General features: G+C 47.5%; 1 protein-coding gene across 1 annotated transcript; it reads left to right on the top strand.

Annotated features, from left to right (window-relative positions):
- The first annotated feature begins 31,620 nt into the window (after positions 1-31,620).
- Positions 31,621-113,843, top strand: ZNF512B (zinc finger protein 512B). The gene is made up of 17 exons (XM_073580848.1): positions 31,621-31,727; positions 40,142-40,240; positions 41,930-42,003; positions 43,093-43,221; positions 43,748-43,920; positions 44,044-44,183; positions 44,297-44,368; positions 46,910-47,038; positions 59,363-59,487; positions 60,829-60,921; positions 64,220-64,318; positions 64,406-64,573; positions 92,989-93,183; positions 93,397-93,498; positions 94,585-94,647; positions 94,723-94,821; positions 99,535-113,843. The coding sequence occupies exons 1-17, from the start codon at positions 31,697-31,699 to the stop codon at positions 99,811-99,813; spliced, it is 2,070 nt and encodes a 689-aa protein (XP_073436949.1). The 5' UTR covers positions 31,621-31,696; the 3' UTR covers positions 99,814-113,843.
- The last annotated feature ends 17,201 nt before the right edge of the window (positions 113,844-131,044 follow it).

The raw sequence follows: 131,044 nt of genomic DNA, 5'->3' as shown, positions 1-131,044 counted from the left end.
CTGCCAGCACATATGTTATGAAGAATCCAGAAGAGACTTTGATTTCTTTAAGAATTCTTGTTGAATGCATACAAACAGCAGCAGGTAAAAAAGACTTTCTTCAGACAGGCTGAAAACACATGTGCTTCTATTGAAGCAAAGATGGAGAATGAGACACAGGTGGAAGAAGAAGGAAGTGACATCACACCCAGAAGAGGGAGACAGGAGGGACAAACTTGATGGAAAGGGAGGATTTCAGCTGTAGTGAAACCTCCACCAGGGGGAGCTGGTGAGGGAAGAGAGGTTATACACTAAGAGCAGCAACCCTGAGCAACAGCACAGGTGCCACAGGTAACGAGAGAGAATAGTCAGACGAACCGAGTCAGAAACTAACAGGAGCAGACGTACGAGAAAGGAGCAGCAATACACGTAGTCAAAATACCAAAGCCGAGAGTCAAAGCCAGAACATGAGCACGGGGTCCAAAACGTGAGACAAAATACGTGGTCGGGGTGCAAGCCAGGGAGTCAGATGCCAGAGAGGGAACGTAACAGCAGAGACGAATACCAAGAGACGGGGTCAGAAATCAGTCCGGGTCATACACGAGAATATCAGTCAAAGGCAGGAGGATCACCAGGGTACAAGGGTCAGCGGCTCTAAACTGCAAGCTTGAGCTATCACTAACACTGGTCAGCAGGCTGTGAGGGATTGAAATAGCCCAGCTAGCTCCAGAACGAGTCTGGGGAGATTAACCCCCGCATGACCAGTCCGGAGTGAAGACCGCAGAAGATAAACTCCGGACTGGACCATGACAGTACCCCCCTCTCAATGGGGGGCCACTGGACCCCCAGGCTTCCCTGGATGATGAGCGTGAAAGGCCCGGACCAACCGATCCGCATGGACCGAACGCGCCGGCACCCATGACCAATCCTCAGGACCGTATCCTTTCCAATGGACCAAGTACTGAAGTGAACGACGGAGCATACGAGAATCCACCACCTGTTCCACCTCGTACTCGGTCTGCCCATCTACCATAACAGGCGGCGGGTGCGAGGGAGACTCGTCAGAGGAAGGCACCGACGGCTTCAGAAGCGCTTTATGGAACACATTAGGAATCCGTAATGACGGAGGCAACCGCAGGCGAAAGACCACAGGATTAATCACCTCTAAAATCTCATACAGACCAATAAACTTGGGACCCAACTTAGCAGAGGGAATTCTCAGCCTTATGTTTTTGGTGGATAACCATACCTTATCCCCCACCTGATAAGTCGGCCCCACCGAGCGTCGTTTATCTGCAAAAAACTTACATTTGCCCTGAGCCTCCCCAATGTTTCTCTGAACTTCCCTCCAAACCTCCTCCAACCGCAAAAAGGCTGAATCAGCCCCTGGACACTCCGAATCTAGTCTGGAGAATTCACCAAAATGAGGGTGAAACCCATAGTTGCAGAAGAAAGGAGAAGTACCAGTAGACTGATTGACACGATTATTGAAGGCGAATTCCGCCATAGGTATCATAGAGCACCAATCATCCTGTCTGGATGTGACAAGACACCGCAGGATCTGCTCTAAAGACTGATTGGTCCTTTCAGTCTGACCATTGGTCTCGGGATGGTAGGCCGATAAAAGGGTCAGACTGATGCCCAGCCTTTTACAAAAAGCTCTCCAGAATTTTGACACGAATTGCACCCCTCTATCAGACACCACACTGACAGGCACACCATGCAACCGAATCACATGCTCAATGAATAGCTTAGATAGAGTCTCAGCATTAGGAAGGCCCGTTAAGGGTACAAAATGTGCTTGTTTACTGAACCTATCCACAACTACCCAGATCACGGTTTTGCCATTAGAGAGTGGGAGATCGGTGATAAAATCCATGGACAGGTGAGTCCATGGTCTATCCGGAATTGGCAGTGGCACCAATTCCCCGGCCGGCCAGTTGTGGGAGGCTTTAGCGCGGGCACAAGTTTCACAGGAGGACACAAAACCAGTGACGTCAGAAGTTAACGAGGGCCACCAGAACAGCCTAGTGATGGCTTTACGAGTGGCCGAGATTCCAGGATGTCCACTCAGAGCTGAGTCGTGGAACTCCCGAAGCACCCTTAACCGATACTGGACAGGCACAAAGAGCTTATTTTCAGGTATGGACGGGGGAGCAAGAGATTGGGCCTCACAAATCTCCTGCTCCAATCTCTGGGACACCAAAGCCACCACCACCCCGCGCTGAAGAATGGAGGAAGGAGGCTCTGGAGGCGATACCGGATCTAGGCTGCGAGACAAGGCATCCGCCTTCACATTCTTGGAACCTGGTCTGAAAGTGATGGAAAACTGAAATCGGGAAAGTGACCACCTTGCCTGTCTCGGAGTCAGACGTTTGGCGGATTCGATGTAAGACAGATTCTTATGATCTGTAATGACAGTGATACGAGATGGACAGCCCCCTCCAAAAAATGCCTCCATTCTTCAAAAGCCAATTTAATGGCCAACAACTCTCGATTACCCACATCATAATTCCTTTCAGCAGAGGAAAAATTTTTTTAGAAAAGAAGGCACAGGGTCTTAAGTTAGTTAATGTGGTGGGCCCCTGGGACAACACAGCCCCCACTCCCACCTCAGAGGCATCCACTTCTACGATGAATGGTTTAGACAAGTCAGGTTGCACCAGTACCGGAGCAGTCATGAAACGTTCTTTTAACAAAGAAAACGCCGCCACAGCTGGAGCTGACCAGTTTTTAAGATCCGCTCCCTTTTGGGTGAGATCAGTGAGGGGTTTGACCACTTGAGAGAACTCCTTGATGAATTTTCTGTAATAATTGGCGAAAACCAGAAATCGCTGAAGACCCTTGAGATCTCTGGGTTGCACCCAATCCACAATGGCCTGTACCTTCCTAGGGTCCATACGAAACCCCTCAGCAGACAGGATGACCCCTAGAAAGGATACTTCTTGAGTTAAAAATGAACACTTCTCCAATTTGGCAAAGAGTGAGTTCTCCCTGAGCCTCTGGAGAACCGCATGAAGATGACCCATATGACTTTGTCTATCCGAAGAATATATAAGTATATCGTCAAGATAAACAACTACAAAACGTCCAATAAAATCAGAAAAAACATGGTTAATGAAATTCTGGAATACCGCTGGTGCGGTAGTCAAACCGAAGGGCATAACCAAATTTTCAAACAGACCCTCAGAGGTGAGAAACGCAGTTTTCCATTCATCCCCCTCCCGCATACGGATGAGATTGTATGCTCCCCTGAGGTCCAACTTAGAGAACCACCTGGCCCCCGACAATTGATTGTACAAATCAGGTATCAGTGGGAGAGGGTAGGCGTTTCTTATGGTTATTTTATTCAGTTCTCGAAAATCGAGGCATGGGCGTAAACCACCATCCTTTTTTTTTACAAAAAAGAACCCCGCTGCCACGGGAGAGACAGATGGCCGTATATGCCCTTTACGGAGGTTCTCAGAGATATACTCCTTCATAGCAGCCCGCTCAGGACCGGAGAGATTGTACAGCCGGGCTTTGGGCAATTTGGCACCGGGAACAAGATCCACGGCACAATCGAATGGGCGGTGTGGTGGTAGAACCTCAGCCTCCTTTTCGGAGAACACATCCTTAAAACCCTTTAGGTACTCCGGAATACCCTCCAGGTTGACGGATGACATAGACACAGTAGCAAGACAATTTTCAGAACACCCAGGTCCCCATTTAACAATATCCCGGGACCTCCAGTCAATAACTGGGTTATGCCGTTGCTACCAGGGAAACCCTAACACCAGGCCAGCAGGGAGGTTATCCAAAACAAAGCATGACATGCGCTCCTGGTGTAGGGCCCCCACCCTGAGGGTAAATTCTTTAGAACTGAAATGGAGACCATCCTTAGTGAGAGGTGTAGAATCAATAGCCACAATTTTTAAGGGAGTCCCCAACCTAACTGTCCCTAATCTACAGCGAGCCACCAGCTTAGAGTCAATCAGGTTCAGGGATGACCCACAGTCTACAAAAGCCGAAGTATGGAAAAAGCCGTTCTCAACACCAAGTTCCACCTTTAGCAGTACTCTTGAAAAGGAAGAAAAAGGTACCTGAGAGTCTGGGTGACCTCCACGATTATCACCCAGCCTCAGCCGCTTGTTAGTCGGAGGACAGGAGGGGCAGTCTTTTCTCCAATGTCCGGGATCTCCGCAGTAAAAACACAATTTTCCATCACGTCGCCGTCTCCTCTCTTTCTCCTGGGGGTTGGTGGCTCCCACCTCCATAGGTTCAGATGGAAGCAAAACATCAGGGTTAGCAGGGAAAACCGGAACCCCTCTCTGAGTAACACCTCTCTCTCGCAGTCTCCGATCCATATGGATAGCCTGACTCATAGCCTCCTCCAACGAACTGGGAGGTGGATGGAGAGCCAGAGCGTCCTTCAAGCAATCCGACAGTCCCTTCCTGAACAGACATCTCAGTGCAGAGTCGTCCCAGGACACCTCAGTGGACCATCGACGGAATTCGGAGCTGTACCATTCGGCTGAGTGCTTCCCTTGCCCCAGACCCAAAATAGTGTCCTCTGCCACCCTAACACGGTCCGGTTCGTCATAGATAAGTCCTAGGGCCTCAAAGAACCTATCTACCGACATCCGTTCAGGGGAAGTAGGGGGCAACGAAAAAGCCCAGGATTGGGGACCCTCCCTAAGTAAGGAGATAACAATCCCCACCCGCTGAGTCTCATCCCCAGACGATCGGGGTCTAAGAGAAAACCATAATTTACAACTCTCCTTGAATATATGAAATGTATCTTTTTCTCCAGAAAATGTGTCAGGAAGTTTAACTGAGGGTTCAGGAGAGTGCAAAATAACATCTACAGAGTCACTTGGTGGACAAACAATATGAGAGGTGTTTCCCTGCATGGTCTTAATAGTCTCAGTCAGTTCTTTCTGTAAGTGGGTCTGAGACATGACAAGGGACTGATGTTTCACAGAAAAGTCCTGCGCCATCTGCGTCAAACTGGACACTTGATCTGCCAAGTTATGCAGCAGATCCATGGCCAAAGAAAAAAAAATGCAAAATCCCGTTTAAATGTGAGGTTAGTGATAATGTAGTGAAACCTCCACCAGGGGGAGCTGGTGAGGGAAGAGAGGTTATACACTAAGAGCAGCAACCCTGAGCAACAGCACAGGTGCCACAGGTAACGAGAGAGAATAGTCAGATGAACCGAGTCAGAAACTAACAGGAGCAGACGTACCAAAAGGAGCAGCAATACACGTAGTCAAAATACCAAAGCCGAGAGTCAAAGCCAGAACATGAGCACGGGGTCCAAAATGTGAGACAAAATACGTGGTCGGGGTGCAAGCCAGGGAGTCAGATGCCAGAGAGGGAACGTAACAGCAGAGACGAATACCAAGAGACGGAGTCAGAAATCAGTCCGGGTCATACACGAGAATATCAGTCAAAGGCAGGAGGATCACCAGGGTACAAGGGTCAGCGACTCTAAACTGCAAGCTTGAGCTATCACTAACACTGGTCAGCAGGCTGTGAGGGATTGAAATAGCCCAGCTAGCTCCAGAACGAGGCTGGGGAGATTAACCCCCGCATGACCAGTCCGGAGTGAAGACAGCAGAAGATAAACTCCGGACTGGACCATGACATCAGCTATGCAAAACACAGGAACACATAGCAACAGTAAACAATATGAGAGACTGCAATACAGCATGTAAAATGCACAGGCCAGTCTGTAAAATGTCTCATTCATGGGACATAACACTCCCCGTCTGAAATCTATAGATTTCATAATTTTTATGTCCTCTGGAGATGTCACTGTAGACCTGAAAAACAAAGGAAACAAGCATGCAAGTAAATAAGCACAGTTGTAGTCCAATTGGCATTGTCCAATCTTCAGTTGGAGGAATGAAGTCCTCAACAGCGGAATAGACTGAGTCCAAACGTAAACCCATCTTTAGACTGGGGAAGCCGCAATGTGCAAACACTTCCACCAACCCAATAATCCGCTGGAGAAAGTTCAAATGTTCCAAAACAGCTGGAGGAATACGTGGAGGTAGGCTCCCCGCCGTGAGCTGTGTCCATAAACATGACTTTCATGTGATGTCCTCCTTTGGTAAAAGTAGCACAAGCTCGGTGACTGGACGGAAGAAAATACGAGTTGAACCGCCTTTCATAACCTTGACTTCTACTTTACGGATCTTCCCGTCATTGCTTGGTGTAACCTTGATAATAAGACCCATTGGCCAGTCGTTGCAATGAGCTTCATTATCTTTAAGGAGGACGAGGTCTCCCTCTTGGAGATTAGGTTTTGCAGTCTGCCATTTGTGACGGCTTTGAAGCAAGTGCAAGTATTTGGTTTCCCAGTGGTGCCAAAAGGCATTGGACAAGTGTTGTACCAGTTTCCACTGACGTCTGGAAATGTCCCCGTCCACAAACTTCCCTGGAGGGATTACAGCAGCTCCAACCTTCTGAGTAGGAAGTGTAGCAAGAGTAAGGATCATTGGTGCATCAGGGTCCGATGTTACTGGTACCACTATACTGTCTGTGTAGACGGTAAATGAATCAATAGCAATGTCCATTTCATCCTTCATAGCTTCAGCTAACTCCACTGCCAGAACGGAGGCACAAAGTTCGAGTCTTGGAACAGAGTGAGCAGGTTTCGAGGTTAGTTTTGCCTTACCAAGGATCAATCCACAATGCACCTTGTTACCTTCAAGAGTCTTCAGGTAGGCTACGGCAGCCATAGCCTCTGTAGAAGCGTCAGAGAAAATGTGGACTTCTCTTCTGATGGTGGCTGAAAGGGTGCCTGGGGAATAACAACGTGGGACTTGGAAATGCTCTATGACCTTCAGAGACTTCTTCCACGCCTCCCACCTTTGTTGTTTCTCGGACGGTAGCGGAGTGTCCCAATCTGTACTCTCGGCGGTCAACTGTCTCAACAGTATCTTGCCTTGAATGGTGATGGGTGCGATAAACCTGAGAGGATCATAGATGCTGTTCACAACAGATAGGACTCCTCGTTTAGTGAAAGGTTTATCGCAAGCTGACACCTGGAAGGTGAACGTGTCCTGCTTAATATCCCAAAGCAGACCGAGGCTGCGTTGCGTGGGAGGATCGTCATAACCCAGAACAAGATCCCTTACACCAGCAGCGTGATCCTCAGATGGAAATGCTTTCATTACCTTTTCACTGTTGGAGATGATTTTGTGGAGTCTAAGGTTCGCTGTTGACAGCATTTCCTGAGTCCTAGAAAGCAGATGGATAGTCTCTTCACTTGTGGGAAGAGACTTAAGCCCATCATCTACCTAGAAGTTTCTTTCCACAAATAGACGAGCATCAGACTCATACTCTCTCACCTTCCCGTGCTGTCCGTCTTAGTCCATAGATGGCCACTGCAGGCGAGGGGCTGTTCACGAAGACGTGCACCTTCATCCTGTAGTCTATGACCTTGTTGCGGACGTCATTATCTTTGTGCCATAGGAATCTGAGGTAGTTTCTGCTGTCTTCTCTCACGTTAAAGCAATGAAACATTTGTTGAATGTCAGCCATTACTGCGAAAGATTCTTGCGAATCAGCAGTCCTATAAGGCTGTTGTTTAGATTAGGCCCAGTGAGGAGCAGGCTATTTAGGGAGATGCCTTCATACTGAGCAATGGAGTCAAACACCACTCTAATTTGGTCGCGTTGGCGAGGATGGTAGACACCAAAGGATGGAAGATACCAGCATTTTTCACCTTCTTTTAGCGGGGGGTGCGGGTTCCGCTTGACCTCTATCGAAGATATTCTGCATGAAGTCAACAAAATGTTTCTCCATCTCATGCTTTCTCTTTAAGGTGCGTTTTAGGGATGAATACCTTGCCGCTGTTTGTTACAGATTATTAGGTAGCCTTGTTCTTGGAGAACGAAAAGGTAAAGGTGCTACCCAGCTATTTGAATCATCTTGGGCGAATTCCTTTTCCATAATCTTTATAAATTCTTTGTTCTCCCTTGCAGGTGCTAGCTGGTTGTCTTCTTTTGTAGAGTTGAACACTGTTGACCCAAGGTCATCATTACGGGACAGGAATATGTTTGCGTCGTCAGAGGTTTCTTTCCTCCACTTGTTGTCGCTTATCTTCTTTTTCACCCAGTAATCATGTGAGCATGGTTGAAAGTACGTGCTGCGACCATTTGGTAGGATGTGAGTCTTAAATGAGGAAATCCTTGTGGGTCTCTTTATCTTTTCTATACAGACATTGCCAATAATAACCCAGCCTAGGTCTAAGCATTGATCAAAGGGAGCGTCGTGTGGCCCGATTTGCTGACGTACCTTGTGTAGTCGCAGAATGTCTCTGCCAAGCAGAATCAGGATGTTTGCGCTGTTGTCGAGAGCTGGTATCTTGCCTGCCAAAGTCTTTAGATGAGGGTGATGGAGTGCATCCTCTGGAGTTGGAATTTCCTCTCTGTTGGACGGTATCTGGTTGCATTCGACCAGAGTGGGTAAGGGTATCTCCACATTGTTTTCAAGAGAAGACACCATGAGTCCATTGGCTCTTCTCCCAGAGACCTCCGTAACACCGCTGCAGGTACCTAGGGTGTAGGGGTGAGAGTTTCCCTTTAAGTCAAACATTTCAAAGAGTTCTGACCTTTCAATTGATCGGTTGCTCTGATCGTCCAGGATAACATTCACCCTTGCGGTTTTCTCCTCTGGTCGACCCTTGGGATGCACGTTCACCAGGCATATCTTCGCACATGACTTTTCCCAGAGGCCTTCTCCGCAGACTTCTGTGCATGAAGAAGATATTGAGATAGAACTCACTGTTTGAACAGCATCCTCCCCGCCTTGCCTTGTGGTGGGGGAAGGTTTAAGCTGTGTAGTGTTAGATTGGAATGGGTGGAGCGCTTGCACATGCTCCTCACTGTCACACTCCAAACACTTTATAGATATTTTGCAGTCCTTAGCAAAGTGTTCAGTAGAAGTGCAGCACCTGTAACATATCCCAAAGCTCTTCAGAAGCTCTTTGCATTCGTGGAGTGGTTTCTTTCTGAAGCCGATGCATTTCTTTAATAGATGAGGTTTCTTGTGAATGGGACACATACGATTAGGATTCTCAATCTTCTCACCTTTGTTACTCTTATCTTGTGATACTGTAGGTGTGGGAAGAACTGTTTTGTCGGACATTGGAGCTCAGCGGTTCCTGTAGTTAAGACGTGGATTCTCGTGTTTAGGAGATGAAGCAGGGTCGCTGTGTTCTCCATAGGAAAAACTTGGATCAGTCTTAAACTCTGCAATATTGTCTATGAACTCACAGAAGTAGGAAAATGAAGGGAAGGAGACTTGGTTTTCCCTTTTGTATTTTGATCCAAGCATGGCCCACTTATTTTGGATATTGGACGGCAGCTTGGAAACTATTGAGTTTACCCCGTGAGCAGTGTCCAGGTAGCTGAGGCCAGACAGGTACGGGTCTGCTTTGGCCAGCTGAAGCTCTAACAGGAGGTCACTGAGCTCTTGGAACCTTGTACTGTCCTTATTAGATACCTTTGGAAAATCCTCTAGTCGCTTGAACAGGGCCTTTTCTACGGCCTCAGGACTGCCATAGCTTCTTTCTAGCCTCTTCCATGCAGCGGTGAGACCCGCAATGGGATTACTGGTGTGGACGGATTTAAGTCTCTTGACCCGATCCGTGGATTGTGGCCCAAGCCACCTGATTAGCAGGTCTAGCTCTTCAGTGGCGGTGATACCGAGGTCACCGATTGTGGTTTTAAAGGTGCACTTCCAACCCCTGTAGTTCTCAGGTTTATCGTCAAACTTTGTAAAACCGGTCTTAGTTAGATCACGCCAAATCATATACCTTGCAAGACCGGTCATATCAGTATTCTCCGATTTTGGAAGGACCGTTGCTGGCTGGATAGCATTGTTCCTACAGTCTGTGCTTTGACGTGGGAATGCAGGTATATATGGGGCAGCGTAGACGTTCATTCCATTAACTGGCTTAATGAGCTTAGTTTCTGCCACACATGGGACTGGAATTGTGTGACTGACCGGAGTGTGGCGACTTGCCTGCATATTGGCCTGCATGTATGTTTCTGTGTATAAGATTTTGTGAGGTGCAGGTTCCCGTTACATTTCGGTGCACAGAGGAGGATCAGGATGCAAGGTTGGCAGCGTATTGTACTGACCTCGGGTGCAGGATGCGGGTAAACACTCTGTGTCCTGTTGTCTCAGGGGAGCATCTATGCGGTCAGGAACGATTGCAGGAGCAGGGGTAGCGCTGTATTGGTTTCGTACATAGTCTCTAGTACGCTTAAGAGGGTCTTCAGTATCAAAATCACTTAAACTGATGCTGTCTCTTTGGCTCCCACTGATGGCTTGTTCCAGGACCTTTAACCTTGCCATGGCTATGGCGTGTTTGCGTTCCTTCTCTAGGGCCTCTATTCTGTGCACTGCTTCGGCTGCCTCTATTTTCATCTCGGTTTCCCTTTGAGCAAAGGCAGCTTGTATTTTAGTGGCCTCGGCTTCCGTAAGTGCTATTACGAGCTGTTCGCTGAGGGTTGAAGATTTTGAGGAGCGTGACTTAGATGATCGCTTTGCCTGTCTGGCTGAGCCAGAAATACAAGATGACATCTCGGCTATTAGCGCGATTCTTGCCTCTGTCTTGGCTTTTATGTCGCGCACCATGCTTTCTCTCTTAGAGTTAAGTTGCTGGAAAGCTTGCAGCTCTTTGCAGGTAACTAATGGATTAAGTCTCTTTAACACTGAGATATACTGGTTTGCTATTTTTGCATAACGTTGATAGTCTGAACACAGTTGTGCAAGGGTTCCCTCTGGTGGTCGTTGGAGAGAAGCAGGCTGTGACAGGCTGTCTATATGACTGAGCAGTTTTTGCCATAGCTCTGCTGTAGCACGGAGAAGATCACTGGATTGTAGATTCTCCCTTACTTTCCATGTGAGCTTTGTGGGACGTCAAGCCTTCTCACTAAATGGAGGATCAAGTTCTATGCACTCTTCCTCTAACAATAGGTCTGGCAGAGACCGTATAGTCATTCCTTCAGCCATCCTGATTCACAGGGAGAAGGGGAGCTGTATAGTCTCTTATATGCTGAGAGCGGGTGCTCTGCAGGAAGTTCTGTAGCTTTATAGAAGCTGTGGGCTTTACAGCTGAATCTGGTAAGTCTTTTTTACTATTCTGTCCCCGGGGCCTGTGGCTGCAAATATGGCTCTGTGAGATGCTGAATCTCTTCACCTTACTTACAATTGGCCACGGTCACAGATAGCTCAACTCAGCAGCCGGCACACATGTTATGAAGAATCCAGAAGAGACTTTGATTTCTTTAAGAATTCTTGTTGATTGCATACAAACAGCAGCAGGTAAAAAAAAGGCTTTCTTCAGACAGGCTGAAAACACATGTGCCTCTAATGAAGCCAAGATGGAGACTGAGACATGGGGAAGAAGAAGGAAGTGACATCACACCCAGAAGAGGGAGACAGGAGGGACAAACTTAATGGAGAGGGAGGATTTCAGCTATGCAAAACACAGGAACACATAGCAACAGTAAACAATATGAGAGACTGCAATACAGCATGTAAAATGTCTCATTCATGGGCCATAACAATAACCGACACTGCTGCTGTTGGGACCGCTACTTGCATGTATTTTTATGGAGCTGCACACTCCGGTCCCGAGTGCCGGCAGCAGCGCTAGGTATTGATGCGAGTTTCTCGCATCACACTCGAAGAAAGCTGATGCAAGGATCAATCTGTTCTGCCAATATAATTCCATTGGGTGTCATGTAATGCTCCACACTGAATAACATTAAAGGGAATCTGTCAGAAGGTTTTTGCTGTGCAATCTGAGAGCAGCATGAAGTAGGGGATGAGAGCCTGATTCCAGGGTTGTATCACATAATAGGTTATTTTGCTGTTTCAATAAAATCACTGCTTTATCCATAAGGTATTATCACTACAGGACCAGCTGCCTCGTGCTTCCTGGTCCAACCACAACTCACCACTGATTAACAGCTTTCTGTCAATATACAGTGTACACATAAAGTTGCCAATCAGTGATGTGGGTGAGGTTGTACTGGCCTCAGCATTAGAGGACTGGTAGATCTGCAGCAGAGAATACAGGAATTGTATCAAAATGACAACAAGTGACACTTCACTGTAATCAGGGTTTCTGCCTCCTCATCATGCTGGTCTCAGATGACATAGTTAAAACTTGCTGACAGTATAGTGGGAAGCCCTTTAAAAAAAACTTTTAGCTTGACAATTTTGCTTCCTGTCACTTTTCAATGTCAACACTGATCACTGAAATGATCGTTGGAAAAAAAATATAACCTTTGCTGATCATTGCAAATGAGGACAACTCCAACTTCAATTTTAGATGGAGTTCCCCTTTTAATCTAGCATTAAAGGACAACATGCTTATTTTGTAAAAATTAGTACCCATCATGAATATTTTAGCAATAGCAGATTCTATAATATACATAATGTAAGATATATGTAAATATCGGATCTGTATGCAATATTTATTCCTGGGACATTAGTCTCTTTAAGTCGTAGGCTCTGCTGGATTTAGCCAGGCTGTGTAATAATTACTATATAAATATATGGATAATATAGCTATATGCTATTGTTTTAGATTGTAGTTAATGATACATGTAATACACAAGGCGTACTGTAAATACTGGCATTTCACAGCCGTGTATAAAAACACACTCACACGTGACTATATCAAGGTTATTAAATCCCCCAAAACTATGTCAGATTCTGGAAAAGAATCACTGTCTTCCTCTTGCCCACAAAAGTGTTATGAAGAATGACTTCTGAATGTCTCTGTCATTAGAAATACCATGTTTCACCCTTTGAGCCTGTGGGATCTTAGTATAGTTAGACTGCTATTATATTACCATTACTTTGAGGAATCATATTATTGTGAACAGCTTTCCTGTCACTGTGAATATATTTTCTGCACTGAGGAGGCAGACACTGGGGCTTTAACCCTGCATCATGTGGGTGTCTGTGCCATAACAAATAACATATTTCGCCCTCTGAGTCTATGGGAGTTTTGTACAGTTAGGAAAATGATCCAGTAAATTCTTCTGTGGGATATCATAATTGTAATGTGGGCAGACTTCCTATCACTGTGATATTATTTCCTGCACTGAGACGGAGAGAGGGGCTTTACCCCTGCAACAAGTTAAAGTGCCTCCACTAGCCAGTATGGCATTTCCTGAAGGTGAATGTTCCTGGTTATATGGGGTCCCCTTGTTGGAGTTCTTCCTTTTTTTTTTATATCGTTTTATGAATAAACATGCATTGATATTCTGGAGGCTTATGTTTCTTACTTGCATCTTTGAATTAATATCTGCCAAAAAAGCCTATGAGCACACACCTGACACTGAACAGAATCACAAAGGGCAATTGTACAAACCTTTAATATTCACCTGAAATAGTCTGCAAGAACAACTAGTACGGATGCTCTAATGTGAATGTTGCCCATGTTTTTAGCTTCTGCTGGGTGCCGCTCTAGGGGTAACAGTGTGTGCGAGAAGTGCTAAAAGAGCAACATTAACTCTGGATGCCCCAAAAAAGGAGTTCTGCAACTTTCACAAATACTCCTCACTATGTTCTGTAAGTGAATGAGAATATTCTTATACCTTCACAGACTGTATATAGGTTAAGTATGAGGTGTAGGAGACATATATAATCCTGGTGTACGCAAAGGTGAAGCTAGGGGTTAGGAACATAGCTAGGGGTTAGGAAAAAGAGGGTGAAACAGATATGAGGTATCTATTTTGAGGACACACTCAGATTTATAAAGCCAGAGGCGCACCCTTTTAAAGTAATAATTCTCCTTCAGAGCACCCCTATTAAGCAATAATGGCGAGATTGCTACTTTATTTAGTAATATTGTCCAGATTGTGCCATAAAAATTAATAATGTATCCTAACTGGCCCTGAAAATGATGATTACTTACTGGTCATTAGATTTTCCTGAACCCACGACAGCACATGAGTAGAGAGGATCCGCCCCCAAGGACAAGAAACCCTATAGCTTAAAAAGGCGAAACCCTCCAGTACGCTTCAGTGGTTTACAGAGCATGAAAGGAGCTCCATTTCGTTAGTTTAGTAGACATACATACAAGTTTGGTAATAGATGTTGTTATTCCAGTGGTATTACGTCATATCCTGCACATGACTACATAAATAATACGAAATAAAGTGTTTTGGGCTTTTTCTGGAACGCCAAGTGAGTCAAGTGTGGCCATCCACCAAGGAGAGGTGAGAAGAGGGGGAATAAGGAAGAATGCTGTCATGGGTTCTGGAAAATCCTAATACCGGTAATTGTAAGAAGGAAGACCGGGCTACGGGTACCTGCGTTGTGCCGCGGCCAGATCGAGGCTGCGCCCAGTGTTGCCGGGGGGAAAGAATGGCGGACCGGACAGGTCCCATGATCTGGGGAGAGGGGGCGTGGCTAAGCCGGGCAGTGAGCAGGAAGCGTGGGAAAGAGCCCTCAGTTTCCCGCTGGCAGCGAGGTCAGAGGAAAGCGTGCGGCACGCTTCGCAGCGTGAGAGACCGTGCAGGATTGAGATGCGGCAGAGCTTTCGCGTATGCGCCATTAAGCCAGTGAATGCACAGAGTGCCAAGCGCCCGGCTAAGCAGAGGACAGTGCTCGTGCGGAGGAGCGGGTGCCACATGCAGGACCTTGAGGTGCGTTCCTCCTTGCTGACAGACGCGCAGCAGTACCCATGTTGGACAGAGACTCCTGCGGTGATTCCCACTTCGGCTGCACAGATTTACGGACTAGGGGATCAGCGGGCAGAACCAGTGACCGCCCGTTGCTGGGATCTGTTGGGATCCACCTGAAGATTTTGTAGGGATATGTAAGAAAACCTAGGTCCCTTTAGGTTCCCCATGCTCCCAATATGTGTATGTATGTATATATATATATATATATATATATATATATATATATATATATATACACACACACAGTATATAATGTTGCTTCGTGTTATTATGATTGATACCATATTGTGATATAACGTGTATATTTCATGTTGTTGTTTAACCTACGTATATACTAGGGACAGTGTGATTAGTGTTAAGGCCAAAAGATTGGGGCATAGAGTATGTTACAATTTAGATGGAGATATTGAGGTTAAAGGGAACCTGTCACCACCCCCAGGGCGTTTTTCAATTAAAGAGCCACCTTCAGCAGCACTAAGGCTGCATTTTGTGTAGGTGGCTCTTCTTTTTCTGACCCCTAGTAACGCTGAAATATCGACATTTATAAATAACTCCTCATACCTGTAATGTGTCCCATAGGTATGATGTGTCCCCCTGTAACAGCCGCCTACTATCCGTCCCTCATGCCTGTCCGGTGTCTCGGCGCCGCCCACCATCTGTCCATTATGATGCCCCTGTGCATCGCTGCCTCCTCCTGTTTTGAATGCCGGCGCCTACACTGTGACAAGAGTTCTCGGGCATGCGCAGTGCGCGCTGCCCGAGAACTGATATCAGGCTATTGCGCCTGCATGTTGCGGAAGCCCCAGCCCCGCAGAGTGAATACATCATAACACAATAGCTGTCATGCTCGCCATGTCTGTTATGTCCGCCATGTCTGTTTGCCTCATGACCCTGGAGCGGTGTGCATGCGCATCTCATGTCTGCTATCCTGCTTGTTCCCTAGAGCAGTGTGCACACTCACCTCATGTCTGCTGAGCTGCAAGATGCCTGCGTTTCTGCTTTGCCTTCTGTGATCTTCTCTTAATGTCTAGAAACCTTGATCATGTGACGTTTCCTAAGATCCTGCATTGTCTGGTTCTGCAATCATCTCGTCATGTCTGAAACTCTGATCATGTGACCTTTCCTAGGATCCTGCACTGTCTGGTTCTGCAATCATCTCGTCATGTCTAGAATCCCTGATCATGTGTCCTTCCTAGGTTCCTGCACTGTCTGGTTCTGTGATCGTCTCGTCATGTCTGAAACCGTGATCATGTGACTGCACTCTGTGATCCTGGAGCATCTGAACTAGGAAGTTCTCCTCTGGTCCTGACCCGGAAGAGGAGGTGCTATGCCCTATATTAGACCGCCCCTTCCTATGATCAGGGCCTGAGTATTCTGTTACGGACTCAGCTTCTGCTGAGCCCATTTTCCTTTTTAGAGTGGACCCTCTGGGCCGTGGCACCCACCCACCTAGGGTGAGCTGACCTAGTGAGAACCCACCCCCTGTACAGGGAGTGTCAGGGGCAAGACCAAGGGGGTGAGCCACCACGACTGCTGGGACCAGACGGCCGGCTCAGGGGGACACTACGGGAGTGTCTGACGACCAGGAACAGGGACAGGCAGGAAACAAGACAAGACAAGAGGTAAGTGCAAGGTATCTTCATTAAGATCTTCAGGATCACATTCAGTGCAAACATGAAAACAAGCAAAACGTGCAAGATGCGCGCGTGGGCACGCCAAGGTCCATAGCATAGTACGTGCCAGGTGGCACACCTAGGTACAGGTAAAGGCACAATGGCATCGGACTCCGGACCGCTGGCAACGATCGACATGATCAAGGCATCAGGCTGCGGACATCAGCTTCGGACATCAGGCCTCAGTCATCCATCTTACGATCTCTGGCAGCGATCGGCAGGTTCCGGGCATCCGGCAGGCAAACCAGGGTTCAGGCACGTCAGATATCCAGGCATGGTGCATGTTAGGGAACACGCCAAGGTCCAAGGCTAGGTGAAAGGCTAGGTGCGTGTGTAGGGGACACGCCAGGGTTCACAAAACGAGACAGGGTGCGTGTGAAGAGACACGCCAAAGCACAAGGTAAGACAGAGTGCGTGTGTAGAGACACGCCAAGGCACAAGATAACAAAGCAGAGTCCTGCGCGTGCAAAGAGGCACGCCAGGGTCAGGCGAGGCAGATTCCTGCACGTGCAGAGAGGCACGCCAAGGTCAGGGTTCCAGGACAGGGTTAGGGCATGTGTGTGCAAGAGGGCATGACAGGGGACTTGGCATACCTCCCCGTGCTTCTTTAAAAGTGCGCGCAGGCTTTGCCATGTCCCCTGTCGTGCCCTCTTGCACGCACAGGCCCTAACCCTGTCCTGGAACCCTGACCCTGGCGTGCCTCTCTGCACTTGCAGGACTCTGCCTCGCCTGACCCTGGCGTGCCTCTTTGCACGCGCAGGACTCTGCTTTGTTACCTTGTGCCTTGGCGTGTCTCTACACACGCACCCTGTCTCGTTTTGTGAACCCTGGCGTGTCCCGTACACACGCACCTTGCCTTGCACCTAGCCTTGAACCCTGGCGTGTCCCCTACACACGCACCTAGCCTTGCACCTAGCCTTGGACCTTGGCGTGTTCCCTAACACGCACCATGCCTGGATATCTGACATGCCTCCTTGCGTGAACCCTGGTTTGCCTGCCGGATGCCCGGAACCTGCTGATTGCTGCCAGAGATCGTAAGATGGATGACTGCGGCCTGATGTCCGGAGCTGATGTCCGCAGCCTGATGCCTTGATCATGTCGATCGTTGCCAGCGGTCCAGAGTCCGATGCCATTGTGCCTTTACCTGTACCTAGGTGTGCCACCTGGCACGTACTATGCTATGGACCTTGGCGTGCCCACGCGCGCACCTTGCACGTTTTGCTTGTTTTCATGTTTGCACTGAATGTGATCCTGAAGATACCTTGCACTTACCTCTTGTCTTGTCTTGTTTCCTGCCTGTCTCTGGTCATCAGACACTCCCGTAGTGTCCCCCCTGAGCCGGCCGTCTGGTCCCAGCAGTCGTGGTGGCTCACCCCCTTGGTCTTGCCCCTGACACTCCCTGTACAGGGGGTGGGTTCTCACTAGGTCAGCTCGCCCTAGGTGGGTGGGTGCCATGGTACAGAGGGTCCAATCTAAAAAGGAAAATGGGCTCAGCAGAAGCTGAGTCCGTCACAGAATACTAAGGCCCTGAGCATAGGAAGGGGCGGGTCTAATATAGGGCATAGCACCTCCTCTTCCGGGTCAGGACCAGGGGAGAACTTCCTAGTTCAGATGCTCCAGGATCACAGAGCGCAGTCACATGATAAGGGTTTCAGACATGACGAGATGATCACAGAACCAGACAGTGCAGGATCCTAGGAAGGACACATGATCAGGGATTCTAGACATGACGAGATGATTGCAGAACCAGACAGTGCAGGATCTTAGGAAACGTCACATGATCAAGGTCTCAGACATGACGAGACTATTGCAGAACCAGACAGTGCAGGATCTTAGGAAACGACACATGATCAAGGTCTCAGACATGACGAGACGATTGCAGAACCAGACAGTGATCCTAGGAAAGGTCACATGATCAGAGTTTCAGACATGACGAGATGATTGCAGAACCAGACAGTGCAGGATCCTAGGAAAGGTCACATGAGAGTTTCAGACATGACGAGATGATTGCAGAACCAGACAGTGCAGGATCTTAGGAAACGTCACATGATCAAGTTTTGTAGACGTGACGAGATCACAGAAGGCAAAGCAGAAACGCAGGCATCTTGCAGCTCAGCAGACATGAGGTGAGTGTGCACACTGCTCTAGGGAACAAGCAGGATAGCAGACATGAGATGCGCATGCACACCGCTCCAGGGTCATGAGGCAAAACAGACATGGCGGACATAACAGACATGGTGAGCATGACAATAGCCTCATGTCGGTTCTCGGGCAGCGTGCACTGTGCATGCCCGAGAACTCTTGTCACAGCGCAGGCGCCGGCTTCCAAAACAGGAGGAGGTAGCGACGCACAGGGGCATCATGATGGACAGATGGTGGGCGGCGCCGAGACACAGGACAGGCATGATGGACGGATGATAGGCGGCTGATACAGGGGGGGCACATCATACCTATGGGACACATTACAGGTATGAGGAGCTATTTATAAAAGTCGATATTTCAGTGTTACTAGGGGTCAGAAAAAGAAGAGCCACCTTCACAGAATGCAGCCTTAGTGCTGCTGAAGGTGGCTCTTTAACTGAAAAACGCCCTGGGGGGGTGACAGGTTCCCTTTAACAATAGGAGGGGCTTGCTGTATAGGAATAGAGGGGGAATTCCTAGTTAGAGTTAGTTGAGACAGGGGTATTCGAACCCTGTGAAAGGGCTTAATTGTCCAGGGTGTAAAACCCTCATTGTGACTTGAGCTTAAGTGTTCAGGATTCAGGACTCTACACAGACTGCCAGCAATGTTAAAGCAAAGTGCCCAGCTTTCCAGTAAAGAAGGACAAGTATAACAGCAAAGTCAGGGGGATAGAGTTCCCCAGGGAAGAAACTGAAAGAAGCAAAGGGCAGACAGACGGGCGAGTATTCATCATGTGGCGACTCACAGCCTGGGCACATTCATAGAATCATAGAATCGTAGAGTTGGAAGGGACCTCCTGGGCCATCTGGTCCAACCCCCTGCTTAAAGCAGGATTCGCTAAATCATCCCAGTCAGATGTCTGTCCAGCCTCTGTTTGAAGACTTCCATTGAAGGAGAACTCACCACTTCTCGTGGCAGCCTGTTCCACTCATTGATCACTCTGTCAAAAAGTTTTTTCTAATATCTAATCTGTGTCTCCTCCAATTCAGTTTCATCCCATTGCTTCTAGTCTTTCCTTGTGCAAATGAGAATAAAGTTGATCCTTCTACAATGTGACAGCCCTTTAGATATTTGTAGACAGCTATTAAGTCTCCTCTCAGTCTTCTCTTTTGCAAACTAAACATTCACAAATCCTGCAACCTTTCCTCATAAGACAGGGTTTGCAGACCGGTCACCATTCTGGTCGCTCTTTTCTGAACTTGCTCCAGTTTGTTGATGTCTTTTTTAAAATGTGGTGCCCAAAACTGGACACAATATTCCAGATGAGGTCTGACCAAAGAGGAGTAGAGGGAAATAATGACTTCACGTGATCTAGACTGTATGCTTCTGTTAATACATCCTAGAATTGCATTTGCCTTTTTTGCTGCTGCATCACACTGTTGACTCATATTCAGTCTGTGATCTATTAGTATACCCAAGTCTTTTTCACATGTGCTGTCACTTAGCCCTATTCCTCCCATTCTATATATGCTTTTTTCATTTTTGTTGCCCAGATGTAGTACTTTGCATTTCTCCCTGTTAAAAACCATTCTGCTAGTTGCTGCCCACTTCTCCAGTTTATTTAAATCTTTTTGAATCCTTTCTCTCTCTTCTCTAGTATTAGCTATCCCTCCTAGCTTTGTGTCATCAGCAAATTTAATCAGTTTACCCTCAATTCCTTCATCTAAATCGTTGATAAAGATGTTGAACAATACAGGGCCCAGGACAGAGCCCTGTGGTACCCCACTTCAGACATTCTTCCAACTGGATGTGCAGCCATTTATGACCACTCTTTGGGTCCGATCACTAAGCCAGTTATGAATCCACCTAACAGTTGCCTTGTCCATTTCATACTTAGTCATTTTTTCAATAAGAATTGTATGAGAGACTTTGTCAAATGCTTTTCTGAAGTCAAGATATACTATATCTACAGCATTTCCTTGATCCACCCAATCAGTGATACCGTCATAGAAGGAAATTAAGTTAGTCTGACATAACTTATTAGTTACAAACCCATGCTGACTCTGTTTAATCACTTCATTCTTATCCAGGTATTGACATACATGTTGTTTAATAATTTGTTCAAAGATCTTTCCTGGTATAGAAGTCAGACTCACCGGCCTATAGTTGCTTGGGTCCACCTTCTTCCCCTTTTTGAAGATAGGAACAACATTTGCTCTTCTCCAGTCTTCTGGCACTTCTCCTGTTCTCCAAGAATTTTCAAAGATTATGGAGAGGGGTTCAAAAATTTCTTCTGCTATCTCCTTCAGTACTCTGGGGTGTAATTCATCTGGACCTGGAGACTTTCTCTAGGAGCCAGGCCGAAACGGCACAGGGAAGCACCAGTGATAGTGAGTACGGACAGGAGGGATACCGGTAATGCGTACAAGTGAGTAAAACAAAATCTCGAGCTGCATAGGGAAGAGAGTGAAGAAAGGAAAGCTGCTATGGAAAGTAACAAAGATTTTATTGTCCATCACAATTGTAATCTGGATGAGCTGGGAAGAAACGTCAGTAAAGTTCTGCATTGTGAGTTAAACTGGGACTCTGTCTTTATTTGTATGCAAGTGACTGAAGATAGTCCTGGAAGGCAGAGGGAGGACTCTGCCAACACTGAGTACAGATTGTGATATGAGGAAAACGTACAGTACCTTTTTCCTGTGAGGGGAGGCTGTTATGATTGGGTCACCGAGGAGGAAAGCAAGACCAAGCTAAGCCACAGAAAACCAGAGAGGTTTGTAACTAAGCGGATTGCAGACCACTGATCCTATCCACACAACTAGCAGTAGCCGTGGAGCGTACTTACGATGATTCTAGATGCCTCGACACAGCCGGAGAACTAAATAAGCCTAAAGCAAGAAAGGGGAAATCTAAACTGCCCCAGAGCAGACCCCAAAGGAATAGATAGCCCCCAAACATATATTGTCGGTGAGACAAGATGAAAACACAAATGCAGGTAGGAAAATAGGCTGAGCAAACGATGGGGCCCACATTAACTAGACAGGAAAGGAAAGACAGTGTCTGCAATCACGCAAAAAACCCTGCAAAAAATGTCAAACACGTCTGATAGAAAAAAACTGAAGTCACTCCACTTCGCCCACTATATCAGCACTCTGGCATATTCTGAAAGCAGAGCAAAAAGAGGCCAATCTAATAAGGGACAAAAACAAACTGGCACAAACAGTAACATAAGGATGGAAATTCAGCACAGCCCCAGCCGGGGCTGGCTGACCACACAAAACTGAATAGACAAAACCAAATCAAATGTGAACAATAGCAAAAGAACACTTAGCTTGAACATGCAGAGACTAAGCCGGAAACTAAGACATCAGGAGGCAGAAAAAAATCACCAGCAGGGATAGAGGGAGTCAGCTGTCTTAAATCCAGTCAGAAACTCCAGATGTCCAATCGTCCTCCTCATTATCAGGTGACAGGCCTCTGTTAATTAGATCAGCTCCATTACCTCCTGTAACCACCAGAGGGAGCCCGGAAAGAGAACTCGCGACCCCTCTGTCAATATAACCAGTTCCACTACCTTCACTAGTAACCAGAGGTAAGCCAGAAAGTGAATTCACAACAGTACCCCCCCTTGAGGAGGGGTCACCGAACCCTCATCCACGCCACCAGGCCAATCAGGATGGGCCCGGTGAAAAGCACGAACCAATCTATCAGCATGAATGTCAGAAGCAGAGACCCAAGAATTATCCTCCTGGCCATAACCCTTCCATTTGACCAAGTACTGGAGTCTCCATGTAGCCAAAGGAGAATCCAATATTTTCTCTACCTCATATTCCACATTGCCTTTAACCAATACAGGGTCAGGAGGTGCCGCCATAGGAACTACTGACTCCACAAACCTCTTCAACAGAGATTTATGAAACACGTCATGGATCTTAAACGTAACTGGAAGAGCCAATCGAAAAGAAACAGGACTAAGAATCTCCAAAATCTTATAAGGTCTAATGAATCTTGGCTTGAACTTTGGAGACGCAACCTTCATAGAAATATTCTTTGACGACAACCAAACCATATCACCCACTTTAAACCGGGGACCAATGGTCCTATGCTGGTTGGAAAACCGTTGGGCTTTTTCCTGAGAGCGGGACATCTTATCCACCACTTGGTCCGAAATCTGCTGCATTCTCTCTACCACAGTGTGCACACTTGGGCAGGTCAAAGATTCCACTTGCCCTGAAGAAAATCAAGGATGAAACCCAAAGTTACAGAAAAAGGGTGACATCAAAGTGGCAGAACTAGCTCTATTGTTTAGCGCGAATTCGGCCAAGGGCAAAAATGAGACCTCGTCATCCTGATCAGCAGATATAAAACATCTCAAATAGGACTCCAAAGTCTGGTTTGTTCTCTTAGTCTGCCCATTGGTCTGAGGATGAAACGCAGAGGAGAAAGATAACTGAATTCCCAGATTGGAACAAAAAGTTCTCCAAAATCTGGAAACAAACTGGACTCCTCTGTCCGACACAATGTTCTCAGGAATCCCATGCAACCGAACGACCTGTTGTAAACAAGGGCACCAACTCTGAAGAAGATGGCAACTTTGGGAGTGGTACAAGATGGATCATCTTAGAAAATCTATCACAAATCACCCAGATAACAGTCATTCTCTGAGAGACAGGAAGATCAGAAATAAAATCCATTGAGATATGGGTCCATGGCCTCTTGGGCACCGGCAGGGGCATCAACAACCCACTAGAACGAAAACAGGGTTTAAACCGAGAACAAGTCCCACAGGACTGCACAAAATTCCTGACATCACGAGGTAAGGCAGGCCACCAAAAAGACCGACTCACCAAATCTCTGGTACCAAAAATACCTGGATGACCAGCCAACGCGGAGCAATGAATTTCAGACATCACTCTCTTCCTCCACTGGTCAGGAACATACAATTTTCCCATAGGGCAAGGCTCTGGTTTATCCTCCTGAAATTCCTCCAGGGCACGTCTCAAATCGGGCGAGATGGCGGAAAGAACTACCCCCTCACCTAGAAGGGCAGTACGCTCGGCCGCAAAGAAATTCCTAGAAAGGGCGTCCGCCTTAACATTCTTAGTGCCCGGAAGAAAAGAGACCACAAAATTAAAACGCGTGAAAAACAAGGCCCACCTAGCCTGTCTAGGATTCAAGCGTTTGGCTGATTCAAGATAAATCAAATTCTTATGGTCGGTGAGGACCACAACATGATGTCTAGCTCCCTCCTACCAATGTCTCCACTCTTCAAATGCCCATTTCATGGCCATCAATTCCCGATTCCCCACGTCATAGTTACGTTCAGATGGGGAGAATTTTCGAGAAAAGAAGGCACAGGGATTAATTTTAGAAGTCACCGGATCTTTTTGGGACAAAACAGCTCCTGCACCAATCTCAGAAGCATCTACCTCCACCTGAAATGGAAGTGAGACATCAGGTTGCAGTAGAACCAGAGCAGAAGTGAATCTCCGCTTTAGGCCTCTTTCACACTTCAGTTTTTAGAATTTTAAAGGAACCGCTGGCCAGGAAGGAGAGAGAGAGATAGAGAGAGAGAGAGAGAGAGAGAGAGAGAGAGAGAGAGAGAGAGAGAGAAGGAGAGAGAGAAGGAGAGAGAGAAGGAGAGAGAGAAGGAGAGAGAGAAGGAGAGAGAGAAGGAGAGAGAGAAGGAGAGAGAGAAGGAGAGAGAGAAGGAGAGAGAGAAGGAGAGAGAGAGAATTTTTTTCGTCCGCCAGAAAGGATTTCAGGGTTAATTTTCTCCCTGACTTCCTTTCTCCAGGCATGCGCACTGGAAAATGCAGATCCTACAACAAAAAAAAGTTGCAAGGTCCGTCCAGGCATGCCGGCGGACGCAAAAAGTTTGGCGGATCCGTAAAAAAACGGATCCAATGGATGGCCATCCGTCAAGATCCACCAGTAATGCAACTCAATGGGGAAAAAAACGGATCCGCCAAGAAAATTGGCGGATCCGTTTTTTTCAAAACCTGGCAGATTTTGACTGATGGTCAAAAACGGAAGTGTGAAAGAGGCCTAAGCTCCTGAAATGCCGAGACTGCCTCTGGAGACCAATTCACCACATCAGCACCCTTTTTGGTCACATCAGTGGTTTGACAATACCAGAAAAATTACCTATAAATTTATGATAGAGATTAGCAAAACCCAAAAACTTCTGGAGAGCCTTCAAAGAAGTGGGCTGAACCCAATCATAAATGGCCTGTACCTTGGCCGGGTCGATTTCAATAGCCGACGGAGACAAAATAAATCCCAAAAATGAAATCCTCTGTACACCAAAGAGGCATTCCGATCCCTTAACATACAGGGAATTTTCCCTCAAAATCCGGAACACAGTCCGGACATGTTCCACATGAGAATCCTAATCACTGGAAAATATCATCCAGATAAATGATCAAAAACTTATCCACAAAGTCCCGGAAAATATTGTTCTTAAAGGATTGGAAGACAGAAGTGGCATTAGTGAGCCTAAAAGGCATCATCAGGTACTCAAAATGTCCCTCCGGAGTATTAAACGCCGTCTTCCATTCATCCCCGTACTTGATGCGAATAAGATTATACGCCCCCCTGAGGTCAAGCTTGGTAAACCAGCAAGCACTTTTAACTCTGGAAAATAAATCAGAAATCAGGGGTAACGGGTACTGATATTTAACAGTGATTTTGGTAAGGGAACGATAGTAAATACAAGGCCTTAATGAACCATCTTTCTTGGTCACAAAAAAAACCCAGCACCCAAGGGTGAAGAGGATGGTCTAATATGACCCTTCTCCAATGACTCCTTGATATAAGATCGCATAGCATCATGTTTGGGTACCGATAGGTTGAAAAGCCGACCCTTGGGAAATTTACACCCGGGCATTAACTCAGTTGCACAGTCATAACTCCTATGAGGAGGCAAAGACGCAGACTTACTCTCAGTAAATACATCAGAAAAATCAGCCAAATAATCAGGAATATCATGAGACTGGGGAGAGGTGGAGAAAACAGAAGTGTCACTAAGAACACACTGACAACCCCAACTCACCACAGACACAGATTTCCAATCCAAAACAGGATTATGAGTTTGCAACCAAGGAAAACCCAGAACAATAGTATCATGCAAATTGTGCAGCACCAAAAATTTTCAATTTTCTTGGTGGTCCGGGGCGACCCGCATTATTACCTGGGTCCAAAATTGGGGTTTATTCTCCGCCAAAGGAGTAGCATCAATACCCCTCAAAGGGATAGGTGTCCGCAGGGGTATCATAGGAAAACCACAACGTTTAGCAAAGTCCAAATCCATCACATTCAAAGCTGCTCCTGAATCTACAAAAGCCTTAGTGGAAAATGTAGACAAGGAGCAGATCAGGGTAATTGCCAAAAGGAACTTAGGTTGTACACTGCCCACCGCAAATGTGTGAGCAAAACGTTTTTCTCATTTAGGGCACACAGAAATAGTATGAGAGGCATCCCCACAAAAAAAACACAGCTTATTACGCCTTCTAAACTCCATTGTTCTAGTTCAGAAGAAAGACAGGACCCTGCATTTTTGCATTGACTATAGGCGACTGAATCCTTGTACGGTGCGGGACTCCTACCCCTTACCCAGAATTGAGGAGTCGCTGTCTGCGTTGGGAAAGTATTTCTCATCCCTGGATCTGGCCAGCGGATACTGGCAAGTGCCCATGGCTAAACACGACCAACCGAAGACAGTGTTCATACTACCCATGGGATTGTTTGAATTTAATTGGATGCCCCAAAAATGTCACCTTTTCCATAAGCAAATCGAGTACCTGGGGCACATCATATCCGCTGAAGGAGTGAGACCTGCATGTGAGAAGATAGCGGCGGTACAGGACTGGCCCACCCCCAAGACAGTGAAAGATGTTCGGGCCTTTCTGGGGCTCACTGGGTACTACCGAAGGTTTTTGAAGAATTTCACCCGCATCGCTAATCCGCTGCTGGAACTACTAAAAGGAGTGCTGTCGGGTTCAAAGAATTGGACTATCCAATGGGGGGTAGCCAGGAAGAGGCGTTCCAAGCCTTGAAGATGGCCTTCACTGAGGCCCCAATACTTGCCTACGCGGACTTCTCGCAGCCCTTCATCCTTCATACCAATGGAAGTCTGGGGGCAGTGCTATCGCAAATGCAGGAAGGGAAGGAACGAGTAATTGCCTATGCTAGCCGGTCTCTCCATGACTCGGAATGGGACCTGGACAATTACTGCTCCTTCAATCTGGAATTACTGACGCTAGTGTGGGCGATGAGCGAAAAGTTCGCTGAATACTTGTTGGGATCCGAAGTCTTGGTGCGCACCGATAACAATCCCCTGGCCCACCTGGGAAATGCAAAATTGGGGGCCTTGGAACAACGATGGGTGGTCCGCATGGCGAAGTATTGGTACAAGATCGTGTATCGGGCTGGAGCCGAGAACACACATGCTGATGCTGTGTCGAGAGTGACCCATGCGTGGCCTGGACACAACCGAGATGAAGAGTTATAGGCAGAGGAGACTCCTGGTTTTTGAGACCTCGCTAGGTCGTTGGTGGTGACGTAGGGACAGATCGGAGAGGAGTCTGGGGAACAGGTGCTGGGACGACCTCGGGATGACTGGGTGCAATTCCAGCAAGAAGATAGGGAACTTGCCCTGTTGAGACAGTGGATGGCTCTGAAGCTACTTCAGAGCCGGAGTGAAAGAGACGCTCTGTCCCCGGGGACTCTGCAGATTCTAAGGCAGTTGGAGAGGCTCCAGTTAGAGGACGGCTTGCTGTATAGAAAAGTGCAGTTGGTGCGGGAGTTGGGATTCACCTGGCAAGTGGAGCTCCCAGAGAAGTTGATCCATGTAGAGGCTGCAGTAGAGGAGGCCTGTCAGCGATGTCGGAGCTGTGAACTAGCCAAACCCCCAGAGCAAAGAACCCCAATGCAGACCATCTTGACTTCTGCCCCCTTTAGAGTTATTGATTATCGATTACTTGACCGTGGGTCCAGCTCATCTCGGGTATGAACATTGTCTGGTAATGACTGATCACTTTACCAAGTTCGCTGTGGTGACTCCAACTTGGGATCAAACTGCTGAGTCAGCTGCGCAGGCCATCTGCTGCGACTTCATCTGAGTGTATGGCTGCGAGAAGAGGATCTATTTTGACCAAGGCGTTTGTTTCCAAGGTCGAGTAATGGAGGAGTTACATCATCTGTACCAGAATGAGAAGTCAAGGACGACGCCCTATCATCCTTAGGGGAATGGAGCCTGTGAACGCTTCAATTGGATGCTAATTCAGATGCTGCTAACATTGGAGGAAGATCGGAAAGTACGGTGGCCTGAGTACGTGGCTGGATTGGTCTGGGTGTACAACAACCGAGTGAACAGTACAACAGGATATACCCCGTATACCCTGCTGTTCAGGCGAAAAGGACAGGAAATTACAGAGCTGGAGTTGAATCTGGAAGAAGACAACCCACGGATGGGGGTGTCTTCCTGAGTCTGAGAACATCGACCTCGGCTGCAGACTCTTCACCTGCTGATGCAGACTAAGTTCCGGGAACTCCAACACCATGAAACGACGCCTATTCGAGGGACAGCTCTCAAGGCTGGAAATCGCGTGTTGGTCCGAGACAAACGGCCCCAGGGCAAGTTGGAGCATCGATGGGAAAAAAACCCGTATCAGGTGAAACGGCAAATTGGATCCGATAGACCAGTGTATGAAGTTCAACCCCAACGGGGAGAATGAGCACCTACCCGAATAGTCCACCACGTTGTGTCCTTGCTTGTCACAGGGTCCTGAAGAAGAGGGAGTTCCGAACACCACCGAAACACTCACCCCAATGGTTCTCGACTGTGAAGAGGAAGAGACACTCGCCTCGTTCTCAGACTTGGATAGTCCACCGCCCACCAGTTCCAGAGAAGTGCGTACGCCTGAAGCCGCAGAGACGGACGATTCATCTGATCAAGAAATGCTCCCGTCTTCTACCACTCAACCTGAACTACGCCGTACGGAACGGATAACAGCTGGAATACCTCCCATTTGTTATGCACAAGACCAGCTTATTTGGCAGCAAATTATTCAAGAAATGGAAGAGTATGAACATCTGATGAAGGAACTCTCGCCCGTGGAATGACGAATTAAAGAAGGGCGGGAGTGTAAGGAGGAAGATCGGGGTGAGAATTTTTCACGGTAATCTGCTGTAAAGACACTGAGCTTGAACTGCGGTGACCTCATCACTGGCAGTTTCCCACGGTCCAGAGGTCACTGCTGTTCAGGCCGGCTGGGAACACAGCCTTAGTGACATCACTGCTAATCACTGAGGCTGTGCTCCGAGCAGCTCATTCACCAGTGGTTTTCAGCCGGGACAGTCACATCTTGGCATCGTCCAGGTTGAAAACTAATTATTCCCCAGACAAGGGTTATGGTGTGAGAACAACGGACAGGTATGGTTTATTGTTGTTTTTTTACTTTACTTTTATTACAGGAGAACGAGGGCTTCACTGAAATTAGGCGTAATAATAAAAATAGAAAACTGTGTTTAGTCTTATTTCAAATAAAAGACTTTATTATGGCAGTGTGTTTATTAAACATGGAACTATAGGATTAGTAATGGATAGGTGTCTTATAGACGCTTCTCCATTACTAAACCGTGGGCTTGATGTCACCTGACAATACAAAGGTGACATCCCCACAAATATGAACCCCACTTGCCACCGCTAAAGGGCAAGTGGTAAGAGCCTGGCAAAGCGCCAGAATTGGCGCATCTAATAGAGGAGCCTTTTCTGGGCAGCTACGGGCTTCTGTTTTAGGCGGGAGGGCCGATATCAATGGCCCCTTACCAGCCTGAGAATACCAGCCCCCAGTTGTGAGCTTTAGCAAGGTTGGTTGTCAAAAATGGGGGGGACCCCATGACATTTTTTTAAATAATTAAAAAAACAGCTTGGGGACCCTTCTATTCTTGATGACCAACCTTGCTGAAGCTGACAGCTGAGGGTTGCAGTTTTGCTTGGTTGGTTAAAGAAAATAGGGGGGAACCCACATCTGGTTTTTCATTCATTTATTTAGTTAGATCGCAGGTGGTGGGTGAGGAATACCCTGATCATCCTCTCCTGCTGTCACTGTTATTAGCGGCAGCAGGTGTCGGATGATGGGAGTAACTGTCCCAAAAGCCCCCACCTGCTGTCATCGTTCTGACTTTAATATACCTCTCATCATTCTCCTCTGCTCGTGCCGATCGCTGGCAGAGCAGGGGAGAATGGTGAGAGCCGTTTTCAGCACCCGCCGTAGGAGAACAGTGCTTACTGTAGCACTTCTTCCCCGGCGGCCGTCCGTGTGGTACTGATGCGGCACACAGTTGCCACACGTGTGCCGCAAGTATTACATTCACAACACACGGACACGGATATCTCTGGTACCGGTTTTTCCGGTACTGGAAATATCAGGATGTGTGAAACTGGCCTAACAGTGTGTACTGTCGGTTCCATCGATCATCAAATTAAGTGAAATTGCAGACACTCTACTTGGCCCGTTACAACAAATATGCGAAATGCAGTCACATGGCGACTGCTGGAACCGGAGAGCGGAGCCAAATCATAACAGTTTATACATTACACATGGTTAGGATTCAGAAAACAGCACAGCATGACAAAAATATATCAAGGTGGACAATGCCTTTATCCGATTTCACATGCCATGTAGGGGGACACAGCAAGCATGTGCTCTGCTCAGATGAGACCAAAGTAAAACATTTTGGGCTAAATGCAAAGCGCTATGTGTGATGGAATACTAATAGGGATGATCGAATAGCTTCAGCTAAGAGCTTATCCGAATAGCTATAGCGCTTCCTGAATAGCTGCATCGGGAACCTGGATACCCGGAGCGCTCCCATCATCAGCTGATCAGCTGCTTGTGTCGTGGCTGTGTGACACTCACAATACATGCATGGAAAACACAACCAACAGGCTCTCCATGCATGTATTGTGAGTGTCACACAGCCACGACACATGCAGCTGCGGCGTCGATCAGCTGATTATTGGGAACGCACCGGGTATCCGGGTTACCGATGCAGCTATTCGGTAAGCGCTATAGCTATTCGGAAAAACTCTTATCCGAAGCTATTCAATCATCCCTAGAAACTAACTCTGCACCACACCCCGAAAACACCATCCCCACCATCAAATGTGTTGGTGGCTGCATCATGCTGTGGGGATGGTTTTCTTCAGCAGGGATAGGGACACCACCAATGAATGGGCACAGGGATCTTGTGACGAGTGCTGACAATGCTGAGACGGCGCCAGCACCAGAGGTGAGTATAACTGTTTTTATTTTAATAGGGGTAAACACTCAGATTGAGAAGGGTTTTCCAAAAAGTGGGCTTAGTGGGTATATGAAATGTGTGTACAGGATCAGTGGGTATATGAAATGTGTATATAGAATCAGTGAGTATATGGGATGTGAATATAGGATCAGTTTGTAGGTGTAACGTGAAGAAATATGGAAAAGTTCACAGGGCATGAATACTTTTTAAAGGCACTTTATGGGTGTATATAGGATCTGTGGGTATATGGGATCAATATATAGGGTCTGTGGGTAAACGGGATGTGTATATGCTGTAGGATCAGTGGCTATGTAGGATATGTATAGGGGATCAGTGGGTATATGGGATCTGTATATAAGACCAGTTGGTATATGAGCTGTACATATGTGAACAGTGAATATATGGGATGTACATATGGGATCAGTGACTATATGGGCTTAGAATCAGTGGTTATATATGGCATGTGTATATAAGATCAGATCTGGGATGTGTATATAGGATCAGTGGGTATATGTAATGTGTATAGAACTAGTAAGTATATGGAATGCGTGGATAGGCTGAGTGGGTATGGGAAGTGTATATTGGATCAGTTGGTATACGGGTTTCTAGGATCAGTGGCATGAGTATAAAGGACCCGGTGGGATGTGTAAATATTATCAATGGGTCTATGGGATGCGTATATAGGATCAGTGGGTATGGTGGGAAGAGTATATAGGATTAGGGGGGATGTAAGGTCCTTTAGTTGTCAGCAAATTAGGACGTGTCATGTGACCTCCGTTTACGGGGTCTCCTGCTGTGCCCGGTATGACAGATCTCTCCCCCTCCCCTCGGTTCTCCCCCCCTGTCTCCCCCCATTCAGTACCGCGAGAGTTCGGGCTCCGGAGGCGGAGTGATCTGAGCGCATGACCGACAGCGAGCGGCCGGGCCCGGCAGGTAAGATTCCGGCACACCGGAGCAACCGTGATCCCGGAGCTGGGCCACACCCAATCCCGAACATCACCCACTTGTTCTCACATACCCCATACCTCACCCATCAGCCTGGCACCTCATACCTCACCCATCAGCCTGGCACCTCATACCTCACCCATCAGCCTGGCACCTTATACCTCACCCATCAGCCTGGCACCTCATACCTCACCCATCAGCCTGGCACCTCATACCTCACCCATCAGCCTGGCACCTCATACCTCACCCATCAGCCTGGCACCTCATACCTCACCCATCAGCCTGGCACCTCACCCATCAGTCTGGCAGCTCATACCTCACCCATCAGCCTGGCAGCTCATACCTCACCCATCAGCCTGGCACCTCATACCTCACCCATCAGCCTGGCACCTCATACCTCACCCATCAGCCTGGCACCTCACCCATCAGCCTGGCACCTCATACCTCACCCATCAGCCTGGCACCTCATACCTCACCCATCAGCCTGGCACCTCATACCTCACCCATCAGCCTGGCACCTCACCCATCAGCCTGGCAGCTCATACCTCACCCATCAGCCTGGCACCTCATACCTCACCCATCAGCCTGGCACCTCATACCTCACCCATCAGCCTGGCACCTCACCCATCAGCCTGGCACCTCATACCTCACCCATCAGCCTGGCAGCTCATACCTCACCCATCAGCCTGGCACCTCATACCTCACCCATCAGCCTGGCACCTCACCCATCAGTCTGGCAGCTCATACCTCACCCATCAGCCTGGCAGCTCATACCTCACCCATCAGCCTAACACCTCATACCTCACCCATCAGCCTGGCACCTCATACCTCACCCATCAGCCTGGCACCTCACCCATCAGTCTGGCAGCTCATACCTCACCCATCAGCCTGGCACCTCATACCTCACCCATCAGCCTGGCACCTTATACCTCACCCATCAGCCTGGCACCTCATACCTCACCCATCAGCCTGGCACCTCATACCTCACCCATCAGCCTGGCACCTCATACCTCACCCATCAGCCTGGCACCTCATACCTCACCCATCAGCCTGGCACCTCACCCATCAGTCTGGCAGCTCATACCTCACCCATCAGCCTGGCAGCTCATACCTCACCCATCAGCCTGGCACCTCATACCTCACCCATCAGCCTGGCACCTCATACCTCACCCATCAGCCTGGCACCTCACCCATCAGCCTGGCACCTCATACCTCACCCATCAGCCTGGCACCTCATACCTCACCCATCAGCCTGGCACCTCATACCTCACCCATCAGCCTGGCACCTCACCCATCAGCCTGGCAGCTCATACCTCACCCATCAGCCTGGCACCTCATACCTCACCCATCAGCCTGGCACCTCATACCTCACCCATCAGCCTGGCACCTCACCCATCAGCCTGGCACCTCATACCTCACCCATCAGCCTGGCAGCTCATACCTCACCCATCAGCCTGGCACCTCATACCTCACCCATCAGCCTGGCACCTCACCCATCAGTCTGGCAGCTCATACCTCACCCATCAGCCTGGCAGCTCATACCTCACCCATCAGCCTAACACCTCATACCTCACCCATCAGCCTGGCACCTCATACCTCACCCATCAGCCTGGCACCTCACCCATCAGTCTGGCAGCTCATACCTCACCCATCAGCCTGGCACCTCATACCTCACCCATCAGCCTGGCACCTTATACCTCACCCATCAGCCTGGCACCTCATACCTCACCCATCAGCCTGGCACCTCATACCTCACCCATCAGCCTGGCACCTCATACCTCACCCATCAGCCTGGCACCTCATACCTCACCCATCAGCCTGGCACCTCATACCTCACCCATCAGCCTGGCACCTCATACCTCACCCATCAGCCTGGCACCTCATACCTCACCCATCAGCCTGGCAGCTCATACCTCACCCATCAGCCTGGCAGCTCATACCTCACCCATCAGCCTGGCACCTTATACCTCACCCATCAGCCTGGCACCTTATACCTCACCCATCAGCCTGGCACCTCATACCTCACCCATCAGCCTGGCACCTCATACCTCACCCATCAGCCTGGCACCTCATACCTCACCCATCAGCCTGGCAGCTCATACCTCACCCATCAGCCTGGCACCTTATACCTCACCCATCAGCCTGGCACCTTATACCTCACCCATCAGCCTGGCACCTTATACCTCACCCATCAGCCTGGCACCTTATACCTCACCCATCAGCCTGGCACCTTATACCTCACCCATCAGCCTGGCACCTTATACCTCACCCATCAGCCTGGCACCTTATACCTCCCCCATCAGCCTGGCAGCTCATACCTCAGCCATCAGCCTGGCACCCCATACCTCAGCCATCAGCCTGGCACCTCATACCTCACCCATCAGCCTGGCACCTTATACCTCACCCATCAGCCTGGCACCTTATACCTCACCCATCAGCCTGGCACCTTATACCTCCCCCATCAGCCTGGCAGCTCATACCTCACCCATCAGCCTGACACCCCATACCTCAGCCATCAGCCTGGCACCTCATACCTCACCCATCAGCCTGGCACCTTATACCTCACCCATCAGCCTGGCACCTTATACCTCACCCATCAGCCTGGCACCTTATACCTCACCCATCAGCCTGGCACCTCATACCTCACCCATCAGCCTGGCACCTCATACCTCACCCATCAGCCTGGCACCTCATACCTCACCCATCAGCCTGGCACCTCATACCTCACCCATCAGCCTGGCACCTCACCCATCAGTCTGGCACCTTATACCTCACCCATCAGCCTGGCACCTTATACCTCACCCATCAGCCTGGCACCTTATACCTCACCCATCAGCCTGGCACCTCATACCTCACCCATCAGCCTGGCACCTCATACCTCACCCATCAGCCTGGCACCTCATACCTCACCCATCAGCCTGGAACCTCATACCTCACCCATCAGCCTGGCAGCTCATACCTCACCCATCAGCCTGGCACCTCATACCTCACCCATCAGCCTAACACCTCATACCTCACCCATCAGCCTAACACCTCATACCTCACCCATCAGCCTAACACCTCATATCTCACCCATCAGCCTGGCACCTTATACCTCAGCCATCAGCCTGGCAGCTCATACCTCACCCATCAGCCTAACACCTCATACCTCACCCATCAGCCTAACACCTCATACCTCAGCCATCAGCCTGGCACCTTATACCTCACCCATCAGCCTGGCACCTTATACCTCAGCCATCAGCCTGGCAGCTCATACCTCACCCATCAGCCTGGCACCTTATACCTCACCCATCAGCCTGGCACCTCATACCTCACCCATCAGCCTGGCACCTTATACCTCACCCATCAGCCTGGCACCTTATACCTCACCCATCAGCCTGGCACCTTATACCTCACCCATCAGCCTGGCACCTTATACCTCACCCATCAGCCTGGCACCTTATACCTCCCCCATCAGCCTGGCAGCTCATACCTCACCCATCAGCCTGGCACCCCATACCTCAGCCATCAGCCTGGCACCTCATACCTCACCCATCAGCCTGGCACCTTATACCTCACCCATCAGCCTGGCACCTTATACCTCACCCATCAGCCTGGCACCTTATACCTCCCCCATCAGCCTGGCAGCTCATACCTCACCCATCAGCCTGACACCCCATACCTCAGCCTGGCACCTCATACCTCACCCATCAGCCTGGCACCTTATACCTCACCCATCAGCCTGGCACCTTATACCTCACCCATCAGCCTGGCACCTCATACCTCACCCATCAGCCTGGCACCTCATACCTCACCCATCAGCCTGGCACCTCATACCTCACCCATCAGCCTGGCACCTCATACATCAGTCTGGCACCTTATACCTCACCCATCAGCCTGGCACCTTATACCTCACCCATCAGCCTGGCACCTCATACCTCACCCATCAGCCTGGCACCTCATACCTCACCCATCAGCCTGGCACCTCATACCTCACCCATCAGCCTGGAACCTCATACCTCACCCATCAGCCTGGAACCTCATACCTCACCCATCAGCCTGGCAGCTCATACCTCACCCATCAGCCTGGCACCTCATACCTCACCCATCAGCCTAACACCTCATACCTCACCCATCAGCCTAACACCTCATACCTCACCCATCAGCCTAACACCTCATATCTCACCCATCAGCCTGGCACCTTATACCTCAGCCATCAGCCTGGCAGCTCATACCTCACCCATCAGCCTAACACCTCATACCTCACCCATCAGCCTAACACCTCATACCTCAGCCATCAGCCTGGCACCTTATACCTCACCCATCAGCCTGGCACCTTATACCTCAGCCATCAGCCTGGCAGCTCATACCTCACCCATCAGCCTGGCACTTTATACCTCACCCATCAGCCTGGCACCTTATACCTCAGCCATCAGCCTGGCACCTTATACCTCAGCCATCAGCCTGGCACCTTATACCTCAGCCATCAGCCTGGCACCTTATACCTCAGCCATCAGCCTGGCACCTTATACCTCACCCATCAGCCTAACACCTCATACCTCACCCATCAGCCTAACACCTCATACCTCACCCATCAGCCTGGCACCTTATACCTCAGCCATCAGCCTGGCAGCTCATACCTCACCCATCAGCCTAACACCTCATACCTCACCCATCAGCCTAACACCTCATACCTCACCCATCAGCCTGGCACCTTATACCTCACCCATCAGCCTGGCACCTTATACCTCAGCCATCAGCCTGGCAGCTCATACCTCACCCATCAGCCTGGCACCTTATACCTCAGCCATCAGCCTGGCACCTTATACCTCAGCCATCAGCCTGGCACCTTATACCTCAGCCATCAGCCTGGCACCTTATACCTCAGCCATCAGCCTGGCACCTTATACCTCACCCATCTGCCTGGCACCTCATACCTCACCCATCAGCCTAACACCTCATACCTCACCCATCAGCCTGGCACCTTATACCTCAGCCATCAGCCTGGCACCTTATACCTCACCCATCAGCCTAACACCTCATACCTCAGCCATCAGCCTGGCACCTTATACCTCAGCCATCAGCCTGGCACCTTATACCTCACCCATCAGCCTAACACCTCATACCTCACCCATCAGCCTGGCACCTTATACCTCACCCATCAGCCTGGCACCTCATATTTCACCCATCAGCGTGGCACCTGATACCTCACCCATCAGCCTGGCACTTCATATATCACCCATCAGCCAACACCTCATACCTCACCAATCAACTTTGCACCTCATATCTCACACATCAGCCTGGCACCTCCAATCTCACCCATCGGCCTGGCACCTAATACCTCACCCATCAGCCTGGCACATCATACCTCACCCATCAGCATGGCACCTCATACCTCACCCATCAGCATGGCACCTTTTCTGATAGTCTGGCACCTCATACCTCACCTGATAGTCTGGCACCTCGTACCTCACTGTACCCAGCCCTCTTCCTTCCTATCCCTGCTTGGTGTCTCACTCTTCACCAGTTTCTTCACGTTTTGACAGTCCTCACTGCCCCTGGCACATCATTAGTCCCTGATGCCCCACATCTCGCTGCCTGCCTTCATACATCGCTGCTTCTCACTTTGGCAGGTACTCTGCAGCCCTGTAATAGTGACGCCTTGCACCTCACCGCTCCCTGGTGTACCTCACTCCCGACACCCCTCAGGACCGCATGTATTACTTTATTCCTCGCTGCTCACTGCTCACCAGGGTGAGCCGTGGCTCCCTCAGAAACTCATCTATTACTTTATGCCTCACACCTCACCGCATCCCAGTGTACCTCACTCCTGACACCCCTCAGAACCGCATGTATTAATTTATACCTTGCTGTTCACCGATCCCCAGTGTACCTCACCCCTGACCCCCTCAGAACCTCATCTATTTATGCCTCACACCTCACCGCTTCCCGGTGTACCTCACTTCTGACGCCCCTCAGAACCTTATCTTTTACTTTAAGTCTCACACCTCACTGCTCCACAGAGTACCTCACTCCTGACGCCTCTGAGAACCGCATGTATTACTGTATGCCTCACACCTCACCACTCCCTGGTGTACCTCAGATGCCCTCAGAACCGCATGTATTGCTTTATGCGTCACACCTCACCGCTCCCTGGTATACCTCACCCCTGACACCCCTCAGAACCGCACCTATTACTTTATGCCTCACTGCTCTCCGGTGTACCTCACCACTTACTCCCCTCAGAAACGCATGCACTACTTTATGCCCCGCACCTCACCTCTCCCCAGTGTACCTCACTCCTGACACCCTCAGAACCGCAAGTATTACTTTATACCTCACACCTCACCGCTCTTCGTGTACCTCACCCCTGATGCCCTCAGAAGAACCTCATATATTTCTTTATGCCTCACACCTCACCGCTCCACGGTGTACATCACTTTTGATGCCCCACAGAACTGCAGGCATTACTTTATGCCTCACCGCTCTCCGGTGTACCTCACCACTTACTCCTCTCAGAAGCGCATGTGTTACTTTATGCCTCACCGCTCCCTGGTGTACTTCACCCGACACCCTCAGAAATGCATTTATTACTTTATTCCTCACACCTCACCGCTCCCCCCGTGTACCTCAAAACTGACACCCTCAGAACCGCATGTATTACTTTAAGGCCATGTGCACGCGCTGTGGATTTTTCAGCTCGGATTTTGTAAAATCTGCAGGTAAATCTGCAGGTCAAAAGACCTGCGTTTTACCTGCGGATTAGCCTGCGGTTTAGCCCTGCGGTTTCACACCTCAAAATGGAGAAGGTGTGAAACCGCTGTGGATTCTGCACAAACAATTGACATGCTGCGGATTTGAACCCGCGGAAAAATCCGCAGCATGTGCACAGTGTTTTTGGTTTTTCATAGATTATAATGGTACTGTACACCGTAGAAGAAACTGCTGCGGATCCGCAGCAGAATCCGCAGCGTGTGCACATACCCTAAGCCTCACACCTCACCTCTCCCCGGAGTGCCTCACCCCTGACAACCCTCAGAACCGCATGTATTACTTTAAGGCCGGTTTCACACTTGCAACAGCATTGCGAGAAACTCGCGCCTCAATACCCGGCACAGCCGCTGGCAGTTCGGACCGGAGCGTTCAGCTGCATAGAAATACATGCAGCCGCGCACTCCGGTCCCGTGTGCCGGGTATTGAGGCGCGAGTTTCTCGCTTTGCAATTGCAAGTGTGAAACCGGCCTAAGCCTCACACCTCACTGCTCCTCGGGGTACCTCACCCCGGATGCCCCTCAGAACCACATGTATTACTTTATGCCTCACCGCTCTCCGGTGTACTTCACCACTTACTCCCCTCAGAACCACATGTATTACTTTATGCCTCACTGCTCTCCGGTGTACCTCACCACTTACTCCCCTCAGGACCACAAGTATTACTTTATGCCTCACCGCTCTCGGGTGTACCTCACCACTTACTCCCCTCAGAACCACATGTATTACTTTATGCCTCACCGCTCTCCGGTGTACCTCACCACTTACTCCCCTCAGAACCACATGTATTACTCTATGCCTCACCGCTCTCCGGTGTACCTCACCACTTACTCCCCTCAGAACCACATGTATTACTTTATGCCTCACCGCTTTCCGGTGTACCTCACCACTTACTCCCCTCAGAACCACATGTATTACTTTATGCCTCACCGCTCTCCGGTGTACCTCACCACTTACTCCCCTCAGAACCACATGTATTACTTTATGCCTCACCGCTCTCCGGTGTACCTCACCACTTACTCCCCTCAGAACCACATGTATTACTCTATGCCTCACCGCTCTCCGGTGTACCTCACCACTCCCCTCAGAACCACATGTATTACTTTATGCCTCACCGCTCTCCGGTGTACCTCACCACTTACTCCCCTCAGAACCACATGTATTACTTTATGCCTCACCGCTCTCCGGTGTACCTCACCACTTACTCCCCTCAGAACCACATGTATTACTTTATGCCTCACCGCTCTCCGGTGTACCTCACCACTTACTCCCCTCAGAACCACATGTATTACTTTATGCCTCACCGCTCTCTGGTGTACCTCACCACTTACTCCCCTCAGAACCACATGTATTACTTTATGCCTCACACCTCACAGCTCCGCAGTGTACCTGATGCCTTTCAGAACCCCATGTATTACTTTATGCTTCTCTACTCACCGCTCCCCAATGTACCTGATGCCCTCAGAACCTCATCTTTTAATTTATGCCTCGCTTCTCACTAACTTTCAGGAATTGTGGCATATTTTTGGCACTCAGGTCGCTGCTGCTTGCCTTTCGCTCGCAATGCATGGTCCACTCCCAGCACCGGCCACCATTGTGATGCCCCGCCCTCTGCCCTACATGACTTCGCCTTCTGTTTAACCCCTTAACAGCCATGGCTGACTCTCTCACCACCGGATCCAGAAGGCAGTTTCCCAGGATCAGTAAATCCAGAGCTTCCACTCAGCTGCAGCTCCTGGCCTCAGACTCGGGTGAGTGTCCGCCATCCTCCTCGCATGTAAGTGGCACCACAACAAATTACATTTTCTATCACCCCCTAATGTCATCCTGGGGACATAGCAGCAGTACGCTACACAGGATACCAGTATACGTGATGCCTCACTAATTACACAATGGCATCTGCCCTGCTACTAGTGCCATATAATATGTCTTGGCTGGTCCCTACCTCTCAGTTTTGTATGTGGCGTCCCCCGGTATACACAGTTCCCCTGCCAGTGAGGCCTGCAGGTGGTGCAGACTGTGGTGCCACATTTATAACTACTCATGGCTGACTCTCCTGTACTCCCGATGCTTTGGCACAGCACAGATCCCTCCGGTACATCTTCAAAGGGCTGTGACGTGAATGCCCAGGGTACTTGTCTCGCCCAGGCTGTTCTGGATGCCATCATGCTTTGAAATTGCACCCAGGAGACCCCTTTTCTTTGCCGTTGGCTGTGAATATGAAGCCCAGCAATGGTTTACTGTACATTTCCAGACTAATACAATCACTGTCTATTACCCAGATACCAAGTATTTGCCAAAAGAGTGCGGTGCAACAGCAGGCACGGGAGAGAGTGGCCGCTTCCCGACAGCAGAGGTCACGGCCCTGATCATTGGGCATTGGCAGCATCTTCAAGTAGTTTTTTTTTTTCTTGTGCACCTCAATGCGTTTACCCTGTATGCCATTAGATACACTAAATACACTTTCTTGCCCCTTACGGAGTGGGCACGTCACTCCCCCCATTGTCAGCGCCAGGCTGCACAGCGTCACGGTGCCACATTGCACTGAATGGTGACACGGAAATGGATTTTTCCATTAACAGCAAAGGTGTCCAAGTGCGTAGAGATTGCCCGCTTGTGTTAGATCCGTCTGTGTTTCCATATATTATTTGGATACGAGTTTCACCTTTAAGATCTTGATTTCTGATATGCCACAATCAAAGATGTAGGCCCCTTTAAAGGCCCCGTTACACGTAACGATGTCCCAGCGATCCCACCAACGATCCGACATGATGGGATCGCTGGGACATCGTTAGGTTGATCGCTGGTGAACTGTCACAAGACAGCCGCTCCAGCGATCAGGACCAGCGACGCTGGTTTCTAACGTAAGCATCGGGTATCTAAGAGCCGCGCGACTCCTGGATACCCAATGTTTACATTAGAAACCAGCGTCCAGCGTCTGATCGTTGGTCTCTCGCTGTCACACTCAGCAATGCGCGCAGGCCAGTGGGAGACCAGCGATCGAAAAACGGCCCAGGCCGATCCAGCACGATCAGCGATATCTGGCGGGGGGGGGCTGGTCGCTGATCCCCGTCACACAGCGATCTCGCTGACGAGGTCGCTGTGGTGTCACAAAATCAGTTATGTTTAATGTGTTTGATCCTGGTGTCGGCACAATTGTAGCACGCGCTTGGTGTGACGGGGAGTGTGATCATCGCAGTATGTGATAATCCCCGCTGAGGAGGAGGGGAGATGCATAATCAGCAAGGGAATAATGGGGGAGATGCTGGGAGCGCTGCACGTCAACTTCTGTAGGGAGTGGTTTTTCAGTATTTTTTTCCCTAACGATTTTTTTTTTTATGTATTTGTTGTGATTATTTACAGATTTTTTTGCTATACTGCAACCAAAGTGGTTAACAATGCCAAAATGTCCTGTCTGATTGTAGATCTTCTTTTTCCAGGAAGCTATCACAACAGGAGGAGCGTTCAGAAGAGATATGCCAGACCGGAGGGCCGCGAGCTGCGAGGAATACCGGTAACCCGGCACAACAAGGGGAAGAGAAGTATGGGGGGCCATCCATTGTCATTACAACCCTGAGGGATATACAGAAACTTCTGCTTCTCCCCGCTTGTTAGGTTATACAGGTGTCAAAGGCAAATTTGGGTTCACTAGACCACCGATTTCACTCTAGAGGGGTTCCAGTCACCTTTGAACTTGTTTTCAGTACAGGAAGAAATGACCTCCTGTCAGCCTTATTGGCTCCCATTGGGCTAATACTTTTGTCACTGTGTCTGTGGGTAACGGTAGCAATACAATTTAGACTTTGGCTAGATTCCCTCATGCATGCTCAGTCCAGCTAAGTGTCCATGTGTTCTGTATAGGAAGAGCGGAGTGATCAACTGCCAGCCACCTCTGATGGTGGCCTCTCTCACAAGAGCATAGTAGGCTCAGGTGATGAAATTTTTTCCTCCCCTGACATCTGGTGGGAGAGAGACAGGAGGCCCCAATAGATGATCAGCCTGTCCCACTGAAATTGTAGGTTGTGCCAACTTTACATTAATATATATGGTCTTAAATGGGTTGTCCATCCCTGGGGAAATTTCCGACAAACAGTGCAGCCCCCTGAATCCTAACAGTGTGTACTATGCATACTGTTAGGATTCTGCTCCGTTTGCTGGCTCGAGTATCGTCACGCGATATGCACACTTGCAATCACCTGCCAATTAAGATCATCATCCGCTTCTCTCAATGTCATTACTTCTGATAACCTCAAGCAGAGTCGGATCCTAACAGTATGTATATTGAGCAATGAAATATTTTTTAAATCGGCTGTTGTGGAACTACAAATACTAGTGTGCCAAGAAAGCTAAGGACCGCCAGGGCTAGGGTTTGCAGAGCACTGATGCAAGGACTCAAATCTATATATGTATGAATGAGAAAATGAAAACCCATAATAATTAATATGTAGACAGGCATTGATGGCTCCCCATGGTCTTAGCTGGGGGCCGAGTATATACAGAGCTGGGGGAGGGCTCGTGCTGCCAACATGTGGCATACAGTTATACACAATTGTGAGCATACTGTATATACAAGGGTTTTTTTTTAACCCCTTTTCTATTTCAGCCCTCCCTAATCAGCGAGTGGAAAGAAATGTTTAAGACCTTGTCACGGGTGAGATGTCCAAGCTCGGGCTGCTGGGTGGAGTTTCCCAGTGTATACGGACTGAAACAACATTATCAACGATGCCAGGGGGTGAGAATAAAGAGGGTCAGTGGTGGACACGGAGCCATCAACTAAGTACGCAAAAAATGAGATGTTTATTTAAAGGGAAACTGAGACTATAAGAATATACAGTGATTCCCTAATAGGCTTTGTGTCAGCCTGGGGCTGCAATAAGGATAAAGGAAAATGATGATATTGCACCTTCATGCGCTCACCACTAGAGGGAGCACACTAGCTACATAGTGAATCAGTATGCTATAATCTCCTGAGCTCCCTCTAGTGGCGGCTATAAGCAGTGAGAATTATATCATGCAGCTAATGTCTGCGAGGAGAATTTAGCGCTTTGTATATCAGAAGGAACTCATCAAGATATATTACAAAGTTGATATCCAAAAATATGTTATGAGTTTAATAGCTCTTAAAAACCCCTATAATCATCACAAAATTTTGCAACAAATTTTCTTGGGATACAGTGCCAGGGGTCAGGGTGTGTTTTCTGTCCATACAGACTGTTGCTCTCTCCTGTGCCCCTCACATCTTGCCCCTTCTCATCCAGGCCCCACTCTTGTCCCGGATGGTGCTCTCCTGCCCGCACTGTGAAGCCGTCTTTGCCGCCCGGCCGCAGCTTCAAAAACACCTAATGTGGAACCATTCGGAGAAGGAGGAGAGTGGAGAAAACAGGCCAAGCGCGCACGTGGTTTCTAGTGAGCCTAAGGAGAAATGCAAGGGGTATCCCAAAGTTACAAAAAAACTAAATATGGCAAAACAACACCTCTCCGCTATTCCTGTGCCCTCCTTTAACATGGCTGCGGCCTGAGAATGTCTTTGTCTTTCTCTATATTGCCTCCTTAGAGTGATGAAAAAAGGATCCACGGTTAACAAAGTTTCAAAGTCGGGTACCAGGCAGACCCCACGGGAGAACGGAGACATCCCCCATGCCAAGGAGCATGAGAAATGTCTACCCGATGAGGACCCAGAGAGAATGAGGCACAGTAAGGGGAGGGCTGATGGTTTATTAGTCACTGTATGGCCCCGGCTGCTCTGTTTCTCTCTCTCCAAAATGATTTTCATTTATTTTCCATGTTTCTGCTCTTTCATGAGTCAGGAAGGAAACAGAGAACTCCGAAGAAGTTCACAGGAGAGCAGCCGTCCATCACCACCACCTTTGGCCTGAAAGGTAATTACAGAGCGATGTGTAGACCTCCAGCTATGATGACGATTATTACTCCTTTGGGGTCTGGATCCAGCAGAACAGTCATGGATTTCAGACCCTTCTCCAGCGGGGACTCATACAGTAGTAATGTAAGTGAGACATTACTGCATGCATGATGATGGGGGCATCATTGGCTGTCCCGTGAGTTGGATCTTTAGGACCATAAGCTCGAAAATAGTCATTTTAGTAACACGATCTGGCCAAAGTATTATATGGTAGTGTATTGGTAATTATATAACCGTGTGTGGGCAAAGTATTATTTAGGGACTTATTTCCATTCCACACTATGTTACTGCTTGGCTCCATACATGACATTACATGGGCAAAATCTGGTACTCTGCCATTTCATAATGCTTAGTAAAATCCCCAGAGTTCAGCATGTCTATAGAATCACTCACGGCATGGCAGTATCATTGATTATAGCACACCAAATATTAATATCCTGTTGTCAAAAATATGGGAGGTATACGAAGAATGGCCAGGCAACATTCAGATCTGATAAATGCAAGATGAGCAAATTCCCTGCAGTAAGTATATAAATAGCCATAGTGCATGAAAATAAAATAGGGTACTCGGTTAACTTTGTTTTGGTAAAAAAAAAAATACACAAAATCCATCCCTCTACAGCAAGGTGTACCCAATCGGGACAGTCATAACCTAATATTTGCAGTCATGGCACCCCTGCAATTCTGTCAGATAATATTCAGTTTCTTCCTGAAAATGATTGCAAACACAAATTCTTTGGTATTATTATCTTCACTTAATTTGTCTTAAATGAAAAAACACAAAAGAGAATGAAGCAAAAAGCAAAACATTGATCATTTCACACAAAACTCCAAAAATGGGCCGGACAAAAGTATTGGCACCCTCAGCCTAATACTTGGTTGCACAACCTTTAGCCAAAATAACTGCGACCAACCGCTTCCGGTAACCATCAATGAGTTTCTTACAATGCTCTGCTGGAATTTTAGACCATTCGTCTTTGGCAAGCTACTCCAGGTCCCTGATATTTGAAGGGTGCCTTCTCCAAACTGCCATTTTTAGATCTCTCCACAGGTGTTCTATGGGATTCAGGTCTGGACTCATTGCTGGCCACCTTAGAAGTCTCCAGTGCTTTCTCTCAAACCATTTTATAGTGCTTTTTGAAGTGTGTTTTGGGTTATTGTCCTGCTGGAAGACCCATGACCTCTGAGGTAGACCCAGCTTTCTCACACTGGGCCCTACATTATGCTGCAAAATTTGTTGGTAGTCTTCTGACTTCATAATGCCATGCACACGGTCAAGCAGTCCAGTGCCAGAGGCAGCATAGCAACCCCAAAACATCAGGGAACCTCCGCCATATTTGACTGTAGGGACCGTGTACTTTTCTTTGAATGCCTCTTTTTTCTCCTGTAAACTCTATGTTGATGCTTTTGCCCTAAAAGCTCTACTTTTGTCTCATCTGACCAGAGAACATTCTTCCAAAATGTTTTAGGCTTTTTCAGGTAAGTTTTGGCAAACTCCAGCCTGGCTTTTTTATGTCTCGGGTAAGAAGTGGAGTCTTCCTGGGTCTCCTACCATACAGTCCCTTTTCAGATGATTTCATTCAGATGCCGACGGATAGTACGGATTGACACCGTTGTACCCTTGGACTGCAGGGCAGCTTGAACTTGTTTGGATGTTAGTGGAGGTTCTTTATCCAACATCCGCACAATCTTGCGTTGAAATCTCTTGTCAATTTTTCTTTTCCGGCCACATCTAGGGAGGTTAGCCACAGTGCCATGGGCTTTAAACTTCTTGATGACACTGCACACGGTAGACACAGGAACATTCAGGTCTTTGGAGTTGGACTTGTAGCCTTGAGATTGCTCATGCTTCCTCACAATTTGGTTTCTCAAGTCCTCAGACAGTTCTTTGGTCTTCTTTCTTTTCTCCGTGCTCAATGTGGTACACACAAGGACACAGGACAGAGGTTGAGTCAACTGTAATCCATGTCAACTGGCTGAAAGTGTGATTTAGTTATTGCCAACACCTGTTAGGTGCCACAGGTAAGTTATAGGTGCTATTAATTACACAAATTAGAGAAGCATCACATGATTTTTCGAACAGTGCCAATACTTTTGTCCACCCTCTTTGTTATGTTTGGTGTGGAATTATATCCAGTTTGGCTTTAGGACAATTCTTTTTGTGTTTTTTCATTTAAGACTAATTAAATGAAGATAATAATACCAAAGAATTTGTGTTTGCAATCATTTTCAGGAAGAAACTGAGTATTATCTGACAGAATTGCAGGGGTGTCAATACTTTTGGCCATGACTGTATATGTGGCTAGTGTGAATTTGTGGCCCCATCTGCTTCTCAACGGTATCATCAAACGCAATATTCTTCCTATCTAGCGATCATCCTTTGCCATTTCAATAAAAGGGAATTGCTTAAGTAGCAATCGCCCAACCTTATAAGCAGACAGTAGAGCTGTCACTATACAGCTTTGAAGGAACTCAGACTTCTACTACTTTGTCTTTACAGGTTTGGGAAAAACGGAGGATAAGAACAGAGGGCGACAGGGACGGATTGTACAAGGGAGAGTAGAGGAGCAAAAGAGGAAGATCGAAAGTGCGAATCTCAGGCTGGAGCACATCATGAAGCCACATTCAGGTAAGAACCTACAGTCACATCTCAAACAAGCATCTACACTTGTATGCATTAAATTGCTACTTATAATTCATTGAAACACCAGTAAAATTAAAATGAAGCAACTTCAGAAATGCAATCCCGTTTTGTGCATACAGCCAATATGCAGACTTGTGTGTCTCTATGGTTACAGACTTTAAACAAGCCTTGTATGTAGTCTGACTCTGCAGTTATGTAAATTCTATAGCTTGCCCCTCGGTGGCTTGTCTCTGTTGATTTATAGTGGTTGTCCATGGTTAGAAAAACATGGCTGCTTTTTACTCTGTCGCCTCATTGGGGGACACAAGACCTTGGGTGTTATGCTTTCCGTCCACTAGGAGGCGACACTATGCTTAATCTGAAAAAGATTTGGCTCTGGCTCCTCCTCCACAGTATACACCTGTCACGGGGGCTTAGTTCAACTAAGGCTGAAAGACCCGGGGCCCCTGTGGTGTCCCTTTACTAGGGGAAACCCTGTCTGACCCTCAACCCAGGGTTTTTGCTGAAGGTGCAAATGCCTGAGCCTCCGACCTTTCCTTATCTCCTGCTCAGCCCTGCACTTAACCCTCCACCCAGTGAGAAGTTACCACCAAAGCTCCCACACAAATAATGACAGACAGGGAGAACTTAAACTGCACTGCGCCGCACACACACAGGAATAAACAGTAATGTGAACAGGGCACAACTAAACACAAATATGGGAAGGAGAAAGGATAACGACGGATCATACGACACCAGATATGAATCTCTCTCTCTTGAACACCTCCACTCCAGACCGGAACCACTTGGTATGAAACACAAGCTATAATCGGCGACGCCCATAGGCCAGCATGACTATTTAAAGACCGTGGGCATGACTAACCATCCAACCTGGTCTCCAGCAGGATTAACCCCCGAGAGCCTGAAGATCAGGCCGGCGCCACTGAGGCTATAGTGGCTGGAGGTGGAACTACCTCTGCCTGCCGGATGCTGTGGTGTGAACAGCGTCCGACATGACAGTACCCCGTCTTCTACGAGGGACCCCAGGGCCCTCAAGACTCATAGGACCCGGCTTGTCCGGATGACGACGGTGAAAAGAACTGACCAGCCGATCCGCATGTATGTCTGAGGCTGGAACCCAAGACCTCTCCTCTGGACCATACCCCCGCCAGTGCACCAAATACTGAAGAGTACAGCGTACTACTCGAGAGTCCACTACCTTGGCGACCTCGAACTCTAACTCGCCATCCACCATGACTGGAGGTGGCATCGGCGTTGTGTCCACAGAGCCTACCACCTTTTTCAATAAAGCCCTGTGAAACACGTTGTGTATCTTGTACACTGCGGGAAGTTCCAACCGATAAGCCACTGGGTTAATGATGGCAGAAATCCTAAAAGGCCCAATAAACCTTGGACCCAGTTTTAAAGAAGGGATTTTGAGTTTTATGTTCTTCGTAGCTAACCACACCCATTCACCCACACACAGGTCCGGACCTGGCACGCGTCTACTGTCAGCCACCCGTTTGTACCTGGCACTCATGCTCAACAAACGCTGTTTCACCCGCCTCCAGACTGATGACAATTGGGCTCCTAGCTGATCCTCCTCCGGGACACCCCCGGAGTCACCCTGACGTAAGGTACAAAACTGAGGATGTTGACCGTACACACAAAAGAATGGAGACTCTCCTGATGACTCTTGGCGGTGATTATTTAATGCGAATTCGGCCAGAGGAAGGAAAGTAGACCACTCCTCCTGGTTGTCGGACACAAAGCATCGTAAATACTGTTCAAGATTTTGGTTCATGCGCTCAGTTTGTCCATTAGACTGTGGATGAAACGCCGATGAATGTGACAACTTGATCCCCAACCTTGAGCAAAAAGCTTTCCAAAACCTCGCCACAAATTGCGTACCCCTATCAGATACTATGTCAGACGGTACTCCGTGGAGTCTGACCACCTCCTTCACAAATACCTGAGCCAACGTCTTAGCATTGGGCAAAGAGGACAACGCCACAAAATGCGCCATCTTTGAAAAACGGTCAACCACCACCAGGATGACTGTGTTCCCTGCCGAGGCTGGCAAGTCAGTGATAAAATCCATGGAGATTTCTGTCCATGGCCTATTGGGTACCCCCAGAGGCTGTAGCGTGCCAGCAGGACGGGTTCGGGGTGACTTAGCCCTAGCGCACGTGATGCAAGCTGCCACGTACGAGACCACGTCCTGCCGGATTTTGGGCCACCAGAAACAACGCGATACCAGCTCTAAGGTGCCCTTCACCCCTGGGTGACCAGCCAGTACCGAATCGTGGTGTTCCTTCAACACCTTAGGCCGAAGATGCAGGGGTACAAATGATTTGTTGGCGGGAAGTCCTGGTGGTACCTCCTCTTGGGCCTCGGCAATCTCCGCCTCTACCTCAGTCGTGAGAGCCGAGACCACTACCCCTTTCTGGAGGATGGGTACCGGCTCTTCCCGAGGTTCTCCCCCCAGAAAACACCTAGACAAAGCATCCGCCTTGGTGTTTTTAGCCCCGGGACGGTACGTCACAAGAAAATTGAAACGAGTAAAAAACAATGCCCAGCGAGCCTGCCTAGGAGACAGACGCTTGGCCGACTCCAGGTAGAGCAGATTCTTATGGTCGGTGATAACTGTGACCTGGTGAGCCGCCCCCTCCAAGAAGTGTCGCCATTCCTCAAAAGCCAGTTTGATGGCCAACAACTCCCTGTTGCCGATATCATAATTCCGTTCGGCCGGCGACAACTTCTTGGAGAAGTAGGCGCATGGATGCATCTCGCTCAAGGACGAGCCTTGAGACAGTACTGCCCCCACTCCCACCTCCGACGCATCAACCTCTACCACAAAAGGTTTAGACACGTCTGGTTGCACCAGAATGGGGGCTGAAGCAAAACTATTCTTCAGACGCTCAAATGCACGTATAGCCACCTCAGGCCAGTTCGCCAGATCGGCACCCTTTTTTGTCATGTCCGTGAGCGGTTTGGCGACAGTCGAAAAGTGTTTTATAAATTTCCTATAATAATTCGCAAACCCCAGGAACCGCTGGAGTGCTTTCAGACTCTCCGGCCTCTCCCATTGCAACACCGCTTGCACCTTAGCGGTGTCCATTTTAAAACCAGCTGCGGACACAATATATCCCAAAAAGGGCAACTCCTGGACAAAAAATAAACATTTTTCCAGCTTAGCATAGAGCTGGTTCTCCCGGAGCAACTGTAACACCTGCCTAACATGCTGCAAATGAGTGTCCCGATCGCTAGAATAAATGAGGATATCATCCAGGTATACAATCACAAATCTCCCCAGGACATGAGCAAAGACATCATTAATAAAATGTTGGAAAACGGCAGGCGTGGTGGTCAACCCAAACGGCATAACCAGACTCTCAAAATGACCCTCAGGAGTGTTAAACGCCGTCTTCCACTCATCCCCCTGACGGACCCTTATGAGGTTATACGCCCCCCTGAGGTCCAGCTTGGAAAACCATTTTGCCCCCGCTACCTGGTTGAACAAATCCGGGATCAACGGCATTGGGTAGGGATCACGGATAGTAATCTGGTTTAACTCTCGGAAATCCAGACACGGGCGTAACCCCCCATCTTTCTTCTTAATGAAGAAAAACCCCGCTGCTACAGGCGAGGACGAAGGCCGGATGTGACCTTTGCTCAGACTCTCCGCGATGTAGTCTTTCAGAGCTTGTCTCTCAGGACCAGAAATATTAAACATCCTGGCCTTAGGTAATTTGGCCCCGGGTTTTAGCCTAATAGCACAGTCATAGGCTCTATGTGGAGGCAGTTCTGAGCAACCCTTCTCAGAGAAAACATCCGCGAAATCCTGCAAAGCCTCCGGCAGGCTGGGCGTCACGGCGGACACACATGTGGCCAAGCAATTGTCTTGGCAGAAACCACTCCATTGTACTATGTCCTGAGTTTTCCAATCAATTACCGGGTTGTGCCTGGACAGCCATGGAAAACCCAGGACCATTTGAGCTGGGAGATTACGGAGGACCCTACATGTAACCGACTCAGAATGTAGGACCCCAATGTGGAGTTTCACCTCTGCCACAAACTCAGTAATCTCCCCTTGAGGGAGGGGAACAGCATTAATGGTCACCACCTGTATGGGGTGAGGAAGTTTTTCAATCTTAAACCCGGCGGTGTGTGCAAACTCCTCATCTATGAGATTGGTGGCGGAACCGCTATCCACAAACACTGATATAGGTAGCTCTCTGCCGGCGACAATAACCTTGGCAGGGAGCATACAATGAGATACCATCATGGAGGATATGCATACGCTCAGTTGGGTCTCCTCCATACCCTCTGAGCTTAACAGTTTTCCGCCGGTGTGACCCTCTTAGGTAGTACCGGGCAAACGTTAACATAATGACCACCTTTACCACAGTAGAAACATGCTCCGGACTTCCGGACTCCCGGAGCGCGAGGCTGAACCTGTGCCACGCCAGCAATCTGCATAGGTTCAGGGGACTCATCTACTTCAACCACACCTGCACCTCTGTTTTCCCCCAGAGGTAGCGTCTCCTGTGCCCCCTGACGAAAACGGCGATCAATACGTATCACCAAACTCATGGCAGACTCCAATGATGCCGGAGTCTCATACATCAGGAGGGCTTGTTTCCTCCCTGATACCCCATGCATAAACTGGCTCCGCAGTGCTGGGTCATTCCACTGTGTGTCTACGGCCCAGCGGCGAAATTCCGAACAATAGTCCTCTGCCAAGCGCTCCCCCTGGCGGAGGGCGCGGATTTTAGATTCCGCTAGAGCCAGTCGGTCAGGGTCATCGTAAATGAGCCCGAGGGCAGAAAAAACATTATCGACCGAATGAAATGTAGCAGAGTCAGGTGGTAAGGAAAATGCCCATGCTTGGGGGTCACCACTCAGTAATGACAACACCAGCCCTACTCGCTGGGCCTCATTACCTGAGGATATTGGCCGCATGCGGAAGTATAATTTGCAGGCCTCCCGAAATACGACAAATTTGCTGCGATCGCCTGAAAATCGTTCTGGCAGCGGAAACTTCGGCTCTGCACCGATACCTGCAGATGCCGTTTGCACCTTTGCTACTACCAGGCCCTGCTGCTGAACTGCTCCATTCAACTCGGAGACCTGTATGGACAGCGCCGCCAACTGGCGGGTTATGGAATCTAATGGATCCATGGACTCCTGAAAAAATGTGGGCCGATTATAATGTCACGGGGGCTTAGTTCAACTAAGGCTGAAAGACCCGGGGCCCCTGTGGTGTCCCTTTACTAGGGGAAACCCTGTCTGACCCTCAACCCAGGGTTTTTGCTGAAGGTGCAAATGCCTGAGCCTCCGACATTTCCTTATCTCCTGCTCAGCCCTGCACTTAACCCTCCACCCTCCACCCAGTGAGAAGTCACCACCAAAGCTCCCACACAAATAATGACAGACAGGGAGAACTTAAACTGCACTGCGCCACACACACACAGGAATATACAGTAATGTGAACAGGGCACAACTAAACACAAATATGGGAAGGAGAAAGGATAACGACGGATCATACGACACCAGATATGAATCTCTCTCTCTTGAACACCTCCACTCCAGACCGGAACCACTTGGTATGAAACACAAGCTATAATCGGCGACGCCCATAGGCCAGCATGACTATTTAAAGACCGTGGGCGTGACTAACCATCCAACCTGGTCTCCAGCAGGATTAACCCCCGAGAGCCTGAAGATCAGGCCGGCGCCACTGAGGCTATAGTGGCTGGAGGTGGAACTACCTCTGCCTGCCGGATGCTGTGGTGTGAACAGCGTCCGACATGACAACACCCCTGGGCGGCATCCGCCTTACCTCAGTTTTTTGCTTAGTGTCGCAAGGAGGCACACCATAAGAAGATTCTTCTTGACACAAATGAAGAAAAGAGGGTCTCTCTGAGACTCCCGGCATGGCTCCCTCCTCGGTCCTCTTTTCAGCAGTACCCGGTTGAGGTAGAGATGGCTTTTCCCCATGTCGCTCCCTCCCCAGCCCTTCGGGTGCATGGTTCGAGGTCGAGAACCCCCCTCCTTCCCCAGGCCCTGGGCCTTTTGGGTTGAGGCTGAGGTGAGGAAGAATTCCTCCTGATGGCGGTGAAGCGCCCTCCCTAACCCCCTCTAGGGATGTTAGGTTGAGACGCCGCAGGTAGGAGCTGCGTTCGCAGCGCTAACTTTATTGTAGCCCCAGCACTGCTGTGGTCTGCTATGGGGCCGGGGGCTGTCATATTTGGGCCACAGTATGCAGGGATTCCTGTCCCTGCGGCAGCGTCAGCCCTCTAAAGGGGTCAAAAAGACCCTTCACAGGGCTGCGCTGCGTATATAGGGGCGTCCGGGCGATATGGCACTCATCCGGGGGGGGTTTTGGTTCGTTTTCTGCCCCCCTCCGGACTACCGCGCCGCTCTGGAGCCCTTCCCGGGCAGGAGTTTGTACTTTAGACCGCGGCTTCGGCCTAAGCCGAAGCCGCTGCCCTTGTTACCGCCCCCGGCCTGCCCCCCTTTATGATGATAATGACGCTGCACAGCGTCATACAGGGAGCGGATCGAGCCAGGAAGGCACGGTTTTGCCTGGCTGCGCGCCCTTTTTCTGCTCTCCGCCCCTCCTCCCTCCCACCTCTTTACCTCAGGGAAGACAGCAGCACTGCTATATTACTCAAGAACGCTGCACAGTCTCCAGGGGGCGCAGAACCAAAGTTTTTCTGCTGGCGCCGGATCTAGGAGCACACCGGTGGGGTAAGGCACAGCAGGATATTATCCTGCTGTGGACGCAGACTCCCTATAGGTTACCTATAGCGCTCCTCTGCATAGCCACCCCTGTAAGGTTTTTGGTCAAAATAACCTGCCGGCACTCAGTGCACTATGTCGGTCTCCAGGTCCGAAAGAAGAAGAAAAAAAAAAACAAAACAGGTTTATCTGCTGTTATGCAGTCTGTTCAGCCTGCAAAGCCAATCTTCCCAGTGGCAACATGCACCGTACTGCTACAGTTGTTCCCAAAATGCTGGGTCAGTGCCCCAAGAGGCTCCTGTCACTGTTTCAACTCCACTGACATGCCGGTATGGGCCGCATCTATGTCACAGTCCATAGATACGCTGACTTCCACATTGCTTCAGGCTATGCAGGGTCATATCCCAGCTATAAGCGGACAGGCAGTCCCTGGCAATGCTAGTAGTGAACGGCTACGTCCTCCCATGGCTCACGGTCGTCCCGCTCTAGGCAGAGACACCGTAATTCTAGGTCTCCTAGACCGTCTCGTTCCAGAGAGGGGCGCAGCAGATCTCCACAGAGATCTTCGGGCATGGAAAAGCGGCGGTCCAGATCTCCCTCCAGGCAACGCCTCAGCGATGCACAGGATTCAGAGGGCATCTGTGACTCCGAATCAGAAAAGGAAACATAGGAGTCTCAGGCTCCTTGTCCTCCTAGCAATACAGCACTAGTTGAGGACATTATCACTTCTATTCATCGGGTGCTGGTTTTATCCGATGCTCCCCAAGAACCCCCAAAACATAAGATCTGTTTTGAGGGGTCCCTGAAGTCCCTAAAGTTTTTTTTCTGATCACCCAAGCTTTCAGGACATCCTTGATAAGCCTTTTTCGCAGCCTGCCAAAATATTCGCCAACCGTAAATAAAACCGTAAAAAAGGGCTAGATACTCTTTTTTCTCAAAAAGACCAAGAAGTGGACAGATCCACCGGAAATCGATCCCCTTATCTCTAAGCTTGCAGCACAGTCTCTCCTCTCACTGCCAGATAGCTCAACCCTGAAGGATACAGCAGATTGGCAGGTTGAGCGCATGGCTCGTTCAATTTTTGAGGCTGCAGGAGCCTCCCTGGCTCCCGCGTTCACCTCAACGTGGGCAGCCACGGCCATTCTGGAATGGGCCAAAAGATTGCAGGAGAGCCTCCAAAAGTCTGCTCCTCAGATGTTCGATCAACTAGTTCAGATAGCGGTGGTGGCAGATTACATACGCCTTGCAGCTTTTGATTCTGCAAGAGGCGTAGCAGGTATAGCAGCGAATGTAATTACAATCAGACGTATCCTCTGGCTGTGAGAATGGGAAGCGGACGCGTCTTCAAACAAGCCTCTTACGGATCTCCCGTACGTCAGTGGGAGATTATTTTCGGGGAAAAATTAGACAAGATGATTTCCAATGCCACGGGGGGTAGGAGTACCTTTCTTCCCCAACCGCAACCTAAACGTACGTTTAAGCGACGTAACCAGGCTAAGTTCCGGTCTTTTCGGAACTCCTCCGGCTAGGCGCTTCACGTCCTTCACGGAATTACAACCGTTCCCCCTCACAGGGACAACCAAAGGACAGCACAGAGGACGGACAAGAATTGGCGGTCAACATCAGGCCAGGCAAAGCCCAAAGGAGGGAAATTCCAGAATTTCTCCTCGTCATGACTCACGAAATACGGAAGACACCCCAACTGTAGGCGGTCGATTTTTAATCTTTCAGCAAGTCTGGCTGCCTATTACAGAGGACAGGTGGGTCAAGGAAATAGTGTCTCTCTCTCCTTCAAGCAGGAGTCATAATACGGGTTCCCGAAAACAAGAGATTCCGAGGACTCTACTACAACCTATTCGTGGTTCCCAAAAAGGAAGGCAGCGTTCGGCCAATTCCTGGACCTAACGCAACTCAAAAAGTTTGTAAGAGTTCGGCAGTTTCGCATGGAGTCCCTTCGATCCATCATTGCGGCTATGGAACAGGGAGAATATCTCGCCTCCATAGACATACAAGAGGCATACCTGCACATCCCTATTGCGCCTGCTCATCAAAGATCTCTCAGGTTCACAATAGGGCAGAATCAGTACCAGTTCGTGGCTTTGCCTTTCGGAATAGCCACGGCTCCCAGAACATTCAACAAGGTTATGGCAGCCACCATGGATGTCCTACACTCCAGAGGCATAGTGGTCCTCCCATGTCTGGATGATCTACTCATCAAGGCACCTACTGTCAAAGACTGCGAAGACAGCGTCTCGATCACGATCAACACACTAACTCGTCTAGGCTGGCTAGTCAACTTTAAGAAGTCGTCAACTACTCCCGAGTCAGTCACTGATATTCCTAGGGATCCTATTCGATACCTCCAGGGGTCTGGTACACCTTCCCAAGGACAAGGTACAAGCTATCCGCGGTGCAGTTCGCATGTTAATCCACATACCTTGCCGATCTCTTCGGTTTGCCAGGAGACTCCTTAGCAGGATGGCAGCAGCAATGGAGGTGGTACCATTTGCCCAGTTCCACCTCAGACGTCTTCAACTAGCCATTCTCAGATCCTGGGACAGGAACCCTTTCTCCCTCGAAAGGGAGTTCCGACTGACGGAGTCAACCAGGAAATCACTGTACTGGTGGCTCAAACCACCCGTACTGGCCAAAGGAAAATTCTTTCTTCCCAGTCGATGGAAAGTCCTGACCACCGATGCGAGTCTAACAGGATGGGGTGCAGTGCACCTACTTCACAGGGCACGTGGTCTTCAATAGAAGCGACCATGCCCATCAACATTCTGGAGATACGAGCTATCTTCCTGGCGCTAAAAGTTTTTTTGCCATCTGCTGAAGGCCTCTCACATCAGAGTGCAGTCGAACAATGCCACGGCAGTGGCATATGTGAACCACCAAGGTGGGACTCGCAGTGCCCAGGCAATGAGAGATGTGGCGCGTGTCCTTCGCTGGGCAGAAAACAAGAAATCAGTACGCTCAGTGGTCCACAGTCCGGGTGTGGGCAACTGGGAAGCCGACTACCTCATCAGACAGGAAATGGACTCGGGGGAGTGGTCTCTCCATCCCAAAAATCTTTCGTCGGATCTGTTATCGCTGGGGGACTCCGGACGTGGACCTAATCGCATCTCATCTCAATGCCAAGGTCTCCATTTTCATGGCAAGGACACGCGGTCCGAGGTTGCTCGGGACGGATGCCCTGGTTCAGGACTGGATTCAGTTCCAGCTTCTGTACATTTTCCCACCTCTTCCCCTGATGGCCAGAGTCATGAGGAAGATCAACCAGGAAGGAGTTCCGACCATCCTAATTGCGCCGGACTGGCCCAGACGTACATGGTACGCCGACATCCTTCAGCATTACAGCAGACACCCCTTGGCGTCTTCCAGACCGTCCCGATCCCCTGTCTCACGGCCTGTTCTACCACCAGAATTTAGGGACTCTCAATTTGACGGCGTGGTCCTTGAAACCTGGGTTTTAACCCAGGCAGGGTTTGCTCCAGACGTCATTAGAACCATGATCAGGGCACGGAAACCAGCTTCCGCCAAAGTTTATTATCGTACCTGGAAAACGTATTTTACTTGGTGCGACTCTCGCGGGCGAATTCCGTTCCCTTACTCTCTTCCGAAAGTTTGTGGTTTCCTTCAATCAGGTCTGGACGCCGGCCTATCCTTAGGATCGCTTAAGGGTCAGGTGTCAGCGCTTTCAGTGCTCTTTCAGAAGCGTATTGCTAACAAACCACAAGTCAGGACGTTTCTTCAGGGAGTCTCCAGATTGGTCCCTCCTTACAGACGTCCACTGGATACGTGGGACCTTAATTTGGTCCTAACTGCTCTACAGGCACCTCCTTTTTCAACCTCTTAAGGAAGTTCCACTTCGAGTTTTATCACAAAAGGTGGTCTTCCTCATGGCAATCACCTCGCTACGCAGGGTGTCTGAGCTGTCAGCGCTCTCCTGCAAACAGCTTTTCCTATTCTTCCACCAGGACAAGGTGGTTCTCCGTACAGTTCCATCCTCCCTTCCAAAGGTTGTGTCTGATTTCCACCTCAATGAGGGCATCTCATTACCGACCCTTTGCCCGGCTCCGGTTCATAGAGTGGAGAGGGCCCTGCATACGCTTGACCTTGCCAGGGCATTGCGTATGTGTGTGTCTAGGACTCCACCCTTCCGGAAGTCTGATTCCTTTTTTTCCTTATTCCAGAAGGCATTCGCAGGGGTTTACCGGCTTCAAAAGCTACCCTTGCCAGGTGGATCAGGTCCACCATCCATGACGCCTACCGCCTAAACAATTCTCCTATTCCGGCCGGTATCACGGCACATTCCACACGGGCGGTAGGAGCCTCCTGGGCCATTCGACGCCAGGCTTCAGCACAACACGTGTGTAAAGCGGCCACTTGGACTAGCTTACACACGTTTACAAAACAATACAGTGTGCATACTCAGTCCTCAGTGGAAGCGAGTCTGGGTAGACGGGTACTGCAGGCGGCAGTGTCCGAAGTCTCGGGACCTGTCAGCACAATATTCGTCCATTGCTTCCCACCCAGGGACTGCTTTGGGACGTCCCAAGGTCTTGTGTCCCCCAATGAGGCGACAGAGTAAAGGAGATTTTTGTATACTCACCGTAAAATCTCTTTCTCTTAGCCTCTAATTGGGAGACACAGCTCCCACCCTGTTGCCCTTGCGGGCTGTTATTATGTTGGGTACTCATATTGTTCCTTGAGCTGTACATAGTAGCCTTTGTTTATAGGCTTGGTTATGTTGGATTTGTTATCTCCTCCTACTGCTTGGGTACAAAAACTGAGGTAAGGCGGATGCCGCCCAGGGGTGTATACTGTGGAGGAGGAGCCAGAGCCAAATCTTTTTCAGATTAAGCATAGTGTCACCTCCTAGTGGACGGAAAGCATAACACCCAAGGTCTTGTGTCCCCCAATTAGAGGCTAAGAGAAAGAGATTTTACGGTGAGTACACAAAAATCTCCTTTTTCTGGCAAGTGATGCCACATTTGTGTATGGTTTGTCCCTGTTATTGCAGTTTGGCTCCATTGAAGTGAATGGGGCTGAGCCAGAATGTAACATAGTAACATAGTTATTAAGGTTGAAGGGAGACTTTAAGTCCATCTAGTTCAACCCATATCCTGTCCTAACCTGCCCTAACATGTTGATCCAGAGGAAGGCAAAAAAACCCATGTGGCAAACAGTAAGCTTCACATTGGGGAAAAAATTCCTTCCCGACTCCACATACGGCAATCAGACTAGCATACATTATGTGTTATTAGGACACAGTCGTAATATGTTTCTAATTCTGGACCTATTAACCTCAAATGTGTCTTATCTATGGTCAAAGACCCTCCTCTAAGAAAAGTTAGGGGTCTCTCTAAAGGTTAAGGGCACTCTTTCTGTCTTTGATTGGCACTTTAGAGAAACTGAATTTAAAGGGATCCATCTGGTAAGCGTTTCACTTGAGGACAGCTTTCCTGTATGCTGTGTAGTTAGAGGTAGACATCTGCATGCGTAATGACATCCCTGTGTTTGGTGAATATTTTGCTCAGGCTGGGTACAGATCGCTTTCACATTTCTCCCCCTATGTACCAGGCAGTGTGGACGACAAGTGCCAACGTCTGAGCAATAAGAAAGGCGAGGTGACCTGCCCTAACTGCTCATCTGTTACACGCAAAACCATGGCCGGGCTGAGAAAACACATGGAAGTATGTGAACAGGTGAGACTGACAAAAAAACGACTTTTCTAAAGAAAATGAAAAGTACCATATATGTTCGAGTATAAGTCAACCCAAGTATAAACCGAGGCACCTAATTTTGCTACAAAAAACTGGGTAAGCTTATTGACTCGAGTATAAGCCTGGTATGTATTGTCCCTTCATCCCTATCCTGGTATGCATGGCTCCCCAGTCCCTGTCCTTGTATGCATGGTTCACTCATCCCTGTCCTGGTATGCATGGCTCCACCGTCCCTGTCCTTGAATGCATGGCTCCCCCATCCCTGTCCTTGAATGCATGGCTCCCCCTTCCCTGTCCTTGAATGCATGGCTCCCCCGTCCCTGTCCTTGAATGCATGGCTCCCTGTCCTTGAATGCATGGCTCCCTGTCCTTGTATACATGGCTCCCCCGTCCCTGTCCTTGAATGCATGGCTCCCCCGTCCCTGTCCTTGAATGCATGGCTCCCCCTTCCCTGTCCTTGAATGCATGGCTCCCCCGTCCCTGTCCTTGAATGCATGGCTCCCTGTCCTTGAATGCATGGCTCCCCCGTCCCTGTCCTTGAATGCATGGCTCCCCCGTCCTTGGCCTTGTATGCATGGCTCTTTATCCCTTATCCTTGAATGCATGGCTCCGTATCCCCTATCCTTGAATGCATGGTTCCTATAAAAAGAAAAAAAGGTAATGAATATTTACTCCACGCCTATGGGAGTGGAGAGGCATGAATATTCATTACCTTAATGAGCGGGGCCACGTGATTGCTCGGCCGGAAGAGCTGATGACTCCAGAACGAGACGCAGCGACGGCACGCGGGGAAGGATGTGTGCTGGAAGTAGGTGGCTGTGGATGTCACTGTGCACTATTACAGAGAAATGAATATTCATTTCTCTTTAGCAGCGGCACAGGCTTTAGCCACAACGGCCAGCTCCTACCTTTGTGATCGGCTGCTCCGCCGCTCCCCCTCCCCCGCCATCTTTCTTGGACAATTGACTTGTGTATAATCCGAGAGGGGCGTTTTCAGTGCAAAAAAATATCCTAAAAACTTAGCTTATACACGAGTATATACAGTATATTTTCTACATTTTCAGAAAGTTTGATGGCAACCAAAATGGCTACAATGATTGCTCTTACAGAGCTTGTCCCTCGGCTCTTCTAGACACCTAAATGGCAAATATGCCGTATAGTGCAGAATAAACCTTATAGCTAATCAGATTTGCCATCGCCAACTAGGAAAGCTGAGTGATACGGTATAATGGAGACTGTAAGCTGAGGCATTGTATAATGGGGCAGATATACAGCAGCTGAAGAAGCCGCCATACTCTCACCATACTCATCTCTTATATTTAGCTGCAAGAGGCATTGAGGTGTCGGAAGTGCAGGAAGCAATTCAAGTCCAAGGCTGGCCTCAATTATCACACTATGGCCGAACACATCAATAAGGTGAGAATCAACGTTGAGCTATTCTAAATACTCTACAATTACTGTAAATACCTTTATAATGACATATGTTTTCAGTTTATATACTTTATAGATGCAGTCTAGAAAATAAGTCAAGTCACTGTGTACATACATCCCATTACATAACCTGTATTGATCTTGAGTTACATTCTGTATTATACTCTAGAGCTGCACTCACTATTCTGCTGGTGCAGTCACTGTGTACATACATTACATTACTTATCCTGTACTGATCCTGAGTTACATCCTGTATTATACTCCAGAGCTGCACTCACTATTCTGCTGGTGCAGTCACAGCGTACATACATTACATTACTTATCCTGTACTGATCCTGAGTTACATCCTGTATTATACTCCAGAGCTGCACTCGCTATTCTGCTGGTGGAGTCACTGTATACATACATTACATTACTTATCCTGTACTGATCCTGAGTTACATTCTGTATTATACTCCAGAGCTGCACTCACTATTCTGCTGGTGGAATCACTGTGTGCATACATTACATTACTGATCCTGAGTTACATCCTGTTTTAAACTCCAGAGCTGCACTCACTATTCTGTTGGTGGAATTACTGTGTGCATACATTACATTACTGATCCTGTACTGATCCTGAGTTACATCCTGTGTTATACTCCAGAGCTGCACTCACTATTCTGCTGGTGGAGTCACTGTGTGCATACATCCCATTACATAACCTGTTTTGATCTTGAGTTACATTCTGTATTATACTCTAGAGCTGCACTCACTATTCTGCTGGTGGAGTCACTGTGTACATACATTACATTACTTATCCTGTACTGATCCTGAGTTACATCCTGTATTATACTCCAGAGCTGCACTCACTATTCTGCTGGTGGAGTCACTGTGTACATACATTATATTACTTATCCTGTACTGAGCCTGAGTTACATCCTGTATTATACTCCAGAGCTGCACTCACTATTCTGCTGGTGCAGTCACTGTGTACATACATTAGATATCCTGTACTGATCCTGAGTTACATCCTGTATTATACTCCAGAGCTGCACTCACTATTCTGCTGGTGGAGTCACTGTGTACATACATTACATTACTTATCCTGTACTGATCCTGAGTTACATCCTGTATTATACTCCAGAGCTGCACTCACTATTCTGCTGGTGCAGTCACTGTGTACATACATTACATTTCCTTATCCTGTACTGATCCTGAGTTACATCCTGTATTATACTCCAGAGCTGCACTCACTATTCTGCTGGTGGAATCACTGTGTGCATACATTACATTACTGATCCTGAGTTACATCCTGTATTATACTCCAGAGCTGCACTCACTATTCTGCTGGTGGAGTCACTGTGTACATACATTACATTACTTATCCTGTACTGATCCTGAGTTGAGTTACATCCTGTATTATACTCCAGAGCTGCACTCACTATTCTGCTGGTGGAGTCACTGTGTTCATACATTACATTACTTATCCTGTACTGATCCTGAGTTACATCCTGTATTATACCCCAGAGCTGCACTCACTATTCTGCTGGTGCAGTCACTGTGTACATACATTACTGATCCTGAGTTACATCCTGTATTATACCCCAGAGCTGCACTCACTATTCTGCTAGTGCAGTCACTGTGTACATACATTACATTACTGATCCTGTACTGATCCTGAGTTACATCCTGTATTATACCCCAGAGCTGCACTCACTATTCTGCTGGTGGAGTCACTGTGTACATACATTACATTACTTATCCTGTACTGATCCTGAGTTGCATCCTGTATTATACTCCAGAGCTGCACTCACTATTCTGCTGGTGGAGTCACTGTGTACATACATTACTTATCCTGTACTGATCCTGAGTTACATCCTGTATTATACTCCAGAGCTGCACTCACTATTCTGCTGGTGGAGTCACTGTGTACATACATTACATTACTTATCCTGTACTGATCCTGAGTTGAGTTACATCCTGTATTATACTCCAGAGCTGCACTCACTATTCTGCTGGTGGAGTCACTGTGTACATACATTACATTACTTATCCTGTACTGATCCAGAGTTACATCCTGTATTATACTCCAGAGCTGCACTCACTATTCTGCTGGTGGAGTCACTGTGTACATACATTACATTACTTATCCTGTACTGATCCTGAGCTACATCCTGTATTATACTCCAGAGCTGCACTCACTATTCTGCTGGTGGAGTCACTGTGTACATACATTACTTATCCTGTACTAATCCTGAGTTACATCCTGTATTATACTCCAGAGCTGCACTCACTATTCTGCTGGTGGAGTCACTGTGTACATACATTACATTACTTATCCTGTACTAATCCTGAGTTACATCCTGTATTATACTCCAGAGCTGCACTCACTATTCTGCTGGTGGAGTCACTGTGTACATACATTACATTACTTATCCTGTACTAATCCTGAGTTACATCCTGTATTATACTCCAGAGCTGCACTCACTATTCTGCTGGTGGAGTCACTGTGTACATACATTACATTACTTATCCTGTACTAATCCTGAGCTACATCCTGTATTATACTCCAGAGCTGCACTCACTATTCTGCTGGTGGAGTCACTGTGTACATACATTACTTATCCTGTACTAATCCTGAGTTACATCCTGTATTATACTCCAGAGCTGCACTCACTATTCTGCTGGTGGAGTCACTGTGTACATACATTACATTACTTATCCTGTACTAATCCTGAGTTACATCCTGTATTATACTCCAGAGCTGCACTCACTATTCTGCTGGTGGAGTCACTGTGTACATACATTACATTACTTATCCTGTACTAATCCTGAGTTACATCCTGTATTATACTCCAGAGCTGCACTCACTATTCTGCTGGTGGAGTCACTGTGTACATACATTACATTACTTATCCTGTACTAATCCTGAGTTACATCCTGTATTATACTCCAGAGCTGCACTCACTATTCTGCTGGTGGAGTCACTGTGTACATACATTACATTACTTATCCTGTACTAATCCTGAGTTTCATCCTGTATTATACTCCAGAGCTGCAATCCTATTCCTCCTATTATTTGAAAACGGTCATCAAACAGACACACGCTGACAGCTCGGCTGTAGGGTGTACTGTAGATTGCCCTGTGTAATTGCAAGTGAAATATTGCCACTAATGAGAGCCAACCCCATGTAGATACTGAAGCAGATGGGAATTCTGGAAGATATCAGCTTGATGGACGAATGCTTTAGTGGTGAGGACAGGATAACTGTCTGCATATTCTTATAATTTCCCCTTTCCTTAGTCTTCCAGTCTTGATGGTAACCCACTGGATGATCCCAGGGAGCGGGAACGCCTCAGGAAAATGTTAAAGCAAATGGGAAAATTGCGCTGTCCCAAGCAGGTATACATCTAACCGTGTAACGTGGTGTGCTCCTGTCAGCTGCCCACAAGTCGCAGCATTACTATGATTGTGCTTCTATGACCGTAGAATTGCACCGCCACTTTCTCCAGCTTGATGGGGTATCAGTACCACATCCAGCGTTGTGGCACCCAGCAGTGTGACCGGGAGAAGCTGCACTTTTCCTGTCCCCAGTGTAACAAGGCGTACCAGTCCAAGGCTGGGAGGGATTACCATGTGCGCTCAGAGCACTGCGCGGTGAGTGATTACTCTGAGGATGGCTTACACTTGTGTGTTTATGTCCACAGTCTGAGTACTTCAGATACCCAGTTAATACTTGTGACTGGATGAGTATCATTACCATATACACTTCATCATGGAGAAAATACATTTACAATCACGGTGTTGTGTGCTGTTGTCTCCAGCTTGTAGCTCTCTTTCCCCTCTCACAGCACACAGTCTCATACACACTAATCGGAAAAGTGACTGCAAGTGCATCTGCCTGCCTTCTGCTATCCATTATTGTCAATTATTACAGCCGGTCCATCTGCTGCCCAGGTCTTGCAGGCAGGAAAAATGGAGATCTACAATCAGCCACTTTCCTTGTAAAATATATTTGCAGTGTCCCATCAAAACGCCTATAATTGACTTCTGATTGCAGCACTATGAGACTAAGGCCGGGGTCACATTTTGCGAGTTTGATGCGAGAAACTCGCATCAATACCCGGCGCTTTGCCTGGAGTGTGCGGCTGTGTGTACTTCTATGCAGCCGCACACTCCGGGCCCGAGTGCCGGCGGCAGTGCCGGGTATTGATGCGAGTTCCTCGCATTGTAATCGCAAGTGTGACCCCGGCCTAAAGGTGATGATGGAGCCAAGGTGGTCATCGTCCCTGACCTCCACATAAACTTATTTGCTTGGCTGAGCTGCAACTACCTCGCCTTCCAGCAGTTTTTCCATACATCTCTGCCATCTCCTGTGTAAGGCCGGAGTCACACTAGCGAGAAAATCGGACGAGTGCAATGCGATAAAAAAAATTGCATTGCACTCGTCCCAATGTTAATCTATTTGGCAGCTCCCAGCATCCGAATTTTTTTCTTTTTAAACGGGCTGAGAAAATCGCAGCATGTTGCAATTGTCACCGATTCTTGGCCAAGATTCGCCAGTGCAAGTCTATGGGTGCGAGAAAAAAAATTGGATTACACATGGACCACAAGTGTGACTTGCGGGAAATACGCACCGAAGTCCTTTAACAAAAGCCGGCAATTCAGTGCGCAATACAGTAAAATCACACTGACAGGTTTAATAAAGAAACGAAAGAATAGATATATACACATAGAATACACATATATATATATATATATACACACACGCGTCATTGAGATATATATATACACACACACGTCATTGAGATATATATATACACACACACACACACATGTCATTGAGACACACACATATATATATATATATACCCTGTATATATATTTATATTTCATACAGTTCTTTTTTTTTTAAATCCGTTTATTAAACATCAGGGTACAAAGAATGCACATCATACACAATGACTTATGATAACAGGCACCTTACAAGCACACATGTCTACGTCTATAATAAAATATAATACAAAGAGATTGCACACTCTTATAAATGAACAAGGTAATGTGTACATTTCTGTCCAAGCATATGTAAAGGATAACTGTTTATATATTTCCCGATATGTATATCATTCTAATTTCGCAACCTTGTCATGTCATACAACAGTAAAGAACTAACTTAAACTCCTAGACTACAACTACCACTACGTCAACTAATATCTACTATTTCCGCAGCCTGGTCTCCTATACCATATTATGTCACATGTGAAGTCTCAGTCTTGTAAAGTGAGGTGAGAGGAATTCCACCTCTCCCAGATCTTTTCAAACTTACCCGGGCATCCCCTATTTTGGTATAGCATACGCTCATATGGAACAATTGAATTCACCAATTTAATCCAAAATCTAAGGGAAGGATCCGAACCCCCCCATCCACCTCAGTGCCAGCACCTTCCGCGCCATAAACCGCGTCTCGCGCAAGAAGACCCCAGTATAGCGATCCCAGATCTCCTCCTCCCATACCCCAAACAGGCAAACCAATGGCTCTAGAGGGACAGGAGTCTGCACCAGGGACGTCAGTAGTGTAGGATAATGGGACACTGCCACACCATATGAATAAAATCAGCATCTGGCGAGTGACATCGCATACATTCTGATGATTGAAGCCGACCCATCCTAAAAAGTCACAAAAGAGTTAAATATGATTGATTTATTATATATAGTTGTATCATTCTGTTATTAATAGATGGTGATACTCCAGTCAGAGATTCCAGAATCTCCTCCAACTCCTCTCCTTCCGCATCAGGGATGAGTCGTTCCCACCTCATCTTAATAAAGCCCATGGCTGAATCTGCCCCTACTGCCAGCATGTATGTGTATAAGGAGGATATGAGACCCTGGGGACCCTGCGAGTTAAGAATTCCTATCAGGGGTAAAGATGAAATAGTACGGTCCACACCCCTATCCCTCATATGTGATTGGAGAGCCGATCTCAGCTTCAGATAGCGAAAAAATTGGGATCTCGGAATGTCGTGTGTGGTTTGCAATTGTTCAAAAGACTTTAAGGTCCCCTGGTCATACAAGTCTCCAACCGAAGAAACGCCACACTAAGTCCAAAAAACAGCGGACGGGTGATTCAGCAGCTCCGGAAAATAGTTATTACTCCACAGGGGCATTTCAGCCACAACATCTTTAAACCCTATTACCTTCTTGATTTGTCTCCATATTAATCGTGCCAGCCGGAGCAGGGGCAGCAGACGTTAGTCCTATCCAACTCAAGGAAACCTAATGGGCAATCCGCTTGTGCAGTGTGAAGCAGGTGGCTTTCAGAATTAGGGAGGCAGTTACCCGGCATCCATTTATTTAAAGCTTTAGCCTGCCCAGCTAAGTAGTACAGGAAAAAATCTGGCAACGCCGCCCCACCTCCCTTCTTTGGTCTTTGTAAAGTGGACAATTTAAGTTTGGGCCTAGTTTTCCCCCAAATAAAGGACGTGACCAAAGAATTAAGATTGACAAAATAGGACTTGGGCACCGCTACCGTACTGTGCTGGAGTGAGTAGCCAAATTTAGGGAGTAATATCATTTTAATCAGATTAATACGTCCAGCCGCAGAGAATGGGAGCCTCCTCCAAGACGCAAATTTAGCTTTAACTAGTTCCAGCAATGGGTGGACATTAAGTTGTAAATCAAGCATGCTATGATTAGAGCTATGGATGCCCAAATATTTAAAACTAGATACAATAGGCAACGAGGAAAGAGTCTCTAACCGGGACATCTGGGCATGGGAAAGGGGTAACAGGGCAGACTTCTCCCAATTTATATGTAAGGCCGGGGTCACACTGGCGATTAAAACGGACGAATGCAATGCGATAAAAAATCGCATTGCTTTCGTCCCAATGTTATTCTATGGGGCAGCTCCCATCATGCGATTTTTGATCGGATCCGATCCTCGGACCAAGACAATCGCAGCATGCTGCGATTGTCACCGATTTTCAGATCGGATTCGACAATGCAAGTCTATGGGGGCGAGAAAAAATTGGATTGCAAACGGACCCGATGTGTGAGTTGCGATAAAATCGCACCAAAAGCCGGCAATTTTTTTAAAAAATACAGTAATATCACAGTGACCGGTTAAATAAAGAAACAAATTAATAGCTCTAGACACACACACATATATATATATATATATATATATATATATATATATATATATATTTATACATGTCATAGAGACACATTTATATATATATTTCTAATTCATACCGTTCTTCATTGCAGAATAGCCGCGGAAACATTTTCCGGCTTTTGTATAATTATTCTTCTGCCCGACATGAAATGACACATGGTTTACATATAGTTAACCATTTCATTTCATGATTTTTTTTTATGTCTATCACTACTAATTATATGAGGGTTTGTGTGTAAAATTTTGGAGTTGTAGGGGTTCATTTAAGGGGTTATTTTGTTGTATTAAATTGCTGGGACTCCCGCTGACGTCACTGAGGCTGCAGGGAGTCCCAGCAATTTAATACAATGAATTAACCCCTTAAATGAACCCCTACAACTCCAAAATTTTACCAACAAACCCTCATATAATTAATAGTGATAGACAAAAAAAAACATGAAATGAAATGGTTAACTGTATGTAAACCATGTGTCATTTCATGTCAGGCAGAAGAATGATTATACAAAAGCCGGCAAATGTTTCTGCGGCTATTCTGCAATGAAGAACTGTATGAATTAGAAATATATATATAAATGTGTCTCTATGACATGTATAAAATATATATATAAATATATATGTATTTAATGTGTCTAGATCTATTAATTCGTTTGTGTGCGGAAACCTGTCATTGGGCTCCATTATATGTCCATTTAGCTACCCTGCGAGAAAATCTCGCCAGGCGGATGTCAAACGGATCCTTACATGCGATTAAAATCGCATCAATGAAGAAAAGTCGCATCAAAAACGGATCACTGGTTAAGATACTTTTGTGCGATTTCGGACCGTTAAATTGGGACCGATTTTTTATTCGTTGTGTGTGACTCCAGCCTAAACCTGAGTATTTACTGAATCTATCTATAAGGGATATCACCTGTGGCAAAGTTTCTTCCACATCATTCAAGAATATGATCATGTCATCGGCATATAGGCCTATGGTATCTACCCGACCTGCTATATCTATACCTCGGATATTAGGAGAGGACCTCATGCTTATTGCTAGTGCCTCAATCGCCAGGGCGAAGAGAGCTGGGTAAAGAGGGCAACCCTGACGGGTTCCCCTATGCAACATGAAAGACTCAGATATAGAATTATTTATTAGAATACGGGCCTTGGGTTTCATGTACAATATTTTGATCCATGTTATAAATTGATTGCCAAAGCCATACCTTTGCAAACATGCGGCGAGGAAAGGCCATTCAAGAGAGTCGAAAGCCTTGGCGGCATCCAACGATGCCAATGCCCATCTGTTGTCTGGCACCAGGGAGCTATATTGGACTATTGACTGGACTCTTCTGATATTAATAGAAGTACTTTTGCCAGGCATAAAACCCGTTTGATCTGGATGTACAAGATTCAATATAATGGAATTCAATCTGGTAGCTAGAATCTTGGTAAAGATTTTATAGTCCACATTCACTAGTGAGATGGGACGATAGGAGCCACATTCCAAAGGGTCCTTCCCCTCCTTCCGAAGCGCTATGATATTAGCCCCGTAAAAGGACTCGGGCATAGAATTCCCTTCCCATATTCCCCCAAATACCTTTACCAAAAGTGGCGTCAATATGTCTCGATACTTCCTATATAGTTCAATAGGCAACCCATCAGGTCCAGGGGCCCTCCCAGAAGCCATATCTGTCATAGCCTTATCTATCTCTTCTGCGGTGAACTCAGCGTCCATTAGGGCTCACTGTTCCGAATCTAATGTGGGGAATGATATATCGGACAGATAGTCTAAACACCCCAAAGTATCAAAGTCACTTTTAGATTCATATAATGACCCATAGTAATCCTGAAAGCAGCCAAGAATATCCTCAGTTGAAGACACCAGTGCACCATCCACCTTGCGAATCTGCAATATCGTATTAGAGGTATTATGTTGGCGCACCAGATAGGCCAAAAATTTGCCCGCCTGGTTCCCCAATTCGAAGTAGGATTGACGAGTAAAGAACAATTTACGCTTAGACCTAGTGTCCATGTGTTGCGTATATAACCTCTGGGCAGCCAGCCACTCATTCCTGTTCCCGCAGGTTTGGTTAGATATATATGTTGTCTCTGCGTCTTTCAGTCGTTGCTCCACCTCGTCATCTTTCCCTGCGGTTACCCGCTTAATATAAGAAATCGTGGAGGACAAGCAGCCCCTCAGGTATGCCTTAAGGGCATCCCAGAATAAATTAATATCTCGAGGTTCCGGGTGGGATGCGAAGAAGCAATTCAACTGATCAATCGTTCTGTCGGGAGACCCTATCAATTTTAACCAGAAAGGATTTAACTTCCAAGTTATCCCATTGTTTACTCGCTCAAACTTAAGTTAAAAGGTATTACCCAGGCAAAATTTACTGAAATTGTTGTTGACTGCGATTATAACCTAAAAAGAAACAAAAACCACTGTGGAAAAAACACAAAGTGAAAAAACAACAAACAGCGTAGGAGCAGAGTCCCGTACTCCCATCACCAAGCAAACAAGGGGATACCATCACTGAGCCCAGTGTCCGGTATTGTTGGAAATCTGAACGCCGTCAAGTAAAGTTCCAGTCAGCTGATTAATAGAAAAATTCCAGCTAGCAATCAATGTATTAGGATTCTTTTCCAGCAGACCCTCCATGGGATCGCAACCACTCCGCCGCTTCCGCCGGATCTGTAAAAAACGAAGTAGAACCCCCGTGGACCACCCGGAGCCGGGCCGGGTAAATCATCGAGTACACAATATTCCTCTCCCGTAGATGTCTCTTGACCTCCATAAACTGCGCCCGTTGCTTCTGGAGTTCCGCAGAGAAATCCGGGAAAATCGAGATCGTGGCGTTATTGAACTTGATCGGACTCTTTTGCCGCACCAATCGTAGAGCCATGTCTCTATCCCTGTAATTGAGAATGCGCGCCAAGAAGGGTCTAGGTGGGGCTCCCGGAGGAAGAGGCCTAGCAGGGACTCTGTGAGCCCTTTGCACCGCAAAAATTGAGGAGAATTCATCGCCCAAGGTGGTTTTGAGCCAATCTTCTAGGAATTGCTCCGGATGTTGTCCCTCCAATCACTCCGGCAGGCCAATAATTCGGATATTGTCCGACGCATCCTGTTTTCCATGTCATCAGCCTTTTGCCTCCACCCATTCATGGAGCCCGCCACTTTCGTTAGCTTAGCTTCCATGGGCGTAATGATGACTTCCACCTGGGATACCCGCGTCTCCACCTCCATTATGCGGCCCTTCATGGCTTGCATATCTTGTCGGAGGCGTCCCACCTCGGTGTATACATCCTCTATCTTCCCAGACAGAGACGTCCTGGTCAAGGAGATGTCCTGCATGAGTTGCTCGAACGCCTGTTTAAGGGTTAATTCCCCCTGCTCACACTCCTTCCCACCTCCAGAGGGGCGGTTCTTACGCTGAGTTTGTGTGGGGTTATTTTTTGTGGATTTTGAGCTCTCAGCATGGTCTATTCTAGCATATTCTTTTAGCTTTTCAGCCGCTGTTCCAGACCCCTTAGAACGACTCATTTTAGAAGCAATAGGACAAAGCCAGGGAGCAGGAACCGTGCACTCTGGGGTCTCTGATCAGGATGACAGACAGAGTATGACAAGCAAATAGTGATTGCAGGGTCCCAGATGCAACACAGACCCTCAGTGTCTCACAAGGGGGCAATATCTAGCCCAAGGCGGCAGGCAGGGGCCCCTTCAGCCCAGGAAACAACCCCCAAGGCCCCACAGGGATCACAGCCAGGGAGGGATCCAAGTCCCACTAGGTATGGCGCTGGCAGGGCAGGCAATATGGTGAATAGAGGGACGCGGGGACCAATTATTCAGGGCACACACCGCTTGTCCCTCACAAATGATCCGGTTTTCTGCTCACCGTCCCTTGCTTTTTCAGCGCTGCAGGATGGAGCCTGGCGTCGCGTCTCACACAGACAGAGCGCGCCTCCAGTATGGCTGCCGCCCCGTGCAGGCCCCGCCGGCCGCCCAAGTCCTCCAGCCACTCTCTCCAGCAGGGGTCCAGGAGCGACCGTGAGTTCAGGGGAGTCAAAAAGCCGGTAAGTATGCCCCCAAAGCACGGGTCCGCTGATAGGATTTAGTCAGGATAGCAGGAGCTTCACAGAGCACGACCTCACTCCGTCGCAGCCATAGCCACGCCACCCATTTCATAAAGTTCTACATAGCATAATAGCCGCTAATTCAATTGCCGGCTTCTGTAAAATCATTACAAAACCCGACATGAAATGACACATGGTTTACATACAGTAAACCATTTCATTTCATGGATTTTTTTATATGTCCACGACGAATAATTAAATTATGATTTGTGTGTAAAATTTGGGACGTCTAGGTGTTAAATTAAGGGGTTAATTTGTTTGAAAAAAATGCGTGGGCTTCCGCGGCAAAATCGCAACCAGAGAGGTAAGGCAGATGAGTGAGGGCAGATTTCAATAGCCTTGAGAGAGACCATTGTTTTTGCCCCCCTCCCACCCACCCACTGGCTACAAAAATCTGCCCCCAGACACCCCAGAAAAGGTGCATCTATGGGGGCGTGGCTATGTAGCGGCGGAGAGAGGATGCGTTCAGGGAGAGCTCCTCGCATCCTGACATAAATCCTGTCAGCGGACCCGTGGTGCCGCGACATACCTGCCGGTATTGGACCCCCTGGACCGTGGAGCACCTCTGGACCCCCTCGGGAGGCCGAATCTCGGCGTGCAGACAGCGGTAAAGGCAGGGGCAGCCGACGGGTCCTGGACGAGGTGGCCACCATTTTCAGAAGCGCGCGCTCTGGCTTTGAGAGAAATGGCGCTGGCCCCCTCACAGCGCTGACAGGATGGTGAGCACCTATTCTGTGGATCTGACAGGGAGAAGTGGTGAGTGCTCTGGAAGTTTGGGCCCCGCACTCCCCTCTGTTAAGTCACCCAGCTGGTCAGTGCTATTACTTTAGGGTCCTCTGGACCCATCCCTGGCTGCTGTCTCTGTGGGCACTGCGGTCCCTCCCCAGCCATAAGGCCTCTCGGTTACTACTCACAGCCGAATTTTATCCTCCTGGGTGACCCTTCTGCTCTGTGCTGCCCCAGGGACACTTGTCATCATCATATTATAGTGCTGCTGTGCTTATAACTTGGACCTGGGAATCTCCTGGACATACCATTTCAGTTGCCCGGCTGTGCCATATTGCTATTGAAAATGAACCGCTCCAAGGGGGCAGGAGCAGCCGAAAAATTGAAAGAGTTTGCTAGACCTGACCATTCTGACACCACACGGTCCCTCAGAAATAACCCCTCACAGGTTCAGGGTAAAAGCCGCCCCTCTGAGGCTGAAGAGGAGAGTGAGCAGGAGGAATTAACCCTCAAGCAAGCATCTGAACAACTGATGCAGGCCATCTCTTTAACTAGGACATCGCTGACGGGGAAAATAGAGGACGTGTAGAGGTGGGTATGAGAGGTGGAGACAAGGGTGTCCAAGCCAAGCTTACGAAAGTAGCGGCTCGGTAAACGCATGGAGGCAAAAAGCAGATGACCTGGAGAACAGAATGCGGTCGGAATAACATCCGAGTTATTGGTCTGCCGGAACGCTCGGAAGGTCAACATCCGGAACAGTTTCTAGAAGATTGGCTCAAAACTTCTCTGGAAGACAAATTCTCCCCAACATTTGCTGTGGAAAGGGCCCATAGGGTCCCTACAAGACCTCTTCCTCCTGGAGCCCCACCTAGACCTTTTTTGGCGCGTCGCCTCAACTGCAGGGACAGGGATGCGATTCTTTGTCTAGCTCGACAAAAGAGTCCCATTAAGTTCAACAATGCCACGATCTCAATTTTTCCAGACTTTTCCATGGAACTTCAGAAACAGCGAGCACAATTCATGGAAGTCAAGAAGCGGCTCCGGGAGAGGAATGTCGTGTACTCAATGATCTATCCGGCCAGGCTCCGGGTGATCCACAAGGGTTCTTCTCTATTTTTTACAGATCCGGCGGAGGCGGCTGATTGGCTGCGGTCCCGCAAAGGGTCTGCTGGGAAGGAATCCTAATGTTTCTACTGTTAATCAGAATTCTTTCCATTGATGGTTTGATTGGAGCCTTTTCCACGGACGCCCGGATTACCAACAATACCGGACACTGAGCTCAGTGATGGTATCCCTTGTCTATTTCGTGATGGGAGAGCAGGGCTTTGCTCCCATATTGTTTGTTTCTCCACTTTGATGTTTTTTTATAGTGGTTCTGGTTTTATTTGTTTTTTAGGTATAATTCGCAGCCAGCAGCAGTTTCAGCTTATGTGTGGTGTCTCTAAATTTTCCCCAGGTACTGATGTAGGCCATATCCAGCGGAGTAAATATGGGGTCTGAGATTATATCTATGACATGGAATGTGAGAGGTATAAAAACCCCCCAGAAAAAGATCAAAGTCTTCTCGCAGATTAGACATTACCGCCCTCACATTGTGCCCTTGGTGGAGACGCACCTGACCAGGGATACAGCTCGGTGCGTGCAGAAGCCTTGGGTACAATGCTCTGTTCACGCATTCCATACTAGTTACTTGAGGGGGGTCTCACTGTTGGTGCATAGAGATGTTAGATGGGAAGCCAGGGAGACCGGGAGGGATCCTGAGGGTCGTTTTGTCTTCGTCTATGCATCAATAAATACCAGGAAATATGTGATTTTATGTGTTTATAATCCACCTCCGGCTAATATGTCCATTCTCCAGAAGGCGATGAGTTTCACCCTAAATTATCCGGACGCGGATGTTATCTGTATGGGGGACTTCAATATGGTTAAGAATAATCGTCTTGATAAATTGAGACTGGATGATGGAGTAGCTGGGGAGGTTCCTTCGCCAACAGCAACCCAACTGTCACTATTTATGGGGGGTAGCGGGTGGCTAGATTAGTGGAGAGTGCGGCACCCTGAGTTGAGAGAGTATACCTGCCACTCATCCACTAGGTGCTCCCTTTCGCGCATAGATTACATATTCGGAACCAGTGGTCTGGCAATGTGGATGGATAGTGTGGAGCATGGCAATAGAGGGATCTCAGACCATAGCCTGGTCATCCTCAAACTTAAGTACGGGCAATTAAATAATAGGATGGTTTGGAAGTTGAACCCTTTCTGGCTGAAACTGATAGTAACCCCCGATAGAACAATCGATCAATTGCATTGTTTCATTTTGTCCCATCAGGAACCTCAGGATATTAATTTATTTTGGGATGCCCTTAAGGCATATCTGAGGGGCTGCTTGTCCTCCACAATTTCTTATATTAAGTGGGTAACCTCAAGAGAGGATGATGTGATGGAACGGTGACTGAAGGATTCAGAGGCTGCATACATATCTAACCAAATCAATGGCAATAGGATTGAGTGGTTGACTGCCCAACGATTATACACCCAGCACATAGACACTAAGTCTAAGCGCAAATTATTCTTTGCTCACCAGTCTTATTTTGAACTGGGAAACCAAGCAAGTAAACTTTTGGCCTATATGGTGCACCAACATAATACTTCTAATGCAATATTACAGATCCGTAAGTCGGATGATTCGTTGGTGTCTTCAACTGAGGAGATTCTTCGCTGCTTCTGTGATTATTCTAAGTCATTATATGAATCTAAGAGTGGCTCTGATAATTTGGAGTGTTTGGATTACTTGTCAGATGTAACATTCCCTACCTTAGATTCTGATCAGCGAGCCTTTATGGACGCTGAATTCACTGTGGAGGAGATAGAGAATGCTATAGCGGACATGGCCTCTGGGAAGTCCCCTGGGCCGGACGGGTTCCCTATTGAATTGTATAGGAAATACCGAGACATATTAACGCCACTTCTGATAAAGGTATTTCGGGGAATATGGGAGGAGGAATCTATGCCTGAATCCTTTTACGAGGCTAATATCATAGTGCTTAGGAAGGAGGGGAAGGACCCTTTGGAATGTGGCTCCTATCGTCCCATATCGTTAGTAAATGTGGACTATAAAGTCTTTACTAAGATTCTCGCCACCAGATTAAATTCGATTATACTGAACCTTATACATCCTGACCAGACAGGCTTTATGCCTGGTAAGAGTACTTCAATTAATATCAGACGAGTCCAGTCAATAGTCCAATATAGTTCTCTAATGCCAGACAACAAATGGGCACTGGCGTCGTTAGATGCCGCCAAGGCTTTTGACTCTCATGAGTGGCCTTTCCTCTCCGCATGCCTACAGAGGTATGGCTTTGGTGATAAGTTTATAAAATGGGTTAAACTACTGTATATGAAACCTAAAGCCCGTATTATTGTGAATAATTCCATATCTGAGTCCTTTTCATTACATAGGAGGACCCGTCAGGAGTGCCCCCTTTCCCCGGCCCTCTTCGCCCTTGCGATCGAGGCACTGGCAATACGCATAAGGTCTTCCCCTGGCATTAAAGGTAGATATAGCGGGTCGGCTAGATACCATAGGTTTATACGCAGATGATATGGTGATATTTATGGACGAGGCGGAGGAAACTTTGCCTCAAGTGATTGCCGTCATAGATAGATTCAGTAAATATTCGGGCTTATATATAAATTGGGAAAAGTCTGCCTTGTTACCCCTATCTCATGCCCCGATGTCCCGACTAGAGGCTCTTTCCTCGTTGTCTATTGTATCTAGCTTTAAATACCTGGGGGTTCATGTATCCCACAACAGCACGCTCGACTTACAACTTAATATCTGCCCACTGCTGGAACTGTTTAAAGTTAAATTTGCAACCTGGAGCAAATTACCGCTGTCTGTGGCTGGACGCATCAACCTGATTAAAATGATATTACTTCCCAAACAGCTATTCCTTTCAGCACAGTGCCGTAATGGTACCCAAGTCCTTTTTTGTGAATCTTAATTCCCAGGTCACATCTTTTATATGGGGGAAAACCAGACCTAAACTTAAATTGTCCTAAAAAGGGAGGTGGGGCGGCGCTACCAGATTTCTTCTTATATTATTTGGCTGGGCAGGCTAATGCCCTAAGTAAATGGATGCCGGGTAATTATCTCCCTAATTCTAAAAGTCACTTGCTTCACGCTGCAAGAACTGATTGCCCACTAGGTTTCCTGGAGTTGGAGAGGCCTGGTGTCCCTCGTTTACTGCCCCTGCTCAGTCTGGCACGATTAGTATGGAGGCAAATTAAGAAAGTGATTGGATATAGGGACATTATAGCTGAAATGCCCCTATGGAAAAATTCCCATTTTTCGGTATTACTAAGTCACCCATCCACTGATTTTTGGACTCAACATAATGTTTCCTTTATAGGAGACTTGTATGATCATGGGACCTTAATGTCTTTTGAGCAGATACAGGCTAGACATTATGTCCCGAGATCTCAATTTTTCCGCTATTTACAACTAAGATCTGCTCTTCAGTCGCACATAAGGAGTATAGGTATGGGCCGTGCCATTTCGTCCCTACCTCTGATAGGAATCCTTAACTCACAGGGTCCCCAGGGCCTTATCTCCTCTTTATATACGTACATGCTGTCGGTGGGAGCAGAATCTGCCATAAGTTCTGTTAAAGGGAAGTGGGAAAGACTCATCCCTAATACGCAGGGAGAGGAGTGGGAAGAGATCCTGGAGTCTCCGATCGGAGTATCACCATCTATTAAAAATAGAATGATACAGCTGTATATAATAAACCAAACATATTTGACTCCGATACGATTTTATAGGATGGGTCGATTCCAATCATCAGAATGCTTGCGATGTCACTCACCAGATGAAGACTTTATTCACATGATATGTCCCACTACACTACAGTACTGGAAAGAGGTGACACTATTCTTGTCATCACTGGTCCTGTCCCTCTTGAACCACTGGTCTGCTTGTTCGGGGTATGGGAGGAGGAGATCTGGGGTCACCATGTTGGGATCTTTCTACGTGAGACACTGTTTATGGCACGGAAAGTATTGGCACTACGGTGGATGTGTAATTCATGTCCTTCTCTTAGAACTTGGATTGACTTGGTAAACACGATTGTCCCATACGAGCGCACATTATATCAGAACAGGGGATGCCTGAGTAAATTTGAAAAAATCTGGGAGAAGTTGAATTCTTCTCATCTCACTTTGTAGAATGGAGACATTGCATGTGAGACAATATAGTGCAAGGCAGTAGGCTGCAAATTAGTAAATAGTTGATGTAGTTGTAGTTTAGTTTAGGAACTTATAATTAATCAATCTACGTTATCTGAGCGATATAATAAAGGCCTGTGAGATATGATTGATGTACATGCTTATAATGTATAGCCTGTTGTTCCCTGTATATGCTTGGGGGATTATGCATATATTACTCGTATATTAATAAGAGTGTTCAATTTTTGTTTAGTATTTAACAAAAAGACGGTAGTGTGTATGCTCTGTACAATGTTCACAACCACAAGCAAATATGTATGTTGTACATTACATCCTTTTATTGTTTTGAAGTTTAATAAACGAATTTAAAAAAAGAAAAGGCGCATCTATAAGATGCGCCTTTTCTGGCACTTATTCTCTCTATTCCCATTGCCCTGTGGCTAATGGGTTAATATGAATGGATTAATGTCACCTTGTAATTGGAAGGTGACATTAAGCCAATTAATAATGGAGAGGTGTCAGTAAGACACCGATCCATCATTAACCCTAGACTAATAGAGGGTTAAGAAAACACACACATTAATTAAAAATTATTTTAATGAAATAGACACCTAGTTTTTAACCATATTTATTCTTCTGCTAATCCAAATAAAAGCCATCGACCTGTAACAAAAATAAAACAAAAAAGCAACCATATCCTTACCTGTCCGCTGCTCAGTCACATCCCCCGCAGCAATCCATCAGAAAGGGTTAAGTGGTTTACACAGGGACCGGTGCTAATGCGACCAGCCCCATGTAAACCACTGCCAGAATGAATTATTTCATCTCTGCGCAGCCTCCATGGCTGCCCGGAGATGAACTAAACTTTTTCCCACGCTCATCAGTTCACCTCAGGTCAGCCAGGGGACTCCGTGCAGCCTCACTGAGGTTACGGATTGTGCGGACAGCGGGCGCGTCAAAAAGACGTATCCGCATACGTCCGCATGTCCTTCGTACCCAATGATAAAGATAGGTACGCAGGACGCATGCAGAAGTATGCAGAGATTAACGGAGGAAGTACGCAGCCCTCTGCAAAGCCCCCGAACGCTAATGTGAACTTAGCTTTGGTTACAGAACATAAGTAAATGCTATCCTCTAAAAACTCAGAAACGGTCCATGTGTACAATACCAAGACAATTGTTTCCAAGGAAAGCCGACAGATGATATGTTCTGACCGGCATCTCATGTTATTTGCATGCGTCAGAATGTCCACGAGTAGTCACCGTAAGACAAAAAACAGGATTTTTGGGTTGCTTACCGTAAAATCTTTCTCGGAGCCTTCATTGGGGACACAGAGACCATGGGTGTATTCTGCTGCCACTAGGAGGCTGACACTATGCACAAAAAAAGGTTAGCTCCTCCTCCGCAGTGTACACCCCCCCGACCGGCAGGGAATTCCTCAGTTAGTGAGAAAGCAGGAGGAGAAGCAACAGAATAGACTGAAAACAGAACAAACAACTCAACTGTAACCAATCAACCAAAGAAAGATCAGGAGCTGAAGAACATGGGAGGGTGCTGTGTCCCCCAATGAAGGCTCCGAGAAACAGATTTTACGGTAAGCAACCCAAAAATCCTGTTTTCTCGTTCACCTTATTGGGGGACACAGAGACCATGGGACGTCCCAAAGCAGTCCCTGGGGTGGGAAACAAACTTCCAGCAGGCCAGCGCACTCACCACCGCAGCCTGCAAAATCCTTCTACCTAGGCTGGCGTCCGCCGAAGCGTAGGTGTGGACTTTGTAGAATTTCACAAACGTGTGAACCGATGACCAGGTTGCAGCTTTGCAAAGCTGCAGCGCGGAAGCTCTGTGGCGTACCGCCCAGGAAGCAGCCACTGCCCGGGTAGAGTGCGCTCTGATCCCCGGAGGAGCCACTCGATGCTTAACCCGGTATGCCTCCAAAATTGCCGATCTGATCCAGCGAGCAATAGTAGCCTTGGAGGCCGGGTGACCTTCCCGCTCCCCATCCGGAATGACGAAAAGAGAGTCTGTCTTTCGCAGGGAAGCCGTCCTAGACAGATAGACTCTCAGCGCCCTGACCAGGTCCAGCTTGTTCAAGGACCGCTCCCGAGGATGAGATGGACTCGGACAGAAGGAAGGCAGAACAATATCCTCATTGAGGTGAAAGGAGGACACCACCTTCGGAAGAAACGAGGGCGGAGGCCGCAGAACTACCTTATCCTGGTGAAGTACCAAAAAAGGCGAGCGGCAAGAAAGAGCCGCCAATTCCAACACGCGCCGGATGGAGGTGATGGCCACCAGAAAAGCTACCTTCCAAGAAAGGAGAGAAAGAGAAACATCCCTGAGAGGTTCAAAAGGAGGACCTTGCAGAACCTCAAGAACCAGATTAAGATCCCATGGAACCACGGGCGCTCGGTACGGAGGAGCCGTGACAGCCACGCCCTGAAGAAAGGTTTTTACCTGAGGGCGGGAGGCCAACGTCTTCTGAAATAAAATAGACAGCGCCGAAACCTGACCCTTCAAAGAACTGAGGGCAAGTCCCGCATCCAGCCCTGCCTGAAGAAACGCCAGAACAGAAGGGAGCGAAAAGCACATGGACGCGATGTCATTGGCCTCACACCAGGTGAAATAGGCCTTCCAAGTACGATAATAAATTTTGGAAGATGATGGCTTTCTTGCTCGGATCATGGTATGAATTACTCGATCAGAGAATCCTGCCCGTTTCAAAACCTCGGTCTCAACAGCCACGCCGTTAAATTGAGCAGTCGAGAATAGGGGTGACAAATCGGGACTTGAGATAGTAGATCTGCCCTGTCTGGAAGCTTCCAGGGGGCGTCCACGAGAAGGTTGACAATGTCCGCGAACCAAGACCTTCTGGGCCAATTCGGGGCGATGAGAATAACTGGGATTCCTTCTGCTTTGATCTTCTTCAACAGCTTGGGAAGAAGCAGCAGAGGAGGGAACAGGTAGGGGAGTTCGAACTGCGACCAAGGAACGGCCAGAGCGTCTGCGCCCACTGCCAGAGGGTCTCGAGACCTGGAAACAAACTGTGGGACTTTCCTGTTGAGGCGAGACGCCATCAGGTCGGCATCCGGGGTTCCCCATCGACGGCAGTGCAGATGAAACACCTCCGGATGTAGGGACCACTCTCCCGCCGTGAGACCCTCGCGGCTGAGAAAATCGGCGGCCCAGTTGTCTACGCCGGGAATGTGTACCGCGGAAATTGTCGGGACAGAAATCTCTGCCCAATGAAGAATCTTGGACACTTCTGCCAGAGCTGAGACACTCCGTGTCCCTCCTTGGCGGTTGACATATGCCACCGCCGTGGCATTGTCTGTCTGAATCCGGACAGGCAAGCCTCTGAGCAGCCTCTCCCAGTGAACGAGAGCCAGATAGATCACTCGTATCTCTAAGACGTTGATCGGCAGAACTGATTCCTGAGTCGACCAACGACCCTGAACAGTGTGATTGCAGAACACTGCACCCCAGCCGAGGAGGCTGGCATCCGTTGTTACAATCTGCCAGTGAATGGGAAGAAAAGACCGACCCAAGTGGATAAGAGGTGACGTCAACCACCAGTTGAGTGACCGCTTGACCCGGCATGACAGACGTACAGGGCGATCCAGGGACAGAGCCGACCTGTTCCACCTCGACAGAATGGCGTGCTAGAGAGGTCTGGCGTGAAATTGGGCAAAGGGAACTGCCTCTATCGCCGCCACCATCTTTCCCAGGACCCTCATAGCTGTTCGGAGGGACGGAAATCGTGTGGTCTGCAGCGATCGTACATCCTGCTGCGGTCTGCAGCGATAGTACATCCTGCTGCAGGGAAAGAATCTTCTCTCGTGGAAGAAAGACCTTTGACCGACGAGTGTCGAACAGAAGGCCCAGAAACACAAGACGTTGAGAAGGAATCAGACAGGACTTTTTCCGGTTGACGATCCACCCGAAATTGGAAAGGGTGTCTAGGACAATCGTCAAACTTAGGCGAGCCTGTTGAAAAGAGGAAGCTTTGATCAGAATATCGTCGAGGCACGAAAAAGAACGAGACCTCTGATCCTTAACAAGGCCATCAGCGCAGCCATGATCTTCGTGAAGACTCTGGGAGCGGTGGCGAGACCGAAGGGAAGCGCAACGAACTGGTAATGTTCCTGGCGAATCGCAAAATGCAGGAACTTCTGATGTCCGGAGAATATGGGCACGTGTAGATAGGCATCTTGGATGTCTATTGAACACATGAATTCCTGCTCCTCCATGGAAGCGATTACCGAACGAACCGACTCCATCCGGAAGTGGCGACGGCGTACTCTCTTGTTGAGAAGCTTGAGATCCAAGATGGGTCGGACCTCCCCGCCTTTTTTCGGCACCACAAAAAGGTTCGAATAAAATCCTGTGAACCGCTCCAAGTCGGGAACGGGCACAATCACTCCGGAACGGAGGAGAGAGGTGATGGCCGTAAAGAACCCCGGGATCAAGGCTGGATCTTTTGGAGGACGGGATTCGAAGAAACGATCCCGTGGAAGAGAAACAAACTCTATCTTGTATCCTGACGATACAACCTCCCTGACCCAAGCGTCCTCTACTGAGTCCAGCCAGACGTCCCTGAAGAAGAGGAGTCGACCTCCCAATCGGAAGGGACCCTCGGGAGTCCGACGATAGTCATGCAGATGTAGACCGTCCAGATCTGGATCTGGATGGTCTGCCCTTGGAAGAGTGGGATCGCCAGGAAGGAGTGGGTCTGAAGGAAACTTTCTTTCTATCTTGGCGCGCCTGCGGTCTTTGTTGGTTGGATGGGTTCTCCGCCGTATTGAAACGGCGGAAAGCCCGAAAGGGTCGAAACTGACGCCTTAGTGGAGGTCTGCGAGGCTTGGACTGAGGGAGGAGGGAACTCGTGCCTCCGGTGGCGTCCTTAATAATCTGGTCCAATTGGGATCCAAAGAGGCGTACTCCCTGAAAAGGCAGATTAGTAAGAGACTTTTTCGAAGACAAATCCGCCTGCCAGGCCTTGAGCCAAATTGTACGTCGGATTGCCACAACGTTGCTTGACGCCTGAACTGCGCAGGATGCGGCATCCAAAGAAGCAGAAAGCAGATAATCCCCCGCATGGGAAATCTGATTGGCGAGATCGGCCAATCGCTCTGGTTGTGCTTTATCTAGGATGCCCTGACGAAGATCCTCTGCCCAAGTAGCTATGGCTTTTGCTGCCCAAGATGAAGAAAAGCTTGGACATACCGCCGCTGAAGCCACTTCGAAGGCGGACTTAGCTAGGGATTCTATAATCCTATCATTAGAATCCTTTAGAGCCGCCACGCCTGAAAGCGGGAGAACCGTGTTATTAGAAAGTCTGGACACGGGCGGGTCCACCGGGGGAGTAGCAGACCAGTTGTCCGTGAGCTCTTTAGCAAACGGGTACAGTATGCCGAGACGCTTTCCTCTTTGAAAGCGTCTGGTTGGATCTTCTCTTTCCCTGGTAAAAATCTTTCCAAACTTGGAATGGAGGGTGTTTCCGCCCGTCTGAATGAAACCTCCTGATCTGAGGATTTCGCAGGGGGGTCAGCAATCTCGAAGGTCTGGTGAATCGCTGCAATGAGGTTCTGCACCGTAACTTTCGTGTTCGCATCCTGGTCCGAATCCAGCTCTAAAATCCCCTCGGAAGACCTGTCCGAGAACGCTTCACCTGACTCGGGAGAGGAGGCCCGGGAAGGAGGCTGCTGAGAAGGACTATGCGGTGAGATGGGACGAGGAGAGGCTTCCGGCTGGAGATCCTGCCTGGGTCTTTTGCGACTAACGCTGGCTGACTCAGAAGGAATCTCTTGAGACCTGCTGCACCCTGCAGAAGTGTCCAGGGGCAACTTATCCAGAGCGGCTACTAGGGACTGAGACACCCTGGTGAGGTCTGCCACTGATTGTGAAAAAGATGAAGCCCAGCCAGGCATGGGGGGTTCACTCTCACCTGGGGCCATAGATGGCTCCTGGGCGGCGTCAGGCTGAATTGGATTGCTACAGTCCAGGCAGAGGGGAGTGGAATGACCTGAGGGAACTTTGCGATTGCAAGAAGAGCACGCAAAGTACTTGACTAGAGTGCAGGGGGGAGCCGTAGAGCGGGTACGATATTTAGAGTTAGACATAGTGATAACTGAGGTAGTGCCGGAAGGTTGGGGGACAGAAGGCAGAGGAGGGTGTCAGTCTGCAGATGCAGAGCTACTCACGGTCCGGTGTCCCCAGAGACAATGCTATCCGGCTTGTCTGCAGCTGCAGGATAGAACGAAATCCGGCTGACAGGTCCAGAGAGCGATATCCGGCTGACAGAACGGTGTCCGACTGACAGGCTGGGAAGATGGCGACCGCCTGAGAGGAATGGGAAAAACGCGCGCTTCCAGGGGAAGAAGAAGGGCGGCGCTAACCGCCAGGCTGGAAGAGGCACCGCCCGCTGGACAAGAATAGGCTGGGGTGCAAGAAGGAGGCGGGGGGAGGACCTGGAACGGGCGGGAGAGAAGCCCGCTTAGTAGAAAGGGGCGGGGGGCGTGGCCGCGACGCTGAAGTAGGCCCGAATTGAAGCCGGGGCCTAAATTAATAGCGGCGGCCGCCTGTCAGCACGGGGTCAGCGCGGAGGTCCGCAAAAGAAACCTGTCAGGGGGGAAGGGAACGGGCTGTAAGAGGGAGAGAGAGCGGAGGCTGCCTGGATGCGCAAGATAACCGCAGGTGTCTGCAGCGCCACCGCTTCTCCAAGGGGAACGCTGCCACCGTGTCCACTGAGGAGACCAAAGGGTCCCAATACTCACCCGTCCCCATGGGTCCGAATCCAAATTCCTGAAGGACGTCTGCGTCTTGTCCAACCGACAGGCTCTGGTAGGCGAGTGGGTGGGAGACTGCTGGCAAGGACCCCTTGAATCGCTAACACGTCTTCGTGTTGGCGTCTGCCCGGAAGGCTGCTGGTCCTGCCACGGAGAACTGCGAGGATACGGGGTGGCAGTATACGCCGTACTCACAGACTCCTTGTGGGAGTACAGATGTGACTATTCACACTGTATCCCTCCGGAAAACCCTGAAAAGGAACGACGCACATCGAGGTAGATATGGGTCTAATCAAAGACCCGTGTCCACCTCCTACTGACACTAAGCTAAACTGAGGAATTCCCTGCCGGTCGGTGGGGTGTACACTGCGGAGGAGGAGCTAACCTTTTTTTGTGCATAGTGTCAGCCTCCTAGTGGCAGCAGCATACACCCATGGTCTCTGTGTCCCCCAATAAGGCGAACGAGAATGGTACACTTCCTGCACCATGAGTTACATGACCTCAATCGAGCAGAGTCATCCAAATTTACATCATTAGATCACCATATTAGCAGACAACATGAGTTGCGAAACGCGTCCTTAGATCCAGGGCTGTGGAGTCAGTAAGCTAAACCTCCGACTCCTCAATTTCTGTGACCCCCGACTCCACAGCACTGGTCACTACTGAGCATGTACGTAAAGTGCAGCACAGATTCATCTCCACTAAAAGCCAAGATCCTTGGATCAGAAACAGAACAGACATTTATAGGAAATTTCACAGCTTTCCCAAATTCTTATGAGAAAACTTACAGCACATACTGCATTTAACTACTGTACCTGATTTATTATATGTTTTAGGAATCAAAGTCGGTCCATTTTTGTACCGACTCCACAGCCCTGCTTAGATCACTATAATAGGGATCACATACCGTATATACTCGAGTATAAGCCGACCCGAGTATAAGCCGACCCCCCTAATTTTGCCACAAAAAACTGGGAAAACTTATTGACTCGAGTATAAGCCTAGGGTGGGAAATGCTCCATAGATTATTCCCCCATGTGGTGTCCCCAGAAGAAGCTCCTTAGATTATTCCCCCATATGCTGACCCCATAAGAAGCTCCTTAGATTATTCCCCCATATGCTGACCCCATAAGAAGCTCCTTAGATTATTCCCCCATATGCTGACCCCATAAGAAGTTCCTTAGATTATTCCCCCATATGCTGACCCCATAAGAAGCTCCTTAGATTATTCCCCCATATGCTGACCCCATAAGAAGCTCCTTAGATTATTCCCCCGTGTGCTGCCGCTGCTGCTGCATGTAAAAAGAAAAAAAATTACATACTCACCTCTCCGTCGCTGGGTGTCAGGTGCCGGTGTCACTGCTGGCACCTTGGCACCTGAGATACTCACCTGTCCTGCGTCCATGGCTGCTCACCGCTATCTGCCACGTCATCGGTCAGTGACGTTCAGACTGCAGGGGGAGCGGCGTACACTAATCACGTCACCGCGCCCTCTGCTGTCTGAAGTCACTGACCGATGACAGACAGCAGCAAGCAGCCATGGACGCAGGACAGGTGAGTATCGCTATACTTACCCGTCCTGACGCTGTCTCTTGAGCCCTCAGCTTCTCCGCGCTCTCTCTTCCTGCGTTCAGCGGTCATGTGATACCGCTCATTAAAACTCATGAATATGCGCATATTCATGAGTTTTAATGAGCGGTACCACGTGACCGCTGAAGGCAGCAAGAGAGAGCGCGGAGAAGCTGGGGGCTCAAGAGACAGCGTCAGGACGGGTAAGTATGACCTGACACCCCCGCCCCCCCTCCCCCTCTGACCCCCCAGTGTATATGACTCGAATACAAGCCGAGAGGGGGACTTTCAGCCCAAAAAATGGGCTGGAAATCTCGGCTTATATTCGAGTATATACGGTAAGTTGTGAAATCGTTGCATTTTTCTCCTACGCCTCATTGGGGGACACAGACAGTGGGTGTTATGCTGCTTGCCACTAGGAGGACACTAAGTAAACCAGAAAAAAAGTTAGCTCCTCCCCTGTAGTATACACCCTCTCGCTGGATGAGATTTCTCCAGTTCTTGCTTAGTGTCTGTAGGTGGCACTTGGGTCTGGTTTCAGACCCCACCGTTTTTATTTTATTTTTGAATTTTCTGTAAATTTTTATTTTTTAATAGAATGAAGGGGGCGATGGTTCCTTTCTACGGCCCGCTCTCCCCCGAACCTACAACAGGCAAGCTCAGGGCTCTGGCGACGGCGGGGAACTGTCCACCAGCAGGGGCCGTACTCGCTCAAAGGGATGGTCAGGCTAGAAAGCGGACCCATGACGCGTCCCCTAGTCATGCTTGCGCTTCACCGGCGAGTTCTGTCTCTCGCTCTACCTCTCCTATTGTTCGCAGCGAGCACGACTCTGAATTCGAATCTGACACGTCAGCCCCTCAGAATCCCCATCTGACCAAGAGTCGCTTGATTCTCTTATAGAATCAGTCAACAGGATTCTGGAGTTGGATGAGGAAAATATTCCCGCTCCAGCACATGCTATCTCATTTAAGAGGACCAAATGTGTACGCAGGTTATTTGCCAGCCATCCGGAGTTTAAGGACATTATCCAGAAACATAGGGATCGGCCACCTAAGCGGTTCACAGGGCAAAAGTCTACTGAGACTAAATACCCTTTTGCTCCAGACTTAATGAAGGATTGGTTACAGTCCCCTTCGGTGGACCCTCCTGTATCGCGTCTTGCTTCTAAAATGCTCCTATCCGTCTCTGAGGGCTCCTCAGTCAGAAACCCCTCCGATCGTTAAGTTCACTACCTTGCCCGCTGAGTTTTTGAAGCTTCAGGAGTGGCGCTTTTTCCATCCATCGCGGCGACTTGGGTCACTAAGGCAATGGCCGCTTGGGCAGAAGTCTTAATTACTGCCTTCCAGGGTACCAATCTTCCTCCAGAGGCAACCAGCGTCGCCAGGCAGAAAATTCACGCAGCGGACTTTGTAGTGGACGCTTCTTTAGATGCCGCCAATTGCGCTGCTCACGCTAATGCGATCTCCATTAGAAGAGTCCTATGGCTCCGCGACTGGCGGGCGGATGCCACATCTAAAAGATCGTTGACTTCCTTGCCCTATGAGTAAATTCCCTCCTTAACAAAAGGCTGTTCAGCCGTTTCGGAGCCAACAGCCGACGCGTTTTCGACCTTTTCGCAACAATTCCGGTTTGTCCTCCACTACCTTCTTTTCCGGATCAAGTCGGTCCCCGCGTGGAGACAGAGGCTCTCAGGTCTCATACAGACCTAACCACTCTTGGAAGCCCAGGCCAAGGGCATCTGGATCTAGGGGAGCCAGACCCCATAGATCTTCTACACCATGACTTGTTGCGGTATCCGGCGGACACCAACAAAGTAGGCGGTCGTCTACTTTCCTTCAGTCACACCTGGCTCGCGGTCGTCCACGACAAGTGGGTCAGGGAGCTGGTGTCCTCTGGATACAAGATAGAATTTTCGTCCCCCCCCTCCGACACGTTTTTTCCGGTCCTCACCCCCCTAAGAAAAAGACGAGCCTTCCTTCAGGCTGTTCAGGCTCTGCAAAGGGACGGAGTCATCATTCCGGTCCCTCATTACGAAAGGTTCAGGGGTTTTTATTCTAACCTTTTTGTGGTTCCAAAGAAGGACAGGACGATACGGCCCATACTGGATCTCAAACTGATAGATCAGTTTGTCAGGGTACGGTGATTCTGAATGGAATTTCTCTGATCAGTTGTCGCTTCCATGGAAAAAGGAGAGTTCGTAGCATCCATCGACATCAAGGATGCTTACCTTCACATTCCGATCTGCCCGTCCCACCAGCAGTTCCTGCGTTTTGCAATTCACGAGGAACACTTCTAGTTCATTGCCTTGCCCTTCGGACTCGCCACCGCCCCCCAGGGTCTTTACCAAGGTCATGGCGGCTGTCATGGCCATTATTCACTCTTGGGGAGTGGTGGTGTTACCGTATCTGGACGACCTGCTCATCAAGGGTCCGTCCCTTCCAGCCTGCAGGGAATCCGTGGATATAACAGTAAATACACTTTCTCGCCTGGGCTGGAAGATAAACTTCTAAAAGTCTTTCCTAAAACAGGCCCAGCAGATTTCCTTTTTAGGAATGATCTTGGACACCTCCCGCGGGTTGGTCATTCCCCGCGGGTTGGTCATTCTCCCTCCAGAAAAGACCCAAGCCTTACAACAGGCAGCGCGGTCTCTTTCCCGACCGGTTTCTCACTCCATTCGTTTCAGCATGAGAGTTCTCGGAAAGATGGTGGCTGCGATGGAAGCAGTTCCATTCGCACAGTTCCATCTCTGTCCCTTACAACGCGCGTTGCTGTTAGCTTGGGACAAGAATCCGTTCTCCCTGGACCGTCGGTTCCTTCTGTCCCTGCGGGTCAGACAAGCCCTCAAGTGGTGGTGTCACGGTCACGTGTGTCTGGACGCAGCGAGTACCGCAAGGCGAACCCATAAGTCACCCGTGACCCTGGATACAGCGCTTCCAGTGGGGCGAATTTATAATAATTAAACATGCAGCTGGATACGCCGCCTCCAACTGGCGAATTTAGGTATTACATGTTATACATACAGTAGTCTGGAAACCCCGCCTCCAGTGAGGCGAATTTAAATAATAAAGGGGGAACCTGGGTAACATTAACAATGGTGGGCCCTGCAATAGGGAATAGGGAAGTGGAGACATCCTGAACTCCCCTGAGCCAGTGTCCCTGCACTCCTAACGTTCCCTATGCCGGTTCCGCACCGGGTGACGCACAGGAACCTAAAAACCCTAGCTCGCCCTGAACCTAAACCCTCACTAGGGAATTGGCCGGTGCGGATACTAATCCCACCACTGCACTAAAACACACATGAGGAAAAATGACAATGCAGGGGAAACACCACTTAGCTTTGCTCTGTTGCGTACGCTCCTAGCAACAGAGCCCACCACCTGTGTGCATCTTCTCCTCCACCCGGATCCATCACCATAACTGGATCCTTCACCATAGTGCAGCCTTGGAGCAGAGTCCACCACCAATTGCAGAATTCCAGTAACAGAGTCCCAAAGATGAGTTCAGCTCCTGCCCAAAAAGTCAAGCATGCTTGAGTCCAGCTCTCAGCAACCAAGTCCTGCATGCTGAGTGCAACTCTCTCCATAGTCGTCACTCCACCAAGCCATGCAAGCACTTCCTGCCGACACCATAAACTGTGACTCCACCACGCCATGCCAGCCCTTCTTGCAGACCACATAGCTGCCACTCATCCCCTCTGGCTGGGCTGCGCAGGACTCATGTTCAGCTCCTTCCTCACCCAGGCTTCCTTGTGAATGACTAACACACAATATCACCAACAGTCATCAAACACACCTGAACTCTTTTAAAGAGCCTCACACCTGATTTATAATTAAGTGCACATTAAACCAAAGAAACTAAAGTGCACTACCACTCACCACCACCGGGGCAACTTAGAATGAACGACACCACGTGTAATAATTCTAATGGTCACCGGGGGCAATCACTTTGGCACCTAGCCAAAGGAAAAAAAGTTCACTTATCCATTTAATCTGTCAGATCCACGCTGGATCATGACAGGTGGACACTGAAGTCCTCCTTGAGTCAAGGGAGGTCTTTTCTCCCAGTAAGATAGTTGGTAGTTACCACAGACGCAAGTCTTCTGGGCTGGGGTGCGGTCTTTCGTCACCACACTGCACAGGGTCGTTGGTCAACTCGAGAGTCACGTCTCCCCATCAACATCTTGGAGATACGTGCGATCAGATTAGCTCTACGGAGTTTCCACCATCTCCTCGCAGATCACCCCATCAGGATCCAATCTGACAACGCTACGGCTGTAGCGTATATCATCCGCCAGGTAGGTACTTGGAGCAGGATGGCCATGCACGAAGTGAGTCACATCCTCCATTGGGCCAAGACCAACCATTCGCCCATCTCAGCAATCCACATCCCGGGCTTAGAGAATTGGGCGGCAGATTTTCTCAGTCGCCAGGGCCTTGCCTCGGGAGAGTGGTCTCTTCATCCGAAAGTCTTTCAGCAGATTTGTCATCGTTGGGGGACTCCGGATGTGGATCTCATGGCCTCAAGACTAAGCAAGGTTCCTCGATTCATTGCCCTATTGTGCGATTCATGTGCCATCGGAGCGGACACCCCTAGTTCTGTCGTGGCACCGGTTCCGGCTCCCGTACATCTTCCCTCCTCTTCCCTCCCGAGGGTCATCAAGAAGATCAGAACAGAGGGAGTACCAGTGATCCTAGTCGCGCCAGATTGGCTGCGCCGGGCATGGTGCGCAGAACTGATACAACTGGTCGCCGACGTCCCCTGGCGACTTCCAGATCGCATTGATCTACTCTCTCAGGGCCCGATTTACCACCAGAACTCTGGGGCCCTGTCTTTGACGGCGTGGCCGTTGAATTCTGGATTTTAGCACGGGCTGGATTCTCTCACGACGTGATTTCCACCATGATTAGTGCTAGGAAGCCTGTGTCCATGCGCATCTATCACTGCACCTGGAAAACCTTCTTTTCATGGTGCAAGGATCATGGTCGTTCCCCTCTGGTGTTTTCCATTCCGGCCATATTGGAATTCCTTCAATCCGGATTAAAGTCAGGCCTCGCGCCTAGCTCGCTCACGGGTCAGAGCTATTCCAACACAAAATTGTCACCAAACTTCAGGTCAAGATGTTCATTCAGGGAGTCTCCCATGTGGCGCCTCCTTATAGAAGGCTATTGGAGTCATGGGACCTTAACCTGGTTCTCGGGTCCTTACAGGAGGCTCCTTTCGAACCGCTGCAGGACGTGCCACAGGACGTCCTCTCTTGTAAGATGTTTTTTCTAGTGGCAGTTACGTCAGACGAGTTTCGGAATTGGCGGCCCTGTCCTGCCGCCCTCCGTTCCTGAACTTTCATTAGGACAAGGCAGTTCTCAGGACGTCCCAGTCCTTCCTGCCCAAAGTCGTATCCTCTTTCCATCTCAATGAGGAAATTGTTTTGCCTTCCTTTTGTCCGGCACCAGTCCATCGCATTGAGAAGGCCCTCCACACCCTGGATGTGGTTAGGACTTTGAGACGGTACATCTCGAGGACGGCTCCCTTCCGCAACTCAGATGCCCTGTTCATACTTCCAGAGGGGCATAGGAAGGGTCTAGCCTCTTCAAAAGCAACGCTAGCCAGGTGGATTCGCTTGGCGATTCAAGAATCCTACCGTGTCAGGAATGCGCCTGTCCCAGTAGGGATTAAGGCGCACTCTACCCGGTCAGTGGGCGCCTCTTGGGCCATTCGGCACCAGGCCTTGGCAGAACAGGTCTGCAAGGGTGCGACAAAACATTACCAAATTCCTTCTCAGGCCTCTGTGGATGCAGCTCTCGGCAGACGCATCCTGCAATCGGCAGTACCACAGTGTTAAGTCAGTGGTACATGGGGTATTAGCAGATGTATGCTCCCCACCCAGGAACTGCTTTTGGACGTCCCACTGTCTGTTTCCCCCAATGAGGCGTAGGAGAAATAGGGATTTTTGTGTACTCACCGTAAAATCCTTTTCTCTGAGCCAATCATTGGGGGACACAGCACCCACCCTGTTTAGCCTATTGGCTCACTGTAGCATTCTTAGGTTTTGACATAGTTATGGTTATTGTTGACTGTTTATGCTCCTACTGCTTTTTTCACCGAACTGGAGAAATCTCATCCAGCTTAGAGGGTGTATACTGCAGGGGAGGAGTTAACTTTTTTCTGGCTTACTTAGTGTCCTCCTAGTGGCAAGCAGCATAACACCCACTGTCTGTGTCCCGCAATGATTGGCTCGGAGAAAAGGATTTTACGGTGAGTACACAAAAGTCCCTATTTTTAATAGATGGGAACATTGCATTTTTTAATTGATGGAATAAAAAAGGCATTTTTAAATTTATGGCCACCAGAAGGCTGTGGTTTACTTTCCTTGGCCTCATGTGAGCCGTGGCATTTCTGGGGGCAGGGGCAATGGTTTGTGATTTAGGAAGTAATTTAGAAAGATAGAAAAAATATTCCTTCCCTCTTCTTCCAGGATTCTGAAGAACTGCAACCAGAGTCAGAGCAGACAGAGGTGGTGGATGATTTTGAACGGACCCCAAGTGGCAGGGTCAGGAGGCACTCAGCGCAAGTTGCAGTCTTCCATTTACAGGAAATAGCAGAGGACGAATTGGCGAGGGAAGGAAGACGGAGGAGAATGAGGGAGGATTTGGTTCCTGATACCAAGCGGGTGAGAGGCAGATTATAAACCTACATGGCGTCTAACGTTTACAGGTGCAGTGCTTAGCGATGCAAGTAATACTTCCTGGCATAATATGGGAAGGTAGGTGAATTTTCTACAGATAATGCCTGCTGTCATGTCACATCTGGAGAATACTTTCTGCATCTGTCTAGTTATATCTGAGGTCCATTAAGGATGTCTAACATGCATGTTGTGTGACAGCTGAACTACCTCCGTCCCGGCCTGCCGACCTTTAACCCCCAGCTCCTGGATCGCTGGAAAGCACTTGTAAAGGAGAACGGCTTCATTTGTTGCCCCAATAATGTGAGTGGATATGGGCTTGTGGAGAGGGAAACAAGATACAAATATTTCATAGTCATTCTCAAGATTTCAGCTTTACTGGAAAGTCCATTCTCACTCGAGATCCAGATGGTATAATTCTGGTCTGATCCCGGGTTTCGGCATCAAATTCTGTGAGCGAAATATACTCTCTTGTAAACCTTTCCCCCTCCAAATTAGTAAGATTTGTTTTACGATTTTTTAGCAAGGCAAATAAGAGTGTGTATTTTGCTCACACATTTTACATCAGGAGAATGAAAACCTGAACAAACCTATGAAGAGGGTTGTGTTCAGGTTAGACAATGCAGTGTGATCTGATACGTTTACCTACAGTACACCTATTTGTTATAAACTTTCATGACAAAGAGACATTTATTTTGCTGATGGGCTAAAGAGGTTATCTTGTATCAAAGATTATTCTCCCATATGCTCAGAGACACAAAAGAAAAGAGCTCTTACTCTTCCAGGGTCCAGTGCTACCTCTCGCCCCTGCTCCGGTCTTTGTTGATTGGCTGCAGCAATGACCTCAACAGCTATGCAGCTAATCACTGAGCTCAGCGGCTCATGCCATCTATATCCGCAGGGCTGTTGAACAACTAGAGGCAGCGCTATACTCCAAAAGGACGAGTAAGAGCACAATTTCTTGAGAGTTTTTTGTAATCTCTGAATCTAAAGGATAATAACTTTTTAAAAGAGACAATCCCTTTAAGAACATTCAGAACTAAACTACAAATTAACCATTAAGTGGTAAAAGTTAAATTTCTCAATATGAAGGAAGCTGGATAATATTTGATGACAACCCACATGGCATCATTTCCATCGCTACACAAAGAAAGTATACCCCTTTGAATCCTGCTCTTTATTTTTAATGCATATTTGCCATACAGGACTGATTTGCACAGTGTCCATTGGGGTTGTCACCCAGCTTACCCAGGAGCAGATAAAATTGAGAAACAGCTGAATCCTGTGTTAAAACTTTTAACAGAAGTCCATGTGTTATTGGGAATTATTTTATAGGGGATATGCCCTTTAATGCCTTCCCGTCACTCATCCCTTACTTTGCTTTGGCAGTGTTGTGAAGCAATATACTCAAGCGTGTCTGGGTTGAAGGCTCATCTAGCAAATTGTAACAAGGTACCACATTCATACTTCAAAATTTTCAGTCTCCTCAAGTGATGGTCTTCATCTGGCTGCTATTTTGTTTTACAGGGTCATCACTCTGGGGGTAAGTACAGTTGTCTGTTGTGCAAGAAGGAGTTCAGCTCTGAAAGTGGAGTGAAGTATCACATCCTGAAGACGCACTCACAGGTGAGGAACCGAGGAGGCAGAGAATTGTGCTCCTGTTATAGGCAGCGAGGAGGTATTCGCTTACTGTTGAGCTAATAAGAGGGGATGTCAGAGGTATAACAGATACCGTATTTTTCCACCAATAATGTCTCTTTTTTTACTACTTTAGGGGGTTGTACCAAGTATATAAGTTATTTCACTAGGACCCCATGATCCCGAGAAAGGTACTTTGCAGAGTCTGTACTGAGCAGCTTGAAAGTCAAGCATGTGCTCCTCCATTGAATAGGAATGGAGTAGCGTATGTGAAGGACTCTCACTCCACTCAGAACTGACTGCAGAGCTCCACTTTTGGGATCATTGGCGTCTCAGCTTTCTTACCCCCTGAATTTATTCGTTTTTTGCCTATACTAACGACAGAGAATAACCTATATACCCGTATTTTGCGGATTATAAGACGCACCCCAAATTTTGAGGAGAAAAATAGGAAAAAAAACTTTTTTCTCCTACGCCTCATTGGGGAACACAGAGACAGTGGGTGTTATGCTGCTGGCCACTAGGAGAACACTAAGTAAACCAGAAAAAAGTTAGCTCCTCCCTTGCAGTATACACCCTCTCGCTGGCTGAGATTTCCCCAGTTCTTGCTTAGTGTCTATAGGAGGCACTTGGGTTTGGTTTCAGACCCCACCGTTTTTATTTTATTTTTTGAACTTTCTGCAAATTTTTATTTTTGAATTAACGGAGTGAAGGGGGCGGCGTTCCTTTCTACGGCCCGCTCTCCCCCAAACCAACAACAGGCAAGCACGCAAAGTATACCTCCCCGTACACTTTCCTGCGACGAACGGGGCTGATTCCTCCGACGATGGTTCCCTTACGGTCGGCAATCCACGTATACAAGGGCAAGCGCAACAGGACGAAGTATAGGAATGCATGGAGAGGACTTGAGCAGCGCTTTTCGGAGCCCTGAATCAGCCCCAGAGCTCTCCATCCCCCTGCCACAGGGTGGATCGATTGAGCAATACCCCTTTAAGACCTCCAGCTCTGCTACATCGCCCGGAGGATGAAACACCTGCAGCTGAAAGACCCCGGATAGTGCGACCTGCCTGAGCACAGGAGTGTGGAGGTATGGGGTCGGGTCCTTGACTCCGAGAGAAGCACTGACTTAGCGTCAGTGGCGGTACACTGGCGCCCGTTCGCGCCACCCCCCACACCCCCCCCCCCCCCCCCCCCGCTCAGCGCTTACCGCGGGGAGGCCAGAAATTCAGAAATTTAGTCCCCGGCTTTTCCGGCCTACTAGGCCGCAATTTGAATGTTGAATGGCGCTGCCCCCGGCGCCTACCGTGGGTAGGCCAAAAATTTAGTCCCCGGCTTTTCCGGCCTTCTAGGCCGCAATTTCAGTAGCGCCACCCTCTCCTTTTGGCGCCTCTCATTCCTTACGAGACGCTCAATTCTAATCTCGGGGGCCACGTCTTTTACCTCAGCTGCCGTTAACCCTTTCAGGAGTGCTATGCTTGCTCTGGACAGCCGGATACCGGGTTACACCACAGGGCCACCGCTTTCCTCCCAGGGGACACAGCACAGGACTGTGGGTAAGCTGCATCTGCCCTCAGATTAAAGCTTAACCCCTTCCCGGCACATTCCCTGCAGCTGCAGACAGACTCTGCCGTTAACCCTTTCAGGAGCGCTATGTCTCAATCTAAGGAGGCCAAATGGGCTGCTAAGAAGCACACTGCGTTTTTTACCGTGTGTGCCACTTGCAAGTCTGCCTTACCCAGTGCACAGACTAATCGGTTATGCACGGACTGCGACCCGGCCGCTCCAACGCCCCTCGCCGCCGCTGCTGACGGGCCTCCTGCGTTTAGTACCCCTGACTGGGCTGCGTCCCTGTCACGGTCAGTGGAGTCCCTGACCCAGGCTATATTCTCCCTCCGGGAGGACTCTTTAAGTCAGAAAGCGTCCTTACCTCCCGAGGAGGGCTCTGGCGTCGGCCGGGAACGTCCACCAGCAGGGGCCATACTCGTTCAAGGGATGGTCAGGTCTCTAGAAAGCGGACCTATGACGCGTCCCCTAGTCACGTTCGCGCCTCAGCATCGGCGACTCCTGTCTCTCGTTCTCCCTCTCCTGAGGTTCACAGCGAGCACGACTCTGAATTCGAAACTGACACGTCAGCCCCTCAGAATCCCCCAACTGATCAAGAGTCACTTGATTCTCTTATAGAATCAGTCAACAGGATTCTGAAGTTGGATGAGGAAAATATTCCCGCTCCGGAACACGCTATCTCATTTAAGAAAACCAAGTGTGTGCACAGGTTATTTTCCAGCCATCCTGTGTTTAAGGAAATTGTCCAGAAACATAGGGATCGGCCACATAAGCGGTTCACAGGGCAAAAGTCTACTCAGGCTAAATACCCTTTTGTTCCAAACCTAATGAAGGATTGGTTACAGTCCCCTTCGGTGGACCCTCCTGTATCGCGTCTTGCTTCTAAAACACTCCTACCCGTCTCTGAGGGCTCCTCAGTCAGAAACCCCTCCGATCGTCAAATTGACTACCTTGCCCGTTCAGTTTTTGAAGCTTCAGGATGCAGCTCGGCAGACGCAGCCTGCAATCGGTAGTACCTCAGTGTTGACTCAGTGGTACATAGGGTATTAGCAGATGTATGCTCCCCACCCAGGGACTGCTTTAGGACGTCCCACTGTCTCTGTGTCCCCCAGTGAGGCGTAGGAGAAATAGGGATTTTTGTGTACTCACCGTAAAATCCTTTTCTCTGAGCCAATCATTGGGGGACACAGCACCCACCCTGTTTAGCCTATTGGCTCACTGTAGCATTCATAGGTTTTGCCATAGTTATGGTCATTGTTGACTGTTTATGCTCCTACTGGATTTTTCACCGAACTGGAGAAATCTCAGCCAGCGAGAGGGTGTATACTGCAGGGAAGGAGCCAGCTTTTTTTCTGGTTTACTTAGTGTCCTCCTAGTAGCCAGCAGCATGACACCCACTGTCTCTGTGTCCCCCAATGATTAGCTTGGAGAAAAGGATTTTACAGTGAGTACACAAAAAGCACTATTTTTAATAAAATGGTGGTGCCTCTAATAATTCGTGTGTCTTATTGCTTACCGGAGGTGGTGGCTCCGGTGAAGCGAGGTCCCAGGGTTGCTGCTGTAGGAGGCAAGAGTGGCGCGTTATTGCAGGCCGTAGGCTAGGATGAGGGGGTGTTACGATGAGCGCTGCTGCGGGTGAAAATGGCTGCGGTGCTCTGTGGTCTGGGAGGCTCCGCCGGCATTTTGTGAAAGCCCGGAGCCCCCCTGCATATCCATTACTGCGATGTGGTGGCCTCCAGGAAAATGTACGTCGGGGCGGCACATGCTCAGATTGAGATCTTGGAAATGATATCTCGTCTCCCGAGATCTCGGGATGAAGTCTCGTTGCCGAGATCTCAATCTGAGCATGCGCCGCCCCCGGCAGCCATTTTCCCAGAGGTCACTGCATCGCCGTAATGGATGTGCAGGGGGGCTCCGGGCTTTCACAAAATGCCCCCCACACCACAGAGCACCGCAGCCATTTTCATCCGCAGTGGCACACATCGGAACACCCCCTCATCCTAGCCTGCGGCCTGCAGCAACACGCCACTCTTTCCTCCTCCAGCAGCTACCCTGGGACCCTGCTCCACCGCGGCCGGTAAGGTATATCCGCATTATAAGATGCACCCCCATTTTTTCCCCAAATTTGGGAGAAAGAAAGTGTGTCTTATAATCCAAAAAATGCTGTAAATTTTTCTTACGATTTTTTTTCTATTAATTTTATATTGCAGTGTAATACAGCTGTTAGATTGGTAATCCCCCGTAAACCTCTTGGGTCTCATTAAGATATCTGTTTTTCTTAATAATTGTGATCAGAGTGTGGTCCAAGTGTCATTACTATTTCTTGTACGTGGAGAAAAATTTAGGTTCTCCAATATGGCAGTCTGTGAAAATCAGACCTCACTCGGCTGTAATACAAGTGCGGTCCTATTTATCTCACACACCTATATACTTGTTTTCTTGATTTTGATGAGACACTCAGATCAAAATTGTGCGTGTCTCCACCATTTTCCGTTGATTGCTCAGTCCACAAAAAATCAGGGACATGTGAACAGCGCCATAGACTAGCACAGGTACGAGTTCTCGCCATGAAAACCTTGGATATCACTCATACTCGAAACTCTGTTGTCTGAATGAGGTATAAGGTGTCGAGGTCTGCCTTGAGCATGCTAACTGCAGTTTCCATAGACTGTAGCGGAGGGTGACTATATCTGTATGTCCACCTCTTCTCTGAGAAGTTGGCACACCCTTGTGGTGTTATGTTGAGGAGGTGGGGGAGGGTGGCTTGGATAAATGTACTTGTAATATGCCATAGAATTAGTAATGAGCGAACGTACTCTGATAAGGTGTTACCCGAGCATGCTCGGGTGCTTACAGAATGACTTCGGCATACTTTAAAAATATGCTCAAGTGCCTGTGGCTGCATGTCTTGTGTCTTTTTGACAGCTGCAGCACATGCATGGATTGCCTAACAGCCGTGAGACATGCAGTTGCGGCGACTCAAACATATTTTTCAAGCACGCCGAACACACTCGGTTAGCACCCGAGCATGCTGGGATAACGCCTTATCCGAGCACGTTTGCTCATGACTATATGGGATCAAGAGAAAAAAGTTGCAACAAAATAATCCCAGTTTTACTACCGGTTGTGCATTCCCAGAACTGGTTCCGGATGTCCGCTGCTTCATCAGCTTCTAAAAGAAGAAGTCCAGAGCCCTCCCCAGATATCTCAGAGATTAATGCAATGGACAAGAATAAAAAAGTGAAGCTTGAGGAGAAAGCTCCAAGTCTTCCTCCAGCCTCAACTCCACCTTTCACAAAAGAGACTCCAGTTGCACTAAAAACCCAAACTAAAAAAGCATCATGCAATTCCGAGGTTTGTATTGGCCCCAAGGGCAAAGTGCAGAAAGGTGGCGGCCCATCCAGGAGAGGGAAATGACAACCACGTAGTGCCACAGTCCGGATCCCACTTCAGTAGCCAACAGTAGTCGCACCAATCGATTTCCACATTCCTATGCGTGCTCACTGCTATAACACAGGACCAAGTATACCCAGTATATTATCGTCTAGCTTCTACTTGAAGTCAGGATAGAAAATAGTGACGTTATTATTGAATATTATTATATACTGTAAATCTATATGGAAAGGATGTCCGCTGTCTAACATTAAAGCTCTAGAAAATGAGCTGATAGAAAGGATAACAGTGGGACAGGGATAACATTGCATTTGGGTGCAAAGTTTGCACTAAGGAAAAGCGACCATACAGGACCTTGGATACTAAATGCAATCAATACACAGTGCCATGCGGGCTGAAGGCTCGAGAGTGAGAAACATGTCCTAAACTAGTAAGCGATCTCCAGGAGAGGCAGCAAATCCATATTCGATGGGACCCTCACAGTCACTAGAAAGTAGGCCCCGAGCCCCATAATCCCTAATTCACCCTGCCTTTCCATGTTATGGCAGTATTATTATTATTTATTATTATAGCGCCATTTATTCCATGGTGCTTTACATGTGAGGAGGGGTATACATAATACATACAAGTACAGTAATCTTAAACAATACAAGTCACGACTGATACAGGATGAGAGAGGACCCTGCCCGTGAGGGCTCACAATCTACAACGGGATGGGTGAGGATACAGTAGGCTAGGGTAGAGCTGGTCGTGCAGCGGTTTGGTGGATTGGTGGTTACTGCAAGTGGTAGGCTTGTCGGAAGAGGTAGGTCTTCAAGTTGTTTTTGAAGGTTTCCATGGTAGGCGGGGAGTCTGATATATTGTGGTAGAGAGTTCCAGAGTAGGGGGGATGCGCGGGAGAAATCTTGTATGCGATTGGGGGAAGAGGAGATAAGAGGGGAGTACAGAAGGAGATCTTGTGAGGATCGGAGTTTTCGTGCAGGTAAGTACCGGGTGACTAGGTCACAGATGTATGGAGGACTCAGGTTGTGGATGGCTTTGTATGTCATGGTTAGGGTTTTGAACTGGAGTCTTTGGGTAATGGGGAGCCAGTGCAGGGATTGACAGAGGGTAGAGGCCGGGGAATAGTGGGGGGACAGATGGATTAGTCGGGCAGAAGAGTTAAGAATAGACTGGAGGGGTGCGAGAGTGTTAGAGGGGAGGTCACAGAGCAGGAGGTTGCAGTAGTCAAGGCGGGAGATGATGAGGGCATGGACTAGGGTTTTTGCAGATTCTTGGTTGAGGAATGTATGGATCCGTGAAATATTTTTGAGTTGAAGTCGGCAGGAAGTGGAAAGGGCTTGGATATGTGGTTTGAAAGAGAGATCAGTGTCAAGGATAACCCCAAGGCAGCGAGCTTGTGGGACTGGAGAGAGTGGGCACCCGTTTACTTTAATGGATAGGTCCATTGGGGGGGTCACGTGAGATGGGCGAAAGATGATTAATTCTGTTTTGTCCATATTAAGTTTTAGAAATCTAGCGGAGAAGAAGGATGAAATAGCAGACAGACATTGAGGGATTCTGTTTAGGAGGGAGGTGATATCTGGTCCAGAGATGTAGATCTGTGTGTCATCAGCATAGAGATGATACTGAAAGCCATGAGATTCTATGAGCTGTCCGAGGCCGAAGATGTAAACGGAGAAGAGCAGGGGCCCTAGGACTGAACCTTGCGGGACTCCGACGGATAGGGGGCGCGGCGAGGAGGTGGTGTGTGAATGGGAGACGCTGAATGTCCGGTCTGCTAGGTATGACACAATCCAAGATAGGGCTAAGTCTGTGATACCAAGAGATGAGAGGGTCTGTAGTAATAGGGAATGGTCCACTGTGTCAAAGGCAGAGGACAGGTCCAGGAGGAGGAGGACAGAGTAGTGTCGCTTGGCCTTGGCGGCTAGTAGGTCATTGGTGACCTTAGTTAGGGCAGTTTCAGTGGAGTGGTGTGGCCGGAAGCCGGATTGCAAGTGGTCAAGGAGGTAGCAAGAAGAGAGGTGTGAGGATAGTTCAAGATGGATGTGTTGTTCCAGTAGTTTTGAGGCATATGGGGAGAAGTGATATAGGGCGATAGCTAGATACAGAGGATGGGTCAAGAGAGGGCTTTTTGAGGATAGGTGTGATTGAGACATGTTTAAAGCTTGAGGGGAAAACACCATTTGTTAGTGATAGGTTGAAGAGATGGGTTAGGGTTGGGATGAAGACTGTGGTGAGGTTTGGGATGAAGTGGGATAGGATTGGGTCAAGTGCACAGGTAGTGAGATGTGATCTTGAGAGTAGAGTGGAGAGTCGATCTTCTGTAATGGTGGAGAAGTTGGTTTTGGGGGAGGAGGGCAGGGCAGGTAGGAGGAAGGGCACTTGGGGGTTATTGACCAAAACTGTCTCTGATGTTATCAATCTTCTCCTTGAAAAATGAGGCAAAGTCTTCAGCTGAGATGAGTGGAGAGGGAGGAGGTGCTGGGGGGGCGGAGGAGAGAATTGAAGGTGTTAAATAACTGTTTAGGGTTGTGAGACAGGGAGGATATGAGAAGTAGGTTTGTTTTGCTGCAGCGAGTGTGGCCTTGAAAGTAGTGAGGGACTGAATGTGATGAAGTCCTCATTGGAGTGGGATTTTTTCCATCTCCACTCAGCAGCCATGGAAGCCCGCCTCAGTTCTTTGGTCAGACTGGTGTGCCAGGGCTGTCTGTTGATTTTGCGAGCTTTGGTATGTTTGAGAGGGGCAACTGATTCCAAAGCTACAGCTATTGTGGTGTTATATAGAGCAGCTGCGGCATCCGCATTGTGTAGGGAACTTATGTCTGTAAGAGGGAGGAGGGATTCAGACAGTGAGTGTAGATCGAGGTGTTGAAGATTTCTACAAGGGTGTGCGAGTTTTTCAGGTGGGGATTGTGGACCTGAGGAGGAGAGGGAAGAGAATGTAAGTAGGTTGTAGTAAGAGAGAGGAAGAGGTGAGTTAGAGAGGCTAGATAGGGAGCAGAGGCGGGTGAAGATGAGGTCTAGTGTGTGGCCATCTTTGTGAGTGGCTGCAGAAGACCATTGAGTGAGGCCGAAGGAGGAAGTGAGAGATAGAAGTTTAGTGGCAGCTAAGAGGGAAGTGTCAATGGGGATGTTGAAGTCGCCCAAGATGATAGTGGGGATATCAGTGGAAAGGAAATGAAGTAGCCAGGTGGTGAAGTGGTCAAAGAAGGTGGTGGCTGACCCTGGAGGGCAATATATGACAGCTAGTTGGAGGGGGAGTAGATGCGCACAGAGTGCACCTCAAAGGAAGGGAGGGTAACAGAGGGCGGCAGTGGGATTGGGGTGAAGGAGCAGTTATCTGACAGGAGAAAACCAACTCCTCCACCATGCTTGCAGCTGGGGCGGGGGGGGTGTGGGAAAGGTGGAATCCACCATATGAGAGTGCAGCAGAAGAGGCTGTGTCAGAGGAGGTGAGCCAGGTTTCGGTGATGGCGAGGAAGGAAAGTTTGTTAGTAATCAAAAGATCATGGATGAAAGAAAGTTTGTTGCAGACAGAGTGAGCGTTCCACAGAGCTCCTGTTAGTGGGACTGGGGAATCTGGGGCTGGGCGAATGTGTATAAGGTTGGAGTGGTTACGGAAAGTTGTGATTGGGCGTGGATGGGAGGTAGAAGTGACTGTGGGAATGTGGTGAGGAGGACCAGGATTTGGAGAGATATCGCCGGCAGTGAGGAGGAGCAGAGAGGATGTTAGCAGGTGGGAGCAGGAGAGGGCATGAGGGGGCTGTCTGTGTTTGGAGACAGAGGATTGTATGTTGAGGAACAGATCTGAGGAAGAGGCAAGATGGATTGGAAGGATTGAAGAAGAGATGAACAGTTCCTTGCTTGGTGTAGGGATTATTGGGGTTAGCAGAAAGTGAAGGATTATAGGGGTCAGAGTGGAAACAAACAAAAACATTGTTTACAGTGACTCTTTGCAGTTACCTTCTGTTCCCTTCTGGTTCAATTCTGGATTAATTCATATTTTCATATCATCTCACACTTTTAAGATACACACTGCAGACTAATGTCTTGGCAGACTTGTGCTGTGCAATATATGTGCTACAAAGTGCATTCAAGTGTGAAGCTGAGAGGAGTGGTATGTGCTCCTCTTGGTCAGATAATTAAGAGTGGACCAGATGCATATGATCAAGCCAAAGTAAACAAGGTCATAAATAATACTGGGGTAAAGCAGGGGGTTAGTTGAGAGACATACCAAGTAAATGCTATGTGCAGAGGTAAGAACTCTTTGTGGAAAGTTGAGTGACGTACTTCTAGGATACACACTGCAGTATGACCCACTATGAATAAATGGGTGTTCCAAATGTATTTAATTATAACTTACAGGGGAGAATAACACCACTCTGGTGAATGGTTTTCTTTGTTATTGCAGCTCAGTTATAGTCGTGTACATAGGACTTTTCTTAAGGGCCTGTCACACTAAGCGATATCGCTAGCAATATCGCTATAACGTCACTGGTTTTTGTGACGTTATAGCGATATCGCTATGTCTGATACTTACCTCCGACCGCTCCCCCGCTGGTTATCGCTGATCGCGCGAGAGCGTCCTGGACTGTTTCTCGTCGTCAGCTTCCTGCTGGGCTTCCTGCTGTGACGACTAGCGACGCGTGTATGTGGGCGGGAGGACGTCAGGATCGCCTAGTGTGACAGGTAAGTAGCGACCCCCGACCCCTGCGATGTCGCTGGTGAGATCTGCCTGTGTGGCAGCTCACTAGCGACCACTTAGCGATGTACCAGCGATCCTGACCGCGTCTTATCGCTGGTGGGGATCGCTGGTACATCGCTAAGTGTGACAGTACCTTTAGAGGCAATACCAATCACAGCCATGGACAGCACTGGCGCTGTTTATGGAAAAAAAAAAACACCACACCTGCTGATGCAGCGCTTTTCATCATTGCATAGTGAAAAGTTCTGTCACTTTCTGATATAGTTGGGTGCGGAGTATTTGGACAGGAACGGTATTTTCATTTTTTAGCCTCTGAAACAAAAGAGATCAAGATGTGATTGAAGCGTATGCACCTTCAGCTGTAAGACAAAACACAATAACTCTTTAGGAATGACAGAAATCTTTTTCATTGTTTCTTGATTTTTCACAGGCTCATTTCAGCTACGTTTCGACATGTATTTACTTGTGGAAAATCCTCTGCGTTTTACAGTGTCGGCATAGTGTGTTTAGGTTTTATGAAATTTCATGCAAAAAATATCTGCAGCGTAATTTGACAAGAGATAAACGTTTAAGAACCACAGAATGTCAATTTATGTTGTGGATGTAGATTCCACTTTTACATGGCTCCCCTCCTTTGCAGGTAAAGCCCCCATCACACACAGCAATCTCGCTAGCGAGATCACTGCTGAGTCACAAGTTTTGTGACGCAACAGCGATCTCAGCAGCGATCTCGCTGTGTGTGACACTTACCAGCGACTGGCCCCAATGCCGGGTATCACTGATCGTGTTCGAATGGCCTGGACATTTTTTTGATCGTTGGTCTCCCGCTGGCCAGCACGCATCGCTGCATGTGGCAGGCGGGAGACCAGCGAGCTGGAGCTGGTAACCAAAGTAAACATCGGGTTTCTAAGTGCCGCGTGACGCTTAGAAACCCGATGTTTACCTTGGTTACCAGCTCTCTGTACCAGCGCGCTGGTATCTAATGTACACTGCGGGTAACTAAGCGACGTGCGTCGCTTGTTACCCGTATGTCGCTGTCCTGATCGCTGCTGAGATCTGCCTGTTTGGCAGCTCACCAGAGATCAGGTAGCAACACACCAGCGATCCTGACAAGTTCATATCGTTGTCGGGATCGCTGGTGAGTCGCTATATGTGACGGGGCCTTAACACTGCGGCGTCTCTTCATGGGAACGTAGCCCTATTGTCTGGTGTGAGCGGTCATCTCATTATTTCCCATTCATTGGAGATAAAGGGTCCTGATTAGTGATGAGCGAACGTGCTCGGAAAATGTGTTATCCGAGCATGCTCGGGTGCTAATCGAGTGACAAAACTATGTTACTTCGGCGTGCTCGAATAATATCTTCATGTCCCCACCGCTGCATGTTTTGCGGCTGTTCGACAGCTGCAACACATGCAGGGATTACTTGTCGAACAGCCGCGAGACATGCAGCCACGGGAACTTGAACATATTTTTCGAGCACGCCGACGACAACTGGTTATTAGCACACGAGCATGCTCGTATACTCCTTCTCCAAGCACGTTCGCTTATCACTAGTCCTGAAGTGTTGAATTTGCATTTAGTAGCTTCCATGGGACCCACCGATTTTTAATCAATAAGGAATCCATGCAAGCGAAAGAAGCTATCAGAGAGCAGAGACTAGGAGCGGCTGAGTCAACAATTTGGTACACCCTTAAAAAAAGAGGACTGCCCTGGTGAACTTAGGAACACCGAAAGGTCTGAAAGAGCACAGAAGACAACTAAAGGGGCAAATGAAGATTGCTCTCGTGGAGGATGTACCATAGACAAGCTCCGGCCGGTCTTGATAAGAGTCAGACACTCCTGATTATTCTCACAGGCGCGTCTTATAATTGGAAGTTTTCTGGCATAAGGCACGCTATAGCTCATCATGAATTAGACAACCTATGGCGTTGCACCCTCGTCTCTCTCATTTTGTCAAAACAAAGTTATACACTTTGCGTAACTTTGCATTGCGCAAACATTGTACACCTTTTCACAGAATTTACCCCAGAATTCTGCCATAATCACTTTGATGAATCGGGGCCTATGAACTGGAATGACAACGAGGAACTGGAATGACAGCAAGAGGTGCACAGAGGGGAACATCCGCATGGAGAGATCGTCAGATTAGCACAATAGCGCCTAGGGATCCGTTCTGTACTGCAAGTGAAATTGGACGTCATGTCCCGAAACGTCAAACACTGTCTACACAAACCGTCAGAAGGTGTTTGCAGAGCAAAACGGCAATGAAGGTCTATCCTTTTCGGCGATGAGAGATTTTTTTTTAAATGTTTTCCTTTTTTTTTTTCATTTGCAGATTAGTAACATGTCTGTGCATCCTGTGATTTCCATATCGCCATGACTTTTCCTTCCCGATGGTACCATTTCAATGTTAAGGTATGTGACCGCTATGATATCTCCCTTACGCAGAACACCAAGATAAGAAGAGCTCCTACTGCCCTTTTTCTCAGTCACAAGATGTTACTTGTTCGCAAATGCTTTGAAGACAAAACAGAAAGCCTCACGAAACAAGCAGCAACTGAAGACGACTTTGGTAAAGGCCAGCGGAAGGGAAGAAATGGAGAAAAAAGGGTTCTTCTAGAGCAGGGGTGTGGAATCTTTTTTCTGCCAAGGGCCATTTGGATATTTATACCATCCTTCGGGGGCCGTACAAACTCTGCCCACAAAGTACATCCTGACTCTGGCACTGGTTTCATGACTTAATCTTTCATTGCATGCCCTTCAATGTTCAGTAGTGAACACTGCGTGTGTGCGCTAACAGAGCAAGAAGAAATTAATGAGCTTGTGGCAATCAAAATACAGCTCCCTGCCCAAGAATGCGGTCCCTGAGAAACTGCTCGGGGCCTGATGAAAGGTCATCGAGGGCTGTAAATGGCCCTGGGGCCTGAGGTTCCCCACCCCTGTTCTAGAGTGATTAGCATCTACCTATGTGCTGTGGTTGTGCAATGTCTAAGGTGCATCTCTGTACAGCGTCCTCTACAGCCATGAAGTCTCTGTCTACGGCATCGGGGGCCTAGTTCACACGACTGTATTTTCAGACCGAGCCCTGTCTGTGAACAAAATGGAAATCACTAAATCAAATGTTGTTCAATTGGGCAGTGCAGATGATCGGTTTTATTTTTCCCAGACTGAATCTATGTGAATAAAAACCTCATCATGCACCAGTTTCTTCCATGGGCCAGATTAGACTTGCCCATTGAAGTCTATGGGTGTTAAAAAAAAATAATCGGATTCCATACTGAGCCTCAGAACAGCATCCAATTTTTACAGATATGTTGCATTCCTGTAACAGGGAATTGTATTTAGTCTTGTAAGTTTCTGCTGTATAAAAACCCAACTAAACCGATGACCAATGAGAAAAAAGTCGTCAAATTTTCTGGATGATTCTTGGATCATTTATTTTTTTTGTAAGGGCTCCACTTTATCCTCAGCGGAGGACAAGGGCATCCATGACTATGCAGATGAAACAGTAGTCTACTCTGCTCTCTCACTATATGACTTGATCATGAGGACGTGTCGGCTCAGACTAGTCATTGAGCCCATGAGCCTTTCCTGATGTAATATCGAATACTATGCTGTGACGTCTATATAATGAAGGAGTCCACGTGGCTCTGAAAAGTGTTACCCTGACTATTCTAAATAAGAAAGTTATTTTTTCAGCCATTACTTTCTCTCTGTGAAGCCTTACTACCCGGTATTCTGACAGATGGCTGTATTGATTCTTATGCGGAGTGATGGAGGCGATCGTCTACAAGTCCGTGACTTCACTGCAAAACATTGAATAGTTGCAACTGTGGAGACTGTAAAAAAAAAAAGGTTAATGCAATGTCTTTGTAAAACCTCATGAGTTAAATCCTAACATCTACACTTCAATTCACATCTTGGATCTTGTTCCTCTTTCACACTTCCATTTTTGACCATCAGTCAAAATCCGCCAGGTTTTGAAAAAAACGGATCCGCCATTATTTTTTTTGCGTTTTTTTCCGTTTTCCCCATTGAGTTGGCCATCCGTTGGATCCGTTTTTGTGAGGATCCGCCAAATTTTTTTTATCCGCCGGCATGCCTGGATGGACCTTGCAACTTTTTTTTGTTGTTGGATCCGCATTTTCCATTGCGCGTGCCCGGGGAAAGGAAGTCAGGGAGAAAATTAACCCTGAAATCCTTTCTGGCGGACGAAAAATAATTCTCTCTCTCTCCTTTAAAATTTTTCATTCTGCGGATCCGTCAAAAGAAGGATCCTGTGCCTTCCGTTCACATCAGTTAGGAACGGTTCCGCTTTTCCGCCTTTTTGCCAGCTTTTAACTGAAACAAAAAACTGAACTGTGAAAGAGGCCTGAGGATAAAAATCAAAATTCTGTCACTGGTTAAATACTCCTTGACAAACAGTATGCTTTTGTAATTATGCTTGCTGTCAGTGAATCGATGCACTGTGGTTGTTGTAGGGCTTGTGACGAGAAAGCAGCCTGAAGCTCTTAAAACAATGTTTCGATGTTTTAATACTTTACCAGTTTCAAGACCTCTGCTTGATTTCAGTGAATCGAAACCTTCTCCTTTGATTTACCAGCCTCTGGCTAAAAAAAACAAAAACTGATGATATCTAACTGATAAAGATCCACTACCTTGAACGCAGCATTCATGATGGGGTCTATGGTGATCCAATGGGACTCTATCTACTGTACAATTTTTTTGCTATGTAATCTGACAACAGCATGTTGTAGGGGCAGAGACTCTGAATCCAGCGATGTATCACTTAGATTACTGGGTACAACCGTTGTGACAGAATCACAGTATTCTGTGCTATAGATGTAGCAGTTCTTTGAATGCTGAGCCCTGTATAACCCCGCCCACACCACTGATTGGCAAAGTCCTGTGTACACTGTATATTGACAGAAAGCTGCCAGTCAGTAGTGGTGTGTGGTTGGACGAAGAGGCCCGAAACACCTAGTCTTATAGTGATAATTTCTTGTTGATAAAACACTGATTGTTTTGAAACAGCCTAGTAAGTGACACATCTCTGTATTCGGGATCCGGACATCATAGCAAAACCCAGCGGACAGATTTAAGTTTGAGGGGTTGAGTTGGTAATAATATGGGGGTTGCATTTTAGTAAAAATTACAGAGGTCTTAAAAGAGGAAGCAAACTGTATTTATTTCAATTGAGGAGCAGCGGGACGCGTTTCTGGTAACTAAATTTAAACAAGAATATTTTCATTCACTGGCAGCAAGCAGAAATCTTAAACCTGGTGAAGAATTCAGGTATATTAGAAAGTCAGAACTTTTCAATGAAATTGTTCTTCTTCACCCAGAGGCGAGTGGAGCCCACGACATTACGTTTCCACACTTGGCTATTGGCTAGTATGGTGCGCACACCAATATTCTAATTAATAAGATGCGTGTGTGATAGATGGGAATCAGGTATTTGGTGATGTGAAATTATCGGCATCGCTCACCTCCAGATCGGCAAGTGTTGTGCATGTGTCCTGCTGATTAGGACACATACATTACACCCGGCGATTCGGCACCTATCCTGGCAGGTCATCTGCTCCTCTCGCCTTCCGGTTAACCTCTACATTTCCTGGTATAATGTGGAAATGCAACGTCATCAGAACTGCTCAACTCTAGATGCGAAAGCGAGCGGCATCAAACAGTCCCTTTAAATTATCCATGGCATAAACTTCATTTAGGTCTAACTTAAAGAAACTCTAAAATAAATCCGCACCCTCTAGTGTCCCAGCCTTACGTGTAGCATCGGCTCCGTGTTACACTGTCTGTCATACATGTTCCTAACTGTAGATCATAAACGTTGCGCTGTTCTTTTGCGTTTTGTACCCAAGGTCCATAGAATTGCACTACAGACACACGCTAATTCCTGATTGGATGCTGGGTTTTTTACGCACCTAGATGCAATGTTCACATGCTCTACTGGCCCTTTAATCTGAAATACACACGGCACAAAAATGAAGACAGTGGACAATAAAAATAGATGTGATTGTTTATCGACTCCGATAAAATTATATGAAATGTTTAATTTATATATGTAAGAAGCACTTACCGATCCGCCAGTGGTCAATGTCCGTTCTCAGGAGACTGCTAGACTTAGAAGATACTATGTCATAGTACATACCTGGAACATTGCTTCAGAAGAGCAGCTAGGCCGCCATTTATAGGAAGCAACAGAGGTGGCCATATTGTCTATAAACTGCGGCGTGCTGTGTCCTTGGTAAAACTGGCTCTATCTATGGTATTGTCATGAATATTGTCTCCAACATGGACGCCTCCGATGCGTGTATAACTATAGACTTTAAATTGTCTTGACCTACGTGGTGTCTTTTACTCCAGTTACATCCAATGCTGCATTCATATTTCTCCACCAGCAAGCACTTGGGTCTCACTGCTACCCCCTGCCGGTTCAGTGTCTGCTCGGGTGAGTAGTAGGAGGCGTCTGTTGCATTTATAAACTAAATCAGTGCAGCAGTGTGAAAAGCCTTAAAGGGGTTGTGCAATCTAAAACTACAGTCATGGCCAAAAGTTTTGAGAATGACACAAATATTATATTTTCACATGATCTGCTGCCCTCTGATTTTTATGTGTGTTTGTCAGATGTTTTTATCACATACAGAAATATAATTGCAATCATATTATGCGTAACAAAAGGTTATATTGACAGTTAGAATGAGTTAATGCAGCAAGTCAATATTTGCAGTGTTGACCCTTCTTCAGGACCTCAGCAATTCTCCCTGGCATGCTCTCAATCAACTTCTGGATCAAATCCTGACTGATAGCAGTCCATTCTTGCAAAATCAATGCTTTTATTTTGTCTGAATTTGAAGGTTTTTGTTTGTCCACCCATCTCTTGATGATTGACCGCAAGTTCTCAATGGGATTAAGATCTGTGGAGTTTCCAGGCCATGGTCCCAAAATCTCTATGTTTTGTTCCCTGAGCCATTTAGTTATAACCTTTGCTTTATGACAAGGTGCTCCATCATGTTGAAAAAGGCATTGTTGATCACCAAACTGCTCTTGGATGGTTGGGAGAAGTTGCTCTTGGAGGACATTCTGGTACCATTCTTTATTCATGGCTGTGTTTTTAGGCAAGACTGAGAGAGAGACCATTCCCTTGGCTGAGGAGCAACCCCACACATGAATGGTTTCAGGATGCTTGACAGTTGGCATGAGACAAGACTGGTGGTAGCGCTCACCTGGTCTTCTCCGAATAAGCCGTTTTCCAGATGTCCCAAACATTCAAAAAGGGGATTCATCAGAGAAAATGACTTTACCCCAGTCCTCAGCAGTCCACTCCCTGTACCTCTTGCAGAATATCAGTCTGTCCATGATGTTTTTCCTGGAGAGAAGTGGCTTCTTTGCTGCCCTCCTTGAGACCAGGCCTTGCTCCAAGAGTCTCTGCCTCACAGTGCGTGCAGATGCACTCACACCTGCCTGCTGCCATTCCTGAGCAGGCTCTGCACTGCTAGTAGCCCGATCCCGCAGCTGAAACACTTTTAAGAGACGGTCCTGGCGCTTGCTGGTCTTTCTTGGGCGCCCTGGAGCCTTTTTGGCAACAAGGGAACCTCTCTCCTTGAAGTTCTTGATGATGCGATAGATTGTTGACTGAGGTGCAATCTTTCTAGCTGAGATACTCTTCCCTGTTAGGCCATTTTTGTGCAGTGCAATGATGACTGCACGTGTTTCTTTAGAGATAACCATGGTTAACAGAAGAGAAACAATGATGCCAAGCACCAGCCTCCTTTTAAAGTGTCCAGTGGTGTCATTCTTACTTAATCATGACAGATTGATCTCCAGCCCTGTCCTCATCAACACCCACACCTGTGTTAATGGAGCAATCACTGAAACGATGTTAACTGGTCCTTTTAAGGCAGGGCTGCAATGATTTTGAAATGTGTTTTGGGGGATAAAGTTCATTTTCTAGGCAAATATTGACTTTGCAAGTAATTGCTGTTAAGCTGATCACTCTTTATAACATTCTGGAGTATATGCAAATTGCCATTAGAAAAAATGAAGCAGTAGACTTTGTAAAAATTAATATTTGTGTCATTCTCAAAACTTTTGGCCATGACTGTACAAGTCTACAGTCGCCACTCTGTGACTGCAGACTAGTGAATCCTCACTTTGCTTGCACTGCACGCTTTGAGGATTCTCAGGCCACAATCCGACTAGACTGTTTCTGGTTCCTTCAATACTCTTGCATTTAGTAAAGTAGCGCCCATCTAGTCTGATTATGGCCAGGAGTATGCATATTACAGAATTGCAGTCACATGACCGCCATTCACGGTATTGACACTGGCGAATCCTTGCAGTGTGCGCAGTGAGAAGATTCACAAGTCTGCAGTCACAAGTAGTGATGAGCGAACGTGCTCGGGTAAGGGTTATCTGAGCATGCTCGGATGCTAACCGGGTGTCTTCGGTGTGCTTGAATAATGTGTTCGAGTTCCTGCAGCTGCATGTCTCACAGCTGTTCCAAAGCTGCAACATATGCAGGGATTGCCTGTTTGTTAGTGCGAGACCTTTGGAAATCAGAGGATGCAATGTCATGCAACATATAGCTCTAGCCTTGTGGTCACACTTAGTGCTCAGGGCGCATCTGCTGAAAAAAGCATCTTCTAAATGTCGCAGCAACTTTCCACTGCATCATTAGAAATTAATTGCTAATAACTTTCCTGTTGATAATGGCTGCATGCTTTTGCCCAAATTGCATGGCCGTTAAGACTAGACGAGCTGTTAGCAACTAGCTTACAATGGCGGAAATTCACTGTGACATTTAGGAAGCGACATTTCCGCAGACTCACCGGGGATGCGTGCTACCTGCATGCTGAGCGCAGCGGGTGTCCTCAGCCTTGTATAAGGTCAGCTAAGTGCTGCATTGATGGGCTAGTCTGCACAGTGCTGACAGATGAAAGCAGAATTGTGAGTGCAGCTTTGGAAGTGACTGGAGTAGACGGCGCAGTTGGCACAAGATGAGCAGTGGCTGGAGATTAGATGAGGTTCGCGAGCAGAGCTTCACTTTTACACTATATAAGCCGTGTGCAGTCCTGGCTCTATATTATATTCCAGTCTTGGTTGGCCTTGAAGCTCCCCCATAACCATCCTCTTTCCTCTTTTATTTGTATCCATATATGACCAGATATTCAGCCGCAGCTTTGTAGGTGTGTAGAGCAGATACTGATTTACGCACTCAAGTGAAGCTCTGTGTTTGCCAGTTTCCTGTATTCCTCCCATCTGTCATCTCTCCGATGTTCATTATTTAGCATCCGCTTCATATTACAATAAAATGATGATTCTTGTACCTGGCGTGGACTCGTGTGTCTCCGTGTAACTGTACGCAACACTTCACCCTAAAGACACAAAAGACTAGTATGGCTGTCACCCGAACCCAGATTCCTGATTGGCAAGTTTCACTTATCATGTAGTAATACTCCACCACCAGTGCCCACAATGAACATTTACCAGCAAGGACCCTTAGCTTAACTATTGCTTTGAAATGCATCATGTTTTCTACTCCAGTCACATCTAAAGATGCATCTTCAATGTTGCCATTTTCCTATTTGCTTATCTGAGTGACCGCTCACCTGGGATTGCTGTGGTGCATTGTGGGAGAGCAAAATGATGCAGAGGCAGAGACCCTGATTCCAGCAGTGTGTCACTTACTGGGTTGCTTGATATCCTTTTGATAAAATCCATTTTAACTGTGCAGATCTACCAGTCCTCTCAGTATTGAGCTCTGTATATCCTCGCGCACACCACTGATTGGCAGCTTTCTGCCTATCCACAGTGTACACAGAAAGCTGCCAATCAGTGGTGTGGGTGGGGATATATAGAGCTCAGCATTTAGAGAACTGTCAGTTCTGCAGCAGATAAATGAGTGATTTTATCAAAACTGCAACAAGCAGCCCAGGAAGTGACATCTCTGGAATCAGGCTCTCTGCCTCTACATTATACTTCTTTCAGGAGTGCAGACACCTGCTGACAGATTCCCTTACGAAATTCTGATCACAGCACTCTGACCGTATTAAAGTAAACCGCGCCGTGTGTCCTGATCTGCCCGCTGCTGATGTACTTTGCCGCTGTTGATAGAGGAACATAAAGGTGTGCTCACATGTCACAGGTAAGTAGCAGCAAAATCTATTAACAAAGCAGTTTGCAAGAAATTGCCTATGTGACCATAAGGCTGGGGTCACACTAACCGACGCAAAATACGGTCCGTAGCAAGGTGTGGTCGCGTAATTTGCGCATGTCTGCATCCGTATGTAATCCGTATGGCGAGATTTTCTCGCCGCCTTGCAAAATGGACATATAATGGAGCCCTATGACGGTTTATAACAAAATAATAGATACAGACACATAGAATGCATGTATATATATATATATATATACACAAGTCATTGAGACAGATATATATATATTTATAAAACCAGGGGAAGAGTCTTGAAGAGATCATTTGCATATTCCCAGTGCCTTCTGGGATAAGTGAAGAGTCTCTGCGAGCTCAACGATCACTGGGTTTTGGCCGTTGCAGCTGAAAAGAGGAAATCGGAAAACCAGGGGAAGAGTCTTGAGGAGATCATTTGCATATTCCCAGTGCCTTCTGGGATAAGTGAAGAGTCTCTGCGAGCTCAACGATCACTGGGTTTTGGCCGTTGCAGCTGAAAAGAGGAAATCGGAAAACCGCGCGCCGATATTTTGGCTTCTCTTTCATCGTTTTTAAGAAATCTCAAGATGGAAGAGGCCAGGAGCCATTTGGTGAGCTGCATTTCTTGCTACATGTTCACAGATTTACCAGTGGAAAAGCCAAACTTCACATGCCACAAATGCAAGCTTGTGTCCCTGTTCGAGGAAAAGCTGCAAAATCTCGAAGAGAGGTTAGCTATGTTGAAGATCATTAAGGAAGGTGAAGAGTTCTTGGACAGAGCAGAATTATCTCTTCATGTTACAGAAAGAGAAGTAATTCGAAGTGCACCTGAAGAAACAGAGGAATGGAGACATGTGACCCAGAGAAGCAGGAGGATCAGGAGGCAGCACCCATACTGCTCAGAAACCAGTACCAGGCTCTCACGCAGGAAAACGATGAAGAAATACATCAGGATCAGACTTTGCCCACAAACGGCAACCTTGTACGCCTTCAGAGTCCTCCTGGATGGAGAAAGAGAAAAATGTTGTGAAGAAACGGAGAGTGGTGGTCATGGGGGATTCCCTGTTGAGAGGAACAGAGGCCGCTATCTGCAGACCGGATATAACTTCAAGAGAAATGTGCTGTCTTCCAGGTGCAAAAATTAAAGATGTGTCTGACAGGATATCAGGACTCTTCAGACCTACAGATGACTACCCATTCCTGCTACTACATGTGGGGACAAATGACACTGCAAGAAACGACCTGGAAACCATCTGCAGAGACTTTGAAGACTTAGGCAAGAAAGTGAAAGAACTGGGAGCACAGGTGGTCTTCTCTTCCATCCTCCCAGTGGATGGCCATGGAACAAGGAGGTGGAATAAGATTCTGCAGGTGAACAACTGGCTACGTCGATGGTGCCGTCAGCAAAGATTTGGATTTCTGGATCATGGAGTGAATTACTTATACGATGGACTACTTGCTAGAGAAGGGGTGCACCTTACGAAGACTGGAAAGCATGTATTTGGAAGTCGCCTTGCTACACTTGTAAGGAGAGCTTTAAACTAGAACAACATGGGAAGGGAAGCAAAAGACCAGAAAAAGCCATACACCTGACAAATGCTATTGAGAACTCTGCTACTAGAAGTGGAAAGGAAGAACAAATACAAAAGTATCTAATTAATAAAAATATTGGAGAAAGAGAAACCAATCACAAACTAAAATGTTTCTATACTAATGCACAAAGTATGGGCAACAAACAAGGAGAATTGGAACTACTAACGCAGGAAAATAAATATGATGTCATTGGAATCACTGAAACTTGGTGGGACGATACACATGATTGGAATACAAGACTAGAAGGATACAACTTATTTGCAAGAAACAGACTTGATAAACGAGGAGGGGGTGTCGCATTGTATGTTAGAAACGCGTATATCTGCACAGAGATTGAAGCTTCAGAGACTGGGAGTTCTGTGGAAACTGTTTGGGTAAGAATACAAGGACAGAACAATGGAAAGGACACCATTGTAGGCATTTACTACAGGCCGCCTGTGCAAGCTGAAGATATGGATGAACTCTTTATGCATCAAATGGCCAAGTTCTCCAAAAAATATGACATAGTTGTCATGGGAGATTTCAACTATCCAGACATTTGTTGGGAATCTCTCTCAGGCAAAACTAACAGGTCAAGGAAATTCTTATCCTCTCTTGCTGACAACTTTATCTTCCAAAAGGTAGGGGAGAAAACAAGGGGAACTGCTATCTTGGACCTAGTCCTTATAAACAGGGAGGAAATGGTTGAGGAGGTAAAAGTGGCTGGGACCCTAGGAGGTAGCGACCATGCTATTTTAGAATTTTGGATAACTAGAGGCGGAAGACCTGTGAAGACTCAGACGTCAAGGTTAGATTTCAGAAAGGCAGATTTTAAGGGATTCAGAAAGAGAATTGGAGGGATCCAATGGCTGGATATCCTTAAAGACAAAAATGTCCAGGAAGGATGGGAAATCTTGAAAAATGAAATTTTCAAAGCACAGTTGTTAACAATTCCGAAAAGAGGGAAGAATAGGAAGCATTTAAGGAAACCAGGATGGATGAACACAGAACTTAAGCACATGCTAAAAAGAAAGAAAAAAATGTTTATAAAATGGAAAGAGGGAGGCATATCTAAAGAAGAATATAATGCTGTCTGCAGAACCTGCAGGGCACAAATCAGATTAACTAAAGCTGAAAATGAATTGAGGCTTGCAAGAGACGTCAAAAGCAATAATAAAGGATTTTGGGGATATGTCAAAAGTAAAAGAAAAGTCAAAGATGCTATAGGATTTTTACAGGATGAAAATGATGAAATAGTAAGACAGGATGTTGAGAAGGCTGAACTTTTAAATTCCTATTTTGCATCTGTTTTCTCTTAGAAAGGAAATGTAACATCAACTGTTCTTCACTGTCCTATTAAGGGAATAGAAGAATCCAGGATATCTATAAAAAGAAAGATAGTGAGGAAACACTTAGCTAACCTAAATGAATTCAAGTCTCCAGGTCCAGATGAATTACACCCCAGAGTACTGAAGGAGATAGCAGAAGAAATTTTTGAACCCCTCTCCATAATCTTTGAAAATTCTTGGAGAACAGGAGAAGTGCCAGAAGACTAGAGAAGAGCAAATGTTGTTCCTATCTTCAAAAAGGGGAAGAAGGTGGACCCAGGCAACTATAGGCCGGTGAGTCTGACTTCTATACCAGGAAAGATCTTTGAACAAATTATTAAACAACATGTATGTCAATACCTGGATAAGAATGAAGTGATTAAACAGAGTCAGCATGGGTTTGTAACTAATAAGTCAAGTCAGACTAACTTAATTTCCTTCTATGACGGAATCACTGATTGGGTGGATCAAGGAAATGCTGTAGATATAGTATATCTTGACTTCAGCAAAGCATTTGACAAAGTCTCTCATACAATCCTTATTGAAAAAATGACTAAGTATGGAATGGACAAGGCAACTGTTAGGTGGATTCATAACTGGCTTAGTGATTGGACCCAAAGAGTGGTCGTAAATGGCTGCACATCCATTTGGAAGAATGTCTCAAGTGGGGTACCACAGGGCTCTGTCCTGGGCCCTGTATTGTTCAACATCTTTATCAACGATTTAGATAAAGGAATTCTGGGTAAACTGATTCAATTTGCTGATGACACAAAGCTAGGAGGGATAGCTAATACTAGAGAAGAGAGAGAGAGAATTCAAAAAGATTTAAATAAACTGGAGAAGTGGGCAGCAACTAACAGAATGGTTTTTAACAGGGAGAAATGCAAAGTACTACATCTGGGCAATAAAAATGAAAAAAGCATATACAGAATGGGAGGAATAGGGCTAAGTGACAGCACATGTGAAAAAGACTTGGGTATACTAATAGATCACAGACTGAATATGAGTCAACAGTGTGATGCAGCAGCAAAAAAGGCAAATGCAATTCTAGGATGTATTAACAGAAGCATACAGTCTAGATCACGTGAAGTCATTATTTCCCTCTACTCTTTGGTCAGACCTCATCTGGAATATTGTGTCCAGTTTTGGGCACCACATTTTAAAAAAGACATCAACAAACTGGAGCTAGTTCAGAAAAGAGCGACCAGAATGGTGACCGGTCTGCAAACCCTGTCTTATGAGGAAAGGTTGCAGGATTTGGGAATGTTTAGTTTGCAAAAGAGAAGACTGAGAGGAGACTTAATAGCTGTCTACAAATATCTAAAGGGCTGTCACATTGTAGAAGGATCAACTTTATTCTCATTTGCACAAGGAAAGACTAGAAGCAATGGGATGAAACTGAATGGGAGGAGACACAGATTAGATATTAGAAAAAACTTTTTGACAGAGTGATCAATGAGTGGAACAAGCTGCCACGAGAAGTGGTGAGTTCTCCTTCAATGGAAGTCTTCAAACAGAGGCTGGACAGACATCTGACTGGGATGATTTAGCGAATCCTGCTTTGAGCAGGGGGTTGGACCAGATGGCCCAGGAGGTCCCTTCCAACTCTACGATTCTATGATTCTATATTTCACAGAGTTCTTCATAGCAGAATAGCCGCTAATTAAATTGCCGGCTTCTATCAAATCATTCCCCAACCCGACATGAAATGACACATGGTTTACATACGGTAAAGCATTTCATTTCATGTTTTTTAATATGTCCCTGACTAATAATTAGATGAGGGTTTGAGTGCAAAATTTGGGAGTTGTAGTTGTTATTTTAAGGGGTTAAATCGTTAAAAAATGAATGGTGACATTAACCCTTTGTTAGATTAACCCACTCGCCACCACTATAGGGCAATGGGAAGCCCACGCATTTTTTTACAATGATTTAACCCCTTAAAATAACAACTACAACTCCCAAATTTTGCACTCAAACCCTCATCTAATTCTTAGTCAGGGACATATAAAAAAACATGAAATGAAATGGTTTACTGTATGTAAACCATGTGTCATTTCATGTCGGGTTGGGGAATGATTTGATAGAAGCCGGCAATTGAAATAGCAGCTATTCTGCTATGAAGAACTCTGTGAAATATAAAAATATATAAATATATGTTTGTCACAATGACATGTATGTGTGTGTGTATATATATATATATATATATATATATATATATATGTATTCTATGTGTCTATATCTATTCTTTCGTTTCTTTATTAAACCTGTCAGTGTGAGTTTACTGTATAGCCCACTGAATTGCCGGCTTTTCTAAAAGACACCGGGTGCATATTTCTCGCAAGTCATATGTGTGGTCCGTGTGTAAAGCGTATTTTTAGCGCACCCATAGACTTGCATTGGTGTATTACGGGCGTAGTACGCTGACAATCGCAGCATACGCCCGAGAAATATACGGCTGTTGGGAGCTGCCCCATAGAGAATCATTGGTCCGTGTGTAATGCGTGCTTTTAACGCCTCTCACTCGTCCGTATTCCTCGCCAGTGTGACCCCGGCCTAATATTTATGCTCACCCTAAGGGCGGTTTCACTTGACCAGATAATTCCGGTACCGAAAAAAACGGTACCGGAGCTATGTGTGTCCGTGTGGACACGTGGTACCTCCGTGTGGCACACGTGGCAACCGTGTGCCGCACGTGTGCCGCATCAGGACCACACGGACGGCGCCAGGAAGAAGCGCTACAGTAAGCGATGTTCCTGGTGGCTGGTGCTGACCGCGGCTGTGATTCTGCTCTCCTCTGCCGGCAGGAGAGCAGAACGAATGAAAACCCGACATGGGGTTTCCCTCATTTTCATTACCAACCAGACGAAACTTACAGCTGGGGGCTTCAGCTGTCAGCTTCTGCCAGGTAGGTTGTGAAGAATAGAGGGGTCCACGCTGTTTTTGTAAATTATTTAAATAAATAATTTTTAAAAACGGCGTGGGGTCCCCCCTATTTTTGACAACCAACCTGACTAAAGCCGACAGCTGAGGGCTGATGTTCTCAGGCTGGTAAGGGGCCATTATTCTTGGCCCCCCACAGCCTAAAAACAGCATCCCCCAGCTGCCCAGAAAAGGTGCATCTATTAGATGCGCTTAATCTGGAGCTTTGCCCGGTTCTTCCCACTGCCCTGTAGTGGTGGCAAGTGGGGTTGATAAGGGGTTAATATCACCTTTTGATTATAAAGTGCCATTAAGCCTGGATTAGTAATGGAGAGGTGTCTCCATTACTAGACACCGATCCATTACTAATCCTACAGTAAAGAAACAAACACACAATAAGAATAAATTATTTTAATGAAAAAATACAACACACATTTTATTATCTTTATTACACTTGTAATTCCTTAGCGAAGCCATCGATCTTCTGAAAAAAAGTTGAAAATAATAAAATAAATCTATAGAATCGTAGAGTTGTAGAGTTGAAAGGGACCTCCAAGGCCATCTGGTCCAACCCCCTGCTCAAAGCAGGATTCGCTAAATCATCCCAGTCATATGTTTGTCCAGCCTCTGAAGACTTCCATTGAAGGAGAACTCGCCACTTCTCATGGCAGCCTGTTCCACTCATTGATCACTCTGTCAAAAAAAATTTTCTAATATCTAATCTGTGTCTCCTCCCATTCATTTTCATCTCATTGCTTCTAGTCTTTCCTTGTGCAAATGAGAATAAAAATGATCCTTCTACAATGTGACCGTCCTTGAGATATTTGTAGACAGCTATTAAGTCTCCTCTCAGTCTTCTCTTTTGCAAACTAAACATTCCCAAATCCTGCAACCTTTCTTCATAAGACAGGGTTTGCCGACCGGTCACCATTCTGGTCGCTCTTTTCTGAACTTGCTCCAGTTTGTTGATGTCTTTTATAATGTGGTGCCCAAAACTGGACACAATATTCCAGATGAGGTCTGACCAAAGAGGAGTAGAGGGAAATAATGACTTCACGTGATCTAGACTGTATGCTTCTGTTAATACATCCTAGAATTGCATTTGCCTTTTTTGCTGCTGCATCACACTGTTGACTCATATTCAGTCTGTGATCTATTAGTATACCCAAGTCTTTTTCACATATGCTGTTGCTGTTTTGGGCACCACATTTTAAAAAAGACATCAACAAACTGGAGCAAGTTCAGAAAAGAGCAACCAGAATGGTGACCGGTCTGCAAACCCTGTGAGGAAAGGTTGCAGGATTTGGGATTGTTTAGTTTGCAAAAGAGAAGACTGAGATGAGACTTAATAGCTGCCTGTCTACAAATATCTAAAGGGCTGTCACATTGTAGAAGGATCAACTTTATTCTCATTTGCACAAGGAAAGACTAGAAGCAATGGGATGAAACTGAATGGGAGGAGACACAGATTAGATATTAGAAAAAACTTATTGACAGCATGATCAATGAGTGGAACAAGCTGCCACGAGAAGTGGTGAGTTTTCCTTCAATGGAAGTCTTCAAACAGAGGCTGGACAGACATCTGACTGGGATGATTTAGCGAATCCTGCTTTGAGCAGGGGGTTGGACAAGATGGCTCAGGACGTCCCTTCCAACTCTTCGATTCTATGATTCTAGTATTAGCTATCCCTCCTAGCTTTGTGTCATCAGCAAATGTAATCAGTTTACCCTCAATTCCTTCATCTAAATCGTTAATAAAGATGTTGAACAATACAGGGCCCAGGACAGAGCCCTGTGGTACCCCACTTGAGACATTCTTCCAACTGGATGTTCAGCCATTTGCGACCACTCTTTGGGTCCGATCCCTAAGCCAGTTATGAATCCACCTAACAGTTGCCTTGTCCATTCCATACTTAGTCATTTTTTCAATAAGGATTGTATGAGATACTTTGTCAAATGCTTTGCTGAAGTCAAGATATACTATATCTACAGCATTTCCTTGATCCTCCCAATCAGTGATTCCGTCATAGAAGGAAATTAAGTTAGTCTGACATGACTTATTAGTTACAAATCCATGCTGACTCTGTTTAATCACTTCATTCTTATCCAGGTACTGACATACATGTTTAATAATTTGTTCAAAGATCTTTCCTGGTATAGAAGTCAGACTCACCGGCCTATAGTTGCCTGGGTCCACCTTCCCCTTTTTGGAGATAGGAACAACATTTGCTCTTCTCCAGTCTTCTGGGACTTCTCCTGTTCTCCAAGAATTTTCAAAGATTATGGAGAGGGGTTCAAAAATTTCTTCTGCTATCTCCTTCAGTACTCTGGGGTGTAATTCATCTGGACCTGGAGACTTGAATTCATTTAGGTTAGCTAAGTGTTTCCTGACTATCTTTCTGTTTATAGATATCCTGGATTCTTCTATTCCCTTAATAGCACAGTGAAGAACAATTGATGTTACATTTCCTTTCTGAGAGAAAACAGATGCAAAATAGGAATTTAAAAGTTCGGCCTTCTCAACATCCTGTCTTACTATTTCATCATTTTCATCCTGTAAAAATCCTATAGCATCTTTGACTTTTCTTTTACTTTTGACATATCCCCAAAATCCTTTATTATTGCTTTTGACGTCTCTTGCAAGCCTCCATTCATTGTCAGCTTTAGTAATCTGATTCGTGCCCTGCAGGTTCTGGAGACAGCATTATATTCTTCTTTAGATATGCCACACTCTTTCAATTTTATAAACATTTCTTTCTTCCTTTTTAGCATGTGCTTAAGTTCTGTGTTCATCCATCCTGGTTTCCTTAAATGCTTCCTATTCTTCCCTCCTTTCGGAATTGTTAACGATTGTGCTTTGAGAATTTCATTTTTCAAGATTTCCCATCCTTCCTGGACATTTTTGTCTTTAAGGATATCCAGCCATTGGATCCCTCCAATTCTCTTTCTGAATCCCTTAAAATCTGCCTTTCTGAAATCTAACCTTGACGTCTGAGTCTTCACAGGTCTTCCGTCTAGTTATCCAAAATTCTAAAATAGCATGGTCGCTACCTCCTAGGGTCCCAGCCACTTTTACCTTCTCAACCATTTCCTCCCTGTTTATAAGGATTAGATCCAAGGTAGCAGTTCCCCTGTTCGGTGCTCAGTCACGTCCCACGGTGTAAATCCATCTCAGGGGTTAATACATTTACAGTGGGAGCGCTGCTAAGGCTATGTGCACACGCTGAGGTTTTTGCTGCGGATCCGCTGCGGTTTTGGCCGCTGCGGATCTGCAGCAGTTCTGCAGATAGTGTACAGTACCATGTAAGACTGTGATTTACATTCTGCTGTGCACATGCTGCGGATTTTTAACTGCGGAAAAGCTGCGATTTTGAATCCGCAGAAAGAAATGACATGTCAATTCTTTCTGAGGATTCTGCTGCGGTTTACCATCTCCACTGTAGAGGTGATAAACTGCAGGCTAATCCGCAGATACAAATCCGCAGACCAATCCGGCCCGCAGCGTGTGCACATAGCCTAAGGCAGGAGTCACACACAAGGTAGAAAAATACGGACTGTATTTTACGTCCGTAATACGCATAAATGGTCCCTAAATAGTGCTACGTATGTCATCTGTTGTCAGGGTGTGGCCGCGTATTTTTCTCATGTAAGCATCCGTATGGCATCCGTATACCGTTTTTTTTCTCGCAAGTTTGCAAAACGGACATATAATGGAGCCCAATGACAGGTTTTCAAATCCAAACGAAAGAATAGATATAGACACATAGAATACACACATATATATACACACGTCTTTGAGACACATATATATATTTATATTTCACAGAGTTCTTCATAGCAGAATAGCCGCTAATTCAATTGCCGGATTCAGTCAAATCATTCCCCAACCCGACATGAAATGACACATGGTTTACATACAGTAAACCATTTCATTTCTTGTTTTTTTTTATATGTCCCTGATTAATAATTAGATGAGGGTTTGTGTACAAAATTTGGGAGGTGTAGGTGTTAATTTAAGGGGTTAATTCGTTGTAAAAAATGCGTGTGCTGCCGCTGTAATTTGTCAACCTGAGAGGTAAAGCAGATGAGTGAGGTCAGATTTTAATAGCCATGAGAGAGACCATTGTTTTTGGCCCCCCATGGCTGCAAAAATCTGTCCCCAGACACCCCAGAAATGGCACATCTATGAGGCTGGTTTCACATTTGCGTTTTTTAGCGCTGGAAAAAAACGCACACCTGCGCATGCGTTTTTTCCCCTATATTTAACATGGGTGCGCATACCTGCGCGCTGGTAAGCGCATGTATGCGATTTTCATGCGCTGCGTTTTTTTGGGGTGTGCGTTGGGATTTTCCAGACGCAGCATGTTGCATTTTTTGGCCCTGCAAAAAAGCGCATGCGCACATATGCGCATGTTTTGCGCTAAAAATGGCCATTATAGCCTATGGATGCGCATATGTGCGCACTGGCATGCTCATGTATGCGTTTTTTTGCATATGCGTTTTTTTTTTTAAACCATGGAATTTAGGGGTTTGGGTTAGAGTTAGGGTTAGTTAAGGGGGTTTAGGGTTAGGGTTATGGTCAGGGTCAGGGTTAGGGTTGGGGTTTGGGTCAGGGTTAGGGTTAAGTATGGTTTTGTTAAGGATTAGGGTCATGGTTAGGGTCAGGATTAGGGTTAAGTATGGTTTTGTTAAGGGTTAGGGTCAGGGTTAGGGTCAGGGTCAGGGTTAGGGTCAGGATTAGGGTTAAGTATGGTTTTGTTAAGGATTAGGGTCAGGGTTAGGGTCAGGATTAGGGTTAAGTATGGTTTTGTTAAGGATTAGGGTCAGGGTTAGGGTCAGGATTAGGGTTAAGTATGGTTTTGTTAAGGGTTAGGGTCAGGGTTAGGGTCAGGGTTAGGGTCAGGATTAGGGTTAAGTATGGTTTGGTTAAGGGTTAGGGTCAGGGTTAGGGTCAGGGTTAGGGTTAAGTATGGTTTTGTTAAGGGTTAGGGTCAGGGTTAGGGTTAGGGTTAGGGTCAGGGTTAGGGTCAGGGTTAGGGTTAGGGTCAGGGTTAGGGTTAGTTAGGGTTTGGGTTAGGGTTAAGTATGATTTGGTTAAGGGTTAGGGTCAGGGTTAGGGTTAGGGTCAGGGTTAGGGTTAGGGTCAGGGTTAGGGTTAGTAAAGTCATGGTTTGGGTAGTGTGAGGGGCCACCTAAAAATGTTGGAAAAAAACGCAAACGCGCTAAAAACGCATACAAACGCATAAAAACGCTGCGTTTTTTTCATGCATGCTCATAAAAATGCTTGAAAAAAACGCAGCAGTTGTATGCTTATGTATGCGTTTTTTCAATGCGTTTTTTTGCGGGAAAAATGCGCTGCAAAAAAAAGCAAGTGTGAAACTAGCCTAAGATGTGCCAATTCTGGCACTTATCCTCTCTATTCCCATTGCCCTGTAGCGGTGGAGAATGGGTTAATATAACAAAGGGTTAATATCACCATTCGATTGCAAGGTGACATTAAGCCGATTAATATTGGAGAGGTGTCAATAAGACACCGATCCTTATTAACCCTATACTAAGAAAGGGTTAAAAACCACACACAGACTTTAATTAAAAAGTATTTTAATGAAATAAAGACACCAAGTTTTTAACAAATTTTTATTAGTCTAGTAATCCAAAATAAAACAATGACCTGCAACAAAAATAACATAAAAAATCACCAATATCCTTACCTCTCTGCCGTTCAGTCATGTCCCACGCTGCAATCCATCAGAAGGGTTTAAATAGTATACAATGAGGACCGGTGCTAATGCGACCAGCCTCACTGTAATCTACTACAAAATGAATTGATTCAATGGCTGCCTGTAGATGAACTAATTACCGTGGGAAAGTTTCTGACTTTTTTCCCATAGTCATTAGTTCATTCACAGATCAGCCGCGGTGACGTCAGCGCTGATCTGTGAATGAACTAATGACCGTGGGAAAAAAGTCCCACGGTAATTAGATCATCTACAGGCAGCCATTGAGGCTGCACAGAGCTAAATCAATTCATTTTGTAGTAGATTACAGTGAGGCTTGTCGCATTAGCACCAGTCCTCATTGTATACTATTTAACCCCTTCTGATGGATTGCAGCGTGGGACATGACTGAACGGCGGAGAGGTAAGGATATTGGTGATTTTTTATGTTATTTTTGTTGCAGGTCATGGTTTTATTTTGGATTACCAGACTAATAAAAATTTGTAAAAAACTTGGTGTCTTTATTTCATTAACAGACTTTTTAATTAATGTCTGTGTGTGGTTTGTAACCCTTTCTTAGTATAGGGTTAATAATGGATCGGTGTCTTATTGACACCTCTCCATTATTAATCGGCTTAATGTCACCTTACGATTGAATGGTGACATTAACCCTTTGTTATATTAACCCATTCGCCACCGCTACAGGGCAATGGGAATAGAGAGGATAAGTCCCAGAATTGGCACATCTTATAGATGCGCCATTTCTGGGATGTCTGGGGGCAGATTTTTGTTGCCAGGGGGGCCAAAAACAATGGTCTCTCTCATGGCTATTAAAATCTGTCCTCACTCACCTGCTTTACCTCTCTGGTTGACAAATTACAGCGGGAGCCCACGCATTTTTTGACAACGAATTAACCCCTTAAATTAACACCTACACCTCCCAAATTTTGCACACAAACCCTCATCTAATTATTAGGGACAAATAAAAAAAAAACATGAAATGAAATGGTTTACTGTATGTAAGCCATGTGTCATTTCATGTCGGGTTGGGGAATGATTTGACAGAAGCCGGCAATTGAATTAGCGGCTATTCTGCTATGAAGAACTCTGTGAAATATAAATATATATATATATATATATATATACATACACACATATACTTACTTGTATATACTGTATATGTATTCTATGTGTCTATATCTATTCTTCCGTTTCTTTAGTAAACCTGTCAGTGTGAGTTTACTGTATAGCGCACTGAATTGCCGGCTTTTCTAAAGGACACCGGGTGCGTATTTCTCGCAAGTCACATGTGTGGTCCGTGTGTAATGCGTATTTTTAGCGCACCCATAGACTTGCATTGGCGTACTACGGCCGTACGCTGACAATCGCAGCATGCTGCGATTGGCACGGACCGTAGAAAATACGCGAGAAATATACGGCTGATGGGAGCTGCCCCATGGAGAATTATTGGTCTGTGGGCAATGCGTTTTTTTATCGCCTCTCACTCGTCCGTATTCCTCTCTAGTGTGATGCCGGCAGGGCCGGCGTTAGGGGCAGGCAGACCAGGCAGCTGCCTAGGGCCCCCGCCCCCCCAGGGGCCCCCAGCCAGTGGCCGCAGCCACTATGATGCCCGTGGGTCAGGAAGGCCCGCCTGCCCCCAGCGCCGACTCCCCCCGCCACCACATTGAAGGAGGCAATGATGGAGGAGAGAGTGTCAGTTGACGCTCCCTCTCCCAGCATTCCCCTCTGCCACACAGCAGGTGCGCGATGACGTCATATCATCGTGCGTCCGCTGTGTGCTGGGCCCAGGCAGTGCAGCATCTGCACAGGTGATAGCGGCCGCCATATTGGCAGAGCCTGTGGCTGCAGCGGGGACCATAAACAGGCAGCTACGGAGGGGGTATTCTCACCTCTCCGCTAACCCTGGCGGGGGGCCAACATATACGAAGGACGCGACACTCGGGGAGCGCAGACATCATGTACAGATGAGGTCACGGACACAGTACCCTGGGTCTGCTGAGGAGGGGAGAATCTGATAAAGGTACTGCAGCCACCATGCTGAACAACAACAAATATGTCTGAATATATGTGGGTGTCAATTTATATATAGTGTGTGTATGTTTGTACATATCAGTGCATATGTGTATATATATACATATATATATATATGTTATATCTGTGTATGTATGTTATACGTGTATGTTTGAATGTAATGAATAAATATATACACTGTGTGTATATATAAATATTTATATACTTAGAGTGTGTGTGTATATATAATATATATATTATATTATGTGTGTGTATATCGTAATATATATGTATGTGTGCTTGGCTATACAGCAATGTAACTTCCGTAGCTGTCCTGTGCAGCATGATATACACTGGACCAATGACTTTGTATTACATGATACATGTAATTTTGCACACACGGTGAATACATGCTTTCTGATACCCGGGCCATTCATGTGTCTCTATATGTTCCACATCTTACAGATTGGCCCCTGTGACACAAGCCCTGTTTCCTCCATGCACTGCCTTTGCTCCATGCTCTCTCCCGTTCCCCATGTCCTCATAAGTCTCCAGGTTCAGGTCATTGTGCTTCTCCGGGTCCCTTTACGAGCGCTTTCCCTCCTCCCCTGGTCCCCCAATGCTCCCCATCTCACATGCCCTGAGTCCTCCTGCACCCCCCATGCATTCCCTGCCTCTTGTCACCGTGTGACCCGTCTGCCCTATTCTCAAGTCTCCCCTGCATCCCCCTTGTTCCCTCGTCTCTCTTGTCCCCTTGCGACCCTTTCTCACCGTGTCCCCATCTACCCTGTCCTTGTAATCCCTGTGCTCCCTTCTTCCCTGCTCCCAAGTTTCCCCCCATCTTCCCATATCCCCTTGCAGCCCCGTCTCCCCGTACGTCCCTACCTACTCTGCCCTCAGAGTCCCCTTGTGTCCTCTTGTGCCTGTCTTCCTTGCCCCCTAGTCCCTGTGTGTCCCCTTGCGCCCTTATCCCCTTCCTCCTTGTCCCCGTGTGCCCCATTGTGCCCTTATCCCCTTCCTCCTAGTCCCTGTGTGTCCCCTTGAGCCTGTCTCCCTTGCTTCCTAGCCCCCCTATGTCACCCTTGTGCCTGTCTCCCTTGCTCCCTAGCCCCCATATGTCATCCTTGTGCCTGTCTCCCCTAGCCCCCTTGTGTCCATCAAATCTACCAGGAAAAAATAAGCAGATCTTGCGTCAGATTTAAGAAATCCCAATCACTTTGTTAGAATAGGAAACCTACGGTAACTTTTTTCTGGAAAAAAGTGTAACAACATTCTCTCTTGGAAGAGGGGGTATTATATTCTATGGGGAGGTAATTTATATTCTATGGGGAGGTGGGCTGTATTATATTCTATGGGGGCATATTATATTCTATGGGGGCTGCATTATACTATATGAGGAGGGCTACATTGTGTTCTATGGAGGGGCTACATTATACTATATAAGGGGGCTGCAATATATTCTATGGAGGGGCTGCATTATATTCTATGGGGGGTTACATTATATTGTATGGCGGGGCTGCATTATACCCTGGGGTGGCTACATTATACTCTGTGGGGTGGCTGCATTATATTCTGTGGGGTGGCTGCATTATGCTCTATGAGGTGGCTGCATTATACTATATGTCGGCTGCATTATACTGAATCGAGGACTATGGGGAATACATTATACTGTATGAAGAATTATGGGGTGCATTATAATATGGGAAATGAATTGTACTGCATGGATAACTATGGCGGTGCATTATGCTATATGGAGCACTATGAGGAGTGTATTATACTGTATGGAGGACTGGCGGCCGCCATATTGGCAGAGCCTGTGGCTGCAGCGGGGACCAGAGACAAGCAGCTCCGGAGGGGGTATTCTCACCTCTCCGCTCCCCCTGGCGGGGGCCCACACACACGAAGGACGCGACATTCAGGGAGCGCAGACATCATGTACAGATGAGGTCACGGACACAGTACCCGGAGTCTGCTGAGGAGGGGAGAAGCTGATAAAGGTACTGCAGCCACCATGCTGAACAACAACATATATGTATGAACATATGTGGGTGTCAATTTATATATATATAGTGTGTGTATGTTTGTACATATCAGTGCATATGTGTGTATATGTATATATATATACACTCACTGGCCACTTTATTAGGTACACCATGCTAGTAAGGGGTTGGACCCCCTTTTGCCTTCAGAACTGCCTCAATTCTTCGTGGCAGAGATTCAACAAGGTGCTGGAAGCATTCCTCAGAGATTTTGGACCATATTGACATGATGGCATCACACAGTTGGCGCAGATTTGTCGGCTGCACATCCCTGATGCGAATCTCCCGTTCCACCACATCCCAAAGATGCTCTATTGGATTGAGATCTGGTGACTGAGGAGGCCATTTGAGTACAGTGAACTCATTGTCATGTTCAAGAAACCAATCTGAGATGATTCGAGCTTTATGACATGGCGCATTATCCTGCTGAAAGTAGCCATCAGATGTTGGGTACATTGTGGTCATAAAGGGATGGACATGGTCAGCAACAATACTCAGGTAGGCTGTGGCGTTGCAACGATGCTCAATTGGTACCAAGGGGCCCAAAGAGTGCCAAGAAAAAATTCCCCACATCATGACACCACCACCACCAGCCTGAACCGTTGATACAAGGCAGGATGGATCCATGCTTTCATGTTGTTTACGCCAAATTCTGACCCTACCATCCGAATGTCGCAGCAGAAATCGAGACTCATCAGACCAGGCAACGTTTTTCCAATCTTCTACTGTCCAATTTCGATGAGCTTGTGCAAAT

The sequence above is a fragment of the Dendrobates tinctorius genome, unplaced genomic scaffold (assembly GCF_039654945.1).
Source record: "Dendrobates tinctorius isolate UK_male_01 unplaced genomic scaffold, ASM3965494v1 ptg000065l, whole genome shotgun sequence".
NCBI classification, from domain to species: domain Eukaryota; kingdom Metazoa; phylum Chordata; class Amphibia; order Anura; family Dendrobatidae; genus Dendrobates; species Dendrobates tinctorius.
The sequence above is the reverse complement of the archived record's forward strand: the minus strand, read 5'-3'. Positions and strand labels throughout refer to the sequence as shown.

Excerpts from the sequence above, each read along its gene's own strand:
- ZNF512B (XM_073580848.1), top strand. The coding sequence starts at position 31,697 with ATGACCGACAGCGAGCGGCCGGGCCCGGCAG. Across the intron at positions 59,488-60,828 it reads ACATGGAAGTATGTGAACAG|CTGCAAGAGGCATTGAGGTG; the intron begins GTGAGACTGACA and ends TCTTATATTTAG. Across the intron at positions 64,319-64,405 it reads AATTGCGCTGTCCCAAGCAG|AATTGCACCGCCACTTTCTC; the intron begins GTATACATCTAA and ends CTATGACCGTAG.